The sequence below is a fragment of the Pteropus medius genome, unplaced genomic scaffold (assembly GCF_902729225.1).
Source record: "Pteropus medius unplaced genomic scaffold, Ma_sr-lr_union100, whole genome shotgun sequence".
Taxonomy (NCBI): Eukaryota; Metazoa; Chordata; class Mammalia; order Chiroptera; family Pteropodidae; genus Pteropus; species Pteropus medius.
The window spans coordinates 18,399,303-18,518,309 of NW_024356249.1; the positions used below are offsets into that span (position 1 = coordinate 18,399,303).

The window sequence follows — 119,007 nt, forward strand, 5'->3', positions numbered from 1 at the left end:
GCATGCTTACTTGCTACTATCTTTTTTTGAGTGTATAGAGAATTTAATTGTAGGAATTTTTTTTTATAACTTTACAGTAATCTCATTAGGAGGAGTTGACCAGAAGAATTTCTAAGTTTAGTTGAGAGAATAATTGCTGAAAGAAATTATAATCACAAGGCAGAAAGACAACCCAAAGTAGCCAGGAGGGTCAACTGAATATTTGAACACCCAGTGGAGAGAGAACTAGAGAAAAATCCTTACGGTGATCATGAAGCGGAGGCATCAAACTTGTCAGCACCAAGCTGATCAAGAAGGAAAGGTTTCGGTGGTGAGACACCCAGTTGGAAGAATGCATGAGGGGCTAACATGAGAATGAAATGGCAAGTACCAACTTTATTGTGGGGAGCGTGCTTCTGCTCCTGCTCCCTTTTTGTGCTCCCTTTCTGCTCCCCAGGGGACTGCATGGCTCCACAGAGCACAAGAGTGGCATTCAGCCACACATGCTTGATAAAATAAGCTGAATTATGTTTACACATTTTAGACACAGGCGCCCTACTACACTAATGTAACATTCTAAATTCGGGATCCTATTCCTAGGCCTGAGCCTGGATCATAGCCAGACTTGGGGACCAGCTAGGCCTGGGACCCACAAAACTACCTTGATAGGTTCTCACACATGATGAGCTTCCTACGTGCTTTTTAGGCAGGAACCCACATGTATAGAAACTAGGATACAGGTATTTAAATGCTACTGGATGTAAGGGGGCAATTGAAGGAGCAGTTCTTAATAGATTCTGATAAAGTGGCTGGGTTTCTATTCACTCTCTTGAAGGGTCTTAAAAAAGACCAATTTATTCTTAAGTGGTATGGTTAGTGCTGTCTGACACTTATATTTCCATGGTACATTCATGAACCTTTTCACTAGACAACTATGTATGCTTCTCTGTCCTCAAACTTAAAAGACCTCCTCCACCTCTCTTAAATGATGGCTTTGCTTCTTACTGCCCTTGAAAACAGAATTAGTTGAAGAACTTCCACCATGGGTTTCCTTTAGAAAGTCAGCAAACCTTTTAATGGCCAGGTAATGAATATTTTAGGCTTTGTGTCCATATGGTCTATGTCAGGGGTTCCGAACTGGTCTGTGGTCAGTGAGGAGCTGGGCCGCACAGCAGGTGAGTGGCAGGCTCGTGGGAGCACCAATCCCTGGTGCCAAAAAGGTTGGGGACCGCTGGCTGTGTCACAATTTCTTAACACTGTTGTAGCACAAAAGCACTTGTAGACAGTACATTAATAAATGTGGCTGTGATACAATAAAATTTATTTATAAAAAACGATTACCCAGATTTAGCCCACCAAACTAGTTTGCCAAGCCTAGTGTAAAGTCATACAGTTAAAACTATGAGTTATTTTTATGTAATAATCGCTGTCTTTTGATTGAATAGTTTAATCCACCCATACTCAATGTTGTTAATGCTATGTTACTGGTATGTTGGTATATTATTGGTATAATGGATAGAAATATCTGTCATTTATTGTTTTTTATGTTTCATAGAAAAATCTTATTTTTTCATTATTTTTTAAGTTATTTTCTTTAGGGCTTACCATATTTATCTCAACTTATGCGAGTCTGCTGCAGATTTAGACTAACTTAATTCCAGTGAGATATAGAAACTTTACTCTTATATAGCTGTTTTGTCTTCCATCTTTTGTACTATTATTTTTATGCATATTATATCTATATGTTACAAATCCAATAATACAGTGTTATATAATTTTGTCTATTTAAGAAACTGAGAAAGGAAAAGTGATCAAGTTTATACTTGTGGAGTGTTGTATTTACATTCTTATGTACTATTTCTAATTGTCTTCATTTGTTCCTGTGGGTTCAAGTTACCATCTGGTGTAACCTCCACTATCCAATACATCTCTGCTCTCACCTACCTTCTTCATGCTGTTATTTTCAAATATAATAATACATTTCTATCAGTCATAAGCCCAACAATAAAATTATATGCATATTCCTTTATATAATTGCTTTTTAAAAAAAAAAGATGCATATATATTGTCTTTGATAGTTACATAATTACCTTTACCACTGCTTTTTTTTGTTTTGTGTGACTTTAGATTTCTATCTGGGTTTACTTTCTGTCTAAAGAACTTTATTTAATATTTCTTGTAAGGTAGGTCCACTAGCAATTCTCTATATTTTTGCTTATCTGGAAATCATTTTTTGCCTTCATTTTTGAAAACAAGTTTTGCTAAATATAAGATTTTAGATTCACTGTTTGTTTGTTTTTTTTCTTTCAGTACTTTGAATTTGTTTTCCAGTCTACATATTTTTTTTTATGAGAAGTCAGCTGTTGACTTCATATTTTTTTTTATGAGAAGTCAGCTGTCAACTTCATTGGTTTCCCTTATACATGACAGGGCATTTTGCTGCTTTCAAACTTTCTTTGTTTTTGACTTTCAGTGTTCTTTCTATGATACATCTGAGTGTGGATACCTGATTTTATTCTACTTGGAGTTAATTGAGCTTGAATGTATAGATTAAGGTTTTTCATCAAATATGGGAAGTTTTCAGTCTATATGTATATACAGTACGTTCACCACCCATAGTTAGATTTCTTTTTGTCACCACATATTTGACCCCTTTTACCCCACCTTCCTCCACCTCCCCCACACCCTCTGGTATCCACTATTCTTTCATGTTCATGAGTCTTTGCTTGTCCTGTCTGTTGCTTTTAGGTTTATATCTCACATATAAGTGATATTTGGTTTTCAACTTTTTCTGTCTTATTTCTCTTAGCAGGGTTATTTTAAGGTCCATTATTTCTTTAAAAATTTTTTTTTGTTTTTTTTTCTCTATATTCAAGTTCAATGATTCTTCTGCCAGTTGAAATCTACTGTTGAGCTACTGTAATGAATTCTTTTCAGTTACCATATTTTTCAACTCCAGAATTTCCATTTTTTATGATTTCTATATTCTCTATGATGAGACATTTTCTTCATACTTTTCTTCTTTAAGGATGGTTTACTTTAGGTCTTGGAACATATTTATAATGGCTTCCATGAAGTCTTTATTAAATATGACACCTGGTGCCTCTCACAGTTTCTGTTGCCTATTCTTGTGTGTGGGTCACACTTTCCTGTTTCGTTGCATGTCTCATAAGTTTTTGCTAAAACCTGGATATTTTAGATAACATAGCAATTCGGGAAAGTGATTCCTCTCTCCCTACCTCCAAGGAATATTTTTTGTTGTTTGCTGAATGACTTGGCTGTACTATTTTAGTAAAGTGTGTTTCCCCTGAAGTGTGAAGCCCCTGATGTCGCTCCTCAGAGGATGCAGTCTTGGGAAAGCACACAATCACCCTGGATGATAATGATTTTAACAGGGCTCCCTTTAACTGTCTCTTTCCCTGATCTCAGATAGGTTGTCTGTCTCATCTGGTATTACACCCAACCCTTTGGTTCCACTAATTACTGGTTTATTACTCTATTGTTTTTGACATTGTTTTGGCATGAATTGTTCAGCAGTGTGATAGAATTAAATTTGGCAAAAGTAGTTTTTGAAGCCCCCTTTTGAGTTTTACTCTGACCAGGGGAGGGCCCTTCTTGGCTTTCTCCTTCCCTGATTTCCTCAGGTATACTAGCTGACTTACAGTTTACTGCACCTAATTAAGAGGAGCTATTGTCTCTAAGTGTGCCCTTAGTCATGATTTTCTCCACATTCTTTTTCAAATAAAATCGGTTCCTTTGGGGATAACTTTCATGCTCTCCTATCTTGTGAACTCCTTCTCCCCCTGGGCAAAATCTCTGAGCCACTATGTGTGCTGGGTGGAGTAGTAGCCTCTGCTCTTCTGGGTTTGCTTCTCCCAGCTGTGCCCTATGAGTGAGCTGGGATGATGGATATGGACAATAAAAGGGCCACATACTAAACCTGACAAGCTCAGGGGAGGCCAGCATGGTGGGCCCTAAAACTCAGAGACCAAAAGCAGTCACATAGGATGATCTGAACATAAAAATTTCTAACTAAAAGCAGATCATGGCAAGTCGTCACATCCTAGGTCTGTAGCTTTCTTGATAAAAGTCAATCTTTACCTTAAGTATGCCTGTTTATTTTCATTTTGCATTTAAGATAACATACCCTTGGAATATCAGTGTAATCCCTTTTTTCCAGACCTCTTGGGGCACAGCCTATTGCACCAGAGCAGAGAACACAGAATCCTTCATGGTTATCTTATCCCTGACATACTACCTCTGTGCTGTAAATGTTAATTATTAACTCTACTGTACCTACAAATGTAAAAGCAGTATGTGTCCCTCCATTTTACTTTTTCTCCAATCCCTGAGATGTCCCTGCTTTGCTTTCTCCCACCCCCTTAATCTACCACCAATGAACCTTCCTTATGTCTCCTCCTTTAATTCTAATTTATAAAACAAGCTGCAAAACTGCCATTCTTTGGAAAATTTTCTTAATCCATTTAGATTTTACTCCTCTGCAATTGTCAGTTGGCTCAAATTCACTAAAATTCTCTACACGTTTGGACATTTCTTACGTCAACATAGAGGTCAGGGTCCCAGCATGCTGGCTTGCCATTGCTGGGGTAGTCTTTATCCTATGGGGCTCAGTGCAGAAATGGAGCCCTCCGCCCTCAGCCATAGCCACCAGAATTTAGCCATGTGAGCTTGGAGTTGGAGGGGGTATGAAATGCTGGCAGCTTGCCCTTCAGATGAGATATGATAACCCCTGTTTGGAAGCTGAGGGGGGAGGGATCCCCATCTTCTTGGCCACATTACACCCAGAGTAGAGCTTCTGCCAAGCTGAGGTGGGGGGTGGGGGGAGGAACAGGGCCATGGCTCAGTGTTAGTAGGTTTTCTTGAAAAACTGTTTCTTCATTAGTTCTGAGCCCTTAAGACTCTTTCCAGAGACTTTAAATAAAGTTATTTTTATAGCTTTCTCTAGCTTTGTTTGTTTTCTCTGGGGAATACATCTATGGAGCTTTTCACACTTCCATCTTGGCAGTGAAACTCCTTAACCAGTATTTCTAGGGTATCTGCTATATGCTTAGTATAGTGCTTGGCCCAGAACAGTGAGCAAGATTTTTTTTTTTTTTTAAGCCAAAAACATTAGGTAAATATTTTTCATGTAAGCTTTACCTAGCTCTAGGTTAATATCAGAGGATGCTGAAAATGCTAAGATTACCTAAGGTCTATGGAAAGCAAAAGACAAAGACCATGTAGATTTGACCAGGATATATTAGGACTAGACGAATGATGGGTAAATCAAGGCTACACTCCCAGTATTGAAAGCTTTCCTGTGGAAGGTATTTCAGCTAATACTTAATTTTAATTAATTGTTTATTAAATAGATATTTAAAAGTCTAAAAAGATGTCATTGAAAAATGAAGCCAGCTATAGTTTTAAACACCCAGAATCAAAATTGAGTGGTTTTTTTTAGTGGGATATTTTTATAGTACCAATCTTTCTTTGATCTTAACACTATGTGAAAATCTTTTAGAAGACTAATAACCATGATAACTTCTGTTTTGCATTCCAAGTCACTCTGTTACTACTTAATAATCAGTTGTAGCTCTGTGGGGGTGGAAGTAGGGTGGGGATTTTCCTTTTGGCACATCCACTAGTGAGTAATACATTTATTTCAAGTGCCAATAAAAATGTTATACTGGACTTATGTGACACATTTGTTAGTTATTAGAAACACTAATTCTCAACCATTTGAGCAATGCTCTATTATATTTCTCTACCTGTACATTCAGATTATCTTATCAGTATTCTAAACAAAATGAACAAGTGTTTAATACTGCATAACACTTTTGGAGGGAGAATAAATAAGGACATTTTTGGGAGTGGCACCGTCTCTGGACTTATCTCAATACGACAGTATTATTCACCTTATTATTTCACAATTGTTTTATGAACTTTTTTCCTGGAAACTTTATGACACTTTTTTTTTTTTTCCTTTTGAAGTCTATGTCTACTGTTATATGCCTCCTCTTTCCTGTCAACCCCTAACCTGCCCTTTATCTCTCCAATGACAGTGAGACAGAGCTGAAGGTAGCCTAGGTTCTAGCCTTATTGTCAATAGCTTGAACATTCTTTGGGTTTGGTTTCCTTATCTGAAAAACATTATCTCTAAGACTAAATTAGAATAATGCCATCCTCCAAAATAGATCTAATGTGGAATTCTAAAATTAGAACAAAACCTTGGGAGCTTTATGTATACTAGTTGAATCCCTTGTTAAGTGGTTTCACTTTTGATCTCATTAAGAGATCTGATATGAGACATTCTTAATGTTCAGTTATTGCCAATATTTTATAGTATTTTGGGGAAACTTATTAGTAATGACACTTCATTAAACAATTATTGATTGCGTAGTATGCTTAAGTGACTATACCCAATTTCTGATCAAGAAGACTAAGTAGGTAAACTCTGTGCTTGCCTCCGGTAACAATTACATCAAAATTACAACTAAACTACAGAACATTCATCATTGAGAATTGCTTGAAGTCTAGCTGAACAAAAGTCCTGCAACAGAGGATATATAAAAGAAGCCACCATGAGACTGGTGGTGGCGGGGGAGCAGAGACTCTGCACAGGCTGGTCTCATCCCCATGTGTGGTGGTGAGGAATCAGAAGGAATATCTGGGCTGTGGAATTTCCCCCTGAAGAGCAAGGGGTCCCAGGCCCACACCAGGCTCCCCAGCCCAGAGTTCCAGTGCCAGGAAGAGAAGCCCCACGATTTCTGATTATGAAATCTAGAGGAGATTATGGCTGAGTGAGACAAGGGCTGCAGGAGTCACAGGCATCAATCTTAACGGGTCCCCACACAGAGTTACACAATGATGGATTCAATGGCTCTGAGTTTCTGTGTTGAGGCGGCAGCTGGAAAGGCACCAGGGACATACGGGGAAGAACTAAATTGCCTGGCTTCTGGGAGAGTGATAAAGTGGCAGCTTTCTCTGAGATAAAAGTGCTGACAGAGTCCATTGTTTCTTTGTTGAGCCCTATCCCTCCCTTCATGCAGATGTAGGTAGCTGCCATGTCTGAGTCTCCATCAACTTGGCTAACACTGGTCACCCTGCTATGGTGATTTCCTGAGACCTCGCCCCACCCAACTTGTGGACCCACCCAAGCCAATTCTCGTGGCTTTTCCATACAAATAGCCAGTCTTGGCTCATGCTCTGGACCTTCCTAAAATCTCTCAAAAGTTCACAAATGTGATACAAGCAGCAGCTGGCCTCAGTTCACTGTTTGGTCTCTCAAGGCACCTCTAAGCCTAGCACAGGCTACAGTCATCTTAGGATTGCTTGGTGGCTCATGCCAGATGAGCTGAAGTTGGTCTTTGGTTGGGCCCCTCCCAGGGGGACTTGGGGCCACTACATCCAGTAGCTAGATCACTGGAGCATCAACAGGGCTGTATCCAAGGACAGCATATCCATAGGGCAGACTGGAAGGGCATCGAGCCCTGCTAAAGCAAATTCTGCTCTGTAGGGTCAGCCCCTGCACAACAGCTCCTCCACTGTAGTCACAGCCAGTCCTCACAACCAGTCAGCCTGAGGGTCAATTCCTCCCACTGACATGAAAACAGCAACCAAGGCTCAGCTACAACAAGAAGACACACACAACACAAGGGACATACCTGCATTACCCAGCTCAGGTGACCAGGGAGACTGCACCACTGGGCCCCACAGAAAACCTATTACATAAGTCCAGTCTACTAAGACTGAGAGACATAGCAGCCCTACCTAATATGTAGAAAATAGCACAAGGAGGCAGACAAAATGAGAAGACAAATGTCCCAAATGAAAGAACAGAGCAAAGAGCAAAACAAAATTGAGACAAGCAATCTACTAGATGCAGAGTTCAAAACACTGGTTATAAGGATGCTCAGTGAATAGGGGAAGAGTAGATGAACTCAGTGAGAACTTCAACAAAGAGACAGAAAACATTAAAACGGAGATAGAAAATGTAAAAAAGAACTAGTCAGAAATGAATACAATATCTGAGATAAAAAGTGTATTAGAGGAAATCAATAGATTAGATGAAGTAGAGGATCAAATCAGCAATTTACAAGATAAAGTAGCAGAAAACACCCAAATAGAACAGCAAAAAAGAAAAAAGAATCCAAAATAATGAGGATAGTTTAAGGGGCCTCCATGACAACATCAAGCATACCAACATTTGCATCAAAGTGATATCAGAAGGAGAAGAGAGAGAGCAAGGAATTGAAAACCTATTTGAAGAAATAATGATGGAAAACTTCCCTAACCTGGTGAAGTAAATAGATATACAACCCCAGGAAGCTCAGCGAGTCCCAAACAAGATGAACCAAAAGAGGCCCACATCAAGACATATCAAAATTAAAATGCCATAGATTAAAGACAAAGAGAAAATTATAAAAGCAGCAAGAGAAAGGCAGTTACTTACAAGGGAGCTCCCATAAGACTGTCAGCTGATTTCTCATCAGAAACTTTGCAGATCAGAACGGATTAATATGAAATATTTAAAGTGATGAAAAGAAAGGACCTACAACTAAGATTATCTAGCAAAGCTATCATTTAGATATATCATTTAGATATCATATTTAGATATCATATGCAATAAAATACTACTCTTCCATAAAAAAGCTTGACATCTTGCCATCTGCAAAAACATGGATGAACCTAGAGGGTATTGTGCTGAGTGAAGTAAGACAGAGAAAGATAAATGCTATATGATTTTACTTACATGTGAAATCTAAAGAACAAAACAGAAACAAATTCATAAATACAGAGAACATTTTGAAAGTAGATGGAAGGGGGTTTGGGTAAAAAGGAGAAAGGGATTAAGAAACACTAACTGGTAGTTACAAAATAGTCATGGAGATATAACATATAGCATAAAGAATATAGTCAATAATATTATAATAACTATGTATGGTGTCAGATGGGTACTAGATTTATTGGGATGATCACTTCATAAATTATATAAATGTCTAATCATGATGTTGCACACCTGAAACTTGTATGCCAACTGTAATTAAAATTTTTTTAATTATTAAAAGAAGAGACTTTACCCATATATTACATATTTTATACGAGATCAGAAAACCTAAATATTTTTGCTGCTATTAAGAGAGAGAATGGGATTCCTTTTTTTTAAGGATGTAAATTGTTTTTTTTTAAAGAAATTACTTTGTAATACTTTCATAGGAAAGGGTGTGGTTGAGCATTTTTTAAAATTTCCACAGTTGAGAGTGTGGTTATAGATTCACTTATCTTTCCTTGTGGGAGTAGAACTCAACTTCAACCAATGTCCTCCTACAGAAAAAATCAAACAAACAAACAAAAACTAGTGATGAAGGAAAAATCAAGCAAGTTCCTTATGTGGGAAATCTTTTAGAAGAGATTTAGACCAAATTTAAAGCAATCTTGTAGTAAATATGTATTGAAGTTTTATTAGTGTTAAACCAATTTTTGGAGTTGCATATATACAATTTCCCGTTTCCAATGTCCAGAATTAAAATAAGACACCTAGAACTCAGCAGTGATGCTGTAAAGATGCAGTTAGTGGAGTATTACAATGAACTGTCATGTCTGTTAGTGGCAATATTACTATAATATTACTGTAATCAGTAACACTCATGGTTTAGCTGTGGCTTACCAAGATTGAATTTAAAATGTGGGAATGAAAGATTAGAGTTACTATGCAAAATCCTTAAATCAGTTTCTAGATAAAATAGAAATAACATCGTAGAATGAAATTAAAATTTTGGATTTTGTTCTTAGTAAGGTTTTGTATCCTGAAGTGGATGCTGTGATGTGGCTCCCAGATCCACCTTAGGAATAAAGGACTTCTTCCCCCAGCTTTTGGAAGTGCAGCAAACAGACAGCCCTCTTTGTGGGTTTTCTCTGCTAAAGAAAGCTGCCTTCTTAAAAGCATTTCCTATTCACGGGAATGACTAATCAACATAGGGACTGACAGACTCCAATTTCAGGGGCCCTCCTACCAACTCAGGTTACTCTGAACTATCCTGCTTCAGAGCTCCCTCTGGGGCTGGCCGAGACCCTCACTGAGACTATCACAGCCCATCTTCTCCCCCTGCCCAGTCCTGCACCCTTCCCTCCTTGCACAGGCGTTGCTCTCCAGAGCACTCCCTAACAAATGTCTTGTGCGCTTATCTCCACCTCAGGATTTGCTTCCCAGGAAAGCTAATTTTTTCACTGACCAGCAGTGCCTTGCAAAAGTCATGAAATATACAATTATTAATACTTATTTTCTCTCTTAGTCTCCTAATCTGAAAAATGAAAATCATCCTAAGCTTGGCTCATAGTTAGAGTGTTAAATGTAATGACATAGAAATTGTTGTAGAGTTTTATAATTAATGCAGACTTGTGGCCTGACAGACCCCAGTTCAATTTTAGCTCTGCTCCTTATTAGTTGTGCAACTTTCGACCTAAGTACTCCAAGTCTCTGCCTCCTCATCTATATTATGAGAATAACAATGATAATCATACTAAAAATAATTATCTTTAGTTGGACATTTACTATATACCAGTCATTTAGCTAGTTCAACTAAACCTATATTTTAATAAACCAATTTAATTAAACCTATGAGGTTGTTACAAAGATTAAATGAGCTGAGGCATATAATTGGTTTTCTACAATGCCTGGTATATGGTATACATTGAATAAATGGTAGCCAGTACAATTTCTATTGTTATTTATTCATAAAGCATTTATTACGGTGCCTTGCACCAAAAATGATACTCTGCATAATAAAAAATACTCAGATTTTTCTAATTTCTAGAACCATATTTTAGTTTAAGAAAATTTTTTCTATCACGTAGTGACATAATTAAAAATACCTAAATTCTCTAAACTGATACATGTATTCACAATCCACAAGATAAGAGTTAATAGGCCTGCCACTGATAAATATCTGCTGAGATTTCCCTTATTTTCTCTCTCCCTTATTTTTAACAAATGTATTAAACTCAAATGCAAAGATGAGCAATCAGTTACAGGTGAGAAGCAGAAACCTGCTTTTTAAAAGGCAAACTTATTAAACCCTCTCGTGATAGTGGAGAGAGCTAGAGTTTGCATTCTTATTGTTCTGTAGATGAAGACTGGTGGCAGCGTGAGGAGGTGTGTGACTCAGTCTTGGTCAGACTGTCTGCTTGATACCTACCCTCATACCCTCACCTCAAGCAAGTCACAAGAGTGGATGTAATCTCCCTAAAATGTTTTACACAACATGTAGGGCACCAGAGTTTATCCACCCGAGAGGTACACATGTTCTCAGCTTTTTAGTCATTAAGCTCATGTGATTTTAAAAATATTTACCCACTTCATGTCTACTTGAAAACTAATATTAAAGGCATGGATGGAAAGTCTGGGCTAAGTGAATTGCTAAATAACCTGAAGTAATTCAATTGTAATTTAGCAATGCACAGTGAAAGAATCCTGCTTGTGTATACCCTGGAGTAGCTGCACCAGCTCTGGATGGTCTAACTGCATTGTGAGACAAATAAACCCCTATTTCTTTTAAACTCCTGTAGTTGTTTTCTGTTTATGGTGCCAAAGGCATTTCCAACCAATACAGAATTATACTTACATTGTCTCATTCTACAATTTGCTCTTTCCACCAACATTGTTTTCAGATGCATCCACATTAAAAAGTAAAGATGTAATTAATTCCTTTTAACTGCTCTATAATATTCTATCATTTGTCCATCCCACATTTTACCTACCTGTTCTGCCACTGGTAAAATTTCGAGTTATTTCTGACATACTCTTCTCAATAACATTGCATTGTACATACTTGTACATGTGTCTTCATGTACGTATGACAAAGTTTCTTTAAGTATATTTGTCAGTGGAATAGCTAGTTGTAAGGTACAAATATTTTCAATTTCATTAACCATTGAGATTGCTGGATATTTATGTTTGCCCCCTAAATCCTCTCTCCACCCAATCCCTGCCTGGGAAGCTAAGTCTATGAACTACATCGAAGGACCCTTCAGTTCCTGATCAGATTTACCCAATAGGGAACCCCAGCAAAATATCTGAGGGAGAGTGAGGTCCAGGTATTTATTCACCCAGCTCTACTCCCTGCAAGATTGGTATCTGTATCCCTAAACTGAGGGAAACTGCTCCTCTCAAGACAACTTCTGCAAGATTCACTCCTAGGTTCCAGGAACCTTCTTTCCCACTCCTGTCCCATCCAGCCGGGGGGCGGTAAAAGCTTCCTCACCCATACCTTAAAAAAAAATCTCTGTAAATCAACCCTTCTTGAATTAACCTGCCATTTTTTTCCAGGTTACAGCCTGACTGCATCACTGTTATCCTGCTCTTCAAGGAGCCTATATTAACTTACAGACCTATCAGCAGTACATGAGTATTCACTACTCCACAGCCATACCAGCGATTAATGTTAACTGATTTACGTTTTCTCTTATCTGATGGATTCAATAGAGTTATTTGTTTTTATTTTATTTTGTACTTCTCTGGTCAGTAGTGAAATTGAGTATCTCTTTATGTTTAGAGCCCATTTTTTCCTCCCTATAAATTGTTTTTTACTATCATTTCCCTATTTTTCTACTGTATCATCATTTTCTTATTGACTCTTAGTCTTTTAAATATTAGAAATATTAATCCTTTATCTGTAACATGATCGACTATCACTTATCTACTGCTTTCCTTTTGTCTCTACTGTTCATTGTCGCCCAAATATTTAAAAGATCTACCTACATTTTCTTCTATATTAAAGTTTCACTTTTCATATATTTGTCTTTAATATATCTGAAAATTGTTTTTGACACAATGTAAAATAGGAATCTAATAGCATTTTTCCCTTATAGTGAACCAATTTTCATAGCACCATTATAGAACAATATCTTTTCCTTTTTGATTCTAAATGCTGCACATTTCTATGCCTAATTTCTAATGATCTTACAGATATGAGTTTTATGTTCTGTTCCATTTATCTGTTTGCTGCTAATGCCACACTGTTTTAAACGTTAAGACTTTATAAGTTGTCTTAATATCTAGTAGCATAATAGTAATTTACTATTACATTTTAATTTGTTTGTTGCTGGCTTATGAATGTAAGTTAATTCTGTATTTGATCTTGAATACAGCTCAAAGTTCTGAACTGCTTAACTGTCTTATTCATTCTAATAGTTTTGTCCATTGATAGTTTTAGGGTTTTTATGTAAATTTGCAAATAATGAAAATTTCACTTTTTTTTTCACATTTCCTATATTTTTTATTTCCTTCTCTTAGCAGAATATTTTAGGACCTCAGTCTCATGGTTAAAAATAGCGATGATAATGGATGCTGTTGTTTTGTTACTTTGGGGACTACTGCCACTATTTCATTATTAAATATGATACATTTGCTAGACCTAGTAGAGTTCTTTCAATTAGTTAAGAAAATTTTCTCCTGTTGCTCTTGTGTAAAAAGTTTTTCAATATAATTGATGTCAAGTGTTGGATTTTATCAAATATTTTTTCTGTTTATTTTGGGGTTATCCAGTATTTTCCATTTCATGTGTTTATACGATGAATCACATTGACAATTTTAAAGTATTCTTGCATGTATTGGTCATAATTTCCACACAAATGTGGTTTGATAATATTTCATTTATGATATTTACATCTATATTCATAAATGATGTTAACATTAGTTCCTTTCTTGTATTGCTCCTATCTAGTTTTGTTATCAAGGTTACAGTTGCCTCAAAAAAATGAGTTGTAGTTCTCTATTTTTTTAATCTTGCTGAATCCTTTGTTATTTCCCTTTTTTTCCCAAATAGTGTATAGTTTTGTCTTTGTTCTTCTGGACCCATCTTGAAAGAGACTTATCTATTTTATTAATCTTTTCACAGAACTAGCATCTATATTTTTTAATCTTTCTAATGAATCTGTGTTTCTACTATTTCATTCATTTCTGCTTTTTAAATTTTCTTTCTTCTGTTTTTTCTAAGTTAATAATTCTACTGTTCTTTTTCTAACTTGAAGGAATATAAAGAGCTCATTATTTAACATCACTTTTATAATATAAGTATTTAAAGCTAAAGTTTTTATGTAAATACCACTTTAGCTACATAAGTTATGTCACAGTATTTCTGTTATTCCATTCAAAATATTTTCTAATTCTTATGAATTCTTCTTTGATCAATGAATTACTTAAAAACATTTTTCAATCTCTAAACATGTCCTTGGAAAGTTTAGCTTATTGAATTTTGACTTAAAAATGAGGTTAATAAAAGAGTAATTCTTTTTTTGCTGAAACTAGTTTTGTAACTTTGTACGTGATCAATTTTTGTAAGTATATTACATTTGCTTTAAAAGAGTTGATATTTTTAAGTTGTGGAGTACAAGTTTTCCATACATCAATCATATAAAACTTCTGTATTGTTCAAATCTTATAGCCTTACTAATTTTTTCTTCTTGCTCTATCAATATACAGATTGTAAAAATAGCAACAAAATCTTTTCTTTCCTGTATCCATGCCCTTGCAAAATGACAGCATGTCCATCAAAAAAAGTGGAGTCTCTTTACTAATCCCTGTATATTGGCCATGCGACATTTTTTTTTTTTTTTTTTTTTTTGGCCAATGGGACATTAGCAAGTGTGATGCTTGTGCATTAGGGTTCGTTCTCTTGTTACTTTTCTGATCTACTGTCACATGAATAAGTTTAGCATACTTTAACGGACGATGAGATAAACAGCCCAGTTATCCCTAATTCCAGCATACACAGAGACATGGGAGTGAGGCCATCAAACATGCATGACCTCAAATGAAACCAGCAGAAAAACTGTCCTGTTGAATTCTGTTTAAATCGCTGATCCACAAAATAGTGAACTAATACACGGCTGTTATTTTAAGTGTCTAAATTTTGGTGGTTGTTTTAAGCTATGTAAAACACAGCAAAAGTGAATTAAACAATTACTGAGAGAGATGGGTTAGAATTTCTAAGATTATAGATTTGTCAATTTAACCTAGTATTTCTATTAATCTTTGCTCTGAAGATTTGAGAATTTATTGTTAGATGAATTTAAGCAAAATTATTGTTGTCTTCCAGGTGGATTATATTTTCATTATTATGTAATCAACCTTTTTATCCCTACTAATGTTTCTACCTTAAAATCTAACTTACTTGATACTATTATAGGTATAATTTTTAAAAAATATATTATTTGCCTGTATGCCTTTCACCATTCTTATACTTTTATTCTTTCTGTGTCCTAAAAGATCATCTTTAAAGAGATAGAAAATTTAGTTCAGTTACAGTTATTGTAATTATTGGTATATTTGAATTTATTTCTACCACCCCTTATGCTTTTTTTGAAGCTTTTCTCCTTTCTATCTTCTATTGACTTTATAAAGTTTGTTTTTTCAGCACCCCTCTTTTTCCTGCTAGACTGCAAATTATACATTTTAAAATTATTTTTGGTGATTATTCTTAAAATTTTTAATATAATACCAGAAGGAAAGTCTAAAGAGAACCAGTACTTCTACCTTTCCCTTAAAATTAGAATCCAGAAAACTTTAAGTCTGAGCATTCTCCTTTTGTTTTACTTGATCTTGTTCATATACTTATTGGATATTTGGAGACCTTATTTTGTGAAGTGACTCTTTAAGTCTTTTGCCCATTTTGTAATCGAATTGTCTATGTTTTATCTTTTTGACTGGTAGGAATTCTTTTAATATTCATTGATTATATGTATTACAAATATATTCTCTCAGTCTGGTATTTGCTGTTTCACTTTCTTAATGGTGTATTTTGATGAGCAAAAGTTTTTAATTTTAATTAAGTTCAATATGTTTCTCTTTTCCTTCACAGTGCTTTTTATGTTCTGTTTAAGAAATCCTTGTTTATACAAAAGTCATGAAAATGTTTTCTTGTGTTTTATTCTTGAAGCTTGATTGTTTTTAGCTTTCACATCTAAATTTATGATCACGTTATTTTTTGTGTTTTGAGAGATAAGCCATAAGATTAATTTTGTTCATTCAGGTATCTATTTGCTCATTGCCAAATACTGAAAGAAACTTCTTTCCCATTAAATTGTACTTTTGCTTAAAATCAAGTGGCCTTATATGTAGGGTTCTATGTTTGGACTCTATTATGTTTAATTTGTCTCTTTGACTATTCTTGCACCATATCGTCTTGTCTTAATTATTATAGCTTTATAGTAAGTAAGCTTGATATCTCATAGTATAACTCTTTCAACTAGATGAACTTGTCGTAACTGTTCTAAGCCTGTTGCATTTACATATACATTTTATAATCAACACTGAGGAGCCTTATCAGCACTTTAAATTGACTTAGATGACAAGGTCCTAAATGTCAAGCCAATACTGTATCAGAATAAGATTCTGGAATACTTGAGGACAAGAGTGAATTTTTTTATTTTGTTTTGTTTTTGTTTTGTTTTGTTTTGCATGCAGAAGGAACCTGAATTATTTTGGCCAAAGGGAAGACTGTGAAATATTATATTTTCCAGAGATGGCCAAAATATCATCTCTTATGTCACATATTCTTCTGCATTATTACCTTGTTATTCTCCTATTGAGAAGTGGAATCTACTTCTCATAGTCTTGAATCTGGATAGGTCCTGTGACCTTGATGAGACCTGGGGAAGACCTTAACTGATTTGGCAACTTTTAGTTCTTCTGACTTGGAGCCCTGAACCAGCATGTAAGAAGTCCAGGCCACACAGAGGAATCATAGAGCTGTTAGACATGTGAGTTAAAAGCCATATGAGACTTCATTCCCAGTCAATCTTTTAGATAAATCCAGTCCCAGATGATGTCTGACAATATGAAATGTCCCAAGCAAGAATCACTGGCCTAAGTCCAGTCAACCCACAGAACTGTGAAAGATAATAATAAACTGATGTTTTATTTTTTATTTATTTTTCATTTTTATTTTTATTTTTTTAGGCGAGGCAATCTTTGGTTGACCTCACAGACTGCAAGGACCTTGTCAGCTTACAATCCTTTATTTTTTATTTTTTTACTTTTTACGCCTACAGTACCTGGTCTTCCTGGGTGGTCTCCCATCCAAGCACTAACCAGGCCCAACCCTTCTTAGCTTCTGAGATCACACGGAATCTAAATTGGTGTTTTAAAGTACTACATTTTGGACAGGTTCTGATAATATTATAGGATGCTCCTTAACTCACCTCCTCCAAAAAGCACACTGAATCTAAAGCTACATATGGAACAATTCCTTCTGAAAGAAATTCAAAAACTAGCTGAGCAAGCAATCAGTCAATGAGAAAAAAAGTCACACTGAAATAGGTAGGACAGGCTGACACACAATCTCATTACTGATTCAGCAACATACAGCCAGGAGGTAACTAAAACTCTGAACTTCTCCTTAAGAAGCAAAGGGTTTAGAAGCCATATATGGTGCTCCAACTTTTAAGACTTCCACCCAATAGATGGGCCCCCAAAACGTCTAGTTTTGAAAGCCAATAGGGCTTGCATCCATGAAAACTACCGGCTATAGTAAACTAAGAGAAAGTATTTTTTTAAGGATAATTAAAAATAACTTTTTTACAACATAGTGGTTAGACATTTATATAATGTATGAAGAGATCCTTTCTATAAGTCTAGTACTCCCTTGACATCATATATAGTTATTACAATATCATTGACTATGTTCCTTGATCTATACTTTATATCCCTGTGACTATTTTGTAACTGTCAATTTGTATTTCTTAATCTCTTCACCCTTTTCACCCAGCCCCAAACCTCCCTTCCACCTGGCAACCATCAGTTTATTCTGTGTCTATGAGTTTGTTTCTGTTTTCTTAGTTTGTTTATTTTGTTTTTTAGATTCCATATATAAATGAAATCGTATGTCATTTATCTTTTTAAGAGACAATTCTTAAAGGGCTCATGTGGCCTCATCATGGTTAACCCCTCAAAACCCAGAGCAGAGACAGCAGATTGAAATACTCATTCTTTCCCTAAAAGAGAGTTATTTGCTTATTTTAAAGGTTCGGCCTTGAGGGTAGCCTTCTAATTTATCTAATCAGAGGAACATAAAGGAGAAATAAAAAAAGAATGAAAAAGAAGATAGCTTATAGGACTTATGGGACAACATCAAGGGGGCCAATATTTACATTACAGGGGTCTGAGAAAAAGAAGACAGAGAGAAAGGGGCAGAAGGCTTTTTGGAGAAATATTTGCTGAAAATTTTCCTAAGGTGAGGAAGAAAACAGACTTCTACATACAGGAAGCCTAGAGTGTTCCAAATAAGAGGAATACAAAGACACTCGCACCAAGACATATTATAATTAAATTGTCAATAGTTAAAGACAAGGAGAGAATCTCAAAATCAGCAAGAGAAAAATAATGTGTTACATACAAGGGAGCTCCCATAAGACTATAAGAATAATATTAAGCAGAAACTTTGCAGGCCAGAAGGGAGTGACACAATATATTCAGAGTGCTGAAAAGAAAACACTGCTAACCAAGAATACTATATTCAGCAAAGTTGTTCTTCAGAATTGGAAAAGAGAGAAGGTTTTCTAGAAAAGCAAAAGCTGAAGGAATTCAGCACCACTAGATGGGTCTTACAAGAAATGTTAAAGGGACTTCTTTAAGCTGAAATGGACAGGTGCTAATTAGTAACAGAAAAACATCTGAAAGTATAAATATCACTGGAAAAGGTAAATATACAGTTAAATTCAGAATACTAGAACATAATGGTTGTGGATTTACAAATCTAGTATGAAGGTTGAAAAATAAAAGTAGCAAAAATAACTATAACTTCAATAATTTGTTAATGAATACACAAGATAAAAAGATATAAATTGTGACATAAAAAGCATAAAATGTGGGAAGAAAGAGAGTAAAAATGTAGAGCTCAATAATGTGTTCGAACTTAACTTGTTACTAAGTTAAAATAGACTGTTAAATATATAAGATGTTTTATGTAAGCCTCCTGATAACCACAAAGCAAAAACTTATAGTAAATACATAAAAGATAAACAGAAAGGCGTCTAAGCATACCACTATCGAAAATCATCAGATTACAAAGAAAGAGAGCAAAAGAAGAAGAAAGGACAAAGGAATTTAAAAATGCCTAGAAAACAATGAACAAAATGGCAGTAAACAATGAACAAAATGAAAAAAATGGCAGTAAATACATACCTATTAATAATTACTTTTTATATAAATGGACTAAATTCTTCAGAAAGAAATAAAGTGACTGAATTGTTTTTATTTTTTTTTAAAGACTCAATTATGTGTTGCTTACAAGACACTCACTTCAGCTTTAAAGATACACACAAACTGAAAACTAAGGAATGGAAAAAAATTTTCCATGCAAATGAAAACCAAAAGAAAGCTGAGATAACTATACTTATATTAAACAAAATAGACATTAAGACAGATTTTAATAAGAACCAAAGAAAGTTTATGTAATTATAAAGAGGTCAACCCAACAGGATATAATATTTATAAATATGTAATCTCCCACAATAGGAGCACCTAAGTATATAAAGAAAATAAGGGAGAAATAGCAAAACAAAACTAGAAGGAGATTTCAATATCCCACATTCATCAGTGGATAGATCATCCAGACAGAAAATCAGTAAGGAAACATTGGACTTAACATATTAGACTAGATGGACTTAATAGGTATTCAAGAACATTCCATTCAAAAGCAGAATACTTGTTTTTCTCCAGCATAGATGGAACATTCTCCATGATAGATCATATGTTCAGCCACAAAACAATTCTTAATAAATTTAAGAAGACTGAAATCTTATCAAGCATCTTTTCCAACCACAATGACAGTAAAAGTAGAAATCAATTACAGTAAGAAAACTGGAAAACTGAAAAATCCACAAACATTAGTTGTTCATCCTACTGAACAACTAATGGGTCAAAGAGAAATCAGAAGAAAAGTCAAAAATATCTTGAGACAAATAAAAACAGAAATACAACATACAAAAATATAGGGGATACAGAAAAAATATTCTACGAGAAGTTCATAGTGATAAATGCCTACATTAAGAAACCAGAACGAGATTGGAGGAAGATGAAAAAGTTTGCCTTCTCTCAAGTCCACATTGAAATTACAAACAAATTATAAAATAATCAACATGGAAAATCTCCTGAAGTCCAGCTGATCATATCACATATGTCTGATATTATAGAGGAGCCACATCGAAGCCAGTAGGAGGGGCAAAGTTGCAAATTGGACTAGACTCGCACCTGGGGGTAGTGTTGGATCACCAGGAGGGAGAGCAAGGCTGCAGAGGCTCCCCTGAAAGAGAGAGGGGTCTTATCCTCATTTGGAGGCTCCCCAGCCAAGGGTCGCAGCCCAGGGAAGAGGAATTCCCAAAAACTCTAAATGTAAAAATCAGAGGGCATTCTGGCTGTCTGGGTGAGACGGAAGGAGAATGAAACCCTAGACATCCCTTTGTAGGGCCCACGCACAGGCTCTCTCACCTGCGACACACACAGGGCACCGGTGGTGGGTCAGAGGCTCTCGCAAGATTCATACAGGGAAAGACTGCATTACCTGGTACCAGAACAAGGTCTGAATAGGCAGTCGCCATTGTGCCTTAGTCGCACCCCCCACCCGCGATGCAATCTACAGACTGAGCCAGCTCGCCCATACAGATTCCCTCCCACAGGGTCATTAGAAAGCACTGGCCTAAGGAGATTGGCCTGTCCCACCCAACCTACAGATGGCCCAGGGCTTTTGTTGGTGGGTGGCTGCCACGCCCTGCATCCTTTCAGGGACAGGTATTCCCATTGTGAGCACACATTTTGGAGACAGTTTCAGGCAGATCACTGCTGCCAACATGAACTTGTGCAGGTCATGGGGGTTCTGTGGCCCAGTCCCAGACAGCAGCTAGTCTTGCTGTGATTTGTAACTTTTGTGAGAACGTGTGAACGGTTACCGAAGTTGCAGCAAGACTAAGGCTGTATTGATCTGACTGCCATTGTCTCCCTGAGACCCCACCATGCCCAACCCACAAAGTGCCCCAGGCGGCCCACTGACAGACAACCACCACCACCATGCTTCTCTCCTAGGTCTCTCAATCTGCACAGGCAACAAACTTTGGCTAGCACAGTGTGGGCATTGCAGGGAAAGCAGTTGCAGGCATGCAGGAGCTGCACTACCATGTGAGGAAATTGCAGGGGTCTGTGGACCGCCCCAGACAGCAGCTAGTCTCACTGTGATCTGTGACTACAGTGGAAGTGTGTAGGCACAGAGTTGCAGCAAAACTGAGGCTGTATTGACCTGATGGCCCTTGTCTCCCTGAGATCCTCCTTCAGCCAAGCCACAAAGCACCTGCAGCCCATTGACAGGCAATCTCCCCCAACTTGCCCTTCTCGGGTTGTGCAGTCTGCGCAGGCAACAGTCTTTGGCTAGTGGGAAGACCACTGCTGTCTGTATGAGCTGCAATATCTCTTGGTGGGATTGCAGGGGACTGTAGGACCACCCCAGACAGCAGCTTGTTTTCCTCTGATCTGTGACTACTACAGGAACACGCAGACACAGAAGTTGCAGAAAACTGAGGCTATTGGCCTGACGGCCCTTGACTCTCTGAGCTCCTGTCCCATCCAATACACAAAGTGCCCACCGTATTTCGATAGGCAGCTGCCCCTGCCCTGGGTGGTGCATTCTGTGTAGTCAACAGACCTCAGCCAATGAAGTGAGCAAAGTTTAGGGAATACAGTGATGGAAAGATCACTGCTGCCAGCATTAGATACAGTATCACTTGGGCAGATCTCAGGGGTTTCGTGGGCCCATCATAGATGGCAGTAGGTTGCACGGTAATATGTGACTTTGGTGGGAGCCTGTAGTACCATAGCTGGCAGCAAATCTGGTGTTATATAGGCCTAACGGCCCTGTACCTAACATGATGATGCTTTACCTAATCCACAAACAACAGCACTTAGTTCGTGCGGCCCATGCAAAGGCCATTTATCCAGGAGAAGCTTTCAGTGGAGGGTCACAAACTCATGCCCACAAGCTTTGGTAATTCTTAAACAGAGCTTGAGTGTTTGAAGGCCTGAGGTGGGCAGCAGCTGGCCTTGCTACAATTAGATATTTTTACGGGGAGACACAGAAACAGTGCTGGCATGTAAACTGACACTGCTGTGGCAGGGGGAAATTTGCTCAATAGACCCAGGAAACTCCTGGGGTTCCTGCATCACCCAACACACATATCACCCAGAAGCTTTTCCAGTTTCAGAGACATGCGGGCAACTGACAGGCAGTGTCAGGCCTTTAGAAGCACTGGTCCTTCTGCTAAACAGCCGTAAGCCAAGGACAAGAGATAATCAGACCATGGCCTACAGTATTGTCTCTTCCACTTACCAATATAGGCAACAACCATCTGTGGATCACTTTGTAGCTCCCACCAGGTAGCGCTGAGCAATCAAAGGCAGTGGCTGAACTTGGCTTACCTGGGAGCCACTCCCGAGGGGCCACAAAACCAATGCATCCAGAAGCTGGCACTAACCACAACAGAGAAACTTCTGACAAGGCCCATAAGCAGTACACTCAAAAGGTGGTCTCAACGAGTACACAAGCCAGCTAGGGTAAATGCCACTCATAGCAACTCATATCCTGTGGGCTCAGCCAATTCCCATAGTCACCTTGAGTGTTAATCCCATACACTGAGGTACTAACACCAATAAAAGCTTAGCTACAACAGAAGATCACACACAACCCACACAAAGATCACATCCATAGCCCCCAGCACAGGGGACCAGAGAGAGTGTACCACTGGGGTACACAGGACACCTTCAACATAAGGCCATCTGGCCAAGGCTGAGAGATGAAAGAAATATTTTTAACACATTAAAACGAACACAGAGAAGCTAATAAAGTGAGAAAACAAAGAAATATGCCACAAATGAAACAAGAAGAGAAAACTCCAGAAAGTAAGCTAAATGAAATGAAGGCAAGCAACCTACCAGAGACAGAATTCAAAATAATAGTTATAAGGATGCTCAACAAACTTAGGGGGAGAATGGATGAGTACAATAAGAACCTCAACATAGAGATATCTGAGAGATTACTATTAATAGAGAGATAGTAAGCATAAAAAAGAACATAGAAAGCATAAAAAAGAACTATCAACAGAGAGATTACTATCAACAGAGAGATAGTAAGCATAAAAAAGAACATAGAAAGCATAAAAAAAGAACCAGACAGAAATGAAGAATACAATAATTGGAATGAAAAATACACTAAAAGGATTCAGCAATTGATTGGACAAAGCAGAAGACCAAATCAGTGAACTGGAAGACAAGGTAGCAGAAAACACCCAATCAGAACAACAAAAAGAAAAAAGAATTAAAAAAAAATGAGGATAGTTTAAGAGACCTCTGGGACAACATGAAGTGTAATAATATCTGCATCATAGGAGTACCCAAAGGAGAAGAGAGAGAGCAAGGAATCGAGAATCTATTTGAAGAAATAATGACAGAAAACTTCCCTAATCTGGCAAAGGAACTAGACATACAAGTTCAGGAAGCACAAAGAGTCCCAAACAAGAGGAACTGAAACAGACACACATCATGACACATCATAATTAAAATGCCAAAGGTCAAAGACAAAGAAAAAATCTTAAAAGCATCAAGAGAAAGGCAGCTAGTTACTTACAAGGATATTCCCAGAAGAATGTTTGCTGATTTTTCAATGGAAACTTCTTAGGCCAGAAGGGACTGGCAAGAAATATTCAAAGTTAAGAAAAATAAGAATCTACAACTATAAATATTCTACCCAGCAAGGTTTTTGATTAAAATGGGAAGTGAGATAAAAAGTTTCCCAGATAGGGAAAAGTTTAAGGAATTCATCACCAATAAGCCAGTATTAGAAGAAAGGTTAAAGGAACTTCTGTAAAAAAAGAAAGGGTAAAAAAATAAAAAATAGAAAAACCAAACAAACAAAAAACAAATACAAATAATAAAATGGCTGTAACTATGTACCTATTAATCACTTTAAATGTAACCTATTAATCACTTTAAATGTAAATGGATTAAATGCTCCAATCAAAAGACATAGGGTAGTCGAATGGATAAGAAAACAAAACCTATGCAGATGCTGTCTACAAGAGACCCACTTCAGATCAAATGACACTCACAGACTGAAAATAAAGGGATGGAAAAAAATATTTCATGCAAATGGAAATTTAAAAAAAGCCAGGGTAGCGATACTTATATCAGACAAAATAGATTTAAAATGAAGGCTATAATAACAGACAAAGAAGGACATTACATAATGATAAAGGGATAAATAAATCAAGAGGATATAACCCTAGTAAACATATACACACCTAACATAGGAGCACCTACATACATAAAGCAATTATTGACTGACATAAAAGGAGAGATTAACAGTAATACACTCACAGTAGGAGACTTAAACACCCCCGTTGACACCAATGGACATATCTTCCAGACAAAAAATCAAGGAAACAGTGGACCTAAAAGACACACTAGACCAGATGAATTAAATAGATTTTTTTCAGATTTTTTTGTTTTGGGGTCAAATAGATTTCACCCCAAAACAGCAAAATATACATTCTGCTCGAGTGCACATGGGACATTTTCCAGATAGACCACATGTTAGGACACAAAACAAGTTTTGATGAATTTAAGAAGACTGAATTCATATCAACTATCTTCTCCTATGACAATGGTATGAAACTAGAAATGAACTACAGGGAAAAAACTAGAAAATATACAAACACATGGAGGCTAAATAACATGCTACTAAACAATGAATGGGTTAACAATGAGACCAAGGAAGAAATCAAAATATACCTAGAGACAAATAAAAATGCAAACACAATGACTCGAAACCTATGAGACACAGCAAAAGTAGTCCTAAGAGGGAAATTCATAGCAATAAAGGCTTATCTCAAGAAACAAGAAAAAACTCAAATAAACAATTTAACCTTACACTTAAAAGAACTAGAAAAAGAACAGCAAACAAAGCCCAAAGTGAGTGGAAGAAATGAAATAATAAAGATAAGAGTGGAAATAAACAAAATAGAGTCTAGAAAAACAGTGTAAATGATTAATGAAACCAAGAGCTGATTCTTTGAAAAGATAAACAAAACTGACAAACCCTTAACCAGTCTCATCAAGGAAAAAAGAGAGGACTCAAATAAATAAAATCAGAAATGCAAGAGGAGAAATAACTATGGACTCCACAGAAGTACAAAGGATTATAAGAAAATACTGTGAGCAATTAGACGCCAACAAATTGGATAACCTGGAAGAAATGGATGCATTCTTAGAAACATACAATCTCCCAAGACTGAGTCAAGAAGAAACAGAAAATCTGAAACAACTGATTATCATCAATGAAATAGAATCAGTAATCAAAAACCTCCCATAAAACAAAAGTCCTGGACCAGATGGATTCATAGGCAAATTTTACCAAACATTCAAAGAATTAACACTTATTCTCAAACTATTCCAAAAAGTTCAAGAAAAGAGAAGGCTTCCTAACTCCTATTTTGAGGTCACCATTACCTTGATTTCAAAACCAGATAAAAGCATTAGAAAAAAAAGAAAACAATAGGCTGATATTTCTTGAACATTGATACAAAATTTCTCAACAAAATATTAGCAAACCAAATTCAGCAACAGATTAAAAATATTATACACCACAATCAGGTTGGATTTATTTCTGGGATGCAAGGTTGGTACAATATCCGCAAATCAACTAATGTGATACATCACATTTAACAAAAGATAAAAACCATATGATCATATCAATAGATGCAGAAAAAGTGTTTGACAAAATCCAGCATCTATTTATGATAAAACTCTCAGCAAAGTGGGAATAGAGGGAACATACCTCAGCTAATAAAGGCCATATATGACAAACCTACAGCTAACATCATACTCAGTGAGAAAAGGCTAAAAGCATTTTCCTTAAGATCAGGAACAAGACAAGGATGCCCACTTTCACCACTCCTCTTCAACATTGTATTGGAAGTCTTAGCCACAGAAATAAGACAAGAAAGAGAAATAAAAGGCATCCAAAATGGAAAGGAAGAAATAAAACTCTTGTAATTTGCTGATGACATGATACTATATAGAGAGAACTCTAAAGATACCACCAAAATATGGTTAGAACTGATCAATGAATTCAGTATAGTAGAAGGATAAAAAATAATTATTCAGAAGTCGGTAGCATTTTTATACACCAATACTGAACTTTCGGAAAGAGAAATTAAGAAAACAATCCCATTTACAATTGCATCGAAAACAATGAAATACCTAGGAATCAAATTAATCAAAGAGGTAATGACCTGTTCTCAGAAAATTATAAGTCATTGAAAAAAACAAATTGAAGAAGATACAAATACATGGAAGCATATGCCGTGCTCATGGGTAGGAAGAATCAACATCATTAAAATGGCCATACTACTCAAAGCAATCTATAAATTCAAATGCAATCCCTATCAAAATGCCAAAGGCATTTTTCAGAGAGCTAGAACAAATAATCCTAAAATTTATACAGAACCATAAAGCAATCTTGAGAAAGAACAAAGTTGGAGGTATCACACTACTTGATATCAAACTATACTACAAGGCTACAGTAATCAAACAGCATGGTACTAACATAAAAACAGATACATTGATATGGAACAGAATAGAGAGGCCAGAAATAAATCCACACCTATATGCTCACTTAATATATGACAAAGGAGGCAAGAATATACAACAGGGTAAAGACAGTCTCTTCAATAAATGATACTGGGAAAATTGGACAGATACATGCAAAGAAAAGAAACTGGACCACCTTCTTACATCATATACAAGAATAGACTCAAAATGGATTAAAGACTTAAATGTAAGACCTGAAATCATAAAACTTCTAAAAGAAAACATAGGCAGTAATTTCTCTGATATTGCTAACAGTGATTTATTTTCAGACATATCTCCTCAAGCAAGGGAAACAAAAGAAAAAATAAACAAATGGGACTACATCAAACTAAAAAGTTTTTGTACAGTAAAGGAAACCATCAAAAACAAAAAGACAACCGAGTGGGAGAAGATATTTGCTTATGATACATCTGATAAAAAGTTAATATCCAAAATATCTAAAGAACTCATACAACTCAATAACAAAAAAACAATCTAATTAAAAAATGGGCAGAAGAACTGAACAGATATTTCTCCAAAGATGGCCAATAGACATATGAAAAGATGCTCAAGGTCACTAATCATGAGAGAAATGCAAATTAAAATCACAATGAGATATCACCTCACACCTGTCAGAATGACTATCATCAATAAATCAAAGAATAAGAAGTTTTGGCGAGGATGTAGAGAAAAGGGAATCTTCGTACACTGTTGGTGGGATTACAAATTGGTTCAGCCATGCTAGAAAAAAGTCCAGAAGTTTCGCAAAAAATTAAAAATTAAATATACCTTTTGACCCAGCAATTGCACTTCTGGGTATTTATCCAAAGAAAATCAAAACAATAATTCATACAGATCTATGCACTGTAGCTCTATTCACAATAGCCAAGATATGGAAGCAACCTAAATCCTCATCAACAGACTATTACATAAAGAAATTATGGTTCATATATATATATATATATAATATATATATATATTATATATATATTATATATATAATGGAATATTACTCAGTCACTAAAAATAAATAAAATCCTACTATTTGCAATGACATGGATGGACCTAGAGTTTATTATGCTGAGTGAAATAAGTCAGACAGAGAAAGATAAATACCATATGATTTCACTTATATGTGGAATCTAAGGAATAAAAAGAACAAACTAATCAAAAACAGATTCACAAATATAGAGGACAATCTGGTGACAGCCAGAGGGGAGGGGTTTGGGGGGGCTGGAAGAAAGGGGTGAAGAGTTAAAGAAGTACAAATTAGTATTTGATAGATGATCTCACGGGGATGGGGACCACAGCATAGGGACTGCAGTTAGCATTAATGTAATGGCTAGGTGGAGAGCCAGAAGAGAGAAAGAGCAATTAGGGGAATCATTTTATAAACTATATAAATGTCTAACCAATGTACTGTATACTTGAAACTAATAATAAAATAAAGTTGAAAAAAAAAAAAAAAACGAAACCAGAAAGAGCTCAAATAAACAACCTAAATTCACATCTCAAGAAACTAGAAAAAGAAGAATAAACTAAGCTCAAACTTAGTAGAAGGAAGGAAATAACAAAGGTTAAAGGGAAATAAGTGATAAATAAAATAGAAACTAAAAAAGACAATAGAAAAGCCAATGAAACTAAGAGCTGGTTCTCTGAAAAGATAAACAAAATTGACAAACCTTTAGCTAGACTCACCAAGAAAAAACAGCGAGGACTCAAAATCAGAAAGTGAAAAGAGAACTTATGCAATGAGAGAAAATATATTAACTCCTTATCTGAAAACAAGTGTTCATTGACAGACGAATGGATAAAGAAAATGTCACACACAAGCAGCTCACACACACACACACACACACACACACACACACACACAGGAATATTATTTAGCCAAAAAAAAAGGAAATTCTTTGTGACAACATGGATAGACCTCGAGGGCATTTTGCCAAGTGAAGTAAGTCAGGCAGAGAAAGATAAATACTGTATGATCATTAAATGTCGAACCTAAAAATACGAACTCATACCTACAGAGAACAAATTGGTGGTTTCCAGTGGTGGTGGATGGGAAGTAGATGAAATGGGCGAAGGTGGTCAAAAGGTATAAACTTTCAGTTATATGGTAAATAAGTCCTGGGGATATAATATATAGCATGGTGATTACAGTCAACAGTATTGTATATTTTAAAGTTGCTAATATAATAAATCTTAAAAGTTCTCATTACAAGAAAGAAAAAAGCATCACTATGTACAATGATAGATGTTAACTAATTGTGGTAATCATTTCACAGTATATACATATATCGGATCATTATAGGCATACTTTGTTTTATTGTGCTTACTTTTATTACACTTCACAGATATTTCATTTTTTACAAATTTAAGGTCTGTGGCAACCTTGTGCCTTCTGGAAAACCTTTTGAAAAGGATTCATTTGGATGCCCTAAGAATATTCGTAATTCCTTGGGAAGAGGTTAAAATATCAACATTAGCAGCAGTTGGGGAAAGAGTTGATTCCAACTCTCCTAGATGACACTAAGGGGATTTAAAACTTCAGAGGAAGAAGTAACTGCAGATGTGGTAGAAATAGCAAGAGAACCAGAATTGTAAGTGGAGCCTAAAGATGTGACTGAATTGCTACAATTTTATAATAAAACTTGACAGATGAGGAGTTGCTGCTTATGGATGAGCAAAAAAAGTAGTTTCTTCAGATGGAATCTGCTCCTGTTGAAGATGCTGTGAAGATGGTTGAAATGATAACAAAGAGTTTAGATCATTACATAAAATTCATTGATAAAGCAGCAACAGAGTTTGAGAGGATTGACTCCAATTTTAAAAGAAGCTGCTGTGGGTAAAATTCTATCAAACAGCATTGCATGCTTCAGAGAAATTGTTTGTGACAGGACAAGTCAGCCAATGAGGCAAACTTCATTGCTGTCTTAATTTAAGAAATTGCCACAGCCACCTCAACCTTCAGCAGCCACCATACTGATCAGTCAGCAGCCATCAAAATCGAGGCAAGACCCTCTACCAGCAAAACAATTTCGACTTGCTGAAGGCTCAGATGATAGTTAGCACTTTGTAGCAATAAAGTATTTTTTTAACTAAAGTATGTATATTATTATTTTAGACATAATGCTATTGCACACTTCATAGACTACAGTATAGTATAACATAACTTTCATATGCACTGGAAAACCAAAAAATTAATGTGACTCACTTTATTGTCATATTATTTATTGAGTGGTCTAGAACCAAACCCATTAAATCTCTGAGGTATGCCTTTATGTTGTACACCTAAAACTAATACAGTGTTACATGTCAATTATATCTCAATTTTTAAAAAGCTGTTATTTTGGGGATGATTTATTATACAACAATAAATAACTGGAAAACTTATTGTGTTATTTCTTTAGTGGTTAATCTGGAGATTGCAATATGTATTCTTGTAGTATCTATTAAATATGGTTTTACAATAAGGTATTCAGGATAAAATATTGTATAATAGCTCTTGAGACTTTTTTGATTAATAGATTATTTAGAGGTATGTTGCATAATTTTCAAGATTTTGGAGATATTTTGATTCCTCTTATTGATTTCCACTTAATTCCATTATGAGCAGGGAACATACTTTGTATGATTTCAATTCTTTTAATTTATTAAGATTTATCTCATTACCCGGCATGTTATCTAGTTTAGTGAATGTTTCATGTTCACTTGGAAAAAATGTATATTTGCTGCTGTAGAGTGACTTATTTTATAAATGTCAACTAAATCCAGTTTGTTGATGGTGCTATTGAATTCTACATCTTGCTGATTTGGTCTGTTCATTCTTTCAACTTCTGAAAGTAGAGTGTTGACATCTCCAACTATAATTGAATATTTGTTTTTATTTCAATTCTGTCAATTTTTGCTCCATATGTTTTGAAAGTCTATTTTTTGGTGCATACATATTTAAACTGTATTTTTTCTTGGTGAATTAACTCTATTATTATTACGTCACGTCTCCCATTTCAGGTAAATATTTTTGATCGAATACCTATTTTGATGTTGATATATCTACTTTGGCTTTTAAAAAATTGTTTGCATAATTTATCTTTTTCTATCTTTCTCTTTATTATATTTGAAGTCAGTTTCTGGTAGGCAGCATACAGTGGGTCTTATGTTTTTGTTCATTCAGACAATCTTTGTTTAAAATTTTTGTGTTGGGACTATATATATATATAAATATTTATATATATAATTATATGTATAAATATATATAAATATTTATATATTTTATATAATTATTGATATGTTTTGATTTACATCTAACATTTAATTATTTGTTTTGTTTCCTGTTTGTTCTGTTTTCCATTCTTCTTATTCCCTTTTCTTGCCTTCTTTTGGAGTATTTGAACATTTTTTATTTTAATGTATTATGGGGTTTTTTGCTATATTTCTTTGTATAGTTTTTTTTAGTGGTGAAATATGGATTATGTTATGTACACATACCTTTTTTATAGTGTACTTAGAATTGTTTTATGACTTCAAGTGGAATGTAGAAAGCTATCACCATATAAGTTCCCTTTATCCCCCCTGCTTGATATAGTCTCTATGTATTACCTCTACATACAATGAAAACACTATCAGACAGTGTTACTATTTTTGCCTTCAACTATCAAACATACTTTATATAACTGGAGAGAAGTGGAAGTTAATAATATTTACCATTTCTCTTGCTTTTCCTTCATTCTGGATTTTCCTAGTTTCCTTCTTGTATCATTTCCCTTTTGTCTTAAAAACTTCCTTTACCATTTATTTTAGAACAGGTCTGTTAACAATGAATTCTTTGTTAGTCTTCTTATAAGAGTGTCTTTATTTCACTTTCATTGATGAATTTTTTCACTGGATATAGAATTCTAGGCTGAGCGTTCTTTTCATTCAGAGCTTTAAAAATACCTATTCTTTCCCTTCTAGTTTCATAATTTCTGTTGAGAAATCTACAGTCATTCAAATCATCATTCTCCTTTGTTTCTCATAAGTAATATGTCATCTGTCTCTGTTAAGACTTTGTCTTTGCCTTTAGCTTTCAGCAGTTTTATTATGAGGTACCTTGCATAGATTTCTTAAGGTTTGGAATTTGCCGAACTTTTAGAATCTCTAGGTTTATACCTTAGACAAAATTTAGAAAGTTTTTAGCCATTATTTCTGTAAATATTTTTTGTTGCAATGGATTTTTTCTCATCTCCTTCTAGGATTCCATGAGACAATGTTATATCTTATAAAATTGCTTCAGAGATTAGATCTATGAAGCTTTGCTCACTTCCCTTCAATCTTTTTTTTTTTTCTTCTGTTGTTAGGACTGGATTATTTACATTGATCTATCTTCAATTTCACTCATACTTTCCTCTGTCATCTCCTTTTCTATATTGGCCTTAGCCAGTGAGATAAATATTTCACTATCTCACTGTGAAGGTAGTACATACATTTTCAGTTTTAAAACTTCTATGTAGTTCTTCTTTCCATTTTATGTGTCTTTGCTGATATTTTCTATTGTTCATGTATTTCAAAATTATTCACCCTTATTTCCTGGAGCATTTTCAAAATAGATGCTTTAAAAGTGTTCAATCATTTCAACATCTGTGTCATCTAGGACTTAGTGTCTGTAGATTGTCTTTTCCTATTTGAGTTGGAATTGTCCTGGTTCTTTATAAGCAAGGTAATTTTGATTCTATCTTGGACATTTTAAATAGAATGTTAAGAGACTCTGGGTCTTGTTTAAATCCTATGGTGTTCTTATTTTAGTACACAATCAACCCAGTCAGGCCAAAGATTCTGACCAGATTTCTCTGGGTTCTTGTTCTGATGTTATTTCAGTTCCTGAGGCCTTTGCAATGCTAGTCTTGCCTGCCTCGCACGTGTAAACCCAGTGGTTCGTCTGGGATCTGGGGGATGGTCTGTCTCATAGTTCAGTTCTCAAAGTCTTTGGTGTGCTCTTCAGGGTCAGATCTACATGTGCACAACTGTGGGGGTGGGGACGGAGAGTAGAATAGCAGTTCGCATGTGACTTTTGGGGGATCACTTTCTCAAGCTCTTCATTTTTCATGACTTTCCAGATGCTTTCTAGTTCCCAAGAACTTCCCTTTTTGGTCCTCTGGCCAGAAAATGAAGCTTTAGTTATCTCACTCTGCCATACACTTTCTGTGACTTCACCCATGTCTGGAGCCACATAGCAGAAGAGAAAGAGAAAGAAAAAGAAAAAAATGGATTTTTGTCCCACCTTCTTGGGACCTCAGTTGGATTTTTGTCCCACCTTCTTGGGACCTCTGTTTGGAAATGATTTTTACCATTTCTCAAAAGTTTTAGGCTTATGCGGGCTCTCACTGCTGCCTCTGTCACTACTGCCAACATCAACACAGGACTTCCCAGGGGACTGGGATATAAGAGAAATGGAGTGGAGCAGAACCAAGGGGATTTCTCCCACTCTGAAGATGTTAAGAGTCCCTTTCGTGCTTCTTGAATTGAAATGAGATGGCTTCTCTGGAGACTTCTTCTGTAGGTCTTTTTGTCCAGGAAAGGTACCCACTTCAAGGTTTTGGCTGCCTTGGATCCAGGCTTTAGGATACCAGAGGAGATACAACGTAAGAAACTCACTGTCATTTAGTGGTCCTTAAAATTTTGGTCTTTCTCAACTCACCTGCTTTCATTTACTTTTCAGAGTCCTCAAATAGCTTTTCCATGCATTCATTCCAAGACACATGACTATATTCAGAGAGAGAGAGAGAGGGTCAAATTTATTATTCCATTTTACCTGGACTCAGTACTCTCCTGCTTTTTGTGCTAATGATTTCATATATTTTCCTTCCATATGTTTTAAACCTCACAAGATATGATAATCATGATTTTAACATTCAGTATTATTTTATGTTTTCCCACAAATTTACCCTCCCCAGTGTTCATTACTTTCTGCAATTTCATAATATCATCTCGCATAATTTTTCTTTAGCCTAAAGAACTGGCTTAATACTTATTTTCTTAGCTTTTGTTTGAAAGCATCTTTATTTTGTCTTCATTTTTTAAAGAGCTTTACGATGATTATGAAATTCCATTTTAGCAGTCTCCCTCCCCCCACTTTAAACAAGTTATTCTACTCTCTTCTGATTTCAATAGTTTCTGTCTAAAAGTCAACCATGTCTTATGATTTCTCCCATGAAACTATGGTGTCTGTTTTTTGTGTAGCTTTAGTATTTTCTCCTTGTCTTTGTTTCTTATGGCTTCTATTTCTTTACTGATTCTGCATCTATTTGTTCACTGTGACCATATTTTCCTTTTCTTGAACATTCAGTATATAAGAGCTATTTTAAAATTTCCTTCCTACCTGTTCCTACATCTGGGCCATCTAAGAGTCAGTTCTTTTTGACTGCATTCTCTCAAGTATGGGTCACACTTTTCAGGTTTTTCACTTGCCTATTAATTTTCTATTGTATTCTTAAGATTATAAATGATGCAATTTTGTCTTCCTGTAATGAATGTTGGTTTTATTCTTATAAATTCCCCTTGGCTTGTCTGTTTTCATTCTTTGTTAAAGCTTGTGATATGGGGAAACAAAATTTTGAATTTTTTTTTGTTCTAAGACATGCTTTTTACATTAAAGTATGACCCTTACTTTAAGGGGATGTCCTTTCTAGCATCTCAGCTGGATGTCTGAAGTACTTAACGAAGTCTCTACATCCTGCTAAGTTGGAACTCTAACGTCTCTCAATATCACATGACATGCCGCAGGCTACTTCCGCTAGATCTTGCAGAGTCTCATCATATCTACATTTAGTTCAGCTCTTGGCCAAGGACCATGGTGACTCTCCATGTAGACTTGTGGGACCCCCCCCCTTTTCACAGATACCTACTTTCATATATGCTACCTTGCCAATTTCAGCTGCTTCAACAGTGCAAAACTCTATTCTCTTCCTCAACTGAGTCTATTGCCCTGCTTGTGTTCCACTTCCTTGCACCCCAGAAAAAGTGCCCTTCAGTAGAAAAAATTTCATGTATTTCCCTTCTCTCAAGGATCACAGCTGTGTGCTGCCTATTGTTCAATCCCTGAAAAACATTTGCCCCATCTAGTTTTGTCCAGTCTTAGAGAGTTTGTTTGTTTGTTTGTTTGTTTTTAGCAGGAGAATAAATTAGGTACCTATTACTCTCTCATGGCTGGAAGCAAGTTTTTGGTGCACATTAATTTAAATGCACGTTGAGATTTAAATCACTGATATTAAAATTTTTCCTTAAAGCAATTTCTGACAAAACAAATAGGTAAATAAATGTGTTAATAAAAATTTTAGGAGTGACTAAAGGGAAAAGGGAGTAATCTTTTAAGGGCATTGCAGGCAAACTTCAAATTTTAAACTTAACCTATGATAGTCTTAGTTGAATAGATTTAGTAAATAAAAGAGTTCTAGTGACATATATTCTATGTTATTCGATATGTAACCTATATTGTTATGTATATAATACTCATAGATTTAGAAAGTAAAGAAGACACATATATTTTTATTTCCCATTCTTGGCCTGTGCTGTTAGTACACAATGTTCTCTCTTAAGGTCACTGAATCTAAGTTGGAGATACTCGACCTTTAAATCATTGGTTAGTAGCTAAATTAGGAGACACTGCCTTAGGAAGAAGCCAGTTCAGACTGAAAGGCAAATGACTATTTGGTTTTAGAAGTAACTCTCCATTTTTAAAGGGTGGAGATAGTTTGGTAGTAAATTAGTTCTCTCTCTCTGCCCTGGGAGATTAGACAAACAATGGATCTAACTAAGAAAATAGACTGACTCATTTGGCTATAATGCTTTACTGAAGTTACAAGCAAACTATCATTAATCTCCAGAAAGAGAATTGGATTCTGCATACTGTAAATGAGTTTTACAGCCAATTCTGAGATTTCTCATTGAAGAAACCAAAATTCAGACATTAAATTCCTAGATCTAAAGGCACTCTGAACCCTGTCTTTCCTTGCCTCATCATGAGCTATAGCAAGGCTGAAGTCATATGCAATTTACTTCATTATTTATTAACTCTTCTTTAGAATGGTACTTTTTATTGCAAGAGAAGTGAGGTTTGCGACAACCTTCTTTCCTACTAATTTTCTTGAGCATTTCTGAAATTCTGCTGGTAGTGAACACTCTGTCTTCAAAGTGAAAATGTCCATCAGGAGAAGAGGTACAGATGAGAGGAAAGTCAGACCTGTCGGGAAGGAAGAGACGTTTCACAGGGCTGTTAATGGCCATACATGGTCAGGGGTGGAGAAAGAGAGGGCAACGGAATCACAGATGTGAAAGAGACAAGTCATCTGGTTTAGGCAGCCTCTAGACAGGTAGGGAAGGGGTGTTTGGGTGGGCCTTTTAGCTTCTTTTGAACTTTTTCAGCTTTTTGCCTGTCACCAAGCCTGACTTCTTCTCTGCAAGTGGTGCGGTACTTTTCCTCCTGTCCCAGGATGAAGTCTTTGGGTAGGTTTCATCTGGGGGATGGTCCCTTTTATCCCCAGGAGATCTATTTCAGGTTTAAGTCTCCCTCTTGGCCACACCAACATCAGGGCAGACCTCCTGGCCGCTCCATAATTCCCTGGGCAGAGAGAAAGGACCTCTAAGCTGATGGTCACACTTCATGTATTTCTAATTCCCTGTGGCTGTGAGAACATGAAGTGATGAGGTGGGTGGAACTTTGAGTTGAGGAGTTTTTTAGGTAGTTTCAGGTCTCTTTGTCTATGAGAGAAACATACAACTGCCTACCTTTCCAACATACACATCCACACCCCTACATTATTCACTGGTAGAAGTGGAATTTTGGCAACTTATGGTTCCTCTGGGGCCACCCATCTCTTGTACATATCCCAAGTGTCTGGATTTACTGTAGGAGACTGTGGACAAAGGAGGGCGAAATTAAGTGTTAGCTTCTGCTTCACCCAGAAGAGGTTTGTGAGCATAAGCATAGAAGTAAATGAGATATTTGTTGCTATTTGATGCCTATCACATCACGCCCCTTGCCCTCCCCCCGCCCCCCACCAGTGTGTGCATACACAGTGAGCAGAAACGCAGTGGCCCCTCCCTCGCGACCGGCACAGACCGACCAGAACTTCCCCTGGGTCGTGGCCCAGCGATACGGAGCGGCCCTGGCGCGGAGCCCTGCTCTTCCCGAGTCGTGGGTGGCGCGGTACTTGTTTCCCTCCCCTCCCTTTCCGGACCCAAACGGGGATGTATCTGGGTCAGCCTGGGAGGGGCTGGACCTGCCAGGGACCGGCGGGGGGAAAGGGGGTGGCGATGACAGCATCTTTCAGGTTTTTGGCGTTTCTGAGCTTCGCCCCGTCTAGCCTCTCACTGCTCTCGCGCCCAGCAGGGCTGCTGCTCTCGCCGGAGGACTGGGTGGAGGGAGAGCGGCTTCTTCCTATCTGGACCGCCACCTCTCCACGCTCTGCAAATAATGCGGCGCTCGTCTTCATCCCCGCCCCCAGTACGCACACACATTTCGGGTTCCCCAAGGCGTGTTTCCCAGGCGGGCGGCGGGCTCCTCCGCCCTAGGAAAAGAGCAGTGGAACAGTTCACGGCCGCCGCGAGTTCCTGGTCTTCCTTCCTTTCCGGTGATAAACGGCGGGGCTACAAGCCAATTGCTGCTCAAGATGCTCCACCCGCGGGCCCGAGCCTCTCTCTCTCTCTCCGCTCTGCAGGGGCCCAGATCCAGGACGGAGAAGGTCCTTTTGCCTCCACAAAGCTCAAATGCTGAAAGCCAGGGCGGCGGGAGGCGCGACCCACGGCAGGCTCTTCGCCGCCTGGGTGCCTCCCTCCGTGATCTTTTGCGCTCCACAGCGCTGGGGAGGAGCTGAGTGTGCGTCAAAACCGCATCTTCCCCGGACGCTTTGGCCGAGGACGCCTGGGTGAGGTCCATAGGGTCATGGACCTTCTCGACTCCCCTCCCTGCGAGCTCTGCATATTATCCCAGCACCGAGGAATCAAGGCCACAGGTCTTCATTTCCCTGAGGCCCGGCCCCTCCCTCCCCAGCCTTGCCCTGCCTAGACTCGGCAGCTCCAAATTTACAAGTGCTCGCTCTTCCTCTCGGCGTTAGAGAGAGAAGCGGAGCAATTAGTTGAAAATCTTCTCTGGTTTCCTGATCCTGTACACAGTTATCTCCTTATCCTCTCTCTCTCGATCCCTCACACATCGCACGCTCCGGGACTTCGGACTGCAGGAGGGTAGCCTCGCTTATCCTGAACGCGCGTCCCTGTGGCCGGAGTCCACAGATGCTCTTTGGCTGGGAGCTTCCCGAAAGGTGTCTCCATCCTCAGGAGCTCGAGGTCACGCAGAGGTGTTCCTCCTCGCCCGCCTCACCTCGCCCGCACACACCTCTTGCCATTATTTTATCCACCCTTGTATAAACCCCGCGCCCCTCCCCGCCGGCGCCGGGCGCAGCGCCCCCTCCCTCGGCTGCGCTGGAGCGGGCGGGGAGCAGAACGGACAGGGGCGCGCGGGAGGTGCGCAGAGCTCTCCCGCTGCCTGCGCTCGCCGCGCCTAGGGAATTGGGCTTTGGGCGAGGCGGCCCAGGCTGGCCTTTATCGCTCGCCCCGCTGGTCGTTTGAAACTTTATCAGCGAGTCTCGCCACTCGCCGCAGACCAAGAGGGGGGCGGGGGCGGGGGCGAGGCGCGGCGCCGGCGACCGTGACGAGGCGCTCCAAGCGCTGAGCGCTTCTGCTCTGGGCACGGATGGCGCCCGCACACGGAGTCTGACCTAATGCGGACGCAAGGGGGTTAATATGAACACCCCTCTCGGTGGAATCTGGCTCTGGCTCCCTCTGCTCTTGACCTGGCTCAGCCCGGAGGTCAGCTCTTCATGGTGGTAAGTCCACGCGCATGGGCGCGGGGGGATTTTCGAGATGGAATGGGGACCGCACTGGATACAGAGACCCTCCCCGGCGGTGGTTCCCCGTGGCTGCGGCAGTCGCGGATTCCAGCTCCAGCACTGGCTGCTGCCCTCTCCTACCGCCCCATCCTGAGCCCCTTTGCTTTTCCTCTGAAGCCCGTTCCAGCTTTGATAACTCCAAAGGGGGAATAAAAACAACCCACATTCCCCCTCAAATGAGAGATGTGATGTTTGGTTTATTTGGATCCAGCTGAGCGACAGCAAAATCAGCCAATTTCTTATCCCGTTGAGAGACGCGCTAGCTGGGTCTCTAGCTCAGACGTACGTGTGTGTGTGTGTGTGTGTGTGTGTGTGTGTGTGTGTGTGTGTGTGTTTCACACCTTGAAAACTGTAATAGTACCCCCGCCACCACCAATCCCACCCGCCCACACGCACAAAACCTCAGGATAAACCGAGGGGCCAATACAGTCAGTCAGGAGCTGTAGAACCCAAAGTGTGTGATTTTGCATTATTTCCCGTCCTTCCACATTCCTAATGCTTTGCCCCAGTGGGGCGGAAGAACGTTGTGCTGCCTCCAAGTAGAGACTACCTCTTTAATGCGCAGCTCAGGAGCTGGGAGCTTTAAGATGTTACCTTGTTCAAAACCATAGTCAATCCCCCTCCTCCCCCGCCAAAAGAGTAACTTTTGCTGCTGTTCTCTGTACGTTGATCAGCGACTTATTTATTTTGCACAGTGAACGTTACAAGTCTTAGCATCGTTACACGTGCCAAAGGGAGATTTTCTCCCTACCCAGAAACTCTTCTGCATCTCCCCGCCTAATGATCTTGAAAAGATGGAGTTAGGAGCTCCTTAACTTCTTTGCACCTAAAAGTTTCCCAACAGATATTAAAATACTAATTCGGAAAGATCTGTTACAGTGGGGTGTTTTTTCAAGAATCTCGCAAAAGTAAGGAGTCTTAGTCAAATGAAAAACCAGAGCAGAGAACTTCAGGAAGACACTGGAGCTCTTCAAAGGAGCAAAGCAGAGACGTTGATGGCAAGAAGAGTTCAATTCCTTCTTAAGCCACTTCAAACAGGAAGGCGTTTAGCCTTGACATTGCTGACACAGGATCAAAGATTGATTTATCAGAATGACCATTTTTCAATAAAATGACTACTTCTGTTTCCGTGGGTGTATAAACATTATTTATTGCCCAGGCTTTTTGTCACATTGTCTCTCACCTGTCACTTAAATATATTTTTTGGAAGTCACAGCTGTAACAATTTTATGATCATATAAAATAATGAAAATACAAGAAAAAGACATTCTCCTTGTTTGATCGCTTCAAAAGACACCTATGGCAGCTTGGGTTATATAAAAGGTACCTTTCTAAACATTTCACAACTAATAGAGAACATCTGGGCAGAGATGATGATGTAATTTTTTGTTAAAGTTTCTTTTCAAAAGTACTTTATGGAGCTATAACACTATTTGATTCTTCCAAACATTTAGTGTCCTTAATAACAATAGAAAGAATTTTTTCCAAAGGTTCTCTATAAAAGCCAAGAAGAGCTGGAAAATGGAAATATTTAAAGGATTCTTTAGTAAGGAAGGAATGGCATGTCTGTGAAGAGAGTGTAACATCAGATACCAGCAGGTGTCGGTTAGACAGATACAGACAGTTTCTCAACACACTTAAACCTAATGTTTAAATAAATGAGAAAGAGAAACTTCTAAAGGTCGGCTCCCCCAAAGCCAAGTCCAGACACATTGTGTCCTTAAGATGAGAGCCTTCTTGGGGGGTGGTTTCAGCCACATCACTCTCCCTGCCTGCCGTGTTGCTTCTTCACCGAACTAAAATTAAATAACTTTTGCTTTCTAATATTTCCCAAAGCATAAGGAATTCATATTTGAAACATGCTTTGAACGCGTTAGTCTCCCAGGAAACACTGCTCGGAGCCTCATAGTTCAGTGTTCTCACCTCTGTCTTGGTCCTTGCCAGGTACATGAAAGCAACAGGCGGCTCCTCCAGGGTGATGTGTGACAATGTGCCAGGACTGGTGAGCCGCCAGCGGCAGCTGTGCCACCGACACCCAGATGTGATGCGTGCCATTGGCCTGGGCGTGGCCGAGTGGACAGCCGAGTGCCAGCACCAGTTCCGCCAGCACCGCTGGAACTGCAACACCCTGGACAGGGACCACAGCCTCTTTGGCAGAGTCCTGCTCCGAAGTAAGTCTCCTGCCCTTGGGCAGCTCCATGGGCTTTCCTCTCACACCACATCCTCATAGTTGGTCTTCAAAGTTCCTGCTAATTTTTTCTTGCATTTTATTCAGCCAGAAGCTTCTTCTGTTGGGGGGTAGAGGGAGCATTGTCCCTATTTACAGATAAGGACTTGAGAAATCAAGGAACTTGCCTAAAGTTTTATTGGAGGCCAGTCATATATTAGTATGAATACCCCAGGCTGGTGTCTTTTTATTCTTTGCTCTGTCCATCTATGTCATGTCACAGCCATGCCTGTCCCTCTGGGTTCAGATTTTGTCAATTACACATAAACATTATTGAGAAGCAGAGACGATTCTCTGCTCATCACCTTTGACCTTCCATTCAGCCACTCAACTTTGAGTCACACTGTATCTAAATATTTTTTTCAGCAAACTGTGAATTCTATAAAACAGGGCTAGTCTGGCTTCCCTGCACCTCACTTAGTGTTTTGTGTGTTGCAGGCACCATTCATTCAATGAATGGTCAAATGAATGAATGAATGAACTTGTAGTGAAGGCCTTGTGTTTTCCAGGTGCATTTCAGGCAGGTGGGGGTGCGAACCATGAATACATAGTTAGTTTTGTTGTTGTTTTCTTAGAAGGAGCATTAAACATTATCTAATTACATGATAAACGCTGTAAAAGTTCTTAATGTGGAGAGTAGCTCACTAGCTGGTGTACAATCAGAGAAAATTAACTGAAAAATAGGTTTCATTTAAAAAAAATATCTATCTCTTAACCTGGCATTATTCTCCAAGAAATAACATGGCCTATTTGCTACTGGGAAATCTGACTGAAAATACAACAGCTTATGTGTGAACCCCAGAAACAGATAACTTTACACTTGTTTTTGCCCACCCCTCCATTCCTAAGAAAATCATCCAGGCTGTACACTTGGTAATGCTTAACAGAGGGTGTTTCTATCATGTAATCATCACAGCCCTAGGGTTTTATGAGGCCAAATGCATAACTGAATGTCTCTGAAATCCCCCAAGGGCGTAGTGCACTCACTCGAAGTGTATCCCTTAAGTGAATTTACTGCCATGTTCTGCAATTTTATTCTCTAGTTTAAGAACTATATTCTTCTGCATTCCTTTTGGAGTTTCGATATGACATCGCAAATTTTTGAAAGGTTAATAGTAAATTTCAGCAGCATGGAATTTTCAGACTTCACCTAGATTAGCTCACCAATGAGTCAATTAAAGTGCCGGACCTTGTCAGAGAGTTTGCAAATATCTGGCACAAGACATCTTTGGGTACAGACTCTGTAGTTAAGACGCATCAAGGTTTTTCCTTTTCAAAGTGCTCACAACCATTTTTCAATGTCTACAAATTAAATGTGCTTCTCATTTATGAAATGATCACCTTTCAATTCTGTTTATGAAAATTAAGATGTCTCTATATTGAAAAAAACCCCTTTAGATTATAAATTAAAGGAAGTTATTTTGACCACCGATCCTAAAGATCTGCTAAAGCTGGAGATCCATTCGTAAAATACTTTAACTTAATCTTGGCAATGTTTGTTTCTTCAAAGCTACAGAGTTGCTGAGAAGGAAGAGGTTGGAACTAGTTTGACTTAGTCTAAGGCCACAGGTAAATAAGAGATTCTAACTTGTACTTTCCTCAGAGTTCTTTCAGATAAAGCTGAATGCTTTGTTAAAGACTCAAAACTTAAAACACACGTGCTACACAATTTCTTTTCATTCGTCACAGCCAGATTTCTTCCTGGACATTTATGTAAACTCCTGTGATTGTCAGTGACAATTCTGTGTTGGTTCTGGGAGGGCCAAATTTGGCCTATGGTAGCTTATCCTGGAAATAATCATGAAATTCCAGAGAAGCTAACCAGAGACTTTTACAACTGATTGCTTGGAGGGAAATTCACGTCTTAGAGTTGTGAAGAACGCTCCTTTGGAAAACTAGATGTCTTTATAGGTGACTAGGAAGGTAAAGGGGGAACATAAAAATCACAAAATACCCCACGGTCACCTAGACAGAATTTAGAGGTGATCATTTTATAAATGAGAAGCACATTTAATTTGTAATCATTGAAAAATGGTTGTGAGCACTTTGAAAAGGAAAAACCTTGATGCATCTTAACTACAGAGCATATATATAATATACCCAATGATGTCTTGTGCCAGATATTTGCGAACTCTCTGACAAGGTCTGGCACTTTAATTGACTCACTGGTGAGCTAATCTAGGTGAAGTCACAGAGAAATGGAGAACATTTGCCTCTTTTGCTCCAAAGAAGACAGAACGAGTTTTCAGAACATTTGTAATTCACTCGTTCAATAGACTGCCATCAGTCACAGGCAGAAAAACTTAAAAACTACAAATATTTACAAGAATATACTCTAGAATTCTAGAATAAGCCTTAAACTAAAAGTGATTAGGTCTTATCCTTATAACTGTTTAAAAAAAAAAAGAAAAAGAAAAAGAAAGAAAGAAACAAGCATTTTAAAAGAGTTGAACAACCCATAAACTTCCAGAAAGCCTATCTTCTAGTGTTCCGCCCTCCTAGATCAAAAATTATGCCTACACACTTAGTAGACATTGCTTGACTTATCTCAATCCAAAAATTAGAGAAAGTTCAACAGTAACACATCAAGAAGTCTAAATATCACTATTTAGATTTAGATTTTGTTTTATATTGTGATGGCTTTAAAAAGAATTCATTTTTCTAAGAAGAGCACCAAGATCGAAATTTGTTTTGCTACAAAGCCAACTCGTGAAATGTGCTACTATTTCACACATAGCATTTTGGTGATTCATCTAAGACATTTAACTGAAAACATCTTAAGGCAGCATCTACAGGATACCAAAACAGCTGGATGTCAAATGAAAAGTCAATCCCTGTGCTAAATTTTTTATTTAAATAAATATCTAGCTATTTAGTAATATGTTTGAGTAATAAGTGACAAATATTTAGAAAGGTGATATTTTTGCTTTGGATATTATTTCTAAAATGTAGCAGATTTTAAGTGATTTTTTTTCTTTAAGCCAACAACTCAATGTAATTGTTCGCAAGTTAAGCCAGAATGAGTGCTTTGCCTAGACAATTTATTCCTCTACTACTTTCAAACTATTGACACTGACATTCTATCATTCACATTTGCCATATCTTCCCCCTAAAAGACCACCTCATAAGATTTCTTTCTCCTTAAAAAATAAGACTAGTGCAAAGTACATTAAGCATTTGTGAATTTTCTCACTATGTGATATCTCTAAATGTGGACGCTGAACTCTGAATCCAAAACCAGCTTTTAGCAGCCTCAGGGAGTAACTACGGACAAAGAATTTTCCTAAACTGCAAATGGATACAATATCTTATATATCTGAGAGCCACCACCTGAGATTAAGCCACATTAGCATCTATTAGTCACCGTCTTTTAGAAAACATCTCAATTGCACTTAGAAAATCTGTGATCCTTATAATTTGCGACTCTGAAACAGTCCCCATGCCCATCACATTTCTCTCTAGAGAGTGATACCTGCTACTATGGCAAATATTCATATAATTGATTTTACCTAACTACAAGGCATGACTGATTCCTTTTTATGATGGTTAGAGGTTTCGGGGAGATATTTTTTGAAGGCTGAGGTAAGTGCCACTTAATATGGTGTAGATATGTTTTCCTGATTTTTAATAATGAGACTAGCAGAGCAAATATTGCAAGGGGCATATAATAAATTTTAGCACTGAATGACAAATAGAACCAAGCAGGGCTTCGATACGAAAAAGTGGTTTGTTCTCTCAGCTGTGTGGTTCAAAAAGTCACACTCGTCTTGACATATTGAATCACCAAATGGGTCTCCGTTTTCTGCCTTGCATTGGCATGAGATTGTTCAGCTTATATTTTGATTGTTAATAAATTTGCTGCAGCAATCATTAATAAAAAGGCATGCTAATAACAATGAAATACAGCTCCACTTGAAAAATGAGGTGCACATGTACCCTAAAGAGCCTTATATCTGTCACTGCACCACAACACCGTGTTATGAGTTACTACAGATTATTAAAATAATTTAATGTAGTTATTGCACTGAAATATGTACCTTTCAGCCTGTAAGTGAAAGTAGCCTGTGCGCTAATAAAGAACAATTCTAAGAAAGCACCCCAAAGGGCTCTTGCCCAAGTCTAATTATAGGCGGTAAATTTGTTTCCTTCCAGAAAAACCAAAGAAAAGCTTTTCACTGTCTTTTACCAATACCAGTGATTAGTGCAGGTGTTCCAGAAGAAAGTAAATTCACCTTAATAGTCAGACACAGTATGTAACTCTAGGATATTGCATATTGCCTTCAACAATCTCTCAATTACTTGTGAAAGTTGATGCCAAGCCAAAGCTCTCCGGCGTTAGAGCGGGGGGCTGGTTACTGCCTCGAATTCTCTTCCCACCTTAGCTCCCAGATTTCTTTGAGTTCAGTATTTCAGTCTCCACTATCCAAATACGCACGAGTGTCCTCAGTAATGCCTGGAGGCTTGGGAGGTTTTCTTCGAGCTGTAGCAGCATTAATGCCAAAATATATTATGAAATAATAGAACTGGAGAATTCAGACTGTCAGTTACAGATGAGGAAAGAAAGGCACAGAAATGTTACGCTTCTCTCTTCTAGGACATTTAGGATTCTAGAATAAAGCAAGCATGTGTCTGAGACCAATGTGAAGCCAGGAGCTGGGCAAGGCAGGCTTTTGCTGTATTTTTAGAAATATTCTATTTACTCCAAGGATAGCTGTCATACAGGTTATCTATTGACCATGGCTTATATTAGATGGTGATGATTCATATTAAAGAATTCCTCTAGAGAGGAATCCTTCAAGAATACCACTACCTTTTTGTCTAGTGTTGAAGCATGTCAGAGGCAGAGCAAGTATTAACCAGACATCAGGCAAAAGTCATTCCCAACTAGAAACTCCAGACCGCTTTTAAGAAAAGCATTTTTGTTTCAGGTAGTCGAGAATCTGCCTTTGTTTACGCCATCTCCTCAGCTGGAGTTGTATTTGCCATCACCAGGGCCTGTAGCCAAGGAGAATTAAAATCCTGTTCCTGTGATCCAAAGAAGAAGGGAACCGCCAAGGACAGCAAGGGCACTTTCGACTGGGGTGGCTGCAGTGATAACATTGACTATGGGATCAAATTTGCTCGAGCGTTTGTGGACGCCAAGGAAAGGAAAGGAAAGGACGCCAGAGCCCTGATGAATCTGCACAACAACAGAGCTGGCAGGAAGGTATGGACTGCGATGGTGCTTATTTCATAGACTGCATGGCCTTATAGTCACCTGAGTTGAGTTTATGTTATACTTTCCTAGCGCTGATAAAATGCTATATAGTCACAACTTCTCACTGTCCCCCAGCCCGGAGCTCTTTGTTCTGAAGAATACCACCAACTGGGTTGAAATATCCCCACCCACACTCCACCTTCCTTCCCACAGCTGAGCTGAAGGAATCCACCCATTGCTTTTGGCATAGTGTAGAGTCAAGTGTTTTATGGTTCCCCTGGATACAGTATCATCTAGATAGAAGATATAATCTGTGGGTGAGGCTCGTGCTTCATCCCACATACCAGTGGGACATTGAATGCTTGTATCTAAGGGATAGCAAGACCCAGAGCACCTTCTCTCAAACTTATCACAAAAGCAGCTCATCAGGCACAGCTTACTGGCTTCTTCTAGATTCAGAGGTGCTCTTTTTAGAACCAGACTACCTTGGAGTTTCTGGCACTGAATAAGTAAGTACCAGGGAAAGAGATGGCCTCAACGCAGTACTCTAGCCTCTTATCCTCTAGTCCTAACTTCCTGGGCTGTGGACGCCTGGTCAGTATTCACTCCCTATCCCCTTCCCATTTGTTAGATGAGAAAATAGACCCTCAGGTGTTGAAGGTCACATGGAGAATCAGTAGAAAAGTCAGAACTAGAACTCAGGTTTCAAATCCTAGCCCAGAAGTATTGTGGCCTAGGGGTAAATCATTTCAATGACAGTGTTCAGATCCATTGATGAGCCACATCTCTCTGCATGACCAGAATAACTGAATGCTGCATGTTGTGCTTTTGGCAAAAAGCATAAAATGGCTTGGCTAATCAAACATTTAGTCAGAATGATTCTAAAATTATCTAATTGCCAATAAGAAGTGATAACCATAATTTGTCTATTGTCAACACAAAATTAAAACATGCTTGATATTAATATGTAAAGGAAGATCAACATAAAATTGAAAGGTCCCAGGGGAGGAGGGCTTTAATATGAAAAAGAATAGGAAAAAATGCAGATCTGTTTGGTTGAAAACTTTTACTAGGCTCATGGAGAGACCAAATCTCATTTAAAGGAAGTTGGAAAGAAAGAATTCTTGCTTAGCACATGGAATAAGATGAGTGTGACCTGAACTGTTTACAAATAGTAACTTTCTTGAACTTTAAAAATCAACATTCCTTATTTCCATGAATTTATGAATTTGTAGTGACTACTGCCAAGAATATAAACTATGGTTGTGCAATCCTATAACTATTGGTAATTATTGTTCGTGCAATAGTTAGGATAAAGGAAAATTTACGTTGACCTTTGTGTTGACATCGATATTGCATGTGTAAGTTATAAAGTGTGGTGTCTTTGATAGGACTGTGCTGCTTAATTATTCAAGCAGGAAAAATAGTTAGATTATTTGTAAAGATAAAGGCATATAGTCATGCATTGTAGCCAAAAGAATGTTGACTCATCAAAATAAATGTTAACTTTGCTTAATAGGTCATTAGATATTGAATGTTTTAACTCTCGAAGACAACAGATCTTAGCTATTATCTTGTAGGCTCTGAATAAACATGACTTTTAATGTAAGTCACATGACTCCTCACTGTGTAGAGGTGAACAGCTGTCAGGCCTCAGATCCTCCTGCCTACTCTGCAAAACTGAGGCTACTTTTGATTGGAATAAAAGTGCACACACTGACTTTTTAAAATGTGGCTTTAATTAATGGTGGGTGGGCAGACTTTTTCAAGGAGATGCATGATGTCAGTGAATATGAACTTTAATGAGAGTAAATGTATTGAGATAAACATGCGTCTCTAATTCTCTTTTTGCGGTCATTAGACCCCCAGTCTCTACTCCCCCTTTGTATGAGCAGAAGGTCTGTGGAATCAAAATGAGAACAGGCTGCGCTCGTGTTTGGAGGCAGGCCTCCTGAGCTAATCCTCCGACTGGCCTGGCTCTTGAAAACCCCAACCTCCCAGAATGACAGCAACACCAGCTCATTTTTGTTTCTTCTTTGTGCTTTTCAGTATTTCCCAAATTGTCCAATATGAACATCTACTCCTTTAAATGGTGGTAGTGGTCGGGAAAACCAATGCATTCCAAAAAAAAAAAACTATTCCAAGATTGTTCTGTTTAGCCAATGTTATAAACAGGAATTCAACACTGCCATTCACAAAAGACCTTAATTTCCCCCAATATTTGAGCAGTTTAATTCATTTATTATAGCAGCTGGTTAGAGCACCCTCATGTGTCTCTGTATGGTAATATCATTTTAGATCTTCTGTGCTGTTATATCACTTCGTTTCAATCAGAGCTTCAACAGAATTTATGATGTTTCTTTCTTTCATGTTTACTTGAAACTCATTCTTGATTGAGTCTAGTTTTCTACCTTGACATAGGACTATTAATAATTCCTAAATAGATAAATCTACCTGTTCAACACAAACATTCTATCGAGAAAGATATTTCACAGCTTCCCTCAGTAGTTCTTTTTACATCTAAAGAAGCCATACTATCAAACTTCTAAATTATATCTTAAGATATGTTTAGGTAAATTATCAGCAAAAGGTACATGGATGATATCCACCATTTGTTCCCTTTCAGGAGGTTAAAAATGACTTTTAAATGAGTCCACTCTTTCCTCTTGGTGAGATAATTGCAACTTCTTTCTTAAGAGAATCTGTATCAAAATCATCCATGTATGCAATCAAATACTGCCCCCAATCACTGGACATTTCTATAATAAGGAATTTCAAAACAATACTTTCCCCAGAAGGTAAAGCTTAGAACATGGGATTTGAAATAAGACACACCGTAGTTTTATTTGCAGTACCAGTGGCTTTGCTCACTGAATTTCAGGTTCTGTCATATGGAAAAGGGTGCTGTGGGAAGACAAATGTAAGGCAAATAGCAGAGAACCTGGCATATAGTAGGTGTTCAATAAAAATGAGTTTCTTTCCCTTTAGTGAAGTGACCTTTATTTGTAAGTCAGGTAATAGAGCTAGACATAAATTCAGTCTTAACTGTTACTTAGGATTCACTCTGATCACTCTATGTATCTATATACTCATCTTTGGTACAGTTTAACATACTAATAAAAACCAGACATATAATAATTTGCTAATGTATAAAATGCTGTCAAACGTTTTGTAATTTGATCTTCCAAAAACTCATATAGGAATAAAAAACAGTATTAGTATTTCTATTTTTCAGATGAGAAACTGGTCCTTAGAGGGATCAAGTGACTAACTCAGGGTCACACAATTATGAAGTGCCGGGCTTGGAGGAGCAAACCCAGTTGTCTTCACCTTTATGTCCTTATCTACCTTTCCATGTCGCCTCTGTTGAGAATTTCACACACACACACACACACACACACACACACACACACACTATTTCTGTATTTAAAAAAGTAGCAGCAGCCACCACCCTTGGAAGGTAGTTTACCAATGGACATCTTTATTTTACAAGTTTTCTAAAAAGAATAGGTATTATTTTTTAAACAACAGGAAAAATGTTTTTAATGTCAGGAACATAACTGCTAGTATTGAGAGCAGCCCAAAGCAACTTAAAAGTCTTTTTTGGTGGATTCACAAAATTTTAACTAATAGCACTGTAAGTTTGAGAACACTATTCTTATGTGCTGAACTAAATTTGTTTCAACAGATAATTTATTATGGAATTACTTTGGAAAAGCATTGTTTTTTTGGTACAAGACAAATCCCCTGAGCACAAGAAAGTAAATTTTAGTCAGGGAGACAAGTGAAATACAACTGTGAGACAAGGTCTATGCTAGGTAGTATATAGAAAAATTAGCCAAAGGGCCAGTTAGTTAAGGAGAGAAAGGTTATGTCATAAAACAACTGGGTGTTTGAGCTGAAGATATTTTCTACTGAGATAGGAGAGATGCTTTCCATGATAAAGAGATTACAAGACCAAGAAACATACAGGAACAGAAAAAACATCAGAGTTGAGGAATGATGAGACTAAGGTCTATAATAGGGTGGTAAGAAGTAACAAAAGAAACTGAATTTATTTGGTAGCTGAAATTCAAGCTTTACTTGACATTTTATATGAGAGGAGTTCAGAGGGTGAAGGGATCCAGAGTTTCTGGTTCCACGCCCTGCCCAAACCAGCACCACTCAAGGTCAGTGCTGTGGAGCACTGGGGCGCCCAGACAAAGCAGATGCGTCTAAGTTCTGTCTACAGGAAATACCACCAGAGTCAACAGGAATGGATATTGTACAAAATGTAAACACAACCTTATAGGCAAGTAAACCCAGGGCCTAATGAAGGCCTCCAAGAATAGATCCTGTGATGCCATTTAAGATAAATAATAAATAGGTCTGAACCAAGAGAACTGGATAGGATTCAAAAGAAATCACTCTCAAAGAGCAAGGAATATCAATAGAAAAGAAAATGATAAAGCTGAAGGGAACTATGGAACCAGATTGCTTTAACCTCCTATTCATACTAACCCTCTTGTTTATAGTGTTCAGCGTCCTCATGAGGCACAGCCTTCATTTAGTAAATATGTTTTCTGATTGGTCTCCTTAGTTTATCAAATTAAATGCATTTTGAAAAATTAGATCAGCTCTGCCAGCCTCACCTCTGTCTTCTTGGACCCAAAAGTAGTATGTGCCTGATACTGTAGATCTTTATATAGCATATGAATCAAAAACCAACCAGAATTAAAGTCCCGAAGCAGAGAATAACTCTTAACAAAATTGTTACAGTTCCATGTAAAGTTCTATTATTCATAGAAAAATGTCTTTTAGACTGGCCTCATTAGTCAACAAGAATTATTATACATATGATTAGTCAACAGTAATGTTCTTGAATTCCACAAATATAAATTCCACACCTTATATTTCCTAGCTAAGCCCACCCGTAGTCACTGTTTTTAAAGAATGACAGTGCTCAAGAAATCACAATGTCTTATTTAAGTTAATAAAAGACTGCATAAGCAAATTAACTGCAGTCTTCTAATAAATATTCCTTGTTTTCCTAGTTCCAGAACATGTATTTTTGAAAGATGTAAGTTGGTCTGATTTTTAGTAACTCTTAGAGATGTGGTCATGTCAAAAGGATTTAATTGTTTATAAATGTACTTGGCTTTAAGCCAGCATTTGAAAATTAAATAATATGTTTTTAATGTGCTTCTCTCAGGAAAACTGATATAGGACCAGAAATATGTTAGTTGTTTTATGGCATACACCCAACTAAAAAGTCAAGTACTAACACTTCTTTGAATGTTCAAGTTAACTAAATCAGTTAGTTAAAACACAGCATCTAAGAACCTAAAATAAATTCTAAGTAGGATTTCTAAGGCAAGCTAGGCCGTTGAGTTGGAGCACTGGGGCATTCCCTTTACAGACGCAGAATGCCCTTTTTCTGATAAGAAGAGACTCCATATGGCACATGCAGGGGTCATAAACTTAGCAAAATGCAGGTCCTTAAAAGAATTCTCATGTAATAAATTTTACAAAGACATCCTGGTATTGCTTTGGCTCAGTCTTCAGAAAAGCTGACTTAGGAAACTAACATTTTATTCTCCATAGAAGTTTGTCTTTACAACCGGCAAAACAATTCTTTGTAGACTAATTAGATATGCAAACACTAAGTGTAAAAACTCTTGTAGAACTCATTGAACCCAGAGAACATGAACCCCTGGGGGTTGGTGAACCCCAGTATGATAAATGCTCACAGAGTGATTTGAGGTGGCGACTGGCTTGGGTTACATCCTGCCCCAGCCACATTGGCTATTAGACTGAGGGCAAGGTCCTCAGCTTCAGGGTGTCTGAATCCCCTCATCTGTAAAGTGGGACAAAAGTAGTATATACCTTACATGCTTGGTAGGACTAAGTAAATAGTGAATATTAAGTGCTTAGCAAGGTTTGACATATGATAAGAGACTAATGAATGTTATGCCTCATTATTATGGTCTGGCAATAACTTGGAGCAGATAAATATAAAACAGGATTGTTCTAGCCTGAACAATGCATGTATTTCCTTCTTCCAAAGCTTTTTTTTTTTTTTCTTTTTTTAAATTCAGACTTCTGTCTCTGTGGTATAAAATGCAAACATTTATAAGTTTCTAAAATTCTAAGAGTAGAGAATAGCCTCTGTAGACCTGAAGACTTAAAATGCTCAAATTCAAAGATTCAAAGGCCATCAAAAATCAGCTAAGATTTTAACACTTAAGCAATTATGAGCTCATTGGAGATTTTTTATTGAGAAAAGTTATTCATTAAATTAAACTCATTTCCATGAGGCTAACCACCAAGGAGTCCTCAGCAGTCAAATTTACTTGCCTTTTTAAAAGCAGTCATGTCCAATAAGCAAGTTTTTACTGACAGTATGCCATAGAGTAAACATTAAATGGGATCAAGCAATTGGTGAGAGGACAATTGTTGATGAAGAATTGTGTTGACCAACATGGTGATATAAAAAGCCATGAGGTACTGCCATTTGCAACAACATAGATGGATCTTGAGAATATCATGCTTAGCAAAATAAGTTAAATGGAAAAAGTCAAGAACCATGATTTCACTCATATGTAGGATATAAAACTGAAAGCAACAAATGAACAAACAAGACACACAAACGAAAACTCATAGACACGAACAATAGTATGGTGGTTACCAGAGGGAAGGGTGGGGCGGGGAGTACAAAAGGGTAAAGGGGGTCAAATATATTGGTGACAGAAGGAGATTTGACTGAAGGAGATTTGACTTTGGGTGGTGAACATACAATGCAATATACAGATTATGTGTTATAAAATCGTATACTTGAAATCTATATAATTTTCTTAACCACTGTCACCCCAATAAATAAAATTTTTTTTAAAGAAGCCATGAGAGCTGTGAATATGTGAAGAGGAGCATAAGAGAAGGCTGAAAACGGAATCTTGAAAGCAGCCTATTTTAAAAATCAAAGATAAAGAAAGAAGAATAAGAGACCCTTTAGAAAAGATTTAAGAGACAAAACAGAAAACAAGACTTAACTGTGTCTGGGGGCTGTGGCCTATGTTTCTGGAAAAAGCAGTCAGCATCAGTCATTGGAGAGAGACAGCAAGTCATTGTAATGGGTTCTTTCTCATGTTTTTTCTTTCTGTTGTAAAAACAGTGATTGCACAAACAAAAGTAACAAGTTGAGCAGTGCCGAAGTATATCATAAAATGGGAACATTTCCTCCCCTCACGATCCTTGTCTCCTTCCAGAACATTTCACAGTGCAAATGGACTCAAGACTGTAGGCAGGACATATGCTGTTTCACCTCTTCCTTCTCCAAACCTCATTAAAGACATAGAGATGGGGTAAAAATGGTTTAAATAAACAATAAAGAGAATGGTCAAAGAAATGAGAGCGCTCAACAAATTTCTGGAGAGTGGAAAGGAAATGATGAAATTGTAACTGATAGAGAGGAAGGGAGAAGCCACAGCAGATGGTGGAAAAGAAAAAGCAGATGAGGCAATAGCCAAAGTGAGAACCAAGATGCCCTGAGAAAATTTCACATCCAAATGAGCACTGGAGAGAAGCACAGGCCTGAGACTGGGATTAACTGGAAAACCCACAAATGTAATTCCGAACCCCATCCCCTCCTCTCCTTCATTGAGCAGAACTCCTGGAAGTCAAGTCTTTCGGAGTTAGTTAGTACCCAGCATGATAACCAATGTCTTACTTACTCACCAGAAAACAAATCTCTCTGCCCCGTAAGCTCCACCCATATAACAAGAGTTCCTAAATACCTTTTTATGACTTCATTCTTTGATATGAAGAGACCGTCCAGGGATTATCATATATTTGATTAAATTCGGCACCATGAAATTAAAAAGACCAACAGTGCAGGAAAAATGGCCCCAAGAAGAAAAATCAATAAATCAGGGATGAGAAGATAATTTTTTAAAAGCTTAATTATTCTCTTTACGGAGATTCAAGAAGATAGTAAAATCCATGAACAACAAGAATGGATGCTTTGCAAAAGTGACAAGTAGAGAACAGGAAAGAACCTGAAAGAGAAAGCCAAAGAAATCTCCCAGAAAATAAAACAAGAAGCCCAAAAAAAGACAAATGGATTCTAAGGAGATCCATAAATAGCACCATCTTTCCCAACTGAATTTGAAACCAGCTGAAAAATGAACAAGGGAGGCAGCTAGATGGAATAAACACGTCCGTTGCACTACTGAAAAAAGTTGCACTGAGGATGTAGCTTCGAAGCTATGAATTGCTTCCTAGCACTTCACCCCTGCACCGGGCAGCCTTACTCACCCTGTCACTGGGTGGGTGCTGGGGGCTGTGCAGGGGAGCCCCTTGCTGGAGGTAGGAGCTGATTTTAACTCATCATCTCCAAAGACAAAGAGCTCAGGAGCTCTCAAGCCCTGCTCCTTCCTCTAAACTCACAGTTGGGCAAGTCACTTCTCCCCCTGGGAAGAAATGAATAAGGGGGAGGAGAGAGCCAGGAGTGTTACTCTAATGGAATGTCTTCCTCAATAAACCGGGAAGTGTTAAAAATATTAAAGAGAAAATATGAGATACATGGAGGATGGATTCAGAAGGCTCAGCAACTGAGTAATTAGAATGCCATAAAGAGATACTTAGAACAATGAAGGGGAGGAAAATATGAAGAGAACGTCTCAGTGCTGAGGGACAAGAGGTTCCAGATTGAAAGAGCCCACTGACTGCTGAGCAGGATTAATTTTTTAAAAATCCTAAATATATTATTGTGATATTTCAGAACACCAAGGATAGTGGAAAGTTTCTAGAACCTTTTATGTAGAAAAAAAAACCACAAAGTGAAATGAAAACAAAAATCAGTTGCCAAAGAATCAGCCAGACATCAGCCTCCCAACCATAACACTATTGGCCAAACCCGGGGAGCAACACCGCCACAGTTTTCAGGGAAAATTATTTTCAACCCAGAATTCTATACACAGCCAAATTATTAATCAAGTGTTAGGGCTAAATAAAGACATCTTAGATATGCAAGAATTCAGGAAATGTGTCCCCTGAGCACCTTGAAGGAGTTACTCAAGAAGGGGCTGTAGCAAAGGAATAAAGGAATAAAACAAGAGAGAAGACATGGCATCTAGCAGAGCGTGTCCACAACAGGAGAGCACAATGTCAGGTCTCGGCTGGATAGCCAGTCCAGGTTGGAGTAAGTAGAGGACCGTGGAGCTCCCCAAGAAACGAGGAGAAGTGATGGAGCAGGTGGAATGACTGTGAGAGTGGAAAACATTAAGTTATAGGAAATGCAACTGGTAGCCAGTAAAATGAGAAAACACCAAACCTCACTCCAGGCACAGAGATGGTGATATTGGATTATGGATTGTACAATGCAGTCCTGGCACTGTCCTTGGTTGTGCGGTTAACCGTTTTACATAGATGTTTATTGTTTTCAGTTTTTAGAATCAACGTCTAGACATATTGTGGAAGACTTAACTATAGTTACAGAACAGAACTTTAGTGCTATCAGCTTTGTCACTATGAAAGGACAGGCACTGTTGGCTGAGACTGGAAAGCAGAAGGGGAGAGGGACTGCAATATCTTCATAAGAGATAGCACCTGTGACTTCTGGATGAAGACAAGGTGTATGATTGCTCCTTGAAGTTGCCAAGGTCAGCAGAATCGTGATACAACCATGTTGGGAGTTGGAGTGAGGGAAGTGAGGGCTGAGTTCTCACTCTCCATAATAAGAAGACTATTAGGAAATATGGAATGTTGATTGGTAGGTAAATAAACAGTGACAGGCAGACCTGCCACATTCAGTTGTGTCTGCCTTGCATTGCACCCTTCCAGAGGGCTAGGCACCTGTTACTGTAAATTTGTTTAGTTATGATGGCAATTTTCTGGCAGATGTCTATAAAATGTCTTGAGGATGGGATGCCTTTCTCTATTTCTCACAAAGCTGGCGGTCCACTAGCACAGAACTGGTCGTATAAGCATTTAGGACTAAAAGCAGAATTCATCGAATGTCCACCAGAAGGACGAAAAGCAGAATTCATCGAAAGTGACTGATGCCGGGGCTGGGCTGTGCCAAAGGGGAGAGTCAGGACAGCAGAGAGAAGAAGGGTGCAAAGACTGCTGCTGCTTTTCACCCTGATCTTATCTGGACTATTTGATATTTTTAAAATCATGTGCACGCATTTCCATAATTAAAAAACTTGAAAGTAATCATTGAAAACAAACACAAGAAGCCCCAGACTATCTGGCAGCCCCTGGGATGTCCCCAGGTCCCCTTTGCTCGCTACTTCTTTTACTGAGCAAATAAAATGTGGCCAGCGGCTCTGTTAGCGGCCTGCGGGGAAGGCAACCAGCCCCTCACCCCTGAGACCCCTGGAGTGAGGGTGGGGCGCGGCCTTTTGGACAGGACCCTCTTCTACAGCCTGTTCCTCTAAAAACTCTTGGCTTTTACTCCACTGGTCACCTCCGTGTTTCATTTCCTCCAAAGAAGCACTTGGGCTAATTGTTGCTCGTGGCGGACTTTCTTCCGGAGGTGAGGATGTTTTGGAGACATAGGGTAGGACACAACTTCTTATTCAATAATGAGACATCTCTGTTCCCGGAACCGTAACGCCGCCCCCCCCTGCGGGAATGGCTGGCCTGCTCCGACTCCCCTGGGCCGAGACCTGGGCGGTGGCACTGGAGCTCCTCTCGTCCTCCGTGGCTTTCCTGGCTTTGGGCGAGATTCTCAGCCAGGGCTGAGTGTAAGAAGCACCTGAGACCCGAAGTGCCCTCAAGACCCGGCCCCATCCCGCCCACAGTCTGATTTGTTCTGTCCCGGGGGAGGCCGGAGTCCGTGGGCCGGAAGGACCCCCAGGTGATCTAATGTGCAGCCCGAATAAGAACCACTGCTTGGCTCTCTCCAGGAGCCAGGGAACTAGTCCCAGACTCCTGTGTTTTACTGTGCAGATAGATGGACTCTTTTTGTTTTACTCTTTTTTTCAGACCGTGCAACCCTTCAGATAGCAGCCAGGTTGTAAAAGAGCATTCTTTCTCTTCCTCCTCTGTGTATACGCATGTATTCAGGACTTTAAAAGTGGATCATACCACATATATTATTCTGCATTTTGCTTAGATCAACTGACTTTTTTTTACGCCTGTAAGACTGATCTATCTCATTCAAAGACTACATAATATTCCATTATGCTTTACCATTTTCCTACTGATGTTATTTGGGTTTTTTCCTAATATTTTACTATTGCTAACTATGCTACAATGAACATCCAAGTGGGTGTGTGTCCTCAAAATCAATGCAAATATTTCCAAGATGGAATCACCAAGGTCAAAGGATATGTACATTTAAAATTTTTAAATGTGTTGCAAAAACGCTCTCCGTTTAAATGGCTTATCAACCTACTCTCCCACCAGCAGTTTGTTAAAAGCATCTCCTTCCCTATACTCTTACCAACACCAGATATCATCATCTATCTTTTTACTACTTGCTAAACTGCTAGGCAAAAAATAAAATAAAATAATAAAATAAAACAAGGTGTTGCATTTTTCAGTTTGTATTTCTCTGATTACTAGTGAAGTTGAACATCTTTTGTCTTTTTGTTAGTACTTTGTATTTCTCCTGTGAATAGATTTTTGATGACTATTAGTTTGGAAGATGCAATGCCATCCCCCCTATTTCTGTATTTTTTTCCCTGTTATAGTAGGTCTGTAATGTCACTCAGTTAATTCTTGATTTATTCAAAAGAAAGGAGGATAGCAGAGTATTAATAATTCAAAATTTGAGAAAAGCACAATATAATCTATATTAGGATTTTAAATGTGTTTCTTAAAGAGTGAAGAAACCTTTCTCACTAGTCCCTCAACAGATTACTCTTGACATCGTATTGGCCCAAATTGAATCATCATATGTCATCTGTTGAAAAAAAAATCGGTGACAGGACAATGAAATTACTTTATTGATTTGGGCTGCTCTGGGGTCAGAGAGAAGCCTGGCTACCTCTGAAACACGTGGCTGCCCAACACCTGAATAAAGTGAGGAAGGAAGAGGGGAGTGGCCTTGGCCATTCAACAGTGAGTGAATGATGATCAGCAGTGTGCACCACTGTCCTGTGTATTTTTAGATTTATAAGGTGTATCATTAAGATCCAACTTAAATTAATATGCAAATTCCTCAATTAACCATATAAAAATAACCAGCTTTGAAGTTTGCAACCTGGGAACTTGTATTACAAAGGGAAGATGGTAATATTTCCTGTCATTTGGAAACCTAGGGGTATTATTTGTGAGTAAATGACTCAGCTTTGAAAGAAATAAGCTGTGAAGAATTAGCATTCATAATCAATTCCCAAGCTCAAGGGAGATCACAACTGACAATAAGAGACTGTCCCCAACAGGTACCTAAAGCAATGTGACAGGAAGAAGTGCTGTGGGGGTGATCGTCTTAGGGATCTCAACAAGACCATGGCTTTGGTCCTTGGCTCAGTTACAGAGCAGAAAAAGAGAACCCCCTGCCGAGAGTCCCCATCCTCAACTTGCATCCCCAAAACAGAGGGTATCTGGGGTGGGGGGCATAGATGGAGGGAGCAGGGCACCCTCTTGTTGACATTCTCCAAGATAGTACTCTGAACAAAATTCTTAAGGTAACAAACACATTAGGAGAACTATTTCTAACAAATTGGAGGTGGTAGTTGAAAGCCTGCTGTGCCCACTCCCTGAGATTCTGGTACAGTTGGTGTGAGTGAGGGACATGGGTGGGAGGCTCCGGCATGCAGCCCAGGTGGAGCTACCCAAACCACTCATGCTCACCCCTCCCCTAGACACCCCAAACATACAGATACCAATATTCCAGGGCCTCGCCATGGGTAACTGAAACCTGGTGCTCAGACCTGGTTTGCCTCTTCCACAGACTCGGTTTCTGACCAACACTCTAGCAGAACTGAGTGTGCAGAAATGTTCTTTATTCCAGAAAGTCAGTCCAAATTTATTCACATGCCTGGAAATGTGTCAAAAGCATTCTAGAACTGAAGGAGCCAAGACCTCACGGTGGCCCTACGGCTGTTAATTCATTCCCAGGTTGGGCCTCAGCATCCAGATGTTTCCCACATAGCTAGTCATAGCGGATGGAGCCCTGTTACATTTGGAATTGTCCTCGTCAACATGAGCCAGCTTTAGAGGGCAAGGACGGAGAAGAGAGCAGGAGGAAGGTCATTAGTTTGGTCCTCCATGTCACAGAGATCTGGGCATCTTTAAAGAATATTGGCATGAACTCCTTTTCTGGAACTCCACTCCCCCATGTGCCCCCACTCCTGTATCTTTATATTTTGGGTGTTTGGTATTAGGCTCACTGGGTGACCTGGACTGCAAGCCTGTGCCACTAACACAATCCTAGGAGGGCTATCTTGGTCCCCCACTCTGCCCCACTTGGTTCCCATCTGTCCAGCAGCTTTCCCTCCTGAGATGCAAAAAATAAGTACATTATGGAAGCATAGGATTGTTGTGAAGACTAAGGTAATTGACACAGAGTGTAGAAAGCATTAACACAATGCCTAGAATGTGGAGAGAACCCTATAAATAGTAATAATCACTAGTATTGGCTTATTAAAAGATGTGGGTTTAGCAACTACTTTGTTCTTCTCATTTGAGTAATAATATACATTTTAATAATAATATACATTTTAATATAATAAAGCTTTATTTAGAAAATGCTCTAATTTTCTTACTCTTCAAACTGGCCTTGTACCCTATTAAATTAAAATTGCTGAGGTTTTTGATATACTGATAACCTAATGGGGTTCACAGTTAGGCATTGTCCTCCACTCTCTCCCTGCCTCCCCACATGCTGTAATCAGGGCAGTGTGGCTGAAGTGACCAGCAAGTGACCTTGGACATCTCCCAGTCCTAAGCCCCAGGGTCCTGTATCTTCAGTCATTTTTTGGTTGCTCCAAAAGTTGTAGCATGTGTCACAAGCTCGAGTCCATCTCCACTGAACTTGCCTGTCTTTCCCCACAGGCTGTAAAGAGGTTTTTGAAACAGGAGTGCAAGTGTCACGGCGTGAGTGGTTCATGCACTCTGCGGACATGCTGGCTGGCCATGGCCGACTTCAGAAAAACGGGTGATTATCTGTGGAGAAAGTACAATGGGGCCATCCAAGTCGTCATGAACCAGGATGGCACTGGCTTCACTGTGGCTAACAAGAGGTTTAAGAAGCCAACGAAAAACGACCTCGTGTATTTTGAGAATTCTCCAGACTACTGTATCAGGGACCGAGATGCAGGTAAGTTCAAAACACTTCATTCACAGCACCTAATTCTTGCAATCGTCAATACTTCCCAATTTAAATGCAGTTCTGTATTTTCAGCCTGCCAATTTTATAAGTGCATCCTGCTGCTTTCAGGTTCAAAGCTCATGTTCTTATAATTCATGTTTAAAGTACACGAAGAGCTCTTCTAAGATTCTGAGAAATGGGAACCCAACAAGAATGTACATGGCAAAAAGTCAAAATATGCTAATTAGCAAAATCCTTCGGCCTGGACCAAACCTTTCCTGTGATCGTGAAGCTGAGAGGAGCTTCGCAGTGTGTCTTCTCTTTATGAATCTCACCTCTGTGATTACGGAAGAGGGTCCTAGGGCTTTAAAGTTCGCCTTTCTCGATATCTGCCATACTTCACATTCCCTTGCTCTTTCCAATATGCTCAGAAGTTGCCGAACATTAGAAAAGCAAGAATTCATCCCCACTGGTTTGGCTGTTGGTGGGCAGTGGATGAGGGCTGTGTAAGAAGCACTTCATTTATTAAAACCACACCCTTTCCTTGCATGCAACTTTTTCTCCGTCCTGAACTCGCAAGAGCATCTCCTTCAGCCTCAACACAGCTATTTCCACGTGTGTATCTCATACCTGTGCTGTTCTCCACCTCTCACCGCTCCTGGTCAGCACCAAACTCCAGGCTTAGCACAGTCTTTGCAAAGACTGGTACAAATGTGAATGAATACAAGTCTCAGTGGATAGGAGGTGATGGGAAACCCAAAGCCAATTTTGGCTCAAGCCAACTTCTCAGACTTAGTAGAAAGCAAAGGAATTCATTATCAGAAAAAATATTCTCGAATATAAATTCTGACTTTACTTTTCATTCCAAAGTAATTGCAAAGAACCAATAAAACAATGCAGATGGCAGCCAGCTCCTAACATTAGATCGACCAAGAGACACGATTACAAGAGAATATCACAAGAAGTCCAAAGCCTATTCTTTGTCCCAAGAGGTTGAATTTCCTTCACGGTTGATGAGGTAGCTCTTTGCAGCACTTGAGCAGGTTTGTACACGCAGTCTCTGGATTAATAACTACTGAGAGGAAGGGCCAGATTCTGTGCCCTGCTGCATTCCTGACATGCTTTGGGACCTCTAACAAGTCATCCTTTTTGTCGGGCCAAAGTTTTGGCAGAACCCCTGTGAAACCTGTGCTTTTTGATACAGAATTGTCCCAGAGGCTTGGGTCCCTTTCTGCCATTAACTAGCTGCTTAAATTAACTTCAGTCTCTTCAGACAGAACATGGAAACGATGATATCAGAATCATTTTAGGAACTACGTATTGACTCCTGTGTGCCAGGTACTGGGCTAAGATCATTGCACACATGGTTTTATTTAATCCTTAGAGCCGCCCTATGATATCAGTGCATTGGAATTGGATACTAGAGGAAAAAAGAGAAGAGGGTGGTTCCTGGTTGATCAATACCAAGCAAGGACGAAATTCGCATCTTATATTTTAAAATCAAATAAGCAGCCCTGGATGTCATCATCTCAGTTGTACGGGCAAGAAAAGTGAATGATCAGCTCAAGATCTCATTGGTCTTAGAGGGGACAGATGTCTGGCTCTCTGACCCCATGACCTGTGCTCTTGACCCTTACACTATGATAGTTTGTCCCTGCCTATCTGCCAGAGTATGTATGTGAAGAGGCCTTGTGAAGTAAAAACCTCATTGCAAATGTAAGAGGACCTGCTTCCCTGAAATATCTTTTCTCGTTTTTTTTGGATTGGAGCAGTTTAAACAGTGAAACAAACAATTATGCTTGATGATCCATCATTTCACTGCCTCCTGAATATTCAATGAAATAAAGACCTTACTTTCTCTTCCCACAGAAGAGATTCTGAAACCCCTGATGTACCTTCAGGATACTAAGTTATTCTTGCACGCTTTGATTTTTCTACTCCCTGTAGTAGAACACGATTCTGCAGCACCTGCCACGTGTTATGGCTTGACTTACATTCTCTCCTTGGTTTTCATGGGAAGCCTATTGGTGGGTATGTTATTATTTCATTTTATGGGAGAAGAAGCTGAGGCTCTGACAGACAGGTTATGGATTTTGCCCAAAGACTCTCAACTGGTAAGAGGCAGAGCAGGGACTTGAATGTGAGTCCATCCATTCTTTTAATCATTTTACTCTGCCTCCAGAAGTGCCAGCCACAAGGCACACCGCAGCTGGTGTGGGCTTTCTGAGAGAATCTATATAATCTGTTCATGCTCTTAATTTATTTATCTTCTCCCTTAGGCTCATTTAAGCTTATCTGACTTGAGAAGATGTGAATGGTTGGTGTTGATTAACCAGGAGCCACCCTGTTATTCTTTTATTATTTAAGTAACCTGTTCTAATATATTAGATCAGATTTCCACTAAGATTCCTAGATTATTCATAAATTACGTGAACTATATGTAATGCCTTCTTTAGCTGAGCCTAAGAAAATGCAGTCATTCATGCAAACCTTGCAATATTTTTTTAATTCTGTTGACCATCAGATGATTACTTCAGTGAAAATATGATTCAGGGTATTTGACATCATGTAAGCAGAGAATATTTTTTTTGTTCATATTTGGAGGCATGTACAGATAGCCAGCCACATGTATGAGATGCAGCTTTTCCTTGAGAAAGCCTGTTTCAACCACACAGGCTTCATACCTGTCTGTATAATTGATGACCTTCTATAGACGAGGCTTTATCCTGGCCATAGCGTGCACTTTATCAAGTCGGTCAAAACAGTCGTGGAAGTGTGTGGTTCAGAAACATCCTGGAGTAGCTCCTAACTTCTGCTTGTGGAGGCAGGGAGATGGGACAGATCTGCAAGAAGGGGAGATTCCTGCATCTAACTCACACTGGCATTCCTTCTCTGAGCTCTGCTCCCTCCTCTGAAACAAAGGTATTGGGTGGATGCTGACATCCTCTCAGCATGCAGATGTCACTGAAAGAGCACATCACTGAGGAACCCTTCTCTTACTAGAATCATACTATGTTAGGAACGGCCTGTTTTCTGGTAAATGGAACTCCCACATGTTCGAAATGGGTTACCATCATAGGTATCCAGGCTCTAAAATAAGTCAGAAGTTTGCAGTCAAATTTAAAGTAAATGATGTGTGTATATGTATGTGTGTGTATGTGTGTGTGTGTGTGTGTGTGTGTGTATGTGTAATCTTTTTTTTCTCTATGAAAATGAACATAACCTTTCCCTGGAGTACATCTTGTACCATCCAATCTGCTTTATTATGCTCATATTGTTTTATTTTTCTTTTTAAAAATATCACACAGATTTAATATTCAACTTATTAGGCACCTGCTACTTACCAGCACTAGAAAAGCAATGGTGGTAGGCAGGTTGAACATTGTCAAGTAATAGATTCTTGGAGCTGACTGCCTTTGCTCTTGCTGGTCAGCACCGGTTTCCTGTTCAAGTTAACTTGGATTTGACTGGAGCAAAATGGCTTGTGTTGTCATTTCAATTTGTGGAGTGAACATATCTATAGGTCTAGTCTACTGTTTGCCGAAATGAGGCCCCCTTCAGAGACCTATTGAGTCAAAATCTCAGGGAGTTGTTCCTGAGATTCTGTATGTGTTTCAAACTTAAACACATCAAAATTTGAAAAATCAATGGTTTAGGTAAACCATGAATCCTGATTTTTCTATAAGTATTGGGTAAGAAGAAATCCAGGGAGAAATTATTATTTTGGGTGGTGAGAGGGATATCTGATCTCTTACAAAGAAGTTCTTTATTTGAGGATTTCTAAATAAATGTCACCCCAAAAATATCCCCCACACTGGCTTGCCCAGTATAATAGGGTGTTTCTTCACATTTAAGCCCTGCATTTTCAGAAACCCTTTTTTACTGTAAGCACATTAAAATTATTTCAGCCAGACTCCAGGTGGGGAAGGGTGATGGGAACATTGGGTGAATTCTGCTAAGAGTTAGGCCCTGTGCTACACATCTATATGCATTTTCTCTTAATCTGCACAGCAGTGCCCTCTCTTTAGAGAGAAGGAAACTGAGGCTCTGAAAAGCTACTTAACTTGCCCAAGACTTTGTGGCCTGTAAGTGGTAAACAAAACAAAATAAAACTCAAAAGAGAAATCTATACTTTTCTCACTATACCACTTTACCTTCTGAAATTTGAGAGGGAAGGGGAGATCTGTGTAATAAAGAGGCAGCCTAGGGACGTGGGAACACAATCGGATGATGAGGTATCCGCAAAGTGGGAAGGTAGGAAGTGGTTAGGCTCAACTCACCGAGGTTTGGCTCAGGTTACCTTGACACTCCGGTCAATTACAAGCCCTTCAAGGTTTCAAGAGTGTTAATGATGTTCATTGTTCCTAAGAAATGATAAGCTCAAAAGGCAATTATGGAAGAAATTCTTATGGCAACAACAACAACAACAAAAGACCTTTTCCCCTAGTCTTCAACTATAAATACTCCCCTCAGATTCAAAGAGTACATACAACCATGTGATGCCGTGCATATGACATTCTGCAGGCCAAATTGGAGGATAGATCTAGGGAACCAGGCTTTCTGGGATGGGTATTCTGGCAATTTGTGGTTATCTACTCTGGTTATTGCTCCAGGCAGCCATAAATCAAAGAAGCCCTTAAGTTAGAGATAGGTTCATCTCCAGCTAAGGAATGCTGCTGTCCCTTCCAGAGAAGCGTCTGCACCTAATCACAGGCCACTTTCACTGGTTCTGATGTAAAAGCCCTGACCTGGGCCAGAGGTCACCCTGAGGTCTTCTCATCAACTAGAGGAAACAAGCAACTCTCCACCCCTTCTCCAGTCAAGTTCAGAAAACAAACAGTCCAGCGGTTGTTTAACTTGTTGCCTGCAGAAAGCTCAATACCTGGCTGACAGCTGTAGGCTGTGAATGGTGTAAGTGCTCAGATATCACGGTTTTTTTCCATGTAAATCATATTTGGCAAACAGCTCAGAATCCATAGGAACACAATTTCAACCGTGGTTTACAGAGATTGGGGTTCTAGACACGTCCTGTAGTGTGTGGTCAGCTTTGCAGGACCTCTGAACACTGTGACTTTGACCTGATTAAAAACAAGGGAGCGACATGTAAGCAAATGGCAATGGGTGGACCTTATTTTGATACTAAATGTACAGTTCCCACCAGTTCACGTTAAGGCCCTCGTTTCTTCATGGAACAAATGTTTGTTGAGCCCCTTCCATACGCCAGACACGATGATAAGCCCCAGGAATGCAAAGCTGAGGAAGATGAGCTTGGTCCGTGACCTCATGGCCTCATAGGCCCCAGTCCCAGGTTGGCAAGGGGTGGGACACGGCCCTTGAGTCCAGACAGGAAAGTGGTGTTTCTTAGGTTTCAGTCCTCACTCCATTGCTTAGTTGCAAGGTCTTTCCTATCATTTGTCATTCTGAAAAAGTTATTTACTCCTTTCTGCTTTGGGGCTTATTATAGGCACTCATGAATTAATATCTAAAATTTGCTAAGATAGCTAGACCAGAGGAGAGCAATATGAAAAATGTACTTGTGAGGCTTTTAAGTCACCATTTTCATAGGCAATTAATTGATTATGCTGCATAATTAATATTAATTATTATCCAGTGGACCATCTTTTCAAACTGTTAGTGGCATGTAATGCCGTTAACCTGTCTCTCCTTCCTAAAACACTCCATTTCCTTGTCCTCTGTAACACCACATCCTCCTGGTTTTCTTCCTGCCCCAATAACTGGTCTTTTGCAGTTTCAGTTGCTAGTTCCTTCTCTTCCACTTTCTAAATTCTGAAGATCTTCAGGGTTCCTTCCCAGCCTTCTTCTCTTCTCTCTGTATCTTCTCCCTGGGTGGTCTCCTTCATTTAACTATTTCAGTCCTCATCTGTGTCCTCTCCTCCCGAATCACACAGACATCCACCGCATCGGTCAGACCACACACCTGTAAGTCGGTTGTTACCCTACTTTCTCATTTCCACATCCGGTCAATCACCAGGTCTATCTGGTATCAAGTATCTCTCTGCTTCTCCATCTCGGAAAGCCTTGTTCTCATTCATAGCACATGCCACCAGTTTTAGTTAACTTGTTTAAATATTTGTTTGTTACCTGTCTGTTCCACTAGACTCTGATTCTGTGATGGCAAGAACTACATCCGTCTGTTCACCACTGGGTCCCCAGCACCTACTAAATAGACATGCGTTGAATTGAATTGAATGGCAAGATATAAACAACACAAAATATGTTCATCGTGTTAGCTGAATTCTTAGTTATGTTGGTACAGTGTCATAGCTTGAAGATAACTTGATTTCTCCAACAGGTAATTACTAAACATGACTTCACTCGTCACTGATTGATTACTTTGTAATACACAGCTTATGAAAATTCCTATTTAATCTTAACTTAAGTGTTAAGTGGATTTTTCCTCTCATATTCAAGTGCATTAGTGGAGCATTTACAGAGCTGAAGATGTTACTGGCTGCCCATTTCCCTGGATGAGATAAAAAGTCTCCAGTGCAGTGGCAGACTTTATCTATCGCTTTTAACTGCCACTACTTCTTTTACTCTTCGGGGGCCTTTTTCTTTGACTATTATCAGTGGAATTACTGGGTAGTTCATCCATTTTCATTGTTAATATGAGCAAAAATATTACTAATTTTATTTTGTTGTAGACGTGATCTGTAAATCTGCATTACTTTTCAGAATATAGACTTTCTAAAATTACTATACTTCTAGGGTATACTAAAAAGTGCCCTGATTTCAAATAATTGACAGTGGCAATCAGATTTAATTTATGAAAATACAACTTATTTCTTTCAAAACAAAGAAAATTTCAGGAAAAAAATTTCAAGAAACAATTTTATTTCTTTTGGTTTTGAAGTCTTCGATGTAATTTCAACTACTAACAAAGAATTTACCAAATAGATGTCTTTTTTTGTGTGTGAAAATAGAGAAAAATTAATTTCCAATTACCATATTATTGTGTGCAAACAAAAGAATGATGTGATGTTCAAGTACTTTAAAATAATGTATCTACTTAATTCATCTAAGCTTTCTCACGAAACTAGTTTGTGCCGGTGTGGTAAATCTCCTCTTCAAAGTAATCATATTTCACACTCTCGGGGACAAAGCCTGCACTGTGGAGTAGGAGACTCTGGGGCTACCTATTGCTGCCTATTGCTATTTCTACTGATTACTAATGGGGTAGCCATTGACAAATTAACTTCTCTGAAGGTATGTGTCAATGGCTTAAGATAAATGTTTCACCTAGAAATTCTTAAGGTTCTGATGAGTCCATAAATGAATAATTAATTGTTAATTAATTTTACTCTGCTTGCAGTTACAGAACCAGAACTTGATGCCACAAACTCTAAGTTGTCATTTTGAATTTCTACCATGTAAAAATGTGCCACAGTTTTTGTATATGTTCTCTATATTCAAATGAGGTAATTTGAATAGAAACAAGCTTTTAGCTAGTCTACTCTCACTGTAGTGCCCCAGGACTAGGTGACTGCTCCCTGGAGAAGTGTGCCTCATTTGGAGAGGGACGGCTGATCTTAATTTTAAGAAATTATTTTAAATTTAATATTTAATAAATCAGAAAAATATATGTTGGCCACCTGAGCTTTATGCAGTATATAGAAGAAATATAAAACTTAACCCTGTCCTTGGGGAGACAAGATATGTGAGAAATCATCAAACATTTCAAAATAGTGTATGAGCCCTATTGCATGACTTGCCTTATAGGACTTAGGAAGGAGGTCATCTAGGCTTGGAGCAGACAGAGAGAGCTCTCTGAAAGGTACAGAAGTAGGCCTGAATCTTGAAGGACGAGAAGACTTTCAATCTAAAAGAGGGAGAGGAAAGCCTAGAGCAACAGATAAGAGTAACTCTTATGAGTCAACAGTGTACAGGTCTGTGATATCAGAAAGTCACTTCAGTGGGACAGTGAGAAGGTAGCCTGATTAGAGGGTGCAGGTGAGAAGTAATGGGAAATAAACTTGGGTAGACTAGTTAGTACCAGATATGGAAAGCCTTGAAGAGTCTGATTTCAACAACTTTAATTCATGATGGGATTTGCTAATTTAATGGGACATGCTTTCCTGTGCTAGTCACTTTTCCTAGTTATTATGAAAACATTGAATAAAATCATCTGAGATAAGTGGAGACATTGTCTTTCCTAGCTTTAGCTTTGTGATTCTTAATGAAAGGAAGAGGTAAGCCTTGCAAGTATGAATGTGAGGTCTCTAACATTTGCTCTTTAACATTCTTTTCTTCCCTCCATAAATCTGTGTCATTAGTGACAACGCGTAAGTCAACCAGAGGAGAAACAGCCTATTGGATGACGGGCTTAAGTGAATCTTGCTTTACACTCTAATGGTCAACATATGGGCTTCTGTCAGCCTGGAGTGGCAGGAATTTCCAAAGACACAGGCCCATCCACAGAGAGAGAGCATGAGAGAGCGCCCTTCCTCCAGGTCCCAGAGGTGTGGGTCTGGGAACTATTAGCAAAAGCCCTCCATCCTGCTCTGCTGTCAGGAAGATGCATGTCGGTGGAGACAGAAATGCTTTTGCCCTGGGAACCCTGACTCCGTTATTAATTTTATAGCTCTGGGGATGGGATGCTTTATTCTGTAAAGTTCCTTCAGCATTGCCTACAGAAAGTTCATTATGTGGTCCCAAATTTACATGATTTTGGAACTTTGATTCTTCATCTTTTTCCCTATGACTATACGAGCTCTTGTGTGAGTCAAGGTGAGGACAGCGCCTAAGGGGAGGAGAAGGGTAGATCTGGCTGGAGCCCACACCTCCCATGGCATAGACCTTACAGACTGCCTGGATCTTACAGATACTGAATCTAGGCAGATGACCTCATGACAGTGTGGTGTGTAAAGATGGCAGAAGAAGATTGGGCTTGCTGAGCCTGCATCTGCCACACTGTCTGGGGACTGGGCTGTGTGCCCAGGCAGGCCACACAACTGGGCACACCTCACAAACGTAAAGCAAAGGGAAGTCTGGGAAATGAGCTTCCGACTTGTCACTTCTCTTAAGTAAACCGAGTAAATCAAAGTGCAGTAAGAGGTAACATATTTAAGCAATATAAATGATGGTTTAAATAAACATACTAAATGCAAAGCATCTAACTATATGTTTATCCTTTTAACATATCAATTTGGGAGGCTAATTTTGGCTGTTACTCAAAAATATTTTTACAATTTCACCTTCGAAATATTTTTTGAGCCAGGCACATGTGCTTCTGTAGACATCGTATGCTGCAGATATTTGATTTATAAAGATCAGTTTGGTTTTTGGAAGTTATTCAGAGAATCTTAGAATAAAGTCTGGAATAAAGTGGTCAGGCTATGTCCTCCATTTTGGGTGAGATACAGATTGATGCTATGGGCTTTCAGAACCAGAAAGTTCTGCTTAGAGAAGGTTCTTCCTATACCAGTCAAACTTTTGTCTTCAGCTGCTGCCACATCAGTGACATACGATAAAACCACCTTGAGGGCACGCATGTTTTGGAGATGTCACCTTGATATTGCAAATGAATTAATCTCATTTCTCAAAAAGGCGACAGGAATATAAGTACAGGAAAAATGCAGTGTAAGCTACTAACACCATGTTAATTCACCTTGTTCACTTTCTAACATAACTTTAGGTGTCTTAATTGTCTATGGCATATCATGCACTAGAGAAAAACTCCCCTCTAAAAAAGTTGCATATCATGACCTTTCCAAGTTCTTCATTTGATAAACTAATGAAAGGAAAGAGGAGGAAATAAGCTAATGCGCTGATTGTGTAATGTTACACGCGAGCCTGCTTTTCGGGGCCTGCCAGGGCATCCGGATGAAGCTCTCTGCTGAGATGCCAAATATCACAAAGGTCGAGAGCTGCGGAGTCAGACAAGCCTGACTTCAAAACCTGACCCTGCCACCTGCTGGCCATGTGATCTTGGGCAAGTAGCTTAAGCTCTCTGACCCTCCATGTCCTCATTTCCAAAATGGTGGTGATAATAGTACTTACTTTATTAGCTTACGAGCATTAAATAAGATAATGTGAGCAAGTGCTTATTATAGGGCCTCTCCCATGTCGGTGCTGTGAACATACTGGTCCCCGTTATGAACAGAAAGAAGAAAAAGAAGATAAGAAAGAAGGTAGAGAAGGAAGAAAGGAGAAGAATAAGGGAAAATAAAAGATAAAAAGAAAGGGTGGATGAACCTCAGCTCAATACGGCTTTGAAAAAGTGTAAACTGTCCCTTCTGGGCTCAAGGCTGATAATAGGTGTAGCTAACTGGCTTTGTTTCCCCAGGAGCTCTTGTGGCCCAGGCAGGGGTGAGTGACTCATTAATAAGTCGCTATATTATTTAGAAAAAAAAGGTCTAAAAATATATGTCCCAAATATTCAGAACTAAACAAGTAAGCAGGTCATAAAACTCAGTGGCTCCCTTTTATAAAGAGCCCGTGCATACACGCACACGCACTCATACGCACACACACACGCACGTGCACACATGGACACAAACAACGAATGCATAGTCTTGAGTTTAATCTTTTATTTTAAGAATAATGGTGATACTTTTAGTTTTGGAAAGGCTAATGGGAGGTTCCTGGGACAGTATAACTCTATTGTTATCAATGAGTTCTTATTATAATTCCAATAAAAGAAAGCAATACCAAAAAATTTTGGATAGTTCTGCACTCCAGAAATGGAGTTTTGATAAAATGGCTTTATATTCTTCTCAAATGACAGCAAGTGTCAATACTGCCCTCCACCCTAGAATCGGTTGTTAGATCTAACGAGGTTCTGACCCCAAAGCAGGTCAATTTGTAGTCTATCGCTTTGCAGCCTCCTCCTCTCCCCAGACCTCAGAGCCTGCCCTTCACTCCCTGGTGGCCCATTCCTGGGTGCTGCTGACACCTCAGAGGCGCCCATTACCCCTCCAGGCTGTTCTTCCATCGCGGCTCTCAAACTTCAAACACCCCTCTCATCTCCCCCTGTTTCTGGGCCCTCATTTTGCTCTGTTAGGGTGGCCAGTGGAGAGTGATTTGTTCAGATCAATCTCGTTTTCCAGCATCCTCTACCTGCACGTTGAACTACTGAGCCAGCTACTGCTGCCTTGTCTCCTTTACTAAAACTGCTTCTGGGTTAAGCTCTTGTCAGTTTGCCACTGCTTTGTCTGCTCTTCTCTGTTTTGAAGGTGTCGAGGTCACTTCACTGAGCAGTTCTTCTGTTCAGAGAGTCTACTTCAGTTTTCTGCACTTTGGGGGACAAAAACCACCATGATCATTACTCAAGGCTGAGTTGGGCCATCAGCTCAGACCTCCTCAGGCTTCAAGCCACTGGGGAAAGGCCACCAAATTCAATGTCAGTAAGAGGCCTTCAGCCTGATTCAGGAATGAGACTTCCTATCTATCCTGACCCTCTGTGCCCCACAGCCCCACGGAGGACAAGGAAATCTAATTGCATGGCAACGTATTTATATTCTGATAAATGCATTTTGGTAGAAGCGAAGAATATTTACTGGTGTGAAGGACTTATGAACAAAACACTAAAAAGTAAAAATTCGGAGTCACCTCTTGGATGGCAGGTTATAGTGCTTTTCACACTCACCGGGGGTCTCATTTGCACTCTTGGCTTCAGTCATTACCACTGGGCAAAAGATCTCCTAAGCTGCATCTCCATCCTGACTTCTCTCCTGAGTCCCAGAGAACATTTTCAGTGAGCTTTTCTACCTGGATGACCCACAGTCATAGCATGTTGAAAACTAAACTAATTATCATTTCTCAAAGCCTGCCCCTCCCCAAGTGGTCCCCACCTCAGGGATGTCACCAGCATAAACTCAGTCACTCAAGCCAGAAACCTGGAAGTACTTTTTGACTCTTCTCATCCTCTCAGCCATCCGTCCAATCAGTCACCACATCCTGAAGTGCTGCCACCTTAACTTCTCTGAAGTCTGTTAACGTCTCCTCTTCCCACTTCCACTGTCTCCATCCAGGCCACATCATGTCCCACCCAGAGTCCTTTATTGGTCTCTAACTTGTCTCCTTGCCTTTACTCTGGCCCCCTTCAATCCATTTGACTTCAGCACCTATAGTGATTCATCTGAATCACAAATCATGTTGCCTTTTTGTGTGAAAACTCTCAATAGCATTCCCTGGCCTTGGTTAAAATTTAACCCCGCTACTCTATTCCACAAGGCCTTCACAGTGCAGCTTCTACCCACCTCTCCAGCTCATCTCTTTTCACTCTTCCCTTTGAATGCTACATTCCAGCCATGTTCAACACGTTTCTGCTCCTCACATATTTACAGGTCTTTGCAAATGTGGCCACCTTCTATCAGCTCCTCCTTCTTCTCCTTGTTATTGACATATGCAATGTAAAGTGCACATATCACATGTGAATAGCTCAGTGAATTGTCTCAAATGAGTCACCCATATAATATGTGCCCAGATCAAGACCTGGAGGACCAGTATTCCAAAAACCTCTTTCATGCCTCTTTTCACTACTCCCAAGAGAAACAACTACCCTGACTTCTAATAGCATAGACTATTTTTTCCCACTTTTTTACTTATATAAATGAATACCTACAGAATTGTGTCAGATATCTCTTGCTATGCCAATAAACTTAAATGGCCTAAAATAACCTAAAAGTCCCATCTTCAGCCTCATTACTCCTTGCAGCCATGCTCTATCACCTGCTTCATCAGTAAGCTTCTTAAACACTGCCTCCACTCAGTGTCCACCTGTCCCCTCTGCCCATTTGCTCTTCAGTCCGCTGCATCCATCCGGGTCATTCCACAAAAGTTGCTCTCATCAAAGGGCACCAGTTATGTCCTTACTGTTGAACCAAACGAACATTTTTTCAGTCTTTTCCTACTTGACACCCCCCGCTACCCACTCCTTAATTCAGTGAGTCACCAAATCCTAATGATTCTCTCTCTTCGACCCATTGTGTATTTGTCTTACTTCTATTTCCACTCATTACCTCTTGCCTGGACTAAGCCCTAAGCCACTCTTTCAGACTTACCATTCTGATATGGTTTCCCTTGATTAAAAATCTGGACTAGTTCACCATGTACCATGGAATAAAATCCAAACTGTAGCAAGGCAGGAAGATTCTTTAATCCATTGCTCCAACCTCCCTTTCCCTGCTCTTTGCCTAACACACACCTGTGCCTTGGCCACATTGAATCTGTAATCTCGTGAACTTGCCCTCTGAATTCTACTGGGAGATTCTCTCTTGCCTGGAATGCCTTTCAGCCTATTTTCCCCTGCAAATCTATTCATTCTTCATGTCATATCTCTAATGCTACCTCCTCTATAATACCGTGCTGTTAACAGCTCCTCTTCTGATCCTGTTTGCTACTATTAATATTGATGCCGATAAATATTATAAGATGCTTGGCTCCCTTCCTCTAGAACATATGCTTTTTAGGGAAGGATCTTTGTTTTGTTCACTGATATATCCTGAGCTCCCAGAACTGTGCCTCACATATAGTAGGCACTCAGAAAACATTTGTTAAGTCAATGAATGGTTGACATTTATTGAGCACTTATGATGCCAGGCATTTTCACACTATCTCATTTCATCCTCACTACAGCCCTGTGAGGAAGAAACTATATTTATCCCAATCTTGCATGGGGGGAAACTGAAGCTTAATGAGATTAAGTAACTTGCCCAAGGCCACATTACTGATACATGACAAAGCCAGGACTTGAACGCTGATTTGTTCAAGCCCTAAATAACCTCACTTCACCACCTTTGAGCTTTGTCTTCCATGGTGCTTTGCACAAAACTCTACTGTAGGTTACAGCAGGTTTTCAGCAAATGGAACTTTACCTTGAATACTGAAAATATTGCTTTACATATTTGTTTCTTCATTTCTATTATGAGTTCTCTGAGACTAGGAAGTGAATACTAATTATTTTATTTCCCTACCACCACTACCAAAACCTCCAAACAGCCAGCATAGTGTCTTACACATATTTGTGTTCACTAAATGTTTATCGAATTAAATAAATGAGTGTGTTGTTAAGAGGCAGCATTTGGCAGAGTCCTTTTTGCACAATCAGTAATTTTGAGCATTGTCCTGTTGGTTGCTGTGAATTCAGGCCTAGCTGCTGCCTCTTCTAATCCTTTGCTTCTTCAGCGCGATGTAGGCTCAGGGCCATCCCTGGCTGACCCGCCACCACCCTGACCCCAGCCCTTTGCCATCCTTCCTGTCCTCATGACATTCCCCTGACGGTCTTCCTGCTGTCAGTGGCTTGATCACGCAAAGCAAGTTCTGCACCCCCCGCCTCCACTTTTTCTTGAGCCCGTACCCTGCTTGAACCTGGCTGCTTCCCTGGTCATTCTTGACAGTCAGGGCAACATGACATTTATATAGATAATTGGAACACAGTGCAGATTGCGATAAACCCAGAGAGAATCATGAGGCACTGCAGAAGTTATGAAGAGGGAGAAATTCCTAGTTAAATGATGGAGGAACGGAAAATAAATTAAGTCACTGTCTTTTTCATCCTGATTAAAAAAAAAAAAAATTTTAAATAGAGAGTTTAGCTTTTCTAGGTCTATCAACTATTTAGGATTGTCAATTGCACGTAATAGAAACTGGAGTGGTAGAAGTTTTCTGAAAGGGGAAATTTATAATCAAGATACAGAGTCTCTAGAAACCCAAAACTTGGAATACAGCCAGGCCTCAGTGAAAGATGGAAGGAGGACTAGAAAATAGTACAGGATCTGGGCAGCATTCTCTTTTCAGATCTCACCCTTGTCGTCTGTATATCTGCCTCATTCTTGTCTCTCTGTGGATCTCTTAGTCCACAGACCTCAATGTGGTACACGGCTGCCATTGGCTACTGAGTTTATACTTGGCAAGACGGTTTCCATCAAAATCACAAATCCCCAGGAAGACATACCTGATTGGCCCAGTTCAAGTCAGGTGCCCACCCCTGGTCTAATCACCTGCTACCAACAGAGCAGGGTAATGTTGTTCAGTTATGGCTGCCAGCCACCCATCTCTGTTCAAGAGGAAGAAGCAGAAAGGATTGTTGTAAGCTGAGCAGACTCTCCAAAAATGTCCACAAGTCTTGCTTCTGTTGTCTGACAATGTCCTTGTGAAAGAATTCTGGGTGTTTCCCCAGAAATGGAACAAATTAAGAGGCTTTCTATCTTGGAGATTCTTTATCAAAAACAAATACATAAATATGAATTGCCATTTAGCAAACATCACCCTAATTAGCTAAGATGATGTTCCTCTGGTCATTTTTAACAGTTTTTTTTATGCCAATTTTGTTTATCAAAGGCCTAGAATCCTGGCCTGTGAGACCACAGCACAAAAGATAAACCCGGCTGGGCGTTGCTTCCTCCTCAAGGTCTCACGAATGATACCAGCACCTCCTCTGCAGCAACCAGAACTCTCTCCTCTTCCTAATAAGTCAGTGTAATCAGGTCTGAGGAGACAGAATCCCCTCCCTTGGAGGGCGCCACACCCCAGCAAATTCCGAGAGAGATAACTTTGGCCACTGCTTCCTTAATGGGGTTTGAGATCAGGAGAGAGGGACTAGGATAGATCCTTTTTTTCCACTCTGATCTGGCCTTGCCCATCCAGTGATCCATATTTCCAAGGCTAGGTAAGAAAAATCTAAAAAATTTATCTACCTCAAAAGTGGGAATGCTGAAGTCAGGTTCCTCAAAGCTTCACTTACATCCATCCGTCCTAGGCTTGGCCCTCTAAGCACCACCACACTCCCTGAAGTTGGCCACCAGGGTTGACCCATGCTGCATGGGCCCCCAGAATTGGTGGTACAGTCCCAGGATGTGGTGAGGTGAGGTCAGAGCCCTATCCTGGGGTGTGACTTCATAACTCTTCTCAAGAGGCATGTTGCATTCCACCTACACCTTTTCAGTGACATCTCCCTGGCTTGTCTTCCAGGCTCCCTGGGTACAGCAGGACGTGTGTGCAACCTGACCTCCAGAGGCATGGACAGCTGTGAAGTCATGTGCTGCGGGAGAGGCTACGACACCTCCCACGTCACAAGGATGACCAAGTGTGAGTGTAAGTTCCACTGGTGCTGTGCCGTCCGCTGTCAGGACTGCCTGGAGGCCCTGGACGTGCACACGTGCAAGGCCCCTAAGAGCGCTGACTGGGCGGCTACCACATGACCATAGCAGAGGTCACCGTCCGCCTTCCCTCTCTCAAGAACTCCACTGGATCTGAAGGACACTGGGCCTTTGGGTTCTCTTGGGGAGATATTTCCTAAGGCATGTGGCCTTTGTCTCAACAGAAGCTCCTCCTCCCTCCCTGGAGGCCCCGGGACTGGGCCACATGCTGCACGTAGAGCAGGCCCTACTCTCTTCACTTCCGGTACTCTGGGGCACATCTCTGCCTGGTCACTAGAGGGGAGGGTGGGGGTGGGCCCAGATCACTGTCTCCACCCACCTAAAGGGTTCCTCTTTTGAGAGCATTTGGCCTGAGGGAGAAGGAGTGTCTCAAATGAGCTTTCTCTGTTTTTCAACAAATGATCAAGTTAAATTCCATACTTCTCTCTGGAGGGTAAAGTAAAGAAAGCAAGATGGACTGCCACTGAATTAACTTTAATTTTTGAAAAGACCGAGCAAGGCTTTTGCCCAGTCACGTGACTTCTACAGCCACTACTGCCAGGGCTAATTGGTAATCACCTGGAGAATGGTGGTTTTCAATAAACTTTAGGTTTAAAATGCATATATTTCAAGGCATTTATGACCATATTAAAATCTGATGTGACAAGGTGGGACCGTTGTCCTTTGGTACAGCAATAGCAAAAGCCTCAGAAAGTGATTGCTTTGCGTAACTGCCCCCTGATGTAAAGAACCTTTAGGTAATGAGACTTCTTTCTCACCTAGGATCTGAAGGGAGTTAAAAAGAAGATTGACAGTCTGGCAGTATTCTGTAACTATTGGGTAAAGATGGAGGAAAATAACTTAGTGAGTGATATATCAGAAAATGTGTCTGTACAGATAAGGAAAAGGGAGGGAGGGATAAAATTCCTATCTGGTATGATGCATGAGGCCTATGGAATTTTGTAGCTGAAACAATTTTGAGGATGAAAATTTTTGAGATAACAAGAGAAGGGAACCAAAATGCTGACAGAGAGATTTTCAGAGCTAAGTCATGCCTAGACAGCCTCTACCATGAGCAGCTGCCCAGAAGAAGTTGGCCATGTGTGCAGAGAAGTGTCAACTAGTACCTATCACCCTTCAAGCACACTTTAAAGACCTGTCATATGTTATTGTGTTCGTTTGTGCTTACATGATGACAAAATACCGTAGCCTAAAACAAATGACACATAGCCTTGCTTATAAAGTTGGTAACCCTAGTATGTTATACTGCAAACAAATTGTAACTTGGAGACTATATTTAAGGGACCTAGCTATAATTATGGGAACATCAATATGCAAGTTGTGCTTGGCTTCTACCATGAGCTAAAAGATGACTTCCAAGGGAAATGGAGAGGCTGCCTGCCCCATTTTGTATATTACATGAAAGAAAGGTAAAATATATGAAGCTACTTCTCATCCGCTCCTACAATTAGGTTCTTGTTCAAAACGTGATCTCTTCACGGAGCTACACCAACTTACAGGATGTTTCATTACATGTATCTGATGTCAAATTATTAATGCTTGTTCTTTTTTTTCACTACTTTGGGCTTCAGTTTCTCTATCCTTGGTTTACAACAAGACATTTAGACTGAGGCTTGTGGAAAACAACCTGCTGGAGTACTTTGTCATAATTGATATTTGACTCCTAGCCCTCTTAAAAATGACGGCATTCATCTCTTTGCCCTCATTCCCAAATCCCAAAATTAGTTGTCTAATTTTTTCAAAGCGTCTCTTCCCTCTTTCAGTGGGTGGGAAAAGTGACGTGTAACGGTAGCTGCTCTGAGCTCAGCATGGGCCAGCAGGGGGTGGAAAGGCTGAGCAAATAGGCTTGGTCTTAGTTACACTGAAGCTTGCTGTGAATGCCTTCCTGGGAGGACGAAGGGACTTTAATGGGGTCCATAAGCCATCATGATGCATATATTTCAAGGCATTTATTATCTCAACAGAAGCCCCTCCTCCGTCCCTGGAGGCCTACTGGATGAACTGTGAAAGTATAAATCTATGGGTATATTTACACATGGAAAGGATCTTAGAGGACATCTCAGCTCCCCTCAGTTTGTATCTGGGGAAACTGAGACCAAGAGAGGTGAAGGGGTTTTGCAAATAGCCATTACCCCAGTGTTTCATCACAAACAAGACCACACTCCAAGAATATTCAAGAAAATCAAGCACTTTATTAAATGAAACTAGTTTGTCTCAGAATCAACTTGATGGATTCTAAATATTAGCATCCAAAGGCAATGTTCATTTTTTCATTCCTAGGATGTTTAGATCCGACTTTCTTTTTACGCTGAAATGCATCCTTCCTGGTAAGGAGCAAGGGGACAAGGTACATCCATGTAGAAACCTACATAAATTGTTAATTTGTAAGGGAGTTTGGCAACCATCTCAAGTGGCAGTGGATGTGGCTGTTGTGGAGGGCATAATAGGAGGGTGAACATCTTTATCTTCTTTTACTTCTAAAAGAGGAAATCTCCATTATTTGAAAAAAATGGGGAAAAACGGTGAGGATAATTTCAAACTCAATTTCTTTAGGGGTTGGAGGAAGATGGATATTCCATGATTCTAAAATATACCAAATTTTTTACTATCTGAGGCTTTTAAGAGAATGCATGGCATGAATTACCCAAAACAAAATGAGAGAATCTATTTAGGTCAAATTCCCTTACAAATTCCCTCCCAATAAAAGTCTCCTTATAAAATGAAGTTTTTTAGGCCCAAGATGAAACTCATTAATTTTATGCAATATCCAAAAAAGTTCCACACAATACATCTTGACTAATCCACTGGAGTTTTCCTCAATAAAGATAAAATCTGGACATGACTCTGAGACTTAGCAAATGTTTTCTTCAATAGATTTGCCTCCCTAAACTAGTCTGCATTGCCAACTAATCTTTGTCTGTATTCTGTGAACACACTTGTCAAAGTACATTCTAGTTACAGCCTCCTGGATAGCCCCTCATGCTCTGAAAACATTAATGCCTGCCTTAAGTGACCAGTTTACCCCCTCAAATGGCTTAAGCTCAAGCACAAAATCCCCTAGTGCCATGACACTTGGCTCTGGCTCTGTGCCCTTCTGGGATGGGGGCCCTGGCATGTTAACCATAGATGCTTCAGGATGGAAGTAGAAGGGGCATAGGACACCCCAGAACACTGACAGTCTTAAACGGGTATCAACAGATTAAAATGAGCATCTCAGAAAGATCTGTCAAATGGCAATGTAGTGCATGGAGCCAGGTGAAGAAGTCAGTTGGCTTTCCCTAAGTGACCTGCTGAGCTTGGTGATGGCGGAGAGTGGCTTTTTCAGTTCTTATTGATAACTTTGGTCCTTCCTTCAGCTGTTGCTTCCTTGTCCCCTCCAGCACCTGCTTCAGGGCCTCAGGACCTTGCCCACATCCTCCACACCTGTGATGCAGCTAGAGGCTGCCAACATTAATTTCAAGAGATGTTTTCAATTGTCACAACCATATTCCTTTTTACTGGCATTTTGTAGCTTGGGAACATCAGGTATTACATTTCTTTTTCAAAGACAGTAGCTTTAAAGTCAGAAAATCTACCTTGACATTGACATTTCTTGTCCTTACTAACTCGTTAAGGGATCTTGCATCGGCTCTAGGAGACCTAAAGGAAGCCGACCTCCCTTTCAGAAGCAGCCGACATGACTGTGCGTGTGCTGTGCTTGATGGCACTTTCAGGCCAGGATTTTGTTATTACTTCCCATTCATTGAAGGCTGGCCCTGGGGCTGGTGTTTTCTCGCTCAGCTGAAGAGCATTCATCTCACCTCTTGCCCACTCTCAAAATAAAGGCTCAGAGAGGCGTCCAATGGACCAGAACCATTCTTTCGTGTCTATTTACTGTACTGCCACCTGGGTTTCCTTATCTTAAGAGCAAGAGTTGTACTCTTAACAAATAGGCTTCACCATTTCCAAAGCTGGTAAGTTGCTTTTGTCAGATCTGTGCCGACCTTCTGAAAAGCAATGCACTGGTGGAAGCTGACAGCTAAGGCGTGCTTATTCTGACCTTTTCCTTAACCAGGCAGAGAAAATTTTCACTCATCCATGAGAATGTTCTTTACATTTTTCTGTAGATCAGCAAGGTGACAGGTGGTTTGCAAAGCCCAACATGATCATTATTTTTCTAAATCATAGTTATTCCAACTCTAAGTTTTTTTCCCCCTGATATTCACTTGGATTCCTGTTTAACCAAACCTCCTACTTCCACAAGCTAATAAAAGTGTCATGCAGATTGTTACAAAGAACTATTGTTATTTACAAGTCTACATTTTCTGTAAAATCAAAACATAATAAAGTGAATTTTCAGTGTTGACTTAGTTATTTTAAACTTGTGATCATCTTGCCAATCCCTCTGCTGAAATGCAATCCCTGCAGGTTGTGGGAATTATACCCTTGTCTTTTCTCAGGACCATGCTTAACACAACTAGATCAAGAGATGTCTTTCAAGTTTGTAAAGATTTTCAAGGAAGGCCATTGACTTAGCTTGTTGATAACTACGCTCGTGAGTTAATGGGTAATACTTACATTCTGGATCAAGAAGTCGTTCCAGATCTCCGCCCTGTGTTCTCCTGTGGTTGCCGTGTAAGTTCTAGTGCCCCTCTTGGTCTCTCCACACCCGATGACTTCTCCGAATTATTGCTTTTCATGTGAGTGCTTGCTCTGCGCTGAAATGATATTTTCTCAGCTCGATTAAACACATACAAGACCCCTCACCCTTTTATTGAGATCTGTGCATCCTGATTGTGTGCTGCTTATATACAAGCAGTGAAAGTTCAAAACACGGAAATAAACTCTCCCCTAGCAAAGGACCTCCACTCCTGCTTTCTTCTCTCTGATGAACTATGTTTTGGGGTAACCTGCCTAAGCAAGGTGCTGATTCTGCACTTCAAGCACGCCTAGTGGTTCTACAGTCAGCTCCTCTAGGATTGTTTCTCTAGGATTCCACTGTTCTTTCCAGAAACTCCCATGCTGGATGATCCGAAGAAGAGGTGGTGTCACATGTGTCTGTGTGTGTCTGGCAAAGGGCATCTCCCCAAATACTTTTGCCCAAACGTTGTCAATGAAATTTCCCTGTTACCCAACCCTTTGGGTGAGTGGGCTGTCCTGTGCCTTGTGGGATCTTTAGAGGCAATTCTGGTCTCTACCCACTAAATGCCTGAAGTAACTCCCCTGTTTCCTGGTGCGACAACCAAAAGTATCTCCAGACATTGCCAAGTGTCCCTGGGGAGGGAAGGAGGCAGCAAGAGGAGAGCTTAAAACTATTCCTACTGTGAAGCACTGGAGTTAAGTCCTCTATTCAAATGCGAGCCATCTATATCCTTGCCATTTTCACTTAGAAACACCTCACTGGGAGTATTAGTTTAAGGAGATGAGTTCTCAGTGTTAGTGCATCAGACCAGCTGGGAAGGAATCTTTTGGAAAGGGTATAGTCTTAGAACCCCTCAGGTCATGGGCAGAACGAGACAGGCTGAGACTTGAAGCTCACTTGGGCCACACTGCAGGTCCCCAGATGATGGGGAAGCATGAGGCTCCTGGGTTTCTGAGGTTGGGAATCAAATGAAGGATGGAAGTTTAGCAAAGAGAAACAATAATGTGGTTTTAGAAGCTGGCAGCAAAATTCCTCTTAGGAAATCCTCAGTTTCACAACACTCAGTGGGAGAAAAAAAAAAAAAAAAAAAGAAAAAGCTCAAAACCTGTCCTGGAAGGTGGAGGAGTGGGAATGATCTAGCTCTGCCTACAATAGTTGAGTAATTTTGAGTTGCTCAGGACAGATGGGCGGGTAATAATAAAGAGGGGGCATTGTAACATGGATTAAGTTTGAGTTTCAAGCAAAGACATAGTGAGACTTTTCAGTTTAAGACCAGTGGGGGTAATCATCTGGGTGTTTGTTGAAAGCCCCACCCCCCACCAACACACACACACACATAATCACACACACACACACACACACACACACACACACACACTGCCAGATGTCCCTATTGCAGATAGATAACCCTGGCCTTGTATGGGTGGTATTTTAGTGGTGTGAAAGAATCAAAGTGCTGTCCAACATGTGCCAACGAAGGTAGAAAGGGACAGTGCAGGCTGGACACAAGATGGGGTAGAGTGGGGAAAGAAAGAAGTCTGGGTGATGGACAAAATAAAGGGTAATCCCGACTGACTAAAGAATTTGGGACAGATGATAACTGGCTGAAAGAAGGAAGAAGAAAGCCTTCTTTTACTTCACAAACTTTCATGAGCCAAACTGAATTTATATTTTAGGCTGCCCAAGGAAGCGAAGAGCAGATGAGAATAACTTGGATCAATAAATAACTCTTCATCTGTTCCTTCATGCTATTATCTAGTTCTAGATAATATAGCATGATTAAAAACTGATCAACATGATCAATTGACCACTCAGATTATTTTTAGACTCTTAATTTGATTTTGTAATTTCCGAGTAGTGTCTGACTCTGTGAAAGCCCCTGTAATTGAATCACAGGCTCTGGATTTCCCCAGGCAGTCCACTCAATCCTGTTTTAACAGCATCGCAGGCTTTCCTAAATTCCACAGATGAGAAGAATCACATTACTGCCCATAAACCCTATTCAAATAATAAATGGTGAAGATGCATCCAGTATCTACTCAGCTGGATTGCTCACACTTGTTACTTTAGCAGAGGCTGGGGAGCTTGGCAAACCCATCCGTAAATGTTTAGGGGCTTCATGTTACAGGTGGAGGTCACACACCAGCCGAACGCATAACAGGAAATACAGAGGACAAAATTTGAATTGGAGTCTCTAAAAGTCTACCCTCCCATATAAACTTTGGCATCTCTCCTTGATCATTATTCTCCAATAGTAATGAAGACTTCATGAAAGACCTTGAACTCTGAGTCGTCATTGTGGAATTGTGCTTAATCAAGACAAATATTCCCAGCCTAAGAATACAACTAAAAGGATTGGGGAGTACGGGTTTAATTTTCCTATATATTGCTGTAACTATAAACAATGCCCTATCTTCTCAGCAACTCTCATGGAATAATAAGCACTAGTATTTTTTAAAGTATTTACAGCAGTCCTTAGAGATTTTATTAGAACCATGATTCACAGATGAGAAATTTCCCTCTTCTACAGGATTTAGTAACTGGAGTAAGAATTACTCAGTAGACTGTCTATATAGACAAATGAATTTGAATACTTCTTCTGGCTATTAACCATTCATTCACTGTGATTTTTCTTTTCTTTTTGTTTTTTCTTTTTCTTTTTTTTTTAACCGACTGAATAACAATGATCTCTCTGGTTTGCATATTGCAGACATATAATTAAAGTTTCTGAAAATTACGTTGTTCTGCCATATGGATATGGGACTTCAACAGGGCAGTGAGGTTCTGTGACACTCCGAGGATCCTGAGAGTGAGGATTCATGGAATCACAAAAATGTCACATTTGGAAGGAACAATGCACATCAGTGATTCTAACCTCTTCATTTTATTCCTGGGAAAACAAAAGAAATTTTATGGTTTGGACCATGATGTAAACAAGACACTCTGATTCATCTTCAGGGAAGAACAGTTATTATTCACTCAATCTGTCTGTACTGAGTATCTCCTGTGAGTCAACCACTGTGCTGCATACTGGAAATGTAATAGTGACTAAAACAGAAGTGCCTTTGCTCAGAGCCTCCTGGGAGGGTTAACGTGTAACACAGCACACTTTACTTCTTACCTTACAAGTTTTTTCACAAGTCCTTTACTCCTTAGAACCACCTAAGATATAAATATAATTATCTTCCTCTTTGAAACGAGGCAAGCTTCAGAGAGATTTAGTAATTTGCCCAAGGTCATAAAAAAAAAAGCATTGTAAGAGGCAGAGCTTGGACTCAAATATTTATTTCCTAACTTTCATCTTTCATTCCAGCATCCTTTCCAGTATAGCAGAGCTCCCTCTGATTAAAATTACATGAGAAGCATTCTGTCCAATGGGCTGTTGAAAATTACTTAGTTGATTCCATGACAATATCCTCAAAAAAAAAAAAAAAAAAAAAAAGAGAATGCATGGATTTCCAAACGATTTCAGTGATTTCTGATTTCATTTATATGCAATCCAGATAGCAAATTATATGTAGATGCAGTTAACAAAATTCTACCAGAAAGCAAGTGACTTTTAATTACTTATTTAACAAAGTACTTTTATTTAAAATAAAATAGTTTTAAGATTCTTCTAAAAAATCTGAGATTCCTGGTCATAAGAAATCTACTTTCTCTATCATGTGGAGAATCAATCTACAATTGAAGATTGTTCAAAAGTATTATGTATCAACTCAAACATGGTATGCATCATGATTTATTTATTAAGTTTTCCCCAGACTCCTACCTAAATGCTTGATTATCCAGGTTGAATTAACATGTCAATAATTTTAAAAAATATTTTTCATAAGTTTTGCCTTCTTTCTCTGAAGAAAGGAGACAGTTAAAATTTTTTTAGCAATAATGCGCAAGAATTATTTTTTCAGAATTGTATTCAAATGTAACAATGTATTTTAAAATATTTTTGAAGGTACAAACCATATATAAATATGATTTGAGCATCTATTAGCAATAGTAATATTTCTACCTTGTTTAATATGAAATATGGGTGGTCTTTCTTTCCATAAAGCAAACTGGGAAGATTTGTATAATCCTAGATTATTAGGTCATATTTCTGGAACAACAGGTGATCCCTCCTCTACATTCTGATCTAAAACCAATCCAGCAGGACATGTTGCTGGCACTGACCTTCAACTGACCTCTGATAGACTGATTCCAGTCTTGTGGTTGGGCTTGTTCCTGATGGTGGCCAAATCAGAAGGAAAGTCTCTTCAGAATATAAAGGAACCAACAATAAGTCCTTGCACAAATATCTGAGGCATGTAACAGAGTAAGAGAGAAATGTCTTAAATGGAATCTTAAACAATGGGTCAGAGGAGAGGGTGAAGAGTTTTTATTATAATTACTCTAGAAATGTATGGAATAGATTTACAGTCATGTTTATTCATGATGAAAAAAGAAAAACTGTCCCTAGATATGCATTTTAATTCGTGAGAAAGCTTCTAAGAAATGTGAGATCATGGAGAAGGTGGTCCTTAAAATAAGTAAGTAAATAAAATCCAGGGAGTGTAATCCTGCCTAGAATGTGATTCATTCTTTTGGAGCAATAAATAGAGTGAGGTGATGTCCAAAATCAATTTTCTATTTCTTGGACATGAAAGCATTTTCCCTATAATAACTATAGCAGAATCAGATCCCTAGGTAGATAGTACTGACAACCATGAAGGGGAACAACTCAACCCCAAATGTCATTTTTCTTTCACTTGTCCTTAAATGGAGCCTAAAATTCTCATCCTTGCTAATGCTACCTGAGGATTAAAAATCTATTTTAGGAAATTTTCTTTTAAAATGCAAGAATGTTATTCAGTTTTATTCCTTAATTTAACAATTATTTAACAAATATCTGGCACAATTTATCATCTATCAAATATTTTCCCCAGTGTTGGGGAAACGGCATTGAATAAGGTAAATGAAATATATGGGACTTCTATTTATGGAAATATGGCAGACTAAATATTCCAAAAAGAAGTATCCTACTGCAAAATGCCTAGAAATTTGACAGCAGGTAAAATAAGCATCCTTTGAAATAAATAAGTGGACTCTATCCACTCCTACTCTCAAATACAGAAAAGGTCCAAAGGCCAAAAAGTGAAGAAGAAGCTTAAAACTCAAACTTTGGTACTCCAGTGAAGGCTTACTAATCTACCTCTCTAGAGCATTGGTTTTTAAAGCCCACGCCAATTAAGAAAACAAGGTCTCAGGCCCTCTTGAAGTGAGGAATTGGAATTAGGATGCAACATCCCAGTCCTTCCTTCATAAAGTCAGAACCTCCAAAGTGCTACACATTCAATAAAAGAAAAATCTGACCACCAGCATAGAGAATAAACTGGGAACTAGCTTGTTATGAAATGAGATTAAGGTAGGGAAAGATTAATTAGTTAAAACAAATTTACAGCTCTGACCATTTACAGGCTACTAGCCTCTTTTCACCTTAGTTTGATGTTAGAATTTACATAATCGTATACTCTAGGAATTGTCTACCCAAGAAATTAACCTTAAAAAACAAGACAAAATGAAACAAAACAGTTTTAGACTAAAGTGCCTAGCAGATGCAAGAACAAAATCTCTTTGGGGGTCACATTCTCAACCAGGCTGCAGAGGATTTTCACAGATAAAGCTTCACCAAACCCGAGTTCATAATCTAAAATTACAAAACACACCAAAAATCAAGAGGTAAGGAAAAATCAAACCACAGACTTAGATTCCCAAGAATATTAGATAGTATAATTTTTATACTTAGACTGTAAAACAAATCTATCTAGAAATTATAAAAGAAAACTAAAATGACTAATAAACATAGATAAGATATTTAATATTTGAAGAAAAAAATTAAATTAAAATATATTTGAAAAAATTAAAAGAACATCCATAAATTAAAATGATAGCTATTGGTATTAAAAACTCAGTGGGTTTCTGCTTGTGGCCACAGCTGAAGAAACATTGTTCAAGTCTTCCCTCACATCGCCATCATGTCTAATTCGGAGTCTCCCAAAGAACCCGAAAAGCTTCAGAGACTCTTCACCACAGGTTTGAACTTTAAAATAATGAAGGAGAGACTGAGGAGTCATTTTGAGCCAGGGAGAACACTCATAGATTGTGTGGTAATGAAAAATTCAAATTCCAAGCGCTCCGGGAACTTTGGGTTTGTTACATATGCTACTGTGGAGCAAGCAGACATAGTCATGAATGCAAGGCCACTCAAGGTGGCTAGAAGAGTTGTGGAACCAAAGAGGGCTGTCTCAAGAGAGGGTTTCAAGACCAACTGCCCAGTGACTTATTTAAAAAGTGTTATTAAAAAAGACACTGAAGAACATCATGTGAGGGATTATTTTGATTAGTATAGGAAGATTGAGGTGATTGAAATCATTAATGACTAAGGCAGTGACAAGAAGAGCTTTGCTTTTGTAACCTTTGGTGACTATAGCTCCACAGATAAGACTGTCATTCAGAAATACCATACTGTGAATAGCTATAACTGTAAAGTAAGGAGAACAATGGATAAGCAAGAGATGGTTGATGCCTCATCCAAACGTCGTTCTGAAAACTTTGGCAGTGATTGTGGAGGTTGTTTTAGAGGGAATGACAACTTTGGTCATGGAGTTTCAGTGGTTGTGATGGCCTTGGTGGCAGCCATGGTGTTGGTGGATACAGTGGTAATCATGAATCGAGTGATGATGGAATCAGTTTGAGAGGTCATAGAAGCTACAATGACTTTGGCAATTATGACAATCAATCTTCGACTCTGGACCCATGAAAGGAGAAAACTTTGAAGGCAAAAGCTCTCGTCCCTATAGAGGTATATGCCAATACTTTTCCAAACCACAAAACCAATGTGGTTACAAGTGTTCCAGCAACACCAGTAGTTATAGCAGTGACAGGAATTTTTAATTGCTTCCAAAAAAAAAAAAAAAAGCAGCTTATTAGAAGAGGAGAGCCAGAGAAGTGACAGAAAAGCTATAGGTTACAACATTCTTAAGGCCAAAACAAATTTTTTTTTTAATGAGGATTTTATTTGTGACTACCTGTAAAACAGGTATTTAAATTTCTATTCGTGGAAAGTGCAAAGCGTTCCAATAAAAAATTTAAATGTAGGATTGTGTTTGTTTTTGTTGTTCACATGTTGTCGATTGCTAAATGTATTCGTTTGATCATGATGGTGATTAAATGTGTCTTTAAAAAAAACTTAGTGATGAACAGAAAAGTAGATATAGCCAAAGTGAAAGTTAGTGAAGTGGAAGATGGATCTAAGGAAATTACTCAGAATGCTGCCCAAGATATAAGAAAATGGAAAATATGAAAGGAGTTAAGATACATGGAAAGTAGAATGAATAGATCCATCTTATATCTCATAATAGGAATTCCAGAAAGAAAAAAGACAGAAAATGAGAAAGATAAGCTTTTTTCAGAATTGATGAAAAATATAAACCTTCAATTTCGAGAAGTATAAGTTCCAAGTAAGATAAACAAAAAAAATTCCACAATAAAATATATTTCTGAGAAAGGACAGACAGTAAAAGAAAAAGAGGAGATATCAAAAGCTAGCAGAGAGAAAAGACAAGTTTCCTACAAAAGTAAATAATCAGACCAAAAGCAGACTTTTCCAAAGCAATAATGAAAACAAGAATGTAATGGAATAATATTTTTAAAACTCTGAAAAAAATAGATATTAATCTATAACTCTATATCCAGCTGAACAAAGGTGAAATATAGACATTTTCCGACAAATAAAATCTACCAAGAGCAGAACTTATCTATAGAAACTTTAGGAAAAGAAATATATTCCATGAGAAATGCAAGAAGAAATAATGAGCAAAGAAATTTATATATGTGCCATTAAATTACAATACTAAATACGTAAAAATAACTAGTAATTACTAATTTCTGATAATAAATCAAGGTGAAATAAAGTGTTGGCAACAATATTAAGATGGAAGGAAAATGATTAAATATAAGCATTTTAAGTTTTTTTAAACTTTAGATATTGTTAAGTAAGCCTATTAGAAAATGTAAGGATAAAAATCGAAACAAAAATTCATAATTTCCTATTAATTAAAGAGATAAAAAAATTTAAATTCTTAATCTAAAAGGAGAATAGATTTGCAGGTGTTGATGAGGTAGGCTTTAGACTGAAAGTAAGGAAACTGGTTAGAATTTTATTGCTCATAAGAGCAATTAATACTTAGGAGTAAAATACCTAGGAGTGCAGAACTATGGGGGGAAAAAAAAAAGAAAACCTACAAAACTTTAGTAATGAAAATGAGATATTTGAATAAATAGACTACCATAAAAAGACCTAATATTGTAAAATGTAACTTTTCACTAAAATTAGTCTATAAAGCTACAATTCCAGTACAAGACCAACTGAGGATGCTCACGCTTGCTTCCATGAGGCAGGCTTTCTCCCTCCCTCCCTTTCCCCACTCCAGTTTTCCTTCTCAGTTCTCATTCTGGGTTCAACTATAGAGTACCAGGCATGTAGCAGGCATTCAATATATTCTTTTAAAATAAGGGAATGAATAAAAGAATGACTCATCCAGTCTGCAAACAATTCTGATTTACTTTCTCAAAAAAATATTCCCATCAAGCATGGCACACAATACATATCAAGATAATACCCAACTTTGACTCTCTGCATAAGTATGCAAACCAACCTCTTGCCAGCGACATCTTTTGGATTGATTACAACTGGAAAATTTCTAAAACTGAAAAATCTCAAAGGCCTAATAATCTCTGCGAGTTTGTTGTCTTGAAATACATAAATATAGGCATGTTACTAAAAACTGTACACCCCTATAGTCTTTGCCCCTGCTCCCACTACAAAATGTATAGCTAGACCTTGAAAGCTAGTATAACTAGTATACCCCTCCCCCTCCACCCCCTTATCAGCTTTACACACTTTCCCTAATTTATTGCTTATTCATCTATGTATCCTGAGTGGATATCCAGGATTTCTCACTTGGGGCTCCCGCTTACAATTGTTCAAGAATCCCAGGGACTCACAGAACCCAAGTTGGTCAGTGCTTCCACACAGCATAACTGAAAAATGTATCTTGCTGGGCCAAATCGCTAGACAACCCACACTTAGGCTCCAAGGGTGTAGCCTGTTATGTTTTCACTTTCTGTTCAGCCATCGTTCTCAAAATGTGACAACATATCTTGGTGGCTGAGTCCAGAGGTCCCTCAGCCTCACCTGAAACTTTAGCTGGAGCTTCTTTTTCTGTGCAGCATGTATCACCAGGAGATTCTCTTATAAGGAATCCCCTTCGGGGCTCTTGCCATCCTCTAATGCTAGCAGATATTTGTTAGGACCACACTTTTAAAAACAGGTTTTTCTAATTTCGGCTCTCAGGAAGAAGAGCCTGAGGTCTAACACTCATTCCCTATCAGAAGCTCACTCGTTTTGCAAACTAATCAGCCACAGGAATTTAGAAAAGATGTTCTCCCTAGGGCACAGAGATCTAGTGCTCTTATATTAGTATAACTAAGACTAGGCACAAAATTATTCCCCTCATAATGAAATTCTGCTCCAAACTAATTGTGTCTTCATTTCTACACCTAGTAGTTACAGCACCAAAAGACACACTAGCTTAAAAATCTAACCTGTGCCCTTTGCTTTCAGGTAAAATGTGGTAGGCCAGAGCAGGCCCAGCCTCCTACTCTGATAGCTCTTCCTTCACTTGGCCTCCTTGCCTCTGGGCCACGGCCTCTCTCAATTTGAGCTTCTCAGCCCTCTAGGTGTGAATTTTATATTACAGATTATCTTTAGGTACACAATACCAACCTTTTAAAAGACAAACCAACCATTCTTTAAGGCCTAAGAGAAGAATAAGAAATTTGTTTCAACACCAGTGGAAAAACTGTTGAACAGTGCGAGCAGAGCTCCACTATATCTTTTTTTTAAGTAATTTTTTATTTTTCAATTACAGTTGACATACAATACTATATCAGTTTTAGGTGTACAAAGTGATAACTCTGATAAATCTAGTACCCCTTTGACACTATTCAAATTTGTTACAATAATATTGACTATATTCCTATACAATAATTTACATCTCCATGACAATTTTGTAACTACCAATTTGTACTTCTTAATATCTCCCCTTTTTTTACCCATCCCCCAACTACCCTCCCACCCGGCAACCATCAAAATGTTCTCTGTATCTATGAGTTTGTTTCTGTTTTTTTTTTGTTTATTTTTTTCTCTAGATTCCACATGTAAGTGAAATCATATGGCCTTTGTCTTTGTCTGACTTATTTCACTTTTCATAACCCTCTAGATCCATCCATGTTGTTGCAGATGGCAAGATTTCATTCTTTTTTATGGCTGAGTACTATTCCACCTCTTCTTTATTCATTCATACATGGATGGACACCCACATTGCCACCATATCTTAGTTATTGTAAATAATGCTGCAATGAACATATAGATGCACATGTCCCTTCAAAGTAGTGTTTTGAGTTTCTTTGAATAAATATGCAGAAGTGGGATTACTGCGTCTCTCTTCATCTCTTGTTGTAGCCTTTGTTTTAAAGTCTATTTTGTCTGGTGTAAGTATTGCTCCTCCGGCCTTTTTGTTTGTTTGTTTGTTTATTCGTTTCCATTTTAATGAAATATCTTTTTCCATCTGTTTACCTTCGGTGTGTCTTTTCATCTGAAGCCCTTGTAGACAGCATATGTAAGGGTCATGTTTTTTTTATCCGTTCTACCCTCCTGTCTTTTGATTGAAACATTTAATCCATTTACTTCAAAGTAATTGTTGCTAGATATGTAGTTACTGCCATTTTATTGTTAATATTTTTTTATCTTTATTTCTTTTCCCTTCTTCTTCTTAAAGAAGTCCCTCTAACATTTCCTATAATACTGGCTGGTAATGATGAACTCCTTTAGCTTTTTCTTGTCTGAGAAGCTTTTAATGTCTCCTTTGATTCTAAATGATAGCTTTGCTGGGTAGAATGATCTTGGTTGTAAGTCCTTGCTTTTTAGCACTTTGAATATTTCCTGCCAATCCCTTCTGGCCTGCAAAGTTTCTGTTGAGAAATCAGCTGACAGTCTTATGGAAGCTCTCTTGTAGGTAACTAATTGCTTTTCTCTTGTGGCTTTTAAGATTTTCTCTTTGTCTTTAACCTTTGGTGTTTTAATTATGATGTGTCTTAGTGTGGATCTCATTAGGTTCATCTTGTTTGGGATTATATGTACTTCCCGGACTTGTATGTTGATTTCCTTCCCCAAGTTTTTCATCTTATTTATTTAAACAGATTTTCAATTCCTTGGTCTCTCTCTTCTCCTTCTGGTACCCTTATGATGCCAATGTTGGTACACTCGATGTTGTTTCACATGCCCCGGAAACTATATTCAATTTTTTGGAATCCTTTTTACTTGTTGCTGTTCTGATTGGGTGCTTTCTGGTGCCTTATTTAAAAATCACTGATTTCATCCTCTGCTTCATCTAATCTTCTGTCGATTCACTCTAATGTAGTTCTCATTTCAGTTATTGCATTTTTTTTTATCTCTTACTAGCTCTTTTTTATGTTTCTCATCCCTATTTTTATGTTTCCTATCTTTTTGTTGAAGTTCTTGCTGAGGTCATTGAGCTTCCTTATAACCAGTGTTTTGAACGATGCATCTGGTAGATTGCTTGCCTCCATTTTTGTTGTTGCTGTTTTGTTCCTTTTCTGGAGTTACGTCTTGTTCTTTCATTTGGGACATGTTTCTTTGTCTCCCCATTTTGGCTGCCGCCTTGTGTTTCTATGTTTTAGGTAAAGTTGCTACATCTCCTGGTTTTGGTACAGTGGCCTCATGTAGTAGGTGTGCTGTGGAGTCCAGTGGCACAATCTCCCTGGTCACCTGAGCTGGGTGCTCTAGGTGTGCCCCTAGAGTGGATAGTGTGTGCTCTTCTTTTGTAGTTGAGCCTTGGTTGCTGTTTGAGTCCTACTTTTCATACGTCTTTACCCAACCATTCCTGTTTATTCTTCTGAACATTTCTTTCTCTTCTTTCTTGTTGTCACCACCCATACCAAAGCCCTGTCACCTCATCTCTAAATTATTATAATTAATTCACCAGAAGGTTCTCTGGCACCAGACTCCTCTCTCTTCAACCCACCTTACTCACTCTTTCCAAATAAATTTCTTAGAGTATGTTTCCATCATGTTTACTGCTGTTTTCCAAAATCTTCACTGGTTCTCATTGCCTAAAAGGCCCACATCCTTTGTCTCTCCACAAATTATCCAAAATTGACCTTTCCAAATCTATTTCCCACCCTGCTAGTCAAACGACTCATGGCTGCTTAACTGTACCAAGCACCCTTTCAGTAAACACTGCATCCTATGAAGGGAAAAGCTTTACAAACAGACAATTCTGTTTTCAGATCCCTGTTCTGTGCATGACTTGCTGGGTAAGCATGGGGAGGTTATTTAACTTCTCTGAGCCACAGCTCTTCCTTTGTCATAGGTGAATAACAGTATTGATTTCATAAGGTTGTTCTGAAGATTAACAAGTAAACAAATGCAATGATACAAAGTAGACCCTTGGACACGGTAGATATTATTACCATGTAGCTGCCCCATTCCCATTCCTCCAAGGGCTGATTATTAGACTGTTGGCTCTCAGCTCCAAATCTACCTTCTATGCTCAGGTTGGGCTGCAGGGCTGAGGCTGCAAACCCCATTTCTGCTTTGCCAGCTGCTCTTTGATAAACTCTTCCAGAAAGAGGTGCTAGAGGGAGACTACAAGGCCAGAGGAGGAAGGGACACTGTCTTTTTATTGGATATTCCTGTGGGTGTTATTCCAGCAACGATTCTTCCTGCAACAACAGATTGCTCAGTTTTCAGGTTTTCCCCACACTCCAGAACCAGCTTCATGTGGCTCTAAGAGACACCTGCACCAGCTGGGCAGGACCCCTGGTTTAGCTCCAGGATCTTGTCTCTGAGTTTCTAATTTCTAATAATCCCAAACTATTTCCTTTGCTCTTCCACCCCCAGGGGTAGTAGCAGCTTCCTACATTTCCTATTTCTGTAATACCTCATGGTTTCCTTTAAGTTCTCTAGAACCCAGCTACTAATTTTGTATTTTAAAATTCTGTATTTTAAAATAAAATTCTGTATTTTAAAATACAGAATTAGTAGCTGGGTTCTAGAGAACTATAATATAATATAACTGGTGTGTTGTGTGATTCCTCACTGGACATTTCCCTTCTTCCCAAATGGAATACACACCTCACGGCATTTCCTTTCCCAACATTTCCCTTCTTCCCAAATGGAATACACACCTCACTGCATTTCCCTTCCCAACATTTCCCTTCTTCCCAAATGGAATACACACCTCACTGCAAGAATGCCTCCATGGCCATCCCATCCTATGAACTCTTATAGACCCTTAGACTCACCACAGGTTAGAGCTAGAATGACTTTGGAAATAAATTTCTGATATGACTCTCTTGTCTTGCAATTGAAAAAACTGAGGTTCAAAAGTTTGTTAAAGGCAGGATCTCCACTTGGGTCTCTTGCCTGCCTTCAATAAACCACCCACCTAGACCATTCACTCAGCCCTCAATCATGTGAGGTCCACAGCATCTCTAATTTCTGCCTTGGAATATCATTTAACTGACACCATTTAACTTAGGTTTAGGCATCTTTATAATAGAACACTACTGTGGGAGTTACTGGGTGCTGAATAGTGCGTGGCCCATTATTACACTGTATATGTGTGAGTATGTTGGGAGGACTCCAAATAACATTTACTGAACAAATTATTTAATTAATCCAGAACTTTGAACATGCCTCTCACATTCTAAATTATTGCTAGCAATGACCACCATCTGAATCTAATAACATCTGGGAAGAGTTGTTTCCTAGTCTTCAGAGGTGCTGAAAGGTCTTCTGCATCGCTTCCTCCTTAGATTCATCAAAACAGAAGCTTTAATAGAATTTTATAAGGATGTATATCCTACCCATTAGACAGGAAGTTTATGTAAATTTATAGCACAGTTTTATCAGGTGATGTTTCCTCATCGATGTAATTTAACACTAAAAGTTATAAAAGTCTTGATGGGACAAAACATTTTAAAGAGATAGACTAGTTTTCAAACTTTCTTCCATAAATTTGGCTGCAATAAAATAACCTCTAAATATAAAAAGGAGAGTGTAAATGCAGCATGAGGAGTGACTGAACCCATGGGATTTTTTTTCCCAGTAATTTCTGGGGCAGTGCATGGCTGTGATAGCCCACCATGGGAACAGCATCGAGGGCTCAGAGTGTGACCTGATTGTTGCCATGGTCTGCACCTTCCATACATGCTTTCCCTGAGAGCCTCAACTTCTCTTCCAAAGAAGTTAGGCTCTGCCTCAAGACCAATCTGTAGAGACAAGTCATGTCAGCCTGCAGCTTCCAGAATGATAAAAATGAGGAGGGGGTGGAGGATGCCAAGGAAGCAGGTTATTCTCACCAAAGAAAGGCAGTAGAGGATCCATTAGTTAAAACTTAACTTTGACCTGTGCTTTCTAATTTCTTTATATTTATTTGGGAAATTCCGTTGGAAATAAATTTGGGACTCATATTAGCAAGACAATTCCTTTCTCTGCTTGTTTTTGCTTTTGGATTTTTACTAACTTTGGAATTTAGGAATAAGGCATCCAGTGGACCAGGAAAGCATATGGAGAAAAGATTTAGTGTGAACACGTATTGAATACACTATGTTCCAGCACTCAGTAGCCTAGGATAGTGGTTCCCAAACTTTGCATATTAGAATCACCTGGACGACTTAAAAAAAAAAAGATTCCCATGTTCAACCCCATACCAAGTCAATCAGGATGTTTGGGTTTATCAATAGTTTCTTAAATTTCCCAAGTGATTTCAATGTACAGTGAAGATTGGAAACAACTGGTCTAAGGAAGAGACTGAGCTTTGGAGTAAAACAGACCCAGGTTCATGTTCTGGTTCTTCCATTTACCAGCTGTGCAACCTTAAGAAGAATTGTAACCTCTTTGAGTCCCAATTACCTCCTTGGCAAAGGGAGGTACCAATACCACTTATTAAATGAGATGATAAGAACATAGAGTACCTGTTACTCAATAAATAGTTACTAAAAAAACTCATAGAAATAAAAATAACCAAATGTAATTCAAGGCAGAGTCAATTAAGTGTTAAAAGTAATGCACTAAGGGAGACAAGAAGAGAAACTGCTAGTTCTGTCCAAGGAAGATCAAAAAGACTTTGCCAAAGAAATGGCCCACAACCGAGCTTTGACTTATGGGTGGATTTGGACTGGCAGAAAATGAAGATCAATATCTTCCTAACTGAAGGAATAGCAAGTGCAGGCATAGGATAAAGAATAGTAGGTTCAGGGATCAGCACGGAGACTGGTGCAGCAGGAGTGAGGGGCACGGAGAGTGTGGGGATGTCTCAGGCCATGGAGGGTCTGAACGCCCTTCCGGGGAGCCTGAGCCTTTCCCTGCACACAGTGAGGGGTCAGTGCTATCTATGAGGCAGAAATTCTGTCACTAAACCCGTGTTTTAAGCTTGAAAAAGAGGCATTTGGAGACTGGCAAACCAGCAGAGTATCATGGCAGTTGGTTGAGGAGGGGGAGCTAGGCCCTAAATTACAGAATGGGCAAAAAACTCTATGGCTACCTGGCACTATGAGCTACTGATTAACTGTGGGAATTTACCCTCCAGTGTTTCCATGTGTGTGGCTGGTTGTGGTGTTATTTACATAAGATGGGGGATTACTAGGGGAAAGACACTGAGTTCAGTTTGAGACATGCCAAGTTTGAAGTGAGATATCCCGTTAGCTGTGGAAATGTAGGTCAGGAGCTCAGAAGAGATGGAGTGGAGTCAAAGTGAGTGGGAGCATGCGGGTAAAGCTGAGAGAGAATGAGACAGCCCTGGGACAGAAGCAAAGCAAGAAGGCCCTCCAGGACAAGATGAGAACTTTGGGAGAGGCCCATGAAATGGTGATAAAGAAAAACATAGATCAGAGAGTTTCAAGGGGAATCTGAAGAAAAGAGTATCCTGAAAGCCAAATGAGGAGAGGTCTTACGACTTTTTGGTAAATTGGAATGAGGAATCAGGCAGTCGTTGTTTTCCTCTGAAAAAGCTGGTTCTGTCTGAACAGAGTTTGGAGGGTTGAAGAAAAATGTGTGACGAGCTCCCAGAGACAGAGTGTTAAGTATAAACTCTAAAGAAGAGGGAGGAAAGATACTGAATGGTAGCTTCAAGGAGAAGCAATCTGAAGATAGGTTGGTTCCTACAAAAATTTGACCATTTGACCATTCACTTAGGTCAATGAAGACAATAGACAAAGAGAGGAAAAACAGATGTAATATCCTGGAGAAGATAGAGTGGGGAGAGTAGGAGTATGGGTAGAAGGAGAACTTAGACTTGGGAGAAGAAAATGAAGATCAGGAGTTAAAGAATTAATAAAATATTTTTAAATGGCAATGAGGGCCCAGCTGAGAGAGAAGAAGGAGAGGAAGAGGAAGAGGGAGAGAGAGAAGGATGAGATGGGGAGAGAGAATGATATGTCTGAATGATCAGAAGCTGAGCAGCAAAAGCAGGTGTTTGTAATAAGCCAGCCTTGAAGATCTATAAGGTGAGTGCAGTCGACACCATGGTATGAGAGAAACATTTCAAAGGCCAAGCATGAGATCCTGACTGAACTGGGGCAGGACCTGTAGGGAGCTGGGATCCTATGAGATTAGATAAAGTTAAAGACAAAGGGTCTTTTTTTAATTTTAATTTTAAAAACATTTCAATTATAGTTGGCATTCAATATTATGTTAGTTTCAGGTGTGCAGCATAGTGTTCGACATTTATATAACTAATGAAGTAATCCCCCCATAAGTCTAGTATCTCCCTGACACCATGCATAGTTAGGGTTATGGGGTTCTTCTCTAAGAAAAGAGTTATGGGAGAAACAAAGAGAAAAATAGAAACAAAATAAATTGTCTTCATGGAAGGACAATTAAGACACCAGGTTTTAGTCTACGGCCATGCCACCCTGAACAAGCCTGATCCCATCTGATCTTGGAAGCTAAGCCCTAGTTAGTACTTGGATGGGAGACCACCTAGGAGGACCAGGTGCTGTATGTGTAAAATAATAATAATAATAATAATAATAATAATAATAATAATAATAATGGATTATAAGCTGACAATGTCCTTGCAATCTGTGAGGTCAACCAAGGGTTGCCTCGCCTGAAAAAAAAAAAGACTCCAGGTTTTGGAAATGAGGTAGTTATTAGGGGATGAGTTTATGGTTTGGCTTTGGTAGTGGAATTCAAAAATCAAATCAGAATGAGATTATGACCAGGAAAATGTCCTAAGTTATAAAATATAAATCCCTTTTTATATATTATTTTCATTATTTTGGGGATAGATGGATCAAAGAACTCTAGGGCTTACCTGGTACATGAATCATCCATGTGTTGACTCAACCAACTGAGGTTGCCCAGGATGATGGCAAGAGAAAAAAGGAGAAGGGAACCTTCTATGTTTATTAGGGAACGTGGAAAAGTGTCCAGATATCAATGAATAACAAGGAAAAGATTAGTGTTGGACATGGACCTTAATAGAAGGATGGTTTGTTTAACAAAGATGTTATAGAAATATCTGGGAAGCAGCACTGTGGGGACTACTCCCTGGGCATGGGAGAACAGTTTCCACTTGATAGATCTTGAAGGCAATGTAATCATCAAGAATGTTCAAGAAAAGCTCTTTTGGTGGCAATAAACAGAAATCCCCTCACAATAGCACAAAAACAACAGAATGTTGTAAGAATATAGAGATCTGACAGAATTCCTGGAAAGGAAGCAAAGGACTTCAAATGAACTAAGATTTGTTTCAAGAAAGATGTTGGAGAACAAGGTAGCTATTCTCCACTTTTCATTCATGCTGATGGCCCCCCCTTTCTCTGTAGTTCAGCTTCCTCTTCCTCTTTCTTAACCTCTTCCTTCACTTTTAAAATTTCATATGGCCCAACACGATTGCTGGGCATGACATCCTCTCTCACCTCTCTCTTCTAGTTAAATGAGAGAAAGAAACTAAGCCCTTCTCACCAGGTATGTTAAGGGCTTTTTGCTACCTGTGGATTAGTTGCCCAGAGGTCTCCCTACTGGGAAGCTTCATAGGGTTCAGGTTCACACAGGAGAGGCTGGAGTAAAGAACAGAAATGTTAGGTATGTGTAAGTCAAGAGGAAGGTCAAGACTTCACTAAATCCAGGAGTGGAGGGAGTATGAGAAATCATGCTTAAGAAATCCATAGTGGTCTATGGCGATGCCACTCTGAACAAGCCTGATCCCATCTGATCTCGGAAGCTAAGCCCTGGTTAATACTTGGATGAGAGACCACCTAGGAAGACCAGGTGCTGTAGGTGTGAAAAAAAAATAATAATAGTAAGGGATTATAAGCTGACAAGATCCTTGAAATCTGTGAGGTCAACCAAGGGTTGCCTCGCCTTAAAAAAAAAAAGAAAAGAAAAGAAATCCATAGTGAAGAGATTGGATTAAACATGGCAGCTTGAGAGACATGCATAGATCTCTCTCCTTGAAACAACTATAAGCTGAACATCTATAATTCAACAAAAAAGCACCCAAACTGCACACCAGCATGTCCGAGCCTGAGATCGGTGCATAAGATCTACCACAGGTCAGAGCCCCGGATGTCGGACAGTGGACTGAGAGAAATAAAGAGGCTGCTTCTTGCAGCTGCTGGAGCTACCTGTAGGGGAAGGGGAAGGAGAGAAGGTGTGGCAAGTTCCTGCAAGGAGTTCCCTGAACAGCTCTGCCTGGGAGAGTTGTGAGCTCCCCATGGCCAGTGACAGGTCCCAGTCATTAGGGGAGAAAGCAGAGAAGCACAACGGCAGAAAAACAACAGTTGAATTTTACCAGCCGCAGTTGCAAAACTGAGGCTGAATCACCCCATCCCCAACCCAGGAGCCCCTCCCCCCATACCTTCCGGGACCGAACACCACGGAGCCACAGGGGAAACTGAGCAAATGCTACCGAAACTGCTAACACTGACAGGGACTGAAATTGACAGTAGCAGGTGTGATTAAATATCTTTAAGAAAATAAAAAGGCATTTTTAAGGCTTTCTATAAAGCAGGGATCCAAGAGACTTAAACGCCACCTACTGGAAACCAAAAGAAAAGTGACTTCATATAATAAATCTTTCTGGAAAAAAGGTAGGATACATTTTAATTAATGCCCAGGCAGAGAAATAGTACATTAAATATCATGAATAACCAAGGCGACAAGGCATCTCAGAAAGAAAAAGAAAAATCTCCAGAAAATAAGCTTACAGACATAGAAATTTGAGACTTAAATGACAGAGAATTCAGGATGGTTCTTCTGAGAAAACTCAGTGAGTTCCGAAATGAAATGAATCATATCAACAATTTCAGGAACTGAAAAAACAACTAGATAAGCAGAATGAGTTCTTTATCAAAGAGATTGAAACCCTCAAAAAGAACTGAATAGACCTTCTGGAGATAAAAAAAAAAAACATATTTAAAGAGCTGAAAAATGAAATAGCAAGCTTGGGAAATAGAGTCAACCAAATAGAGGAAAGGATCAGTGATATCAAAGACAGAAACCTATAAATAAATTAGAAGGAAGAAGAGAGAAACTGAAGAATAAAAAATGATGAAAGAGAAATGCAAGAACTAGCAGATACCATCAGGAGAGGAAACATAAGAATAATGGGAATTCTCGAAGGGGAGGAAAAGGAGCAGGGACTAGAAAGCATTTTCAGACAAATAGTTGACGAGAATTGCCCAAATCTAAGGAATGAGCTGAAGCTTGGAATTCAAGATGTCAATAGAGCATAGGAATGCTATGCATTATCTGAACCCAAAAAGGCCTTCACCAAGACACATCACATTAAAATTATCAAAAATCAATGACAAAGACAGAATTCTCAGGACAGCCAAGGAAAAGAAGATGGTAACCTATAAAGGAAAACCCGTTACATTATCATTGGACTTCTCAGCACAAACCTTACAAGCCAGAAAGAAGTGGAATCAAATATTCAAACTATTAAATGAAAGGAACTACCAGCCAAGAATAGTGTCTCCGGCTAAGGATCTCCTTTAGATATGAAAGAGAAATTAAGACCTTTCCAGGCATACAAAAATTGAGGGAATTCTCCACTATAAGGCTTGCACTACAGAAAATACTGAAAGGTGTCAGCTTACCTAAAACAAAATGACAAAAACAACAACAACAACAACATAATTAGGAGTAAGGTGACTATCAGGCTGATAAAAGCAGAAGAGTGCAACCCTTACTAGAAACAGGGTATTATAAGCTTAAAATAAGAAGAGATTTGCTATAGCAAGATAGTAATGAAAGTTCAGCATACATAGGGACAAAGTGAGACAACAATGACTGAAAACAGGAGGATTAAAAGATCCAAATTCGCAAAGGGGAATGGAGACAAGGCACACGCAGAAGAAAAGGGACGATTGTAAATATACAACTATCCTTTTTATATTCATAATGGTAACCACAGGCCAAAGATTCAGAACCGAAGTTATAAAACAAGAAGAAACAGAGGCAAAACCCACAAAAGCCAACCAAAATAAAGAAAACAGAAACACAAGGACAAGGAAGCAATGGTAACACCGAGCTATCAGAAAGTAAAAGATAAAATGGCTATAAGAAGACCTCATATTTCAATAATCACCCTAAATGTAATGGACTGAACTCACCAACAAAAAGTTACAGAGTTGCAGACTGGATCAAAAAACAAAACCTAATCATATGCTGCCTCCAGGAGACATATCTCAGCTCCAAAGACAAATAAAGACTCAAAGTAAAAGAGTGGAAAATAATATTTCAAGCAAATGTCATACAGAGAAAAGCGAGAGGAGCGGTACTAATATTAGACAAAATAGACTTCAAAATCAAAAAGGTAAAGAAAGATACTGAGGGACACTTCATAATGATAAAGGGAATCATGCACCGGGAAGACATAACACTTATGAATATCTATGCTCCCAATCATGGAGCCCCAAAATATATAAAGCAATTACTAACAGAACTAATGAGAGAAACGGACCAAAACACTATCATAGTAAGGGACCTAAATACCCCACTGTCAGATATGGACTGATCATCCAAACAGAAAATCAATAAGGAAATAACATCCTTAAATGACACATTAGACCAACTGGACATAATTGACATTTATAGAGCCTTCCATCCCAAAACAGCTGTTTATACATTCTTCTCTAGTGCACACAAAACATTCTCAGGGATTGACCACATACTGGGACACAGAGATAGCCTCAACAAATATAAGAGGGTTGAAATCATACCAACCATATTCTCTGATCATAATGCTTTGAGACTAGAGATAACTGCAAAAAGAAATCAGTAAGAACCACAAATACATAGAGACTAAACAACGTGCTACTGAAGAATAACTGGGTCAGAGAAGAAATAAAAAGGGAGATCAAGAGATAGGTAGAAACAAACGATAATGATAGTACAACATATCAAAACTTTTGGGACACGGCAAAAGCAGTCAGAAGAGGAAAGTTCATATCATTACAGGCCTACCTCCAAAAACAAGAACAAGCCCAAAGAAACAACCGAACACTTCTTCTTAAAAAAAACTAGAAAAAAAAGAATGAATGAAGCCTAAAGTCAGCAGAAGGAAAGAAATCATCAAAATTAGAGCAGAAATAAATGAAATTGAAAACAAACAAAAATGATAGAAAAAATAAATGCAACCAAGAGTTGGTTCTTTGAGAAGTTTAATAAAATTGACAAATACTGAATAGACTCACTAAGGAAAAAAGAGAAAGGACACAAATAAATAAAATCAGGATGAAAGAGGGGAAATTACAACTGACACTGCAGATATACAAAGGATCATATAAGAATACTATGAAAAAGTATATAACACCAAATTTAATAACCTAGAAGAAATGGACCAGTACTTAGAAAAATACAACTTCCCTAGACTGACTCAAGAAGAACTGGAAAATCTAAATAGACTGATCAGCAGTATGGAAATTGAAACAATCATCAAAAATCTACCAAAGAGTAAAAGTACAGGACCAGATGGCTTCACCAGTGAATTCTACCAAACATTCAAAGATTTCACACCTATTCTCAAACTCTTCCAAAAAAATCGAAGAGGAGGCAATACTTCCCAACTTATTTTTTGAGGCCAATATCACCCCGATACCAAAACCTGGTCATGATCACACAAAAAAAGAAAACTGTGGACCAATATCTCTCACGAACACAGATGCAAAAATCCCAAATAAGATACTAGGGAACCAAATATAGCAACATATTAAAAAGATTATACACCACAATCAAGTGGGCTTCATCCCAGGGGCACAGAGATGGTTCAACATACACAAATCGATTAATGTGATACACCACATAAACAAATTAAAAAATAAGAATCATATGATCATATCAATAGATGCAGAAAGAGCCTTCGATAAGATACAGCATCCATTTATGATCAAAACACTTAAGAAAATCAGTATAGAAGGAAAATTCCTTAATATGATAAAGGCCATATATGTCAAGCCCTCAGCCAATGTTATACTTAATGGTGAAAAACTAAATACCTTCCCTCTAAGATCGGGAACAAGGCAAAGCTGTCCACTATCACCACTCTTATTCAATATAACATTGGAGGACCTAACGAGTGCAATCAGGCAAGAAGAAGATATAAAAGGCATCCAAATAGGAAACGAAGAAGTCGAACTGTCACTGTTTGCGGATGACATGATTCTCTATATAGAAAACCCTAAAGATTCCACAAGAACACTACTAGAAACAATAAGCAAATATAGTACAGTTTCTGGATACAAAATCAATGTTCAAAAATCCATAGCATGCTCTAATAACAAAGTGCCAGAAAAAGAAGTGGAAAAAATAATTCCTTTTGCAATTGTGACGAAAAGAATAAAATACCTAGGAATAAATCTAATGAAACATGTGAAGACCTATGTAATGAAAACAATAAGACCTTATAAAAAGAAATCGAAGAAGATACAAAGAAATGGAAAGATATTTCATGTTCTTGGATTGGAAAAATCAACATAGTTAAAATGGCCATATTACCTAAAGCGTTATATAGATTTAATGCAATCCCCATCAAAATCCCATCGGGTTTTTTTTTAAAGAAATAGACAAAAAGCATCAGATTTGTATGGAAGCACAAAAGACCCCGAATTGCCAAAGCCATCCAGAGAAAAAAAAAATGAGGCTGGAGGCATCACTCTGCCCAACTTCAAATTATACTACAAAGCAACAGTAATCAAAACGGCAAGGTATTGGCAGCAAAACAGACACACAGACCAGTGAAACAGAATTGAGAGTCCAGAAGTAAACCCATATTTATATGGGCAAATAATTTTCTACAGAAAAAGCCAAAAACATACATCAGAGAAAGAAAAGTCTCTTCAATAAATAGTGCTGGGAAAACTGGAAAGCCACCTGCAAAAGAATGAAACCAGACTGTTGTCTATCACCACACACCAAAATTAACTCAAAATGGATTAAGGACCTGAATATAAAACCTGAAACAATAAAATGCATAGAAGAAAACATAGGAATTAAACTTAAAGATCTTGGACTTAAAGAGGATTTTATGAATTTGACCTCAAAAGCAAGGGAAGTAAAAGCAAAAATAAATGAATGGAACTACATCAAACTAAAAAGCTTCTGCTCAGCAAAAGAAATGGCCAACAAGGTAAAGAGAGAACATCCGAATGGGAAAATGTGTTTGCAAGCAACACCTCCGATAAGGGCCTAATATCCAAAATATACAAAGAACTCATACAACTCAATAACAACAACAAAAAAAACCCCAAATGATCCAATCAAAAAATAGGCAGAGGACCTGAACAGACACTTCTCCCTAGAAGACATACAAATAGCCAACAAATACTTGAAAAGATGCTCAACATCACTAGCTATTAGGGAAATGTAAATCAAAACCACAATGAAATACCATCTCATGCCTGTTAGAATAGCTATAATCAACAGGGCAAGTAATAATAAATGATGGAGAGGATGTGGAGAAAAAGGAACCCTCATACATTGCTGGTGGGACTGCAAATTGGTACAGCCACTATAGAAAACAGTATGGAAGTTCCTCAAAAAACTAAGAATTGATCTACCATATGATCCAGTGATCCCTCTACTGAGTGTTTAACCCAAAGACTTGAAAACCCATATCTGAAAAGATATTTGCACATCAATGTTCATAGCAGCATTATTCACAGTGGCCAGGACATGGAAGCAGCCAAGTGTCCTATAATGATGATTGGCTAAAGAAGCTGTGCTACATATATACAATGGAATATTACTCAGCCATAAGAAGAGGTGAAATTCTGCCATTTGAGACAACATGGATGGACCTCAAGATAATCATGCTAAGTGAAATAAGCCAGACAAAAAATGTTGAAAATCACATGATATCACTTATATGTGGGATATAAACCTAAAAGCAACAAATGAACAGGACAGAGACTCATGAATATGTACAGTGGACTAGTGGTTACAAGTCCACTTGTAGGGGAGAGGGGGAAAAATAAAAAAATAAAATGTTAAAAAAATTATATATATCTATATAGTATGAAAAAAATAAACTGGAATTAAAAAAAAAGAAAGAAAGAAAGAAAAGAAAAGAAAAAAGAAATCCATAGTGAAAAAGACCTAAGGGAAGGTTGACAGAGGACTAAAAGCCCAAGTATGGGGATAAAATATATGAATGGCAGGGGCTACATCTCAGATTGTCATGGCAGACCAAGGATACAGGAGCTGGGCTATAGACTAGATGATCAGGGTGAAGGGAATGGGATGCTAGTTCATGTTAGCCCCTAGACTGCGTTCACAAAGCTTGATGGAGCCAACTGGCCCACCCCAGGGCACAGTCTGAGTGAAAGTCCTCCAGCTGAGCGGAAGCTAAGATGGCTGGATTACTTAGGCCTTTCAAATTTTCCTTCTTAGGGAAAAAAGAATGCTAGGTAGGGAAGATCTGGCAACAACCCTCAAAATTCAGAGTTTGGAAAATCAATCCTGGGAAAAGCTGAAGTAGGGCTAAACAAGAAGTCAGTCATTCTTGCCATGTAAAATGTTAAGTCAGCCATTGTTCAGATCCTTGCTGGTGTTTGGCAAGACTTTCACATAGTTAAGGGTTTGAGGTCATTGAGTTTGCACACCCAGGTTTCTCCAGCTGTGGCCTGTTGGTTGCCCAGCATGCCTGCTGCTAACAGGCCAGTCTCGCTCAGGGCATGGGGCTGCTTATTGTGTGGCTGCTTGTTCCACTGAGCTAGTGCCTCCAAATATCAACATCGAAACAGAATGGGATGTGTGGGGGTAGAGATAAGACAGAGAGCGGGAGGCGTGCTGGTGGTAAAAACAGCATGTGGAAGGAATGAAGGAGAAGCAGCAGAGGGAAACTGTCACAACAGTCTGGAAAATGCACAAGAGCAAACACAGTGTTATCAAAACACTGTTCATTTTCCACTAAAAGGAACCCAGAGCTCCTTCTAGGGACAAAGAAAGTACAAAGTAAACTTAGAATGTCTCGTTGTGCCAGAAAGCAAGGAAGTGATCAAAGAATGATAAGAGCATGTCAAAAAACAAACAAAACAAAACAAAAAACAAAAAAACACAGATCCAGACTAAATGGGCTCTTTCCAGCTAGTGTGGCACAATTTGAACATGAAAATAATGATCATAACAGACTATAACCTATTGAATAAAATAAGAATTCATGAGTTTTTTCAGATACAAATAAATCCACTAATAAATTAAAAGTGAGGAATAGGATATTTACAATGTCAAGGTTCTCTCTACAAAATACTTATTAATTACAAGGGGGAGGAGGGAAGAATTGCCTGGCAGATACGCCTTAATCGAGTGATTAAAGTCTTCATTGCCAGTAATTCTACAAATCAAAAACATATGTTACCTGATGCAAGGAGAGCACAGAATTACTTTTGGAGTAGTCCTGAGAGAGACACATATCCTGAATCTAATCATGAGGAAATATCAGACAAGCCCAAACTGAAGGACGTTCTACCAAGTAAGTAACTGGCCCTCAATCTTCAAAAGTGTTAGAGGATTAAAACCCAAGGAAAGACCGAGGATCTGTTTCAGAGTAGAGAAAAACGAAGGGACATGACAACTTAACGCCATGCGTGGTTCAGAAGTAGACCCTTTGCTATAAAAACAGTATGAGGACAATTGGAGGAACTCGAATGGGATTGTTGACATGGAGGAGTGAGCTTGTTCTGCATCAGTGTTGGTTTCCTGGTTTTGATAGTTGCACTGTGGTTAAATAAAAGAATGTCTTTGTTTGTAGGAAATGCGCACTGAAGTATTTGGGGGTTGTGGGGCATCGTGTCAGCAACTATATCTCAAAAAAAGGGGTTTTGAATTATTCGTATAACTTTTCTGTAAATTTTTGTTTGTTTCAAATGCTTCCAAAATAGAAAATAGAAAAATATCAGTTTCTACATTTAAACAAATGGACTTTGTTTTAGAGTATATAATGGGTGAATGGGTGCCCATTACATACAAAGAATATCCACATCCCGTAACCTGTAATGTGACCTTATTTAGAAAAAGGGTTTACAGATGTGATTAAGTTAAGGATCTCAGGATGAGAATACCCTAGATTATCCGGGTGGGTCTTAAACCAATAACAAGTGTCCTTAATGAAGACATACAAAGGAAAGACACGCCGAGGGGAAGGCCATGTGAAGATGAAGGCACAGATTGGAGTGATGCAGGCACAAGCCAAGGAAGGCCTAGATCCACCATAAATGGGAAATGATAAGGAAGTCTTCACCCCTAGAGTCTCTGGAGGGAGCATGGCCCTGCCAACACCTTGATTTTGAACTTCTGGCCTCCCAAGCTGTGAGAGAATAAATTTCTGTTGTTTTAAGCCACTCAGTTTGGTAATTCGTTATGGCAGCCGTAGGAAACTAATAAGAGTACTCTTCTCCTTTCTTTTTGTTGGAAACAGAAAACTAAAGACAGAAAGCAAGATGTGCTTTGGATGTCCTCACCAATTCAGTCGTCTAAGCCAGAATGGGGACATTCGCCCTCTCAATGGGGCATGTTGCTCTCCTGAAAAAGTGAATTTACCAGGTCACGACAACACAAAATACTGCATTTGACCTTCATCATTGACACGTTGGATGCCAAAGCTCTAGGCTTGTTGGAATTCTTTGTAAGGCAGTGGTTCTCAACCAGGAGTGATTTTGGCCCCCAGAGGACATTTCACAATTTCTGGACACATTTTTGGTTGTCATAATTATGGGGCGGGGGTTGCTACTGTGATCGAATAAGTAGAGGCTGGGGATGCTGCTAAATATTCTCTAATGCACAGGACAATCCCTCACCACAAAGAATTATCTGGTCTAAAATGCCATAGGGATAAGGATGAGAAACTTTGTTCCAGGGGAACAACTTTCTGTTTTGCTCTAAAAAGAATACTCACATTTCTCTGTCAGGGTAGGAACAGGAGAAGGAAGAAGGGGGCATTCCACAAACTTTCTGGACTATTTATTTTTTACTGTGGTAAGGACAAATAATATACAGTATATCCTCTTGACAATTTTTTTAAGGTACAGTACAGTATTGTTAACTATAAGCACAGTGTTGTATAGCAGGTCTCTAGAATTTATACACCTTGCACAACTGAAATTTCACACTCTTTGAATAGTAACTCCCCGTTTCCCCCTTCTATCCCCTGAAACTATCATTCTACTTTCTGCTTCAGTGATTTGACTACATTAGATAATTCCTATAATGGGATCATTCTAATACCAGCTTATTTCACTTAGCATAATGTCCTCCACATTGTCCCATAAAACAGAATGTTCTTCTTTTTTTGAGGCTGAATAATAGTCCATGATATGTACAGAACACATTACCCATTCATCTGCAGATGGACACTTAGGTTGTTTCCACCTCTACTGTGAATAATGCTGCAGTGAACGTGAGAGAGCAGATATCTCTTTAAGATTGTAATTTCAATTCTTTTGGGTGAACACCCAGAAGTGGGATTGTTGGATCATATGGTAGTACTATTGTTAATTTTTTAAAACTCTTTTCCACAGAGGCTGTACCATTTCACATTCCCACCAACTGTGTACAAAGGTTCCAATCTCTCCACATCCTTGACAACATGTGTTAGCTTTTTATTATTTTTTTTTATAATTGTCATCCTAACAAGTGTGAGATGATATCTTGTTGTAGGTTTTATTTATTTATTACTTACTTATTTGTTTGTTTGTTTGTTTCATTGGTTTTGAATTGCATTTCCATGATGATTAGTGATATTGAACATCTTTTCATATACCTGTTGGCCATTTCTATGTCTTCTTTAGAGTTTCTATTCAAGTCCTTTGCCCATTTTAAAAACAAATTATGTGGGGTTTTTCGCTACTGAGTTGTATGAGTTCCTTATGTATTTTAGATATTAACCCCTTGTCAGTTATATGGTTTGCAAATGTTTTCTCCCATTCCATTGGTTACCTTTTCATTATGTTAATTGCCTACTTTGAAGAAAGAAAGCTTTTCAGTTTGATGTAGTCCCACTTGTCTATTTCTGTTTTTGTTGTTTATGCTTTTGGTATCATATTCAAAAAATTATTGCCAAGACCAATGTCATAGAGGTTCCCCTATGTTTTCTTCTAGGAGTTTTGCAGTTTTAAGTCTTCTTTTAAGTCTTTAATTCATCTTGAGTTGATAATTGTGTCCGGTGTAAGATAAAGGTCCAATTTCATTCTTTTATGTGTGCATATACAGTTTTCCCAACAAATTTAGAAGAGACTATCCTTTCCTCATTTTTTATTCTTGGCACCCCCATAGAAGATCTGTTGATTGTATATATTTTTTTAAATTTTTTAAGCAAGGCAAGCCTTGGTTGACCTCACAGATGGCTAGGACCTTGTCAGCTTACAATCCCTTATTTTTTTATTTTTTATGCCTATAGCACCTGGTCTTCCTAGATAGTTTCCCATCCAAGTACTAACCAGGCTCGACCCTGCTTAGCTTCCGAGATCAAACAGGATTGGGCTTGTTCAGAGTAGCATGGCAGTTGATTGTATATTTATGGGTTGATTTCTGGGCTCTTTATTCAGTTCAGTTGGTCAAATGTCTGTCTTCATGTCAGTACCATACTGTTTTAATTACTGCACTTTGTAATATATTTGGAAATCAGGAAGCGTGATGCCTCCAGTACTGTTCTTTCTTTCCCCAGATTGTTTTGTCTATTTTGGGTCCTTTGTGGTTGTATATGAATTTTAAGATTTTAAAAAATGTTTGTAAAAAATGTCATTGGGATTTTGATAGAAATTGCATTGAATCAATCTGTAGATCACTTTGGGTAGTATGGACATTTTAACAATATTAAGTCTTCCAATCCATGAATGTGGAATGTCTTTCTGGTTTATTTGTGTTCTTTAATTTTTTCATCAATATTTTGTAATTCTCAGTGCAAGTCTTCATCTCCTTGGTTAAATTTATTCTTATGTATTTTATTGTTTTTGGTAAGTGGGATTGTTTTCTAAATTTCTTCTTTGAGTAGTTCATTGTTAGCCTTCCAGACAATTTATATGTCTTCCAGTTCCAGAAGTCTGTGGTTTAGAGTGTAATATGGGTTACAGGCTGGGGTTCCTCAAGAGTTCCAGCCTCACACCTTTCTTTAGGCTGGTCTTATCTTTATCACTCACACCTGGAGAAAATGTTCAGGTGACTACTATAAATTGGCTCAGAACACATCCGACGAAATATTTCAATTTCAACTATCAAACTACATTGTACAAAAGGCACTGAAGCCCAAGCCATGAAGCCTCTCACACACAGCTTGGAAGGATGACACTTCTAGGACTTTAACCACCCCATCTTTCCCTCCCTCTTTCTTCTTTCCGTCTGCTCAGCATTTATTGACCACCACTAAGGCAAAAACTGTGCTAAACGTTGGGAATACAAAGATGAATAAGTTCATAATCTGATAGGAGGTTAGAGAGAGAAATTAAAATATGAAGTTCTAAGTGCTGTCATAATGGCATCAACAGAGGGAGAATTTTCGAAAAAGCTTCCTTTACACAGGAGTCCTCAACCCCTGGGCTGCAGACCAGTACTGGCCCATGGCCTGTTAGGAACTGGGCTGCACAGCAGGAGGTAAGTGGTAGGCAAGCGAGCAAATCTTCATCTGTATTTGCAGCCACTCCCCAGCAGTAGCATCACTGCCTCAGCTCCATCTCAGATCACCAGGTATTAGGTTCTCACAGGAGCACTGGTCCCTGGTGCCAAAAAGATTGGCGACCACTGCTGTACGTGACTGGGCAAATCCAATCAGGATTCAGATATTTCATAGGAGAGATGGAGAAAACATCCTGGAGAGATAAAACTGAAATAAATATCTCAAAGTTTGGTTCAATTCTTTCTGAGGCAGAAAACTGGCTATGAGATATGTGGATCTCCTAAGTTTTGAAAATACAGTGTGCTTTAAGTATCAGGAGATCTTTCTGAACTAAAAGACATCAAGAGATATTTTTGAAGGCAAATATACATATGAGTCCTGAAAATCTGCATGTATAAAAACATTTCTTACAGGGACTCAAACAGAACTTGTTAGTCTTGCCATGGATGCCACAGGGCCCCTTGGGTTTGAGGCTGTCAGTAGTTATAATCACAGTGGAGCAAGACAGGGAAATTAGAGCCCGGGGCAGCTGTCATGACTCACATTCCCTGTTCTTATTTGGATCTGGCAGAAAAGCAGGTGGATTACCTGAATGACCTTTTTAAGATGCATCTTTGGCTGTGATGACCCGAGATTGTTGGACAATATCTTTTGATGCTTTGATTAAAGTAGGTGATTAAAACACCTATTTGCCTATAGCTTGGCTATTTTTAGGCTAACATTTCCTGGAGTCCAAGACCCTGTGCAAATATGGACAAAGATGCTCAAAGGAGTCGAGGAGAGGGAAAGGGGCCCTTTTCAGCCCTTGCATATGAAATCGCAATAGTAGTGCCATTTGAATAGCCGATATCCCTCCTGGTGACAGCTGCAGGCACGTGAAAACTGAGCCCAGGACTGCTCAGCTAATTGAAGTGCCCTGTAGGTTCTCTTTGCCCTCAAGAACCTTTCTGATAAATGCTCTTGACCAGCTCCTTATATGGCTACAGACAGCCCCAAGAGGTTGAGATGTATTTTGGACACAATCTGATTCTTATTTCTCAAGAGTCTTAGGACTTTGCCTTTGCAGACGAGGGAGACAGCAGTGAGCTCCAGAGGCTCTCATGCCTTGGCCCTGTGGCAGTCACTTTTCCTCTGAAGATTCCCCCTTATCTTGAAGAAGAGAGGTGCCTGGCACTTGTCACACTGTATTGGGCAGCGGCGAAGATAGTTTGAAAGAAGGCATGTAGAGAGAACAGAGCTGGCAAAGTTGCATGAGAGAAAAGTGGCTCTTGACTTGTTCACCTTTTGAGAGCCTGCGGGGCCCACTGAGAATAATTGTATAAGGCCTTTTGGGTATGATGTGCTGGCTGTCCAATTTTGTTTCTTCATGACTTAGAAGAGTCAAAGGGAAAGGGTACTAGTGTTGCCTGGCATCGGGTGCCATGTGAGAACCTCGACCCAGGGACTGCATATCAAGACTTTTTCCCCAGAGGACGACGGCCCTCACCAGAGGCCATAAGCATGAGCAAATTGAATTTTTTCTTGTTCATTGATGGAACTCAAAGAATAATATATGTTGAATGAATGAATGAATGAATGGAGCAAAGAAAGAAGCTGGTGGCTCATTAGAACTTTGCGCTTGGATCCTGAAGCAGACATAAATAGAAATATGTTGTCATTGTGGATTTTATTGAAATGACTGAAATGAGTACATCATGTGAAATCCCTAAAACTGTCTATTAATAATGCTACAACACAGATGCTTAAGAGCATGCTAGCCATAGAAAACAAAACCCCAGTAGCTGAAGAAGACAAAAACTCATTTTGATGCTAATGTTGCAGAAGGAAAGATGTTGTGGCTTTTTGTCAATGGTCGTGATGGGTTCTGGCACCTCCATTTCCTACCTCCTCTGACCAGCGTGGCCACTCATGTTCCGAACTGTCACCAGCCTCCACAGAAGGCACCACGCACTCTGCCCCCAACAGCTCCAAAGTCCCCCACCCCCACAGAAAACTCTAGAGAAAAATACTTTTCACCTTCTCCAGGTAGACTTTTCTTCTAGAGGCCACATCTTCCCTGAGGAGTATAAAATAGTGGGGGAAGAAAACTTCCAGGAAAAACAAGGAGCCAGGAGTGAGCAGACAACCCTCTCAGGCTCGCTCATGGCAGCCCATATTTAATGTGGAACTGTAACTGTGGAGTGAGAGCTATTCAGAAATGTATACCCAGGAGTGTAACGAGCTGTAATATATGAACTGACTTTGGAGTAACATGTAATATGCTTAACATAACACTGCAACCAGGGGAGACATTTTTTAAGAATAAAACAATGAGGGAGAATAAATACCATTAACACAGGATGAGTGACGTGGGAGTTCCCAGTGAGCAGGGGATTTTCTCACTCTGACATCAGATTCTAATTGCAGAGGGACCATCTTAGTTGTCACTAACTGGCTTTAGAAAAAATAATGTAAAATATAATTTGTTAGCTATAAGACCCATAGGCCTTGAGGTTGGTGAAAAAACCCTACTTGGCGGGGCCCCCAGGAGAGTGATAATTATTAATGGGTCACCATGGTCAAAAAAACAACTCTTAGCAGGCTCTCTCAGGTACCGTCATTGGGTTTTTCTTGGATGACTGGAGAGAAAACAGAACACTTGAATTATGACCGCTGCCCCAGTCCTTAATTTCTCCACTTTGCTCAGCTGTGTGGGTATCCGTGGACAGTTAAAAGGCCCCAAGACCCTCCTTGGAGTCCATGGCCAGCACCAAGGGGGACGTGTAGGCAGGCCAGGAGTGGACATAGAGCACACGACGCCCGTTAGGGAACACGGCATCATGTCACAGCTGGGCACCCCCTGGTTTCCTCTTGGATTTCTGTCTGGCATCCACCTGGTTTGGATGGATGAGATGCTCAGAAGGACCACACACCTTGTTCGAGGGACCCTCCTCTTCATTCAGCATTGGTCTTGTCCAATGTTTTTCAAAATAAATGTGAGATGTTCATAAGTGAGATGTTCTTTACAAAAAGGGAAGATATCCTATGATCTCATTAGAAGTGCTAGGTTAAACAGGTTTCTTTATTGGACTTCTCAGGGCTTCCTGACATTGAGACTTCCAAAAGGACAGCAAAGGCTGCAATGTTTCCCAAAAAGGCATTTCACTGGACTAAGGTATCCCAAAACCCACTGTTGGAAAACACTGGTCTGTATTCGTTACAGGGATCCTCTTCCTGTTTCAAATTCATACATAGCATTCCACTCTATTTTATGCTTATGTCGTCTAGTCAAGGAACACTAAATTCCCTATCTCCTACCATAACACTTATGGTGAAGAAAAATGTGAAGTCCACCTTGCCTTCTGAGATCTGCTCAGGCTCTGTACCTGGCTAGGGTATTTGAGAAGCATTGTCCCCCCGTGGACTTTCCACAGGGCTAAAGATCAGCTGATGAGTCCTCTGCTTCCAGCCCAAGAGACTAGGCGAGCAGGGTGTTAGAGACGCGCTGCATCATGGCCAGTGCCCAGGTGCTCGGGCCTTCAGACCCAGCCCCTTAACTCCGGAGCCGCTTGGCGGGGATGACGTGAGCACCCACCACCCACAGTGCATTGGGTGACCAAAAGAGGTCAGCCACATGAAGTGCCTGATCCGCGATAAACGGCAACAATAATCACTGGGGAAAATGAGATAAGAAGAAATAATATGTCTCAAATAAAATGAAAATTTGGCAGATTTTACAAAAGCTCCTCATTAAGCTACTGTTCTGAGAATGGAATAAACAAACTTTATTTTAATATTTTTCCTCAACATCTATAAAATGGTGCTCACTTCTGTTTTCGCACCAGCCTTTCCTCTACCCCGTCTGTCCTTCCTCCCTGCCAACAGTTATCAAACTTTAATATTCTAGAATATAGAATATCTAGTTCTGAATCCTGAGGGCCTGAAGATGAATACCATTACGTGGGTCTCGGATCCCCTGTGGTCCAGTGGGGCAGAGGGGGGGCGGGGGGAGGTGGGCAGACAAGTAAATGTGCAAGTTAAAGAGTGTGCTGAGTGCTGCAGTTCAGGGTGCAACAGGGAGAACATGACGCTATATCCCTGGCACATGGTGGGTCCTCAGTAAATTTCAACCGAGTAAAAGTATGAGTGAATAAATGAATGTAAACTATACTGATGTGAAGGTTACCTCTGATTCGAAGGGCAGAATCTTTGTGATGTTAATTCATACTTTCTCCCTGCAGTTTCCCTTTTATCATTTCTAGCAGGAGTCTAGATTTTGCAGGAGTCCAGATTTTGCAGTTCTTTGCCCCAGACAACTGTCAGGGAAGCAGCCCCAAAGTGCCCGTGTTTGGAAGGGCCTGCTCGCACTGCAGGGGCTGCAGGGTGTGCAGGAGGGAGAGGGGAGATGCTGAGAGGCATTAAAGGGTGGGTACGTGAGCCCACAAGCAGCATTCTGATCTCAGGCAGGGCAGCTTAGATATACGCGGGGGGGAGCCTGGCACAGGTGGGACCTCAGGGCCTGTAGCCTGTGTATGCCCAGAAGCAGAGACCACTAGACTTTGAGGACACTGAGGGCTTGGATAATGACGCTGTCACAGGCAAGCAGGACATGGTTTTGTGGGATGGAGGCTCAGAGCAGGAAGTGTGTGGTTAGAAAAAAATTTTAATTATATTCCGCGTAGACCCTTTAAAATTGTAACTTATTGTCGCTTTCTTGGACAAACATACAATAACTTAAGGTTTTCTTGCCTTTTGATGATGATCAGTTGAGGTTTTCAATTCTAAAAATTTCTGCCGAAGGCTGCTCACACACAAGCTTCAAAGATGAGGATCCTAGAGACTGTGAAATCAAATGAAGCTGGACACGAGACAGGCTGGAGAAAGAGAAGAGAAATTGCATCCTTTCTGCCTTCTTTGCTCCTGTTAGAGAACTATGGATATTACTAGGAAGGAAATACAGACATGACCTGAAGGTCGTCTGACCCCGAGCTCCCTGCAGCTCTCCAGAGCTTTCCAGATAGAGGGCCAACTCACCTCTGTTTGGACATTTTTCAGCCATTTTTGCCTGTTCGACCTCAGCCATTCTTGACCCTCGAAAGGCCGAAAGAACTGCAAGAATAGTTCCTTCAAGCCCCATCTGGCCCCCACCGCCCTCCAAATGTCAATTCCTAGTACAGCCCGAGCTGTCGCTACTGCAGAGCAAACGCCAAACATGTGATGCGAACATCTCAGAGGCATCCTTCCCTTCTTCCTTATTTTCAGCACTTATTTGGGGATCCCACTTACTTATGTCTACTCAGCACGCAAATTTGTTTTACCTTGGGGAAGTGCATGGTCATGGGACAAGGAGAAAAACAATATGAACAGTGGAAGGAACACAAACATGTTTTAAACATTTTAACATTGCTCCTGAATGTTCAAATTGTAGATGCATTTTTTTAAATGATAGAAAGAGGGATCAAAGTTGACTTACAAGTATTCCATGAGTGTGAGGTATCAGGGTTTACTGTATTTGAGAGCAGGTAGTTGAACATATTTGATGTTTTCATTAGATATTGCAAAGTAACATTAAAAATAAATTCCTCGAAGGCAGTAACAGAGAACTAATTATTGGGAAATGACTAAAAGTGATCTCTCCCAGGTAAGAAGAAACCAAAACAGAAATTTTTAGAAAAAGAGGATACTTCATAGCAAAACCTATGGGACAAGAAAGCTACACAGAGAAAAATTTATAGCTTTAAATACCTTCTTTCTTTAAAGTGAAATAAGTACTTATCTAGGGAAATTAGGAAAATTATGATTCTTATAAATAAGAAAAAGCAGGAAGATCAAAGAAAAGTAAAAGCTGAAAATAATAAAATAAAAAGCAAAAAGTATGATTGAATGCATCAGTATATCTAATACTTGTTTCTTTGAAAGAATAAATTAGATAAATTTTGTGAGGCTGATTAAAGGGAGGAAGACAGATAGCAAAAATATACAAAAGTAGTTGAGAAAAGAGAAATACTCACAAATACAGAAGAGATTAAATATGTAATGTAAATTATATATCCAAGAAACTCTGAGGTAACACATTCGAATGCATAGAGAAAATGGTAATTTCCTAGAAAAATATACAATCTGAACATAAAAAATGAAATATTTGCATAGAATCATCACCATAGCAGATAGTAAAAACACGATCAAAGATCTCTTATTAATGAAGCAAAAATCAGATGTTTCATATCTGAGTTTTTTCTAATCCTTGGAAAGCAAATTGTTTCAGTGTTTAATTATTCTGGGCCATATGGAAAGCTCTCCAGTTCTTGTTATAAAGGCAGAATGACTTTAATACTAAGTACTGATAAGAAAGTAAAAAAAATCCTATAGATACAGTCGGTCATATTGGATTATTTCCTGTATACTTTGCTAGATTCAATTTGCTACTATTTTAGAATGTTTGCATTTGTATTCCAACAAACACATGTAAGTGGAGACTAGGGGACATTATTGTCCTGCAGAGGGTCTTCGTAGAGGAAAGCCCATCAGAATGAATTTTGATGTCCCCCTCATATAGAAATAACATCAGAAGACAGAAATGCAACTTGGATTCTAGCTGTCATCTCTAAGAAGTCAGAAGCCGTGGACCTTGGGCGAGAAGTGTAAAAACCACGTGAAAATGATCATCTGAAAAAAAACTGCTGTTATATTTGTTGCTCTGGCTCTGCCTCTCCACAGCCATGTGTAAAGGTCTCAAAACAAAAGGGACTTAAATGCTTGTCCTCACGAGCAGCACAACATGGCAGGAGCTGGCAAGACAGCAACCTCCCTGGTGCCCAGGCCCGGGGAGGTCCCAACGGCAAGGGTGAATCAGGGTTGCCCTCAAGTTAAGCAGAGCGGTTGAAGAGAGAGGAAGAAAGGGGGCACTGGGGTCACAGTCTCTGTCTGGAGAGTGACTCTGGGTTGTAAGGTGAAAGAGCTACTAAGTTGACACAAGTTCAGGAAGATGTCTCGCTCTTCACGTGATTAGCTCCTCTCTGGGACCATGGACTCATCTCCTTCAACAATTTCCATTGTCCTCCCTGGTTTTCTCCACCATCACCTCTCCCATTCATCCGCTTTATCCCTCAAAGTCTAGGTTCTGCCTCTCCTCTTCATGAAATCTCTCCAAAGTCCTATTAAATTCACATGGTGCTTTTAAATCCCCGTAGTACATTTCTTTGCTGCATTTCCTGGAACGAGCGTCCCTAACACCTGCTTACATAGGGCTGCTCCCACCTGCCATCGCCTATGGGCTCTCAGACTTTTCATTCAGGCTCATCGCAATCTAGGTTCCTAGCTCAGGCAGCTCAAAATCACTTTGGACTTTGGTTTCCCATCTAGTAAATCAAATAACTGCATTAATAACTACTTTTTTTTTCAAAATTATAATTCTATGCCTTCCTTGTTTCTTCTCTGTTGGAACCAATCTCTGTCCTCTGAACATAAATAGAAGTTTATCTGTACCTGTAAGGCATTGCACCAATTCGTTCAACAAACCATTTGAGCATCCATTCCAGGTCGAGTTGTGTCAGGAAAAGGAGTAAAAAGGCAAACACGGCTGACTACTGGGTAGATACAGGGGTTCAATTTCCTGAGAGCAGGGGCCAGCTGCATATTTCCACAAAGGAGGTACAAAGAAAAACATGCCCATAGTGAAAAGCCCTGGGCACCTAAACATTGCCTGCCCACTTGACTTTGCTCTTGGATGAAGACCACCGGGAACCAGCAGGAAGTCCAACCATGAAGATGTGGCCTGGCACTTCCCAGTGCGCTGCTTACCTTAATGCTCCTGGGA

The 119,007-nt window shown here is 39.2% G+C and overlaps 2 protein-coding genes and 1 pseudogene across 2 annotated transcripts; 2 read left to right on the forward strand and 1 right to left on the reverse strand.

Moving 5' to 3' along the window:
- Positions 1 to 34,950: 34,950 nt before the first annotated feature.
- On the reverse strand, positions 34,951 to 37,563 carry LOC120601109 (uncharacterized). Its single transcript, XM_039860768.1, has 3 exons — positions 37,133 to 37,563; positions 36,059 to 36,239; positions 34,951 to 35,861 (listed from the first exon to the last, which is right to left on the reverse strand). The coding sequence occupies exons 1-3, from the start codon at positions 37,554 to 37,556 to the stop codon at positions 35,663 to 35,665; spliced, it is 804 nt and encodes a 267-aa protein (XP_039716702.1). The 5' UTR covers positions 37,557 to 37,563; the 3' UTR covers positions 34,951 to 35,662.
- A 204-nt stretch (positions 37,564 to 37,767) lies between these two features.
- Positions 37,768 to 80,697, forward strand: WNT2 (Wnt family member 2). Its single transcript, XM_039860767.1, has 5 exons — positions 37,768 to 38,502; positions 40,510 to 40,736; positions 45,721 to 45,998; positions 59,976 to 60,240; positions 76,165 to 80,697. The coding sequence occupies exons 1-5, from the start codon at positions 38,420 to 38,422 to the stop codon at positions 76,392 to 76,394; spliced, it is 1,083 nt and encodes a 360-aa protein (XP_039716701.1). The 5' UTR covers positions 37,768 to 38,419; the 3' UTR covers positions 76,395 to 80,697.
- A 6,287-nt stretch (positions 80,698 to 86,984) lies between these two features.
- On the forward strand, positions 86,985 to 87,927 carry LOC120601139 (heterogeneous nuclear ribonucleoprotein A1-like; annotated as a pseudogene).
- The last annotated feature ends 31,080 nt before the right edge of the window (positions 87,928 to 119,007 follow it).

Coding starts and splice junctions, on each gene's coding strand:
- LOC120601109 (XM_039860768.1), bottom strand. CDS start 37,556: ATGGACCTCACCCAGGCGTCCTCGGCCAAAGCGTCCGGGGAAGATGCG. Junction 36,240..37,132: donor TTGGGGAACCCGAAATGTGT/GTGCGTACTGGG, acceptor CTCTCTGCCCAG/GGAATTATGGAGCGGCCAGG. Junction 35,862..36,058: donor CAGAGAAGAAGTCAGGCTTG/GTGACAGGCAAA, acceptor CCTTCCCGACAG/GTCTGACTTTCCTCTCATCT.
- WNT2 (XM_039860767.1), top strand. CDS start 38,420: ATGAACACCCCTCTCGGTGGAATCTGGCTCTGGCTCCCTCTGCTCTTG. Junction 40,737..45,720: donor TGGCAGAGTCCTGCTCCGAA/GTAAGTCTCCTG, acceptor TTTTTGTTTCAG/GTAGTCGAGAATCTGCCTTT. Junction 60,241..76,164: donor TATCAGGGACCGAGATGCAG/GTAAGTTCAAAA, acceptor CTTGTCTTCCAG/GCTCCCTGGGTACAGCAGGA.